General features: G+C 40.2%; 1 protein-coding gene and 1 long non-coding RNA gene across 2 annotated transcripts; one reads left to right on the top strand and one right to left on the bottom strand.

Moving 5' to 3' along the window:
* Window positions 1-27,272: 27,272 nt before the first annotated feature.
* Window positions 27,273-29,984, bottom strand: NR0B1 (nuclear receptor subfamily 0 group B member 1). The gene is made up of 2 exons (XM_054809588.1): window positions 29,125-29,984; window positions 27,273-27,814 (listed from the first exon to the last, which is right to left on the bottom strand). Exons 1-2 carry the CDS (start codon window positions 29,708-29,710, stop codon window positions 27,570-27,572), a joined length of 831 nt encoding a protein of 276 aa, XP_054665563.1. The 5' UTR covers window positions 29,711-29,984; the 3' UTR covers window positions 27,273-27,569.
* LOC129199311 (uncharacterized) lies at window positions 28,811-131,606 on the top strand. The gene is made up of 5 exons (XR_008574643.1): window positions 28,811-28,867; window positions 29,033-29,152; window positions 119,859-119,984; window positions 124,622-126,222; window positions 131,476-131,606. It is a non-coding gene; the product is annotated as an uncharacterized LOC129199311 (long non-coding RNA).
* Window positions 131,607-144,179: the final 12,573 nt, after the last annotated feature.

Raw genomic sequence — 144,179 nt, 5'->3', positions numbered from 1 at the left:
TTTTTTAGAAACAAAGGAATTCCACACTAAATTGGACAGAAAGCAAGGGCTTTAGCCCATTGAACCGGGAAGAGCAATTTTATTAAAACCGTATGAGCAGTCTGATGCAAAAGGCAAGTGAAACATGGCCCGTACCGATCTTTAAAGATTTAACGGGATTTTCATTTCTAATATCACATTGAAGGAGAGCTCATTTTTCTGTTTGTGGCTCCGGATGCACAAAGTAAACATGTCCCTAGGAAAAAAAATAATGTCTTCAGCACAAACTGTGAGTGCCGGCTCACTTGCGAAGAGCACTCGTGAGGGAGCAGTGCCACCTACGGGCTCCGGGCTGGGTCCCCGAGCAGGGCTAGCTGCCGTGCTGCTCTCCTTCGGGCACCGGCACCTATAACTGAAACAGCGTCTCGCAGCACTCTGCGGTACGTATCTGAATACCTGTTGGGGATGCGCAGAATAAATTTTGTATTTTCCGTTATTTCTTCTGTCTACGGGCTCTTTCTAGCGTGCCCAACAATCTGAGGGTTTCTCTGAAGACGGAAGAGTATTTTACTTTGCATTTTTGAAGTGAAATCTCTGAAGGGCTGCGCAGTGCTCTGAGAGCAAGAGTTTTCAATGTTGAAAGGAAAATAATTCTTTCCATAACACACATTTAAAAAAAAAAATGTGGTGAGGAGACATCAAATCAGTATCATGCATCCATGATTTCCTACCAGGAGAAAAGATGTCCCTGGTAGGCACCAAAGCAATGATTATGAAGAATATTTGAATAAACAAAAAGCACAACTGATTTGTGAAACTTACTGCCAGAGGTTACTGAGGAGCCAGGGTTAGAAAGGAGTTAGACCACTGCACAGATGGGAGCAGCTGGTCCTTAAACCCTATTAAAGAGAGTAGTCTGCATGCATTTTTTTCAAGGAAATCCCTAAATTTCTGAGCTCCTTTGTGAGCTCTTGTGCACTGTTGCTTGTATTCGTTCTCTAGATGTCTGTATTTGCTGCTAATAGGGACATGATAACCAAGTGCAGTGGACTTTCTCCTGACTCAGTGCATACATTACACCTGCATTTGTAGAAAAAGCTGAGCACGCTTGCAGGAACCAAACCTAATACAATACTAACATCTCAAATGCAAAAGAATTTAAAAAGGCCAATAAAGGTCTATTAAACCATAATTAGTGTTAAGCAAAATAATGGGCTATACATGGAACTTTCTCCACTGTAACGTGCAGAAAGACACAGTTTATCTTGCTAGATGTTTCCCCCCAAAAACCCAAAAGATATGCATGCAGGCTTGGAGGCTGAGAAGACTGCCACAACAGAAGATACCAGAATATGAGTAAAGAGATTTTGTTACTCTGAATTTATATTGTGATAAAAAGAATTGATAAAAGTGATTGCATCACTAAGTCTCTTACCTTTTTTTTTTTTTTTTTTTTTTTCTTTTTTGGAAACTCCAACAGATGTCTTCCTACATTTACCCCAACTCTTTATGGTTGTGAGGAGTCTGTAACTGACTTTATAAGAGAAAAATGCAGACACCCCATTTCATCAAAAGGTTTTGGGTAGGATTTATGTATTTTCTTCCATTTCATTTTATGCCTAAAAGCAAATTCTCATTGTTACTCATGAAATATAACAGCACAAGTAATCATTAAAGTGACCTTATATTTTTTCTCTTATTCAGTTCAGGATTATTCCATATTCTGAGCAGACGCAGGTGTGCTGCCCACCACCAGTGTTTTCCACTTTCTTTTGCTTCTTACTATCGCATTTTCCTTTGGCCTTTAGAATGGCAGCAGCCCTGAAGTGGTTAGTGAACATCAGATAAGCTGCGTGAGATTCACATGGTACCAGTCTAAAGCTATTCTTTTTTCTGTCTTCAAAGGAATCAGAGACCTCATAGCTTCCATTTAAAATGTGTTCATTTAAAGGCTATTACATTCCCTCTGGAGTTCTCATACTTCCCCTCTTCTCAGATATAATCAGAGGAGGCTTCCAATGTTAATCTCAGTTCTCTTAATCAAAAGAATGCAAATTTTACTGCCCTATCTCAGTTTGACATCAGCAGGACTGATTACTACTTAGGGACAAGGGTTATGTTAAGCTTTTCTTCCAGGGTAGAAATATTTTATAGCTTACACTGTTTGTAAGATGCCACCCTCTTTCCCTTCCTCATTATCATCATCACTGATAATGTTCATGTTTGACTCAACATTATCATTAGATCGCACTGTAGAAGTACTGAATGACCATTTAGATTGCAAAGACTATCTATATCCTTTTCCCTAACTGTTTTGTCCCTGCTAGGGACTTTAGGAACATATTGGAATTTAATGCAAGGTATGTTTTCTGTTGTGAAAAACATATATATATATATATATGGGCTGGAAGTGGTAATCAACAAAGATGATGTGCCACACTGTTTGCTGTGTATGCACTTCTTCAGTTCTTGATGCACATTTCTGGTTACTTAAAAAATAATGCTGCTTTCCAATGAAGGTGTTTTGCCTATATTCTACTTAAACAGTTTCTGCATTTCCTGCTGCTGTCCTTAATATTGTTCACATATTCCCTAGCTGCTATTAATGAGAGCACAGCAACCATTCTGGATGGGAATGCTAACTGAAGACGGCTAAAACATGGAGATATGCAAGAGAATCGACTATTCAGAAATCAGACTATGGGGGCAGAAGTAGATGATTAAGTAAGTAGTAGATTTCACCCTGGAGAAGAGAAAGCTCCAGGGAGACCTTATAGCAGCCTTCCAGTACCTGAAGGGGCCTACAGAAAAGCTGAAGAGGGACTGTTTATGAGGGAGTGCAGTGATAGGACAAGGGGTAATGGGTTTAAGCTGAAGGAGGGTCGACTGAGATTAGATGTTAGAAAGAAATTCTTCACTGTGAGGGTGGTGAGGCACTGGAACAGGTTGCCCAGAGAAGCTGTGGATGCCCCATCCCTGGCAGTGTTCAAGGCCATGTTGGATGAGGCTTTGGGCAACGTGGTCTAGTGGAGGGTGTCCCTGCCCGCAGCAGGGGGGTTGGAACTAGATGGTCTTTGAGGTCCCTTCCAACCCAAACCGTTCTGTGATTCTATGAATAGTCCACTGAATTTGACCAAAGTAAAGCTCAGTGGTTTTCGTCAGTATTACTTAGACCATTCCATGTTCATAGTACCGTTTGTACCACTATAAGTAGTCGGTATTATGCAAAGCTAAATCCTTATTATTAGAGCTGCCAGTAAATAACTTATGTAAACTCAACTTCTTATTGATGAATTCAGGGATGTGTTTCAGTGTACTGCAGGAATAAAAATCTTAGATATAAACAGGAGCTATGAATGGATCTTCTGTTATCTTCAAGTTGACAAATACACCGGCCACTTCCAAATATGATAAAACCTACTTTATGGAAGAGGTCTTTACTTATCTAGTGATATCATCCATGCTGGGACACGCTGACTCTCACCCAAAGTATTCTTTGGAAATAAAAAATCCAGAGACTCAAATTTTAAACTAGTGTTATTAGAAGTAAAGTGCCCTACCATCTAGCCCACCTAAAAATATGCATGTTTTGAAGTCAAATTTCAGAGCAACAGATAACAGAGTTGAACAAACAGCACTTGTTTTGGTTTTTGTTTTTGTTTTTTTTTCTTTTTGGCTTAAACTAGAACAAAAGCCAAACCCTGTCTCAAAGTTCTGATGTGTTTGTACTGGAATTGAAACTAAAACGGTTGCAGTCACAACTGAATCCAAACTGTTATGGGGAAAAGATGCTTGTTTTGTGAGCCCCAGAACTCTGATGCTGAAGAACAAGAATGTAATCCCAAGATGAGGTTATATATTCACTGATGCTCTGGTCATTCTCACCTAATACCTTTCCTTTGACTGGTCCATATTTAATTTTTTTCTGTCAAATTAATGGTAATACCATTTTGTTTTATGTAAAATGTGCACGAGTGAACTATGAGACACTAAAGTATAGCAGAAGAGAAAATGAATCGTAGAAAATTTAGAGACTTTGCATTCCTCCTGCTGCACTTTTCAGACTATCTAACGCTAGCCAAAATTACCCTACTCATAAATATTTCTTTTTATATTCTTTATCAGGCTAGAGACAACCTTATTGAATCTGCCTCAGAAAACATGAAAATTCAGAAGTTGATTCTGCCCCTTTTGAACCTTAGCAGCACAAGATGTCATTCAGGGAAACTTGGACCGAAAGAAAACCTGAGCGTATGGAAGCTGCCTACAGTCAACTGAAAAAGCCTTGCACAGCCTTCTCTTGAACCTCTCTGGGAACAAGTGGAAGAGTGGGGGAAGAGTGAGAAGAATCATACCAAGTGTTGCAGGACAATTTAAGCTGTTCTGAGGCCTGACTTCTGTCCTGAAATACTTGCTTGGTGCTGTAATTTAGTCAGATGCTTTGTCAGAACAAGAAGCAGAACCTGAAATCCATGAATTTTATATACTCTTTCATGCTGGCAGATCCAATATGGCATTTTTCAATAAAATATTTAGAAAAATGCATTTTTACATTGTTGTAAACCTTTATTTTTAGTCTTTCTGTCACTTCTCTTAATCTGGGCATGTTTATCAGCCTCATTCCTCCTGGGCTGCCTCTGTAGGGATATAATGTATTCTGATCACATAGTGTCTATTCATCTATAATGCTGTTGAGTCAGTTGCAGTCATATTTGAACATTTGATAGTTTAACCTTGAAATAAATGGTAGTTGAGTATCTTTTCACCACACCCAAATATGTTCCTGACTAGTCATCAATTTTTACTTCCATTCCTCTGTCATTATTATAATTCTATTTTTACAGCAGAAAATCTCCCTCTTAAAAATATTGTTCATTATCCAGAAATAAATGTCACCACCGTCATGCTTAATATACACTAGTTTTGTGGGGGTGTTTGCAGTGGGTGGGTGGGTGGATGAAGGTTCTTTCTGAAATTTTATCTCAATGTTAAACTGAAAATCTGCGCTCTGGTTCCAGGCAGGAATGCAGCTGTATTCCTAAACGAATTAGGGAGCCTAACGGCTGGCCCTGCTGGAGCAAAAGCAAAACAGCTAATTGGCTTCAACTGCATCAGGTTTTGGCCCTTCTTGCACTGGAAACGTAAAGATATGAAGGACTGAATAAACAACTATTTGTATTTTGCAAGGCATGCCATGCATTCCGGGTTATACAAGTCAATGTTATTCGTCAGTAATTACCTACACCTAGTACGTGCCAGTTTTAGGAACTACACCTACCATGAACCATTAGGAACGACAACTAGTGCGAATGTTTTTAGGAATGCATCCAGACTCACGTGATGACCATCCTTTCTTCTCATATGGATACAGTGGTGCCCGATTTAACCCAACCCTGTACTCATAGAGCTCAGGAAAGGAGGCTGTTCAAAAAGTAGTTTGCAGGCTCCACCGGAGCCATGGATTCTATACATCTCCTGAAAGCTGCAGCTACCTGGGGGTTAGAGGGTGCAGTTTCGTAAGTGGATTGCGGTTCATAGGCTAGAAGCAGGGCCACTCTGAATCAGAAAGTAGTGTGAACCCTTGCCAGCCACGAAGAGATTTTGAATGCACTAAGGAGATGTACATAAGGCATTGACTGAAGATGAAATTCAAAAGGTACAGGGTCATAGAGACAGCACTTCCCCTTATTATTAGATATCCTTATTATTACACATCTTTATTGTTAAATTACATATTCCTACACAGCAATATTTCTGGACAGCTTAGAAGTCTGTAATTTATATCTTTTCCTTTTTTTTTTTTTTTTTTGTAATTTACTGTATGAAAAGACTTACCAGTGAAACTTGTAAGCCTGCATAACAGGTCATCTGGTAAATAAATAGAAGTCTTGTTATGATAATAATATATACAGTGCAGGCTGTTTATGTTTTTCTCCAGAAGATTAGGTATTTGACAGTAATTTGCCAAAGTATAGTGGGCCTATAAAACTGAAAAGCCAGAGGGTCTAGGTGGGAATCCATTACATATATGGAGTAATAGGTAATGTGCGCAATGGTGTATAAAAACAATACAATCATAATTAACCAGTACTGAAACATTCAGGAACAAAAGTTCAAAGTTCAGATGATGGAAGAAATGCTAATTTTCTTTACAATTCTGTTGTTACTGGGGAAAAAAGTTAAGCATACTATGACAAGATTCAGTTTTATTTAGCTCCCTTGTTCATCACAATATTTCTCCAAATATGCTATCAAATTTTTAGACTCATCTGTGTAGATCCCCAGAATCACGGCTGCAATTGATGAAATCAGATTTTTAAGTTATTTAATTATAGCAAATTTTTAATATATATATATAGATTTTAATTATGGAATTTTAACTAGTTAGAATGGAGTAAATTATTTTGCTAGGTTTTTTAAATGGTCTTTTATGATTCTTGCAGAAACAAGAAAACAAATCTGCTTTTATGATGTATTCGAGTAGATACAGTATTTAAGTAGGTATTTTTGTGGTATATTTGAGCATATTGTGGAGTAGATAAGGACTTTGATATGTTCTGTATTTGAATGAAAGTTTCATATAATAAAGCAAGAGACTTACTATGCTACCAGATTTTAAGTACAAAAAAGTTGTTTAAAATAATCTAGATTTTATCACCACACAATCATAATAGCACCTAGAAGCAAAGTGACATAATCATCTCAAATTTTTCAATTTGTCAAACTTAGATTGTCTGTCCCAGTAACGTCTCTTTTATTAGTTTCCCCTGCAGGCATCACTAAATGTTTCAGTATGGTTTTGCTTCTGACAGGGATTTCCCCAGCGTGCTTTTCTCATTGGTGTCTTTTAATTCTAGCAGCCAGCGAGGTGACTGCCCTGTATGGTTGCTGTAGGTTGGGTTGCTTCTCTTTCCTTCTAAATGGTAAGCTATTTTTAAGTTTCTGTTACATTTTGACATTTTCCCTCAGTGCTCTGAACTGCTTGCTTACTGCATCCTGAAAATATTTCTGGTACGTGCAAATTCTGGGGTTTTTAAAATATAAAGATTATAGACTTAGAAAGTAGATACGGAAACGATATTATCTCTGGGGAAGGAGAGCTTACTAGTATGAACAGGATGGCTCTGAAGTAAAGTAATAAAAGTATTCAGCTACCCTAACAAAATGATAAGGAAGACAATAAAATAACTTGTAATAATTCGCAATAACTGTTTCTTAGAACATCTGTAAAAAATTATGAGAATAATTAATCAAATGGAAAAAAATACTGAGTATTTAGGAAGCTAACACAAAACAAAAATTGTCCTGCCTACCCTACAAAATAGATGAAAGCCAGTAATAAGCATAAAATCTGGAGAATTACCTGTGAGGAGTCAAATATTTTATTGATGCTTGACAAATAATAGCATCTGAATACTATTGTATATACTAAATAACATCCTTAAGTCTTAAGATTGGTAAGTCAAAGAGAGGTTTTGTATCCTTGTGAGCATACAGAACTCTTATTTATTGCTGTAGTAAGCCATCTAAGAATGTTGAAGGTGAACAGGAGATGATGGGATGGATAAACAATCCGTTTAATTATACCATTTACTGCTGCTGCTGTTCCCATGTGTCTGCAAAATTCTCATTTCCATATGCTAATGAGTATTTCTTGTCAGTCGCCAGTAAATTTCATGTTTCGGGATACATTTGTTTGTTTGTTTGTCTATCTCAAAATTGTACTTACAGGGCCTTCAAGTACAGTCAAAAGTTGATAGCGCAAATCCTCCCACTTCTTGCCCCGCATTCCAATATCTTAGCAGCGTCCCATTGACTCTTTCACCTGCTCAGTTTTCAAAGCGCTGCCTAAGGTACAAAACCTGCTTTTTACCAGTTTCACATTTCACATCTGCCACACCAAAGCAGAAGAGAAGAAAATCTGTTTAATTGTGCGTCCCAAAAGCAGTGATCTGTTCTCTCCCCTGCCACCTTCTTAATGCGTTTTTATTTTCTCTACTGCAAGTGCAGCAAAGATCATTGTACTTTCTCAGTAGGCTACAGATAGCTTACAAGAAAATTAGTGTCTTAAAAGTGGCTTAGTGGTATATTAGCGTTTGAAATCTGGCAAAAGGGCAAAGCAATGGAATTTAGATCTGGGACTCGAGAGCACAGTGTCTCATAAGCAGGGAGGCTTTGATAATGATAATAAACGGATGCCAAGCAAGAAGGAGTCCTCAGACAATTTGGACATAGATTTCAAAGGCATCCTCCAACCACCTCCTCTAACCCCTTCCCATGCACGCACGCACTGAAGTACCCTGCTCCTCAGCAGTTTGTCTGCAGGGAGGTGCCATTTGACAGATCCTTTCCAGAACTATGTAGCAAAATTCTGTTATAAAGCCCTCTTATTCTACCCTTCAGGTAAACTTAAACAGCAAACACCTGTATACAGTCAGCTCATTTCTACTTTTTTGTGGGACCCAGCTGGCTCTGTAAGGCAGCTCCTCTATTCAGAGCAAGACACGAATCAAAACTTGAGATGTGGGTGTACAAAATGCATGGCTTCTCTTTCCCAAAGCAGGAGATAAGTTTTGTTCCAGTTTTTACTTGCAGAGTAAGGGTTCAGTGACTTTATCCTGCACCACCGTTACACAGAGCTAATTATATGTATGATGCTCCAGTAAGAAATCAAAGCCAAATTTTCACCGTAGCTAAAACAGAGGTCTCAACCCTTAAAGAAAGCAAGTGGACAGGGCCTGGCATATCCTCAGCAATTTAAAGAGGTGCATGGGATGTTCTGCAGCTATGCTCCTGCGAGGGGCCAGACCTTCCCTGCACAGTGCAGCAGCGCGTGATCGGGGCTGCAAAGGCCAACACGAGAAGCTCAGCTATTTTACTGTTCCTGCCAGTTACTATTTATATGATGTGAGAGTCCAAATCGAGTCTGGAATAAAAAGTAACTGCAACATATAAATGTAAATATATGCAAATATGTAACTTTCTATAAATGTATTTTAATACAGTTATATTTACATAAATACATTACATATTTGTATTTATAAAAAGCAAATATAAATATACAAATATAAATGCTCATCTTGAAATAACTGATTGAAATTTCAGAGCTATGTTTTCCACATACTTTAAAAAAAAATACTCCACGGGACACTCATCTAATGAACTGCATTTGAGGTATTTCCCTGTATTAGAAGCAGCCATGACTGCTTCTAATCAATTTACGGTTTGATCAATTTATGATAGGATACAGAATTAAAAATGAAGTGTTCCTAATTCAAGTACGCAGCTTGATTCACTACGTCTCTCATGCCTTTTGTGGCTCCCATTTGCATTAACATTATTGGAACAAAAACATTTCAAGTAGATTTTTCCTCACAACAGAAAATACAGACAACTTATTCCTTCACAAACTAAAAATATGAGTTTTATTTCAATAATGGAAAGTATTATATTTTTAATATTAATATTTTTTAAAATATTCCAAGCTCTTTGGTTTGCTTGTTTTTCTGAAACAGACTGCGATGCACTTTGCCTAATATTTCGAATGGAAAGAAAAAGGCACACTTCCATGAAATTTAGTGTTCCACTGAAGTAAGGGAAACAGCAGTCATGAAATACTGCATGAGAAAACAAAATAAAAAGTTAAACTCCATTGTGACAAATTGCACTGCTTGAGGAGAAGCCATGTTCTTATTGGTTTAAATTCTGACAGGAAAATACCACAAATTTCCTCTGATGGTAGTGATTGTGTTTAACAAAGTGCTCCTCATTTCTTCTATATCTTTTGATGGCAGCAGCATATCTTCTTTCCCTTACAGGAATATGCCTAATATTCTAAGAGAACTGTATGCAGTACAGGGAACTGCTAGCTTTATGCATAACTATCAAAATAAAACAGTTTTCAAAAGGATATTTTATTTATTTATTTTTAAACTTTTCCTATGACCTTTAGCCTCAGTGTACCATACAGAAGTCACTTTCCATTGGTCTGGGAGCCTGTGTGACCTTCAGTGGATCTTCTGGGGAGGGAACCACTGTGACCCAGCCACCCTGGCCAACGTGGGATGACCTGCAGGTGACCACTGACCTGGTCCACATCCGTGCCTGCCCTGCAACCCCCAGAACTGATGGTGCTCAATTACCGAAAGCTGCATTCCCTTCCCTCCTTTCCCCAAGAGGTCTCAGCTTTCCAGGTTTCATACTTTATTTATGTATTTTCTGTAGCCGATAGTTATCTCTTTTAATTTCTTATGGCAATCATGCAAATGTAGATGTCATCTCTTTATGCAGACTTTGTAATTGCATTTCCCTGTGGACGTGTAGGTTTGTCAGTTGGAAGCGTCAGCTTCCATCCATCAGGCTAAGGAGATATAACAAAACGGAGGAGATCATACCTAAACTAAAGGAGCAACTTTGCAAGTGGTTTGACCCAGCCTGTTTATAAAGCCAGGTGGACCATAACATCATGAAGATTATTCAGGGTATCAACTGCAAGGACTGTTCAGTACACACAGTCTGAGAAGGCAATGGGAAAAGAGAGGAGCAAAGAGTGTCTTCCTTTTCTCATAAAATGGGCATAACAAAGGTCAAAGAATCTTTCATTTTCCTTTTCCTTGGTATAGCACCAAAATCAGAGCTGAGAGAGGGAAATTATCTCTACAACCAATGAGTACACGAAACGTTGGCTTTTCCAAAACAGATTTAGTAAAGCATTAATCTAACCAATTATCACCAGGTTTGTTTTTTTCTGTTTTCTCCACCAGCTCTCTAGGATTATTGCTGGGGATGGCTGACAAGAGTGTGTCAGGAGAGAGTGAAGGCTCCAGAACTGCAGCAAAACCTGCTTGTAGTAGAAGCTAAGACACTGCAGGGTCAAAGCCCAAGCCTACACTAGAAGTAGAGCAGCACAGGAGGACCTGTAGAGTGAAACACTGTGCTGTAGGCCTATTATTCACACTATAGGCCTTAAAGATATTTTACTTTGGACTAAGTCTAGCCTAGTCCCATGAACTGGATGCCTGCGAGCAGCTGGAGCTCACCTCCCAGCTTAGTTTCATCTGAAGGAATTTAGCTCCTGTTCTTCAAGACCTGTCCATGGTGTGAGCCAAGGTATGGTAAATGGGAGTGACTGGAAAATTCATTTCAAAAGTAGACTCCCAATCCAAATGATGCCACTAATGTTGACCACTCTTATGCTGTGTGAAGGCACAGCAACGCTTACAAAGTCTTTTTTTTTTTTTTTTTTTAAATAGGACTGCACATCCAGCAGCATATTGAGAGAAATAAGAGATTTTTTAGGTGCAAAGCAAAATTACTTGTTTCTTGCAATATCACTTTGAAAACTGCAGATATTTTAAACTAGTCTGAGGATGGATTGGGGGCGGACTTTGTTTGGGTAGGGTATGTCTATATATATATGAATTCCACATATCTAATTTAATTTTCCTTTAGGTCTAAAAAATCCAGGAGCTCCGAGTGAAATATTTATGTAATCTGTCTATGTGTTGCCTGGCTCAAGTCAATTCTGTTGGCTTCCCACTTTCCCATTACCTCCCATGTTTAAAAAAAATATTCAGAACATAACCTAAGAAGGAGGTCCTGGATTTTTTCCATTGTTGATTTTTAAATTAATTTAAAAAAAAAAAAACTTGGAAGAAAAGAAAACAATATACCTGCATAATCACAAAAGTTACAACACTGTAGTCATTATCTTTTTGTATTTAATTTTGAAGGAAATAAATTTTACACAGGTTACAATGCTGAAGGGGAAAAGAATATGTGCATGTAACAACAGCTTTTATTTCTGTTGTGAAGTAATATACCTTAAAAAGCACTAAACATTCTAATGAAATTCAGCTGAAGCAGTAGAGCATAAAATTAATATGCATCAAATGACAAAAAGGAGATGATCAGTTGATAGGCTGTTCCATAAAGTTTGCATGCATAATTCAAATGATGTTTAGCAATTCATGGATCTCAGTTATAGTCCTTTTTTATTGCCAAGTCACAAAGTATATTTGTTCAAGTAATAATATAACTTTTTTTCATGGCAAAGTTTAAACAATTCATATGTCAAGTATTTGATCCACCCTCGAGTGCTTTACAAATAGAGGGCAGGGCTGTGGGGAAATGAATGTAGCAAAGATTTTACTGAATACAAAGACAACAGAGATATTTTTTTTTTTTTCAGTATAACTTCAGAATAACTTCAGCTCCTGGAGAAAGACTTATACTAAAACAGAGAAATATTCCGGCTTTCAAGTTGATTACTTGAACATTATTGAGACATAAATGTCTGCAATTTAAGCTGTGAAAAACAATACCATACAGATTGCCTATAGAGAAAGAGTTGGAAATGGTTGAGAAATAGAGCAGTTTGTATATGATGTAGAAAAAGTTTGTATTTAGTAATCAAGAAAGAGTCTGACATATTCTGCTGTTTGTATTTGATATCCAGTTAGGAACAAAATATTTTTCTTACTATATAAAATCTTGAGCTTTAGTCCTTTCAGCCTAAGAATTATAATACAGGTACAAAGTGATTCTGGCCCTTGGGTCTTCAAGAACAGTCAGCAATGATAATGGCATGGAAATGTAATACTGATAAAGATAGCAAGAAACTGATATGTTCCTATTATATATCTGGGAATATGGATGGGTTCCTAAAAGAGGAGGATGAATGTAGCAAAGGAAGAAGCAAACAACAGGTTATTACACAGACATGCAGTTCTCTGCTAGTCGGTGTAAGGAGAGCACTGAAATAAGGTATTTAGAGAATGTGGATTTACCTAACAATTTATTTTTTTTCCATAAATCAGCTGGGTAATTACATGGAAAATAGAACAGTCAGATGGACTAGGAAGAGACGGTATAAAGATGGTTATTATTATTTAAGTATTAATGTGCCATTGAAAACCTTATCATCACGGGTTTTAAACTAAATAATTTCTCTAGCTGTGGGAATTTGAGGAGTCTCTTCCAAGATCATAATGCCTGAGAGAGGTCAAGGTAAGGTAATATATTGACTAACTGGAGAACTGAGTGCACCCTCAGCAAGTCTGCCAACAACACCATGCTGTGTGGTGTGGTCGACATGCTGGAGGGAAGGAATGCCAACCAGAGGGACCTTGACAGGCTGGAGAGGTGGGCCTGTGCAAACCGCATGAAGTTCAACAAGGCCAAGTGCAAGGTCCTGCATGTGGGTCGGTGCAATCACAAGAACTACAGGCTGGCCAGAGAATGGATTGAGAGCAGCCCTGAGGAGAAGGACTTGCGGGTGTTAGTGGACAAGAAGCTCAACATGAGCCGGCAGTGTGCGCTTGCAGCCCAGAAAGCCAACGGTGTCCTGGGCTGCATCAAAAGAGGCCTGACCAGCAGGTCGAGGGAGGTGATCCTGCCCCTCTACTCCGCTCTTGTGAGACCCCACCTGGAGTACTCTGGGAGCCCCAGTACAAGAAAGACATGGAGCTGTTGAAGCGAGTCCAGAGGAGGGCCACGAAGCTGATCAGAGGGCTGGAGCACCTCTCCTGTGAGGACAGGCTGAGAGAGTTGGGGTTGTTCAGCCTGGAGAAGAGAAGGCTCTGGGGACACCTTATAGCAGCATTCCAGAATTTGAAGGGACCTACAGGAAAGATGGAGAGGGACTGTTTATCAGGGAGTGTAGTGACAGGACAAGGGGTAATGGGGTTAAGCTGAAGAAGGGTAGAATTAGATTAGATATTGGGAAGAAATTCATTATGAGGGCAATGAGGCACTGGAACAGGTTGCCCAGAGAGGCTGTGGATGCCCCATCCCTGGAAGTGTTCAAGACCAGGTTGGATGGGGCTTTGGGCAACCTGGTCAAGTGGAGGGTGTCCCTGCCCATGGCAGGGGGGTTGGAACTAGATGGTCTTTGAGGTCCCTTCCAATCCAAACCATTCTATTACTCTATGATTCTATGATTCTATGATTCATTAGCCAGGAAAGAATATCCAATGGGAAATACTTTGCAAATATGTCTAAACATTTCACTTACCATTAGGGAAAGAGAAGTTTAATGGTAAGGCTCTACAAAATACAGAAATTCTGTTTCACAGAAAATTTCAAAATTGTCTTTGTTTTGGAAATTGTAACTGGAAACAAATACAGCATTTTTTACACAATCTGCAAAAGAGCTCATTGAGGGAAGAGAGGAAGAATGCTGTCTGTCAATTACACCTATTTTTTGCTACTTCATATTGGTACTCATCAAATATAAAGACAACTAGACAAGCAATTTGAAAACAAAAATGGATCTCTTGTTTCAGTGATATTGAGAAAGATATTTTAGTATTAAAAAAATAATGGATTTCTTTTCAAATAAAATTACTGTCAAACGCACATAGTTTTGAAATTTTAATATTGATAGAACTGCACATTCTCAGAGGATTTAGCTCTTCTGACTGAAAAGCTCCATCTTGGGAAGGGTAGCCACTAAGGCCTATATATTAGGAAAAAACAAAAGTATCAGCTGAGTCACAGGACTGTGCCACCTACAGATGCAGAAGACTTCACGGAGCTGGGTTGTTGAATGAGTCCCATAGAGACATTTTACTCTGTGTAGCCTTGAAAAATATAGTAGAAATTCATCATATTTTTGAATCTATTCTCCCTCTCTAGGGGCAGGGTATGATTTACATAGTGCTCCAAGTTATGAGTAACAAAATATATTAAACTTATTTGGAATTCTTTTTGGACACTTTTTGTCACTTGGGATGAAATCCTAGACATGCTGAATTTGCTGGGAGGCTCGATCATGATTTTTAAGTAGTCATGATTTCTTTCACCCATTAGTGTCTATTTCAGCATTGCAAACTTGCATTTAGCCTTCTTAGTCATTCAGATTCTCTCCTACTGACTAGAAGAGAATGATTTAATATTCTGAGGATAAAAGTGGGATCCCAAAGCGTTATAGATTTTTTCCTTGATTATGTGCTCTCATTTTCTTGCAATTCTATCACTTTATCCTCTCCTATTTGATTTTCTTGCTAAGCATCCATTGTAATAAAGTGCTATGTTCAAGGGAGTTGCAGTGAGCGATTTAAATAATAGCAGGTGTAGATCTGTAGGAATTTTGATTGTAATGCGCTGCTGTGAAGAACTCATGCATTGATAGTGCAGTATATTTCTGAAACCATTATGGCAATAAGCCAATCAGCTTGAATGCGGCAGGGGCAATGCTGCAAATGTATAGAGCTGATGGAATTCATTCCAGTCACTTATTCTTGAGGTAGGATTAGAGGAAATTTTGATCAGTTCATGCATCTCCAATTTGGCCTGCAGCTTTGAGCTCTGGCTACAGCAGAGCTCTCAAGCTGAGCACAGATGGGGCTGGATAGTATCTGGGTGAGAAGCTTCCAAAAAAATCTAAATGCTGCAATGTGTAGGTGTTGGTAACTCACTAGGCAGTATGCTTCCCTCAGGTCTGCTCCTTACGTCCCTGCCTTTCACCATGGTAGCAAGTGACAGCTTGCTAGAGGTATTTCCTCTGAAGATAAGAGATAAGATCAAGTTCCTTATCAGTTGAAAATCCTATTTTATTTTCTGCAGTACCAGCCTTGATATCGTGTCTAGCTTCCAGCTCCAGTAATTTCATTATATTCTGTCTGTTTTTTCCCATTTCTTTTTCAAAAGGAGCAAATTAAAACTGATGTCAATACAAAAGAGCTATGACTGCATTTTGCAGAGAATTAGTTGAGGCCATCTGTATTAGAAGAAAGGGGGTTTTGTTCTGGGTACTAGTCATGACAAACAGCAAAACCTCACTTTAATATATGTCTGTTGAGAAACTCTTAACTTTAGGACTGCTATTTTGTTAGTATAATCTCCATAATCGCTTCAAATTATCCCAGGTCTTGCCGTTCAAGTCAAGCTTTATTTTTCCAACTATGACTTCAGTTATGCTAGAGGACCTCAATTACAAGTTCAAGCTGCACTGCAGCTGAGAATACTTTCAGCATGTTGTGTAGGTAAATATAATGTGAGTTAGAGCTCACTGTTCTATGAAGCATTTGCATACCCACTAGATGGAACGTTGAACAAGAACTAATACGGACTGCTCTGGAGCAGAGTAGAAAAGGCCATTTTTCAGGTGCTTGACAGCATGTCTTACCCATTGGTTTTAACACTACTTTGCAATCCGGGATAGAAGTCTCTCAGAACCACTTCTAACACATTTGCCGCTTACGAAACTCTGTTAAACTCTTCAAACATGAAGGAGGTTTTTACTGAGTTCTCTCACACCACAACTGTGCATGGATGCTGGAAAGTGAGTTTGGTGCTCAGAAGCTATGCTGAAATACCACTGGGGACGGGAGTGGGCGATGTGGCACCATGGCTGTGTGAAATGTCGGTCATGCCGTGGGCCAAGTTCTGCTCAAGTTACTTCTCCTGCCTGTAGAAAAATCAGTGGAGTTGCATGAATGTATACTAAGGGTCTTGTCTTAGCCTGAATTTGCTAACCTACTGGCATTGCTTTGAAAGTACACAGTGGATCATTGATTTTTTTTCTGCTTCACATTGTTTGCAGGTAAAATGAGTTAGGCAAAGAATAATGGAGAAGGTAAGAATGACACTGTGAAGTTACGTGGCGGAACATTACTTTTATGAAGTGCTTAGGAATCAAAAGCTGCCTTTGCACGCATTGACACACCATCATCACATCTCAGTAACTCGCCCCCAAAACTAAAAAAAATGTAGACAGGATGATAACTGATGTAATTTTGGTGATGAAATTATCTATGATCTACCAAAATTTATTCAAGAGATGTTGTCATCCTGCACCCTTTCAAAGAAATATAGGAAAAAATATTTTCTGTTGTAATGGGAGTGCATTTTGAAAGAGAGGAGATAAAGCAGCGTAACATGCCAATTATATCTGTAATAGAATGGCCATAGCTATTGTGTATCACTAAAACAAAAGCATACAGGATATCAAATTTGTTTCAGAATGCAGGTGGTTAGGATGGGCTATCTCTTTTATTCTCTTGCAGCTGAGCTCTTTTTTTCAGTCCTACTGAATTTTTGGTCGCTGTAGTTACGAGACAAACTGAATGTGTTGAGTTATCTGATAAAAGCTCATCCACACACCCACAAAGGGGCTCAGAGAGACAATGGAGGAGGGGAGGCCAAATAATACCCTTCCCAGCCACTGCCAGGCCCATCCCAGGAGCCATCAGCCCATTGAAGCCCAGAGGAGCACAGGGGCACGACAGTAAGCAGGGAGGGACCCAAAATGAAGACTTAAAGGGAAGGGCACCCTCCCAGGGCTGCCCCGGCAGAGCCTCAGCCCCAGTGTCCACGTGTGAAACCCGTCACCATGAGTCATTGGGAGCAGCTCTGTGGATCGCCTATTGGACTGAGGGTCATCACAGTCAGCCTGTCCACCTTCAACTTCTTTCCAGTAAGGGGCTTTTTTCCCTCTCTCTGTGTGTGTCTCTGTCTGTCTGTCTGGGGATCGGCGGTGCCAGCAACTGGAGTGGGGCTGCAGCCTTGGGACACCTCATCTGTCCAGGTGCCATCAGCTGGGGAGACTGAGTGAGCCCAGCTGCTGGATGGATCCACCTTGCGTGTACGTATACATACTCCTGCTAACAGACCTCTGTCCTGCCCAGCCAGAGAGGGCAGCAGGACGAAGCCATTGGTACTGCCAGTGTTTTGTGAGTGCCCTGAGCGCCAGTGGCCGGCACGGCCAGCTCTCTGTCTGTATACCCATACGTGCGGTGCGTGCGGGTCCCAGCTGAGAATACATTTTCAGCCTCACTACCAGCTGGACCTGGGGGGACACAGAGTGGCAGCAGCTTTGCCTCTCTCGGGCTGTCAGATCCAGCATGATGTATTTCATCATGATATATTTAGAATTTCCAATTCTAAATTCCTCTAAAAGAACGAACATTGGTTTTTAACAAGTCTAAGCAGGTCTGCTGCTTGGCTTCCTGAATGCAGTCCTGTCCTTTGACAGGACAGATATATTTCACTTGTCAGAAGTAATGTCTGCCCCAAGAGTCCACTGGTCACCACGATAGCCATGAGAGCCTCAATCAGTGCTGGCAACCTTAATGTGCAGATTTGAAATTCCCCATTAAACCTACTCAAATACAACAATACATCTTAATGCATCCTGCCATTTAAGTGTTAGATTACGAAAGGTCAGACAGAGCTCAGTTACAAATGGAAGAAGGTTCTTCAAGGTACAAAGATTGCCTTGCATGTCTACCTTTCAAAACTCCATGTATTAGCAGTGATTGCTCTTCTAAATTAATAACTAGGCACATTAATGAGGACTTGCTTAGATACACAAAATTTGTATAATTGCATGTGCATATGTATTGGTAAGTGTTGTTGAACAGGAATCATTGTGTTATATCAATATTCATATGCAAAATATTTTGAGGGAGAAAATTATTTAAACTAAGAAAAAATAATATTTCAATAGAGATTAAAAAAATTTATCAGATTTCAAGGAAAACTGAAGGATGTCATAGAACATAATAGCTAAAAGTGCTGACATGAAGCAGCACTGTAAGATGTAGAAGATGATTAATATTCACTGTGCAGATCACTGGAAAAATCCATAGATGTTTAAAAACTTTAATTGGCTATTGCAGTCTCAAGAGAGAGGGAAAATAAGCCTGCTATTGAAAAGTGCATGAGCGAGAAAGAAAGCTTTTGATAATGTCAGCATGGATTCGAATTGCTCTTTCATGGGTATAAGGTGAATATTGATTAGTGTAATTTCCTTGGCTTTTGGGCTGTGCTTTTTTACATTTCTGTAAGGAAGTTCTGAAACAGGCTTCAGTTGTTTTAGGGTTTTTTTCTCATTTCTTAGGATGCATACAAACAGTATCTGCTTTCAGCAATAGCATTGACATGTTACTACTGCCTTAATTTTAACCAGTTTAATGTGCAGGAAAGTATAGTGTTGCACGATGTCAGCAATTCTGCAGAGCAAAATGTTGATGGAAATGGCAGGCTGCTGTTAGAGGCAATGATGGGGCTATGGGAAGCCCAGACTCTCTGTGAAAGGAGTCAGTGAGGGTCTCTGGGAAAATATGGAGCAGGAACATCTGTGTTTCTCTGAGTTCTCACGAGAGAAAGCATTCTGGATGCTTTTTATTACAGGCTTTTGATGAAACTGAGATGGCACCATTGAATGTTTCCAAGATTAGAAATGTTAACGTTTCCTTCACCACATTTGGGAGCTGCTTTTGACAGAGTATGGCATAGCAGACACAGAGAGACCTGCTGTGTTGCAGATTTTGCCAGGCTCTATAGCAGCCGTCATATGCTGCTTTAATCTTTCTGCTTCCTTTTTATTTTATTTCATTTTTCCTCTTCTCTAGCAAAATTTCTGATGTATAAAAGCCTGTGTTATTTGTGAAGGAAAAGGTCTGCAGTAATGATAGTGTTTAACTTTTGATGTAAAGCATTCTTCTTTGGGTATGTTGCAAATGAGATTAGCTGTTTTCCTTTCATATTCTCTGCATACTAATTCCAGCAGAACGGCTACATTACACAAGCACTTGGTTCCTTTTCTCCTTTCCTTTCCCTTCTATTGTTTAAGACAGTTTAAAGGAGTAAATTAAAATCCACTCTTAAGTGGAACCTGTTTCTCTGAGGAAAACATAATAATGGTCATTGAGACAATGGCACATGCTGATATTGTAATGAACTGATGTAACGCACTGCATTTCATAGACTCGAGGCAATTAGGCACTGAAAATTACCCATCCACCGAGTTTACCCACCCACACTGACAGTTTAAGAACAGTCCCTCTAGGGTATTTCTAAGTGTTTTGACCAACCTAGTTTTTAAATTTCACAAGTGTCAAGACCACCTTGAAATAAGAAAATCCAAGAGATATTTCAAATGTATCTCCCTTTAATATCAAATACTGCAACCATGAGGTTAGAAAAGTGTTCTAATTTACCAAAATCCAATGTATATCTATGCAGAATGTTTAGAACTGCAGCTGGAAAATGTTTTAACCCTGGTTATTAACTACCAGAAAGTGCTAGACTGATAAAAAAAATTAATATATTGTCTTTATAGGATTCACTATGCTGTTTTAAAAATTATGACAAAATAGGGTAAATAGATTGCAGAGGAATATAATTCATAGTTTGTGGGGTTTTTTCCATTCCAATAGAAAATCTAGAGGTTGCAGTTTAGGAATGATGTTGGCCAAATGGATGTTCAGAGCAGGTAAGAGGGCTAGGAAACATGGGTGGTTGAAAGAATCCTGGCAAGTAGCTTTCCACAAAATTATGTTTAAGACTAATAGCCTTCAAATATGCAAGGATCTTCTGCCATAAACATTATCTATGTGGCTGGTAAATAAGATAACAGGGGATTATGTTACAATACAGAAGGGTCAGCTTAGATGCCTGGACAACTTTGGAATTTTAACGGCAGTGACACAGAAATAGACTGAATGGGGGTGTCTCAAAGACCTCATCACTAAAACTTTTAAAGACAGGTCAGACAAGCTCTTGTCAGGTATGACTTGGTATATAATTCATCCTGTCAGAACAGGAAGATGGATTAGCTGATCACCTGAAATCCCTTCCAGCCATATGACTATTTAGAAGAACAGAATATACACTCACTATAATTTATAACTTGTTTCAGCTTTACTGCTTCTCTTCATTTTTTTTTCTTGTCACCTTTATGGTTCTGTAATAAAATAACTGATAGAAAAAGGGTTTCTTTGTTGAATTATCCTTCCATTGTTTATATTAAGGAAACACTGGGAGCATACCAAGTCCAAGCATACCAAATTTTTTGGGACCCAGGCAAAACTTTAAGTGCCTACTTCGTGCTATCAGTAACTGCTTTACACGTATAAAGGCTCCAGGTCTGTCCCATAAATAAGGTAGAAAATACTTTCAAATGTTTGTCCCAAATGTGAGGAAGTGACAAAAAGAGAAAAATATTAATAACAGAATCATGTATTGCTCAATACTGGAGAGCAGTCATCTGCCCATTCCACGATGCATCTTGAGTAAGTGGTGCAGGCTGCAGCATGCTCCAAGGGTCTAGTTTCTTGGTTGTCCACCTCAACAACCTATCTGGACGGAGTCACAACTTACTTTGAACCCACACATCTGATGTCCTTCCTACAAATCCCAAAGCACTCTGAGGTAGGGAGGAGGACAGAGAGAAGTGAGAGGAGGCCACTATTGGCACACAGGCTGTGCTGTAGTCAGGGTGTGCAACGGGGCACAGGAGCCCAGAAACATTCCCAACTCTTCCGACGGAGCTGGAGTCCTGACGTCTGAGCTGTTTCTGAGCAGAATTTCTAGATAGAATAACTAGTGCCAGCTGATTTCCATTGTGTCTCACTGTTCAGCTGTATGATCCACTTAGAGAGCTACTACATGTTAACTGGACTGTGATAATTTGTCCGTAGCAAATGCCAGTGAAAGTTTTCTATTCACAACTCAGATATCACAGAAATGATAGAAAGAAGCTGTTGCAAATCAACTTAGAAGTGGCAACTTTTTGAGCTTTGGGACATCTTTATCAGAGCCCACTCAGCCTTCATTCTTACGTCCCTCAATTTCTTCAAAGTTTAGCTTGTCTGGAAATTAGATAGAAATAACTTATATAGTACAGGTCATAAATGCTTCCTCATTCATCTCACCTAGTTTGGGAACATCTGATGTTCCCAGGTCAGATCAGCTCGTATCCCACCTGCAAGAGGATTTTGCTCTCTTTCTTTACCTTATTTGAGAGTCAACTGATTGAGAAGGAGGGTTTCTACCTAATTGTTCCAGACATTAGAAATGCAACACTGCTCTTCAGCTTCCCAGAAGTCCTCCCTGAAGATCACCTCCAGCTCTGGTTCATCAGGACACCAGGGCCCTTGACAAAGGAGTAGTACACTGGATGACTGCTGCCTGCTAAGTTGCAATCTTTTGAACACAGAGTCATAGTTGTTCCTATGGCTTCCTGACCTGGTAAAGATAAGATTGGAAAAGTAAAAAAAAAAAACAAAAAACAAAAAAACCCCTCTCCTCACTCCAGTACTGATCATTTTGGTCATTTGGTCACTCAGTCCTAACTGCTTATTTCAGTTTCGAAAATAAGAAAAAGATCGGTCAGCTGAGACAAAATAAAGTGGATTCTCTCTTTCTTTGAGAAATGGTTTAATTTTCTTTAGCTTATTCTTATTTAAAGCTGGCAGATACTAGTTGTGTACTTAAAACCTGGAACAGTAGGCCTGCTAGCTCCTGGCACGAACATGGTTACATGCATGAAAGTTTCCTGTCTAAATACCTCTCTCTTCTACTTTTGCAGGCTTTAATGACTTTTTTCTTACTTCTCTTATCCCAGCCCCACTAGGAAAAGGAGGCATGAATTGTCCTGCTGTATTTTGCTATGTATGTGTATGTGTGTATGGGCACAATGTATACATGCGAGGCTGGACTACAGTCTCAGCCGAAAGAAGACAGCTAATGCTTTTTCAGAAATGAAGGGGACTCCAAAGGCCCCAAGTTTCACTTTGCCGAACTGCAGTGACTGACAGTTCAGTGCATAACCTGAATCTAGCCATACTCTGCCAAGTACAAACCAGTAACTCCACCCTAAAATAGGTATGCTGGGATCAAACGCCATCTGGAGGTCTTTGTGCCTCTCCACAGATGTCCCGACTAGAATGGATGCTAAATTTTCAGACAGCTCAGTTTAAGCAAGGTGAAATTCATCCTATGTGACAAAATGGTGAGTGGTAATATAAAATGAAAGGGCTGGTTCTCTTTTCTGAACCTGAAACTAGTGTAATTCTCCTTATATAAAATAAGTAAATAACATAAGTATACACAGACGAAAAGGTGTCTGTGTATCATGTGTGCTTGTATGAACACTTATGTGGTTATTTACCTACATCTAGACATGGTGTGAATATCTAAAAGAAGCTGGGCTAATTTGATTGCTGACATAAGCAGTGAAATATCAGCAACTTGAACGATTTGTGGATTTGTGCACGGTGCCATCTAACAAGTTATAGCCCTGTGTCCTCATAGTGCTTGTTGACTCAAGAACATTTTTGTCAAAGTTCCTCTGCCAGACTCGAGCGGTTTCAGCTATTGAATCTTACCTGATTTAAAATACTAGACTTCCATAATTTAAAATAAATGTTAAGAGTGCTAAGGCAATGTGTGCATGCAGATCTCAAGCTGCATCTTAAAACTTCTGCTCAGGACTTTTTTCAATTAAGGAAAAACAGGTCATCAACTGGCTTTCTGATATTTTATTTTATTTTATTTTATTTCATTTCATTTCATTTTATTTCATTTTATTTATTTTATTTTTGCCACCTATTGCAATGCCCAGAAGGTCCACTAGAGGAAAAGTTTTGTCTTTGAAGAGAAATGAAAACAACTAACAGTATAATAAATTCAAGCCAGTATATGAAGGCACTTCAAAACACAAAAAAATAAGTTCCAGAACCACACCTCTGGAAGTAAATTACTGCTTATAAGGCATTAACAGCATTCATAGTGTATCCACAACAACAAACTGCTGCAAAGTTTAAAATTAACTATTAGGAAGAATACCCAAACAAAGGTTATATATTAAACTTGGAAAAGTAAGATTATAAATAAATGCCATGCTTTTTCTTATCTAAAAGAAACACTCATAAACATATTAACTAAAAATGCAAGTTGGTTTCTACAATATCCTTTCTCAGATTTCTTCAGCAGTAACCTCTGTCGAGTGGCACTTTGTGATTAGAAGCCGGTGTCTGGACTGGTGGTGTTGCGGTCCTGACCACAAGCAACCGGCATCTGCGCTGAGGTGGATGCGAATGCCTTTTCATGCAGCTCTGCTTCTGTCTAACTGAGACAGTCACTGTGGGGATTGCAGGATTAAATTGCTCGGGAGGCTGCTCTTAGTTAAAAAGGTCTCTAAGATCCTGGAGGGCTGAAAAAAGAACGTGCTTATGAGAAGATTCATGCCCAGAATGCCAGGGACAGAGAGCAGAGCAAATGCTTAAAAATCCTCAGAAGTCATGTTAATATCTGAACTGGAAAGTAGTTTTTGCTGGTACATTTAAGACCGTGAGGAGAAATGTTATGCTGCTTCTAACAGCGCAGAGCTCACAGCACAGCGCAGCACGGCTCGGCAGAAGACAGGGCTGGAGGCACGCTTGTACCTCTGCAGGAGTCCCCAGTAGCTGACAACAGAGGACTCATCCACTACCCCTTTAGGCACCTGAAGCTGTGGGAGGGTCTTGACTCCCGCTCCTTCTGGTAAAAGCTACATAGTCATGGGAGCATGCTTCTCCTATGCCCTTCTCCTATGCCCATCCTTCTCCCCTGCCTGCCTGAGGCCTCCAGCAGGTTGTCCTACCCCTGCTGCCAGGGATATCCAGAGAGATCACCTCGTGTCACAGCAGCGGCCACGGCCGTCGCCATGTAGGCCATCCGATTCAGAGTTCACCCACCCTGCACAGCACAGAGTCGGGGCACAAGAGGATCTAACCCTGTACTTTTCCTACCTGTGTTGTAGAGCACCCAAGGTCTACGGTCTGGGGCAACAGAGTAGCTTTGCTTGCTTCTGCGAGCACCGTCTGCTCACAAAGAAAGGCTGAGCAGCTTGCTCTTTGTGCCTGCTCAGCTGCCACTCAGCAGAGGCACCAGTGGAGGCGAGAACAGGCTCCGAGTCCCAGCAGGTTGGTGTGGATGCCTGTGTCCTTCTCTCTGTCAGCTTCTGGGGTGGGTTCTTCCCTGCTCTGCAGTATTTTCTGGACTTGACACAGTCTTCCCACAGCCACCTTTTGCTCAAGCTCTGGCTTGTCTTGGGAGTTACAATCTCTTTTCACCTGCTTCCAGTCAGCTCTTGGCACATTGTCCCCGCATTAAAATCAGACCCTTCCCCACCCTATTCCAGAACCATACCAGTCTCTTCTCTCCCATCCCTGCATGGTTCTCCAAGTCTTCAGCTTGGTTCCTCCTACAAGTCTTCTTTTAAATTTCTTGCTTTGTCATTCCTGTTCCTCTGACCTATGAAGAGACACTTTTTATGCCAGTTCTCTGCAGAAAGCCTTGATAAATTGTTTTTCCCATTCATATTTCTACTTACTGTTCCCAGGTACTTCCATTTGAATAGACAACAGCTAAATGACTACCAGCATTGCCGGTCCAAGAGAAATATGATAGAGTACAGCGAGTTCAAGGTGGATTCGTTGTGCACAGAAGCAATATTTTTCATGACTTCAGAAAATTGAGCAGAATACAGAAGTTGTTCAGATATCAAACCTCGAGATATAAGCAGGTCCACCGGAATCATGAACACTTTTGTATTTAGTGGCACAATAGATCCAAACCATCTCAAGGTGACTGTTCAGCTGAAAACCCTTGCCTGTGACCAAGGTTCAGCTATTACAATTCATTGTTAGGAGTGCTGCCAGCAACCCTCTTCTGCCACTCAGCAGAAAAGTCTGCACACTAGTGTATTAACAAATTCTCAGTGGCAATGACGCTGTTTTAATCTGAGGCTGTTGAATCTTCTTTTAGTCCTTACTCAAGACTCATCATCTGCCACTAACCACTATTTAAATGTTTTATCATTGTGCTTTGCGCTTTTGTGGAAAGAGATTTCTTTGTCAGGCATCCTTGAAAGCTAACTATTTTAAGCTCATATGCTGTTTACAGAGAAAGAGGGAAGCATATATGTATATTTATGTTACAGAGATGTTAGATAAGCTCAGAAGCTATTGTAAACTCACAGAACATTTATACATACACAGTAAATATTCTCCATATGTATATGTTTGTATTTGCTGTACCTGCGTACATGCATTGCGTGTACATATAAAAGTATCGACTTAACACAAAGCCTGCTCTATCATGGTCTGAACTGATCTGAAGTCTGGATTGATAGTGAAGAGCACTTTTGTTCTTTGGAATTTTTGGGGACCTCCTCAGGGCACAGAGTTAGGTGAGCATCAGAAGAGTATGCATTTAGGCTACACCACTGCTTTTCAGGATGGCGGTTGTGTTTCTTGCTTTGTTTGCTCAGTGACAGTATCCCAGTCCATGATGAGATTCTTATTACCAGGGCAATACACATCTCAGTGATAATACTTATGGATGAACTTGTACCCCTAGGAATGTTTGGCCACCCCTCCAGCCATTTGCTTTTTCCGTAAGTTTTATCTGGGTAGGTACAAGACAACAAGAGTCCCCCCTGCTCCTTACCTGAGTGTAGGAGCTGTGATTATCCTTTGCGCAAGGTGGCAGCAAAAGGAAGCTGTGCAAACTCATTCCTCTCTCCCATGCACACCTCCCATTAAGGAGAGTAACTGCTTTGACTTTATTAATTGTGTTTGAAAAAACACCTCTTATTGCTAGTGGTTAATATACATGTGAACGATACATAGACTTATTGATGTCTTTTACTTCAGAAACACTGTTACACTTATCTCTCCATTTTTACCGATATTCCCCAGGAGAAAGGCTAGAAAATTGAATGCAGAAAGGAAAACCATGAAACAAATCCCCCCTTAAGTAATTGATTTTCCCTTTCTGATTTTATTTTTTAAACCAGGATTTTTTTTTTTTTCAACAAAAATACATCTGCTTTTGGAGAAAGGATCAAGTCCAAGACAAAAAAAATACATGTGTAAGCTCAATGTTTAATTAAGACATCTTCATGCTAGCTGACAAATTCTGATGGATGGTACATCGTGTTTCAGCATAGTAATTTTGTATATCTATAGAAATAAGTAGTCTGAAGAATCTGGCTATGGAAATCCTAGCTAGCAATTGCCTAGATGAAAAGCAAATAAAAGCGTGGAGTCCACACCAGTAGCTCTCCTGACCCTACTCAGCATGTACTGTTTGGATATTTTTAGAGTTGTTTTCGTTTGCTTGTTGTTTTGAGGAATATTTTATTCTCCTGGAGCCCAACATTTGTTGAATGGAATGTTTTACTGCAAGCCTTAGAGTTGGCCAAGCTACTTTAAGGTTCATTAAGCCTCAAAATATTCCTGATGCATTTTCCCTATATGGAAAAAAATCTTTCGTGAATATTTTCTTTTATTCTTTATAGACTTCAACTCTGTTAAAGTCAATAGAAGTAGTTCACCAACTGCAGTAAACCTTTGATAGAGCTTTGATATGAGCAGAATTGACTACAGTACCCTATTTTAATATTACTGAAATACACAAAGTAAATGGCCTGTTCATTCCTCCTTTCTGTATACCAACTATTTTTAAAATGTAAACCTAGACTGCTGCTTATTTTGAAAAAGCAGGGATTACTCACCTTGGAAGTACAATATAGTAAGTGTGATCTTTATTCAGAGACATGGCAAAAGAATAGCCAGTTGACTTCAGTTATGAACATTCTCCACTACCTTAAAGCTTGTTTTGATGACTGTAATCTTATTCCAAAAACACTGTGTTTAATAAAAATTAATTTCAGAACTTGAAGAATATTTTATTATGGAATACAAAAATACTATCTATGTAAAAACAATAAGTTAGTTTATTTACAGTACTTTACACTATTCTGCTCTAGGGCTTCCTTTGCATTGGATTTATTTTCATTATTTTACATGCCTTTATAATTTTGCACAAAGCATTTCCAAAAGCATGTCATCCATGTTCACTGCTCCAATGATGGGCCTAAAGAATAGTTCGGCAATCACATTAGCATTAATAGATCTTAACAAGGACAGAACAACATTCAGCTTGGCAAATCTGGCTTCATCACCTCTGTGAATGAGTCTGACATGTTCATTCAGAGCTTGTTGGGCTTCCCTCTGCAGTCCTTCAATGTACTGTGTACACTGCAGTCCAGGTAGATCTGAAAAGAAAAATATTTTGTTTACATATGTTTTGTTTATAAAACAACATTCTTCTTACAGAACAACTCCTAACAGCTTACAGATTGTATTTATTACTCAAGGAATGAAGGAAATTAAGTTGCTAGAGGACTTCTCATATGCAGAATCAACATGCTGAATTTTATAGGGCAGTTTAAAATCATGTTGGTGTTTTGCACATTCAATACTCTTCTTTACCACACAAACTTTAAATGCAATGTTTGTCAACATTCACTTAAGTGTTAAATAAATTAGATGATAAAACAAAAACTTTGATTGAAGAATGGTCTCCAAAACACCTTTAGGGTGGCAAATGCAATCTGTAAACAATGGGGAAGACAATAAAAATAACTTGTTAACTTGTTCACTTCTACAAAATGCATTGTTCACATTTATGGCATCTTTCAATAACTGTTTCTGAGTAGCTCCAGATTACAAGTGGCAAGCAGCATTAACTCCAATGTAGGACAGAAAGTTTCCTGGCGAACCATAGTAAGGATACTGAAAGTGCAGAATTTCCCCTTTTCAGTCTAACTAACAGCTTACAGCGGGAGCACGGGAAGAGCCACGTCCCACTTTCACACGGTAGTGCCATACTTAGGAAGTGCCGTATCCAACCTGCCAGCTACTTTTCAGGTAAGTCACCCCCATGATAATCACTTGGTTGAGCTGCATCTATAGATTACTCCACAAAGAGAGACGGCAAAAAAACCCCCTTCATAAATGCTACACACGAAGCCGAAACAGCACCTTGTTCCTGGAACCACCGAGCCTTCTCTTGCTTTCTTTCCGCGGCGTGCAAACCTCCCGGGGAGGGCAGGCTTAGACCCGCCACCGGGTCCCCCCGTTCCAGCCGCCTCCCTCTAAGGAGTCGCCGCCAGGCGCTCCGCTCGGAAGAGAACAGGGAACCGCTGCTGACTCTTAATTTTCCCTAAGCGACTGCTTCGGGTTTGTTTTGTTCGCGGCAAGTCTCTGTGGAAGGTGCCGGCCCTCGGGACCCCCGATCTAGCCGCAGCCGGAAGCCCCTCCAGCCGGTAAGGGCACGCGGGGCGGCCGTTAACGGCTGGCTCCCTGCCTGCCAGCCGGGGCCCTGAGGAGGAAGGAGACAGTGGGGCGAAAGCTTGCCCCGCGTCCTTCTCCTCCACCTTTTTCCGCCTGAGGAAGAGCCCTGGGTTCACTCCGCTTCGCTGGGGATACAGGCGGGCTCTCTCCGTTAGCCTGCTCCCCGCCCGTCCCCGGCTCCCCGTGAAAAGGGACCCTCGCCGCCCTGCCGCCGCGTCCGGTCACTCACCCGGGTTGAAGAGCACCGTTCCCTTGAGGTAAGCGTACTCTTTGGTGCTGATATCCAGGCTCCAGCACTTGGCCAGGAAGCCCTTGATAGCCTGAATCTCGCCGGCCGAGGGCAGGTGCGGGCCGCCGGGGCCGTGGTGCAGGCGGCCCGGCGCCGGTCCCCGCGGCGGGGGCTGCTCGCCTTGCCGCCGGGTGGTGAGGATCCTCTGCAGCATGCTGGGCTCCGCGCTCTCCACCGTTTCGAACTGCACTCGGTCCTGCGCCAGCCCCAGCACCAGGAGGGGCGCCCAGCAGCTGCGGACCAGCAAGAGCTGCTCTTCCAGGGGCAGCTCCTGGAAGCAGGGCACGTTCTGTACGAAGCGCAGCGTCTTGACCAGCACGGCCGAGGCCGCCTTGCACGCCACCTGCGGGCTCCTCAGGGCCACCCGCCGCCGCGACCCGCACGGGCAGCCGCGGGACGCCGGCCCCCGCCTCGGCCCCTGTCCCGCCGGCGACGCCGCCCGCTCCTCGCTCCTGAGGATGTTGTAGAGGATGCTGCTGTGCCGCCTGCTGTCCGCGCAGCAGCGGCAGCGCTCCACGCACGCCATGGCACCCAGGGGCTACGGCACCCAGGGGCCGCGCCGGCTGGGGTGAGCCGCCTGGGAGGCTCGGCGGGGCGGCAGCAGTCTCTACTGCCTCAGCCCGCCGGGAGACGCGCACTGCTCGCCCTCTGCCCGGCTCTTAACTTATTTATAGCCGGCGGCGGTGTGTGCGTGTGTGTGTGTGCGTGTGCAACCGCAGGCGCTGTACCAGCGGTTCAAAGGGGCAGACACTCTTTACTGGCTGGAAAAGAGAGAGAGGGGAGGGGAAAAAATAGAGAAAAAGAAAACCCTCCTCCTTTCCTGAGACAACGAAGTCTAGAGGGAGCCGGCGAGCTGGCCGTCCCTGCGAAAAGCCCCCCTCTTCGCTCAGGGCACGGGACGGCCCTTCTCTCTTCCTCTTTCCAGGCCCCCGGCCCCGTTGGTATTATCGCGGGCCTCTTTGAGCAGGGCAGGGCGGGACGAGGAAGGCAGCGCACGCCGCGCTCTCGTTTTGCTCTCGCAACGCACCACCACCATGGCGACCTGGCGGCCGGCCCTGCTTCCCTTCCAACGTGCAGCCGAGCAGTCTGGGGCAGGAGAGAGAAAAGGTCTATTGGAGGGGAGAGGGAGGAACTGGTCCAAATAATAAAATGCCCTCAGGAGGGGAAGGAGGAGATGCCACTAATGATACCAAGGGATCTTGCATATGACCATCCTAAGGAGCGATGCCCTATGTGCCTGATTAACACCTTACTGCTGCTGTGTCGGGAGGGAGCAGCAGACATGCTCCTGCCCAAACTAGGGTGGCTCTGTGAGGTTGGGGTGCAAACAAGTCTATCAGGGCACCCTGGGGCTGGCATCCCTGCAGCACCCATGTGGATCCCCTATGAAACCATCCTCCATTAATAATTCCCTTCTTCTGCTTTGCAATGCATGGCCCATCTTTCTGATCTTATGTTGTTCCATTCATCAGTTTAAAGCATTTCCATTTTCTTTTCAGGCTCCATTTGTCCTGAAGTGAATCTTTCCTCCTAGACTCTAGATACACACTTTTACGAGACACATCTCTTCTGAGTGGCATATGGACTCCAAAGCAAGGAAAGAATCCTTCAAGGCCTTGATTTTTACCCAGGAGGGGTAGGGGAACAGTGATTGTCCAAACATGATTTTACTCTTGAATTAAAAATAAGCATATTTACTTTCTCAGCTGGGCTAAGCGAAAGTGGGTACAACAGAGAGGAGTACTTAATTGCTACAGAAAGTAAAGATTTACTTCTGTCTGCTGCATATGGGCTAAACCAGAAACATTTTATGTTTTGTGTGATCTCAAAGAACCTTGGCATAGATTTAGAGAAAGCAGCCAGTTGCAAGCAACCTTCTGTACCTGCTCCATCAATATCTGCTACCAAGGGATGTCTGAATCACTCCTGGAAGGCTACATTTTCTTTCAATAAAAGTATGCATGTTTTATTAAGCAAATACCATAGAGTGCTTTGGATTTCTTAGAATCGAAATAACTTTAGGCTGGATCTCAGCAATTTCTTTTCCCTGTAAGGTCAGCACTATCGTATCAGCTTACATAAGTAGTCATACAGTCATTTCTCTCTAAGTATTTCTTCACAGTTGGACTCAGAAGGGATGTTCTTTACAAATGGCACAAAAGGCACTTTTATATAAAGCTATATAAAGCACCAGTGGGTTATCTGCCTCAATTAGGCCTTCTTTTCCAAATGGAGGTTGTCCAGAATCTAGATTATTATACCTTTGGTTTTACTTATGAAATGCATTTTTTTCCACAGACCCAAACATGATAAAGTCCTTTATTGGCTTTGCAGTAGTGAACTGTTACATTGCACCAATGAAGTGATGTCTACAGTTTGCAGACAGGTCAGTTGGGTCCCTGGAGTAGAAAACAATACCATTTCACCAAACATCCTTCAAGAAGAAAAAAATACTTTGAATTCCAAAACAAATTTAATAACATAAAATTTTACCAAATTTTTCATTTGAATGGTATCACTGGTAATGGGAAAACACTCATTTATTTGTCTAGAACATTTCATTGCCATTCTAGATTGTTTCCTGTTATATTCATCAGTGTTTTCTCAACATGTTAGGATTTCAGAGGGGGTTTTTTTGCCTTTTTAGTCTTCTTCCTTCTTCCTAGTATTTTGTTGGATTTTTTTGGAGGGATGTCCACTAACTTCAGAGATAAATCTCACTGAGTTTTAGAAAATGAGCATCCCTAAGCTTTTCATTGGCTTCAGTAGCACTTCTCCCATGAGGTACGTATGACTAGACTGACTGTGGAGTCTAACTGTGTTTTTTATGAGTTTGTAACTTGCAAGGTACATGGGAAAGCATGGTACAGTAAAGTCTCGGATCATTGCCTTTGCAGTTTTGACCTTGGACTCCAATTGTGAGAACGTTCTGCTTCTTATGGGAGGATGCTGCTTACACAGGGCTGTAGACAGAAGCAATATTTAACTTTGACACCATGTCTACAGTGTAAATTTTTCCTGATGTAGCAATATGGGTTGCAGGTGTTTAATTTTGCAAGGCATTTCTCTTTCAACCAAGTCTCAAATGTAGATGCAGTTCTACAGTTCATTTTCCAGACCAGCTTATACAGAAAGTCTTTGTCTTTGATAATTATATCAAAATGAGTATCCCATACTGAAACTGAAATTTTACTATGCAGTGCCAGAAATTACATTACTGTAGTTATAAGTGTATCTCCTTCTCTCATAACTGCATGTAAGTGCTTATTTCTCTTAATGTATCCTAACGTACATGTACATTTTATTCAGGGTAGGTCATCTCTTTCAGAGCTAAAACACTGAGAATGTCCTAGAAACATTAATTAGTTTTTTTCACGTTGATATTTAACAATTTGAACAGTCTTTATTTTCAAGTTTGAGTTCTACCTGTCCATAGCATTCAATCTAAATTAAATGCAACAAAGGTTTCTATTTAAAACCAAAAAGAAAAAAAATGTATCACAGACAGGTAATTATGTTTTCATGGAAAATGCATGAAAACATTTTTACCAAAAAGTGCATGTGTCCGATTTCTGCTGAAAGATCTAGTGTTACATGAGTAATACCAAGCTCCTTGTGGTACAGTCATGAATAGATTTACATGCTTCTAGACAAAGAATTACTTGTTTATGGCTTTTTTTAGGGTTTTGTTTTGGTTTGGGTTTTTTCGTTTTTTTTTTTTTAAAACTCAGACGAAAGCCTTGGATATGAAGGTGATACAGTGCAGTCTTGTTAGTCTTACTCTTCCGTGTTGCTCTTCAGTGTCTCCATATCACTCATCTGGTAGCACATTTGGTTCTTGGCCAGAGGGCAAGACTTCAGTTCCAGGACAAGACCAAACAAGCATTTGTTTTTATGCCGTCAGTGCTTTAGTGCACCATTAGCTTGAGAGAGACCTTTTTTCCAGTGGGTAGGTGGATCCTGATATCCTCTAAATACCTACTATTCTTTCCAGCGTAAATGCTGAAAAATAAAATTTGATCTTAAGATCACATGTAAAACTGAGGGTCAGTTTGGTGATTAGCACAAGAGAAGTTAACTTTTTCTCTGGAAAAAAAAGGGCTGAATGTGAAATATTGTTATAAGGATATGATTAGCAAGTTGTCTTTTGTAAAAGAGAAATATGCTATTAAAACAAGGTTTTGGAATTTAAGTATATTGCTGTTTTTCATTAAGTATAGTACATTTCTCATTGTGACTGTCCACTTGTTAGATTGACCACTGTTCAGAGTTCCCCTATTTTACTGGAGTGTTTTTCTGAAAATAAGTGGGGATTAAGGGAAAAGTATCACCATGAGCAATGTTCCACCTATATGCTGTACCATGTATTCCTGATGGCACTGTTGCCTCCTCCTTTGATGGGCAAAGGATTCCTTAGGAGGAGCATATTCAGAGCTTGACTGATGCTGCCTGAGCCAAAGACAGTTGATCTGCCCCCAGTCAAGACATGCCAACCCCTGAATCTACAGAGCTTTTGCTCTAAAAAGAGTTTATACCAGATTTAGACCTTTCTGCCAGCTGCTTGAAAGTAGGTGATGTCTAATCTGGTATAAACTGTAATGATGCAAAATCAGCCCTTCAACATATCTTAAACAAATCTGAAGCTGCAAAAGGGAATTATTTTTTCTTTCTTTTTTTTTTTTTGTCAGGTCAGTGCTTTGCATCATATCGCCATGGCATTTTGGATACCGAAATAGGAATCCTGAATTTAAATTTACTGTTATTGGACCATGCACTTCACTGCCATATTTCCACTGGCAGAGAGCCAATTTAAGGAGGCCTGTACACATGCCAGATCTTTTTTTCTCATGCCTATATGCTAATTCACCTTAGCTAATGCAACTATGTTTTGGGGGTGGCAAAATTAGAGGAAGAGAAGCAACGCTGTAAACTTTTTCCAGTTAAAGTCGCTCAGCTGCTTTCCATTAAAAAAGATAAATTGATCTTCGGGCTCTGTGAAGAGTTGTGGGTCCCAGCAATTTAAAACTGTATATTTAGGTATGCTGTTGAGGGTTGGCCATTTCAGTGTTTAGAAATAAGTAATAATTTGTGTTTTTGTCCAAAGTGAGTTCATACGGCTCCCAAACCTCTGCCACTGTGGCACGCTTAAGGATGCAGTCCCGTAAGACCAGCTGAGCCAATCTAGTAGGTCACTGGAGCTGAAAGAGGTGACTTCCACAGATGCACTTGCTGTCACTGCTTTCTGTGCACCGGCTCTGGCACTCGCCTGACTCCTCCGTGAGCCAAATCCTTTTGCTAAGCTGGCAGCATTTTTGTAACAGTCATTACAAGAAAGGTAGCAGAGAAATGAGACACCTTGAACTGTAGTCTTGCTTTATTTTGCCCAGTGATGCTTTTGAAGTTTCTGCCCAATGTGACAAGTTGTAACACTCGTGATATGGCAGAATTCTACTTGGCAGTAAACTAACCCATCAAGAAAAAACATGGAGTTTTCTGCCAATTTACTGAGCTGAACTCATTCAGCTAGGGATCAGATGAGTGCCAGAGCAGGTGGAAAGGAGTGGCCTGACCTCCCTTCCAGGAGTGGGAGGAGAAAGGGGAAAGAGCAGGACCCCTGCTGCAAACCGTTATTCCACTCAGCCACTGTGTGGAACTGCTCCCTCAGGGAGGTTAAAACCCTAAAACTTGAGAGCAGAAAAATTAGGGGTAGGAGAGAGAGTGCTTGTAGCAAACTTTGTTTAAATTAATCTTTTAAATACCATCTGAAATTGATCTTGCTAATGACACTTGGATAAAGGAATTGTGTTCTAAAATAATAGTGCAGAAATAACTTTCAGTTACTGAGCTTATTACACTTACTTGCCTTGAGGAATAAATACATTGCTGATACAGAACATGAGATGAATAACAGGAAAAAGCTGGCAAATTAAGCTCTAATACACTGTTCAAGGTTATGACATAAAGACTAAAATGCATTCTAGCACTGCTGTGGCAATAGGACACTAGGTATCCATTACACCAATTCTTAAGTTGAAATTTCTGTATAAATACACGTTATTGCAGGAGGTTGTCTGAGACTGACAAGTTCACAAATACACTTACATTTCTGAGCAATATCCTAGGATATGCTGCTAATAAAAATTTACATTCAAATAGGCTTATAAGTTAGCATGCATTTTATTTGAAAATCAATGTGAGGTCTTTTAAAATCAATATATCTTTCCATAGATTTTTATTCAGATGTTTTTCACTCAAGTTGAATATTTAAAAATACCATCTTTCTGGTGAATCAGTGATATCATTTCTCATTAAATCAGGTTCATGCTATGGTATTAGAAAATGTATTAATTTCCTTTTTACCATTCTTCATACATGAGTTTGACAGATGCATAAATGATTTATAGGTTCACCCTAAATCGAAAATCTATATCTGAAATATTTATGATCTTCAAATCACTGCTGCAGTTCTTTGGCAACATTCTTTGCTTCAATCACAATCCGCCAGGTTTCTAAATCTACACACATTCTGTAGGTAACAGGAAAATCATTTGACATTCTGTTCTGCTGGCAGACAAGATAGACTACATCTTCAGTTTTGTCAAAATAATCAAGTCAGCTTACTCTCTTTAAAGAAAGGATTTTGCCTACCTAGATCATTTCAACAAAACTGGGTTAGGGAGTGACCCGACACTTACGTTGATACATCTAGTGTACTTGCAGTCATTGATAGCCCAAAGTACGATGAGAAGTGCTAACATCTTAATCTATCTCAGCTGCAGCCAGACAACATCCTTGGCTGGTCTGAGATTCAGAGACTTTAAGGCTGGCTGGAACCATCAGCTCCCCTTGTTGGACTTCCTAAACGCACTGTTAAACACTGAACTTTTGTTCACTGAGGTGCAACTTCGGCTCATCTCTATGCCTCTACAGGGAACAAGTCAATCTTGATTTGGAAACAGTCCAAGAGATAAAAGCCCACTACTCCACTGGTTGTTTATCCAGGTTTTTATCACTCTTACTATATAAAATTACACTGCGCTACTGATTTCCAGATTTAGCTTATAACTTCTAGGCTCCTATCATGGTTTTGCCTCAGCAAGTAACTACGCACTACGCAGCCACTCACTCACCCCTCTACCCCGAGATACCCCGAGGGAATTGGGAGAAGAATGGGAAAAAAACCTTCATGGGCTGAGATAAATACAGTTTAAAAGGATAACAAAGGAAGAGAATAATAGTAGTAACAACAACAGCAACAAGTGATGCACAAATGCAATTGCTCACCAAAATGGAAGGAAAAAAAACAAAACCAACCCAATGTCCAGTCTGTTTCTGAGCAGCAAATCTGATTCCAGACTAGCCTCCCCAAATCTATAGGGAGCATGACGCTATATGGTAGGGAATATCCCTTTGGCCACGCTGGGTCAGCTGTCCTGGTTGCGCTCTCCCAGCTTCTTGACTTAGTGTAGACACTACAACTACCTAGCATCAACTGAAAACATCAGTGTGTTATCAACGTTACTCTCATACTAAATCCAAAACACAGCACTATACCAGCTACTAGAAAGAAAATTGTCTCAGCCAAAACTAGGACAGTATCTACCCCTTATTCTGTACCATCTAAATCATGCCCATGTCCTATACTTCCCAATACATTCCAATTAATCACCTCTACTTTTCCTGTATTTTGATATATACACACAGATATCATTCCCTTAGTCTATGGGCCATCCCTCTGAAATGTCCGTTGAGTTCAATTAGTCCATGACTTTGGGGTCCATGTGTCATAACAATCTCTCAGGGCAAGGGAGGTGGTGTGTGCTGCTGGATTGTTGCATGCCGCATCTGGAGCTTGTAGTTCATGTATCTGGCATGGTCCATGTTCACAGTCTGTGGGCTGATGAAGATGACACTCTCAAGGAAGTTACTGGGCACTTGCTGCTGAAGCTAGTTCTGGTTTCATCAGCTCTGCACCTTGCTTGGTGTTGTGGTTTAGCCCCAGCTGGCAGCTAAGCACCACGCAGCCACTTGCTCACTCCTCCCACCCCAGTGGGATGGGGAGGACAATTGGAAGAAAAAGGTAAAAATCGTGGGTTGGGGTGACAGTTTACTCACTCGACGACTGTACACAACTGCACACTCAGATGGTCCTGGAGCCATGCTGCCCCTCCCTGACTAGCCCCCATTTTATGCTGAGCATGATGTCATGTGGTATGGAATACCCCTTTGACTAGTTTGGGTCACCTGTCCTGGCTGTGTCCCCTCCCAGCTTCTTGTGAAAATTAACTCTATCCCAGCTGAAACCAGGACACTCAGTTTTATCAAAGTTTATTCTTCATTAGTCTGGGTGATTCTTACTGTAATATCATTGTTGTGGCATATAGCAATCATAGTAGTGATGACATGCAATATTATGCAGCAATCAACATCATACAGTTTAATTCATTGGCTATTCTCACCCAAAATCAAATCCCCCTGAGCTACACATTGGACTTCCCCATCCTTCCACATCACTCACCAAGTGCACCCTGGTCCTTGAGCAAAAACAATCCCACGGATGGGTTTGCTTTTGCCTGAAGCAGGGATAACCCAGACTGGCTTCCCCAACATACTCTTCATGTGCACTGTGGGGACTTTATCCCCTTCTATAATATGTGGAAGTTTTGATTGGGCAGGGTCAGCTCGATTGGTAGTTGGCTAACCCCTAGTGTTAACTAACCGGGTGGCCTTTGCTAAATGTGTATCCCAACGTTTGAGGGTCCCACCACCCATTGCTCTCAGTGTAGTCATTAGCAGTCTGTTGTATTGTTCGATTTTTCTGGAGGCTGGTGCATGACAGGGGATGTGATACTCCCACTCAATGCCATGCTCCTTAGCCCAGGTTGTTTTGGAAATGAGTCCCGTTGCCTGACTCACTTCCTTCTGGGGTGTCATGTCATAGAATCATAGAATCATAGAATGGTTTGAGTTGGAAGGGACCTCAAAGATCATCTAGTTCCAACACCCCTGCCATGGGCAGGGACACCCTCCACTAGGCCACATTGCCCAAAGCCTCATCCAACCTGGTCTTAAACACTTCCAGGGAGGAGGCCTCCACAACCTCTCTGGGCAACCTGTTCCAGTGCCTCACCACCCTCACAGTAAAAAATTTCTTTCTAACATCTAATCTAAATCGACCCTCCTTCAGCTTAAACCCATTACCCCTTGTCCTGTCACTACAGGACACCATAGGACTTGTTTTTCAAGGCCCAGGGTAGTGTTCCAGGTGGTGCTGTGGGGCACAGGATACATTTCCAGCCATCCAGTGGTTGCTTCCACCTTTGTAAATACATAGCGCTTGTATCGATGTGTTTGTGAGAGTGTCTTCCAGGCCTTCCTGTATTTATATTTTAGCCATTATCCTCCATACCTCAGAGGCTTCAACCACTTGGCTTGCTTGATCACAGCACGTTTCACATTCATGGATAACCTTGTGCTACCACTACATGCCTTTGTAAACAGAAAGAAAGACATGGTGCTGTTGGAGCAAGTCCAGAGGAGGGCCACGAAGATGATCAGAGGGCTGGAGAACCACTCCTATGAGCACAGGCTGAGAGAGTTGGGCTTGTTCAGCCTGGAGAAGAGAAGGCTTCGGGGAGATCTAATTGCGGCCTTCCAGTACCTGAAGGGGCCTACAGGAAAGATGGTGAGGGACTGTTGATCAGGGAGTGTAGTGATAGGACAAGGGGTAATGGCTTTAAGCTGAAGGAGGGTAGATTTAGATTAGATATTGGGAAGAAATTCTTTACTGTGAGGGTGGTGAGGTACTGGAATAAGTTGCTGTGTTGGGTTTGCGTGGCAAGGTTTTGGTAGTGGGGGGGCTACAGGGGTGGCTTCTGTGAGAAGCTGCTAGAAGCTCCCCCTGTGTCTGACAGAGCCAATGCCAGCCGGCTCCAAGACAGGCCCGCCGCTGGCCAAGGCCAAGCCAATTAGCGCCTCTGTGATAACATATTTAAGAAGAAGAAAAACACTTAGAGAGGGAGAGCTTTTGCAGCCAGAGAGAGGAGTGAGAAGATGTAAGAAACTCTGCAGACACCAAGGTCAGTGCAGATGGAGGGGGAGGAGGTGCTCCAGGCGCCCGAGCGGAGATCCCCCTGCAGCCCGTGGTGAAGGCCATGGTGAAGCAGGCTGTCCCCCTGCAGCCCATGGAGGAAGGGTGAAGGGGTGTAGCGATTCCACCTGCAGCCCATGGAGGACCCCACGCCGGAGCAGGTGGAGGCACCTGAAGGAGGCTGTGGCCCGTGGGAAGCCCATGCTGGAGCAAGTTCCTGGCCGGACCGGTGGACCCGTGAAGAGGGGAGCCCACGCCAGGGCAGGTTTGCTGGCAGGACTTGTGACCCTGTGGGGGACCCACGCTGGAGCAGTTTGCTCCTGAGGGTCTGCACCCCGTGGGAGAGACCCACGCTGGAGCAGTCTGCTCCTGAAGGTCTGCACCCCGTGAGAGGGACTCCATGCTGGAGCAGGGGAACGATGAGAGGAGTCCTCCCCCTGAGGATGAAGAAGCGGCAGAAACACCGTGAGATGAACTGACCGTAACCCCCACTCCCCGTCCCCCTGTGCCGCTGAGTGGGGGGAAGGTTGAAGCCGGGAGTGAAGTTGAGCCCGGGAAGATGGGAGGGGTGGGGGGAGGTGTTTTAAGAGTTGATTTTATTTTCTCATTCCTCTACTTTGTTTTGCTTGGTAATAAATTAGATGAATTCCCTCTCTAAGTTTGGTCTGTTTTGCTCGTGACGATAATTAGTGAGTGATCTCTCCCTGTCCTTATCTCGACCTACAAGCGTTTCGTTATACCTTTTCTCCCCTGTTTAGTGAATGAGGGGAGTGAGAGAGCGGCTCTGGTGGGCACCTGGCCTCCAGCCAGGGTCAACCCACCGCAGTTGCCCGGAGAAGTTGTGGATGCCCCATCCCTGGAAGTGTATAAGGCCAGGTTGGATGGGGCTTTGGGCAATGTGGTTTAGTGAAGTGTGTCCCTGCCCATGGCAGGGGGCATGGAAATAAATGATCTTTAAGGTCCCTTCCAACCCAAACATTCTGACTCTGTGAATCTATGATTCTATGATTATATGATGGTATGTGCAGTTGTGTAACCTTAGATCAGAGCTATGTGAGACAGCTGTGAGGAACCTCATTTGGGGCCTCCCCCACTTTGTTCAGGAGTTGTTTTTATGCTCAGATCCTTATTCCTTGTGTGAGTTATGTTGTATATATGCCTGTGCCTGGCCCTGTACCTTGCTGATCCTGACTTTGACCCCTCTGCCTTGACTTCCTTGCTCGACCTTGGACCTGCTACAGGCTGACTATGGCTGATCCTGGTCATCGTCACTGGACCTGCTCCACTCTACTTGTTGAGGTACTGTGGGAATGCACACATTGTCAATGAGGAAACAGCCCCAGTCCACCTTGTGATCCTCAGCCTCTGGCTTACCTTTCCTTGCAGAGAAGGCTGCTTCTGCTGCTTCCTGACACAAGGCTACTTCCCATGGCTACCAGGCGGAGGAATAAGACGGAAGAAGTGCTGCGTGCTTGGGGTTCACCCAAATCAAGAGCTGAACATTGGTGGTCAAAGAGGTCAGAAGTACTCTTGGCTCTGACAATTTAGGCATTCTCAGAATTGGCTAAACAAAGATGCAATTTTTGGTTTGCAGGTAGAGTGTAACTAAGAAACGTAATGACAAGCAGAATTGCAAGCCTATAGTGAAGCACTTGAACTGTAAATCAGCCTTGATTGGTAAAGAATGCAGGCAAAGCTGCAAACCTCTTCCCACTTTGTGCTGGGCATTCAGATGTGGATACTCAAGCCATTTTAGAACCTTAAAGTGGTAATCGTCAAGTGCTAAAAAGGCAGATAAGTATTAAGATACTGTGGATAGTATTGCAAAACTATTAACATTGATTCAACACTTGTCAATTATTTTTAAAAATACCTTTATGGTGTTGCTAGAATACAGTGACTCACTACAGTTGTCAAATGTATGTCTTTTATAGTAACTTCCTTTCATTATCTCAAATCCTTTAATTGTTTGACTCATTTGGTTGTTGTTGGGTTTTTTTAGGCTGTTATCATCACCTTCATAATACGTCTTGGCAATAGTTCTAGATGTGGTTTTTCTCAGATGCTCTCTTTCTTTTCGTCCTATATTTCCCTTTATTCTCCTCTACGGTAACCTGTTTTTAGGGGGTTGGTTAGGTTGCGTTTGGAAACAGCATAGGAGGGTGGATTTAGAGAAGGAAGTCATTCTCTTTTTCTCCTTACAATCTGTGGAAACCATACTTAAGGTAGTGCTCTGTTTCTAGTGAAACTTCACTAGGATGTCACTGGATGGTCGCACTCAAAGAGTTGTGGTCAACGGTTCAATGTCCAAGTGGAGAATGGTGACGAGTGGTGTTCCTCAGGGGTCGGTACTGGGACCGGCACTGTTCAACATCTTTGTCGGCGACATGGACAGTGGGATCGAGTGCACCCTCAGCAAGCTGTGTGGTGTGGTCGACACGCTGGAGGGAAGGGATGCCATCCAGAGGGACCTTGACAGGCTGGAGAGGTGGGCCCGTGTGAACCACATGAAGTTCAACAAGGCCAAGCGCAAGGTCCTGCATGTGGGTCGGTGCAATCACAAGAACAACTACAGGCTGGGCAGAGAATGGATTGAGAGCAGCCCTGAGGAGAAGGACTTGTGGGTATTGATTGATGAGAAGCTCCACATGAGCCGGCAGTGTGCGCTTGCAGCCCAGAAAGCCAACCGTGTCCTGGGCTGCATCAAAAGAGGCCTGACCAGCAGGTCGAGGGAGGTGATCCTGCCCCTCTACTCTGCTCTCGTGAGACCCCACCTGGAGTACTGCGTCCAGCTCTGGGGGCCCCAGTACAGGAGAGACATGGAGCTGTTGGAGCGAGTCCAGAGGAGGGCCACGAAGCTGATCAGAGGGCTGGAGCATCTCTCCTGTGAGGACAGGCTGAGAGAGTTGGAGTTGTTCAGCCTGGAGAAGAGAAGGCTCTGGGGAGATCTAATTGCGACCTACCAGTACCTGAAGGGGCCTACAGGAAAGATGGAGAGGGGCTGTTGATCAGGGAGTGTAGTGACAGGACAAGGGGTAATGGGTTCAAGCTGAAGGAGGGTCGATTTAGATTAGATGTTAGGAAGAAATTCTTTACTGTGAGGGTGGTGAGTTACTGCAACAGGTTGCCCAGAGAGGTGGTAGAGGCCCCATCCCTGGAAGTGTTCAAGACCAGGTTGGATGAGGCTTTGGGCAATGTGGTCTAGTGGAGGGTGTCCCTGCCCTCAGCAGGGGGGTTGGAACTAGATGATCTTTGAGGTCCCTTCCAACCCAAACCATTCTATGATTCTATGATTCTATGATTCTATTTCACTGTTTCACTAGTTTTGCTATCATCTCAAGGTATGTTTTTTCAGGTGTTGGCTTTGAAAATGTTGCCTTAGAAGAGAGATTGGGAATTCCTTCTTTCACACCTTCATAACATAAAGTGTCCATTACATTGGACACTTTTAAGATTTGGCTGGACAGGGTGCTGGGCTGTCTTGTTGAGACGTGCTTTCGTCTAGACAGAGCTGTTGCCAGGAAACGTTGGACCAGATGATCCTTGAGGTCCCTTCCAACGTGGTATTCTATGATTCTATCATAATTTATTTTGCTTACTAGTATGCACCATGCAGAGGATCCATGCCAGAAAGAGAGAGAAAAAAAAACCTAAAATGTCATCCTTGACACTTCATTGTCTCTTTTTGCATCCAGAAACATATTCAGTTTAAATCTTTCACTCTTTTCAAGGACAAGTTTTCTCCTTACACCTGTAACACAGTAAATCACATCATTACCTTGGACTTTTAATCTCAGAACTTCAGGAGCATGGTCTGAGAATGAGAAATGAGAATGTTGCTGATTGTAGGTGTTAATATCTAAAACTTTTAGCAATTACATGGAGGATAGTATGGAGTAAAACAGCCATGTTTATTTTTGGTTTGAAGTATGACTGCTTACTTTTAATTAGCTGTTTTCTGTCCTTACAATAATAATTCCCACATAAAGCATAGGAAACTTAATCTGATATTTTGTAGCTTCTTTTCACTTCTCCTAAAGCAGATTTGTGTGCTTTTTACCGAACTTAACAAGGGTTAGTCCTTTACACATGCAAAGCCCAGAAGTTCCCTGGAGACCTTTCTTTCGTCTCAGCAGTCTTCTTCCCTTCCACCTCCAAATCCTATAGCAGTTCAGCTCTTAGAAAAGTTTCTATATCATATCTAGCCTGAGTCTTTGCCAGTGTTTCCTAATAAGCAAAGAACGGTTCACTTTGAACCAGCTCAGACTATAATTAAAAATGTGGAAAGAGGAGAGAGAAAAATTATCTTACTGTAACTGAAACTGTGTGAGTGGATTTTTTTCCAAGGTCTTGCTTACCAAAGGATCTGAAGAGTCTGTTTCCTGGCCACGGTAGATGCTGAAGTCCACCCTGATTCATGTCATTCTTCTCTGGTCACTGGAATTACACCAATGCTGGGGCCGATGTAAAATTGTGGTGCCTTGGACAGTTCAAAGAAAGTCCTCTATCCCACAAAATTAAACAAGAGTAGTTTTAGTAAGTCCAGAAGGAGTAGCTATGACGTGATGGAAATGACAGTCACAGCCCAGGTCCTCCAGGCTGTCAATTATATCACCTTCATTCCTATGGCTAAATTAAAGCTAGAGTGGTTTCACATCTTAATTTTGATGAGTAGACATAGTCCTAATATCTTTAATTTGATCCAAGTAATAACTACAGCTCCCTGATGTTATGAAGCGACATAAAAAGGAAAACCCATGTGTTCCTGGCATATGGTGTCTATGCTGTACTGTGAGACTGTAATTTGGGAAGGATGGTACACTACTAAAAGAAAATTAACAGTGTTTTTCCAAAACATTGAAAAGCTGAGGTGATGTTGCTGAAACATCATCATTTCATGTCTCTTGCTGACACAGCTCATGTTGAAACAGTTTTATTAAAGTCATTACAGGGTCAATGGAAAATATCCATGCATATCTGAAGTATTTTGAGTGATTTATGTGAGTCCATGGATATTCATTATGATGATATTCTTTCATGTTTCCATTGACAGGCAGAACAATGTCACCAGTAATGTCCAAAATAAATTATATCATCGTAAAGCTGGACCTTAAATGCAACAAAATTAAATTTAAGATAACTCTTAAAGTTTGACAATTAAGGAAAGTTAAAGGACATATTTCAAGTAGCACTTGTCACTCTAAATTGCCCTGCTTTGGGTAAGTGTTGACATGCAGTAGGCTTTGTGACACAGAAACAGACATATCATCTGTAATCTGTGCTATAAGTGCAAGGGAAAGAATGTAGTGGGAGAGTCTGTTCTAAATTCTCTCACCTTGTCTGGTTTATAGGTACTCTGTATCAATACACTGTTTTCAATGCCACCCGTCTCAGAGTACTGCAGGTTTCTGTATTAGGTGTTTGCTGTTGTCTGTAGCTATTAAAAGATTCTCTTCAGTGAGGGTTCATGTGTAAGTACTCATCATTATCCCCAGCAATTCTGCAACTGGCCCCAGTGAAAATACAGAGTGCTCGTGGATTTCCTGATACAGTTTGCTTTTATATTGTCATTTGTGTAGGATGATGATAACTAAAGACTGAGATAAGAGTGCCATTGTGCTTAGGAACTCTGTAGCTAGTAGTAAGAGACTGTCAACAGTTTGCACGGGGACTATCACAATTGACTGAAGAGGATCAAAGCCAGAGAGGACAAGCATCAAAGAGGTGAAATTATTTGCCTGAGGTAATTTAGCAAATCAAAAACAGAATTGGGAAGCAAATGTACTGGTGGAATTATGGCTTTGTTTAAACCAGCAACAAATTTTCCCCTAGATTCAATGAGGCTAAGATTCATCCCACATATTACAACTTCCCTGCTTCATTCCCTGTTCCACACCAGGCCTAGTATACACCTTAATTTTAAAATATCGTAGGCCATACACAATACTGTATGTTCATTTTGCTGAACATACAAAAAAATTGGAAACTTGCTTCTCTAATCAGCTGAAACAGAGGTCAGCCAATTTCCTTATCAATGAAGCATTGAGAAATGTGAGCACTATTCACAAAGGCCTGAATGATGCTAGCTATTAAATGTTCTGGATCAAAGTGCCGCTTTCAGAGAAATAGTGGAAGTTAACATCAATGGAATTGTCAGCATTTCTAGTACCAACATTGGGAACATTGGCCTATTTGTCCTCCACTGATGATGTGCTAGAGCCCTTTCCATGCAGTAAATACTTCAGGGCAGATTAAATTCTGCAAAACTTCCCCTTCCACTTTTCTTAATCTTCTTTGTTTCCTTGCATGGTGGTTTCATGCAGGTTTGTTCTCTAAAGCCTGAGTTTTCCCTGAAAATGCTTGTGTAGCCATTACAGGGCTCCTAACTTCAAGAACCAGTCATATCTAGTAGTTTTCTCCAAATCATGCAAGATACTATTTCACATCTGTGTCACATTTCTTGAAAACAGGCACTGTTCCTGGGAACAGGGGGCTGCGGAGAAGAAAATATTGTTATGAAAGCTGGACAGAAGGGCTAAATCATCTAAAGCCATCAGAGTGGTATTTTAGTTCTTTGTGTTAAATTGTTCAAGTTAAATGAAAACAAACAGGAAGAATATCAAGTGAAAGAAATAGATGTAACTCAAATTTTTAAATGCAGAAACCTAGCATTATGCTGAATTTAAGCATATGTTTAATATCCTCAAGGACACTGCTTGGAAAAAAAAGTCAACATTGTGAAACTCAAATTTAATACACACAATTGGTGTGCTATTATCCTAGATTTGGTTGCTAAAAAAGAGTGAAAAATACAGTGTTTTAATTCAGTGGCAAATGATGAGTTAATGAAGAAAGAGAGACACTATTTTCCCAATTCAAAGCTGTACCTGCATGATAGCCTTGTTGCATATGTCATATCTACTATCAGGGAATTTAGCTCTGCTCAGCCCAGTGATTTTGGTCCGTGATTTTGCTCAGCGAAACAGTACAGCTTAACACTCCCATATTGAACAGATGAAGACAGGTATAAAAATAATGAACCCTGAAATTTCAGATAGAGAAACACATTGCTCTGTGCTTTAGCAACTTTGCATTTGTTTAGGTTCTTCATTGCAGTCCAAGAGTCATGCAGAAAGGAATGGAAACAAGATGGGTAGAATAGACAGGCAGAGCAAAATTTCTACAGCCAAAGCATATCTATAGTTTCCCAGTAAATAAGACTGCTGAATATCAAAAGATTTGTTTGGTATGAAAGACATATGTGATTTTTTAAAAAAAAAATAAAACACCAAATAGTCAGAAAAATGTATGTGATTTTGTATTTCCATTAAATTCACCTTTATGTGAGTGATTCTCACTGAATTGTTTTGTTGACTTTTTTCAGTAAACTGGTACAGTTATGGTCTGCTTTAATAGCTCTGTTACCTCTGTGGTCATACACGCTTAGTCCTTTATTCTAGTGCTGAATAACTCAGCAATTTAGTTCAAGAGAAAATCTAGTTCAAGAAGAAAACCAGCTTTTTTTTTTTTTTTTTTTGCTTGTGCCAAGAGAAAAGAAGCAATTTCCATAAATTTCAGATTTATATGCCAAGGATGATATAAAATTTGCCTCAGAAATATGTATTCATACATATCACCATATGGATGTACTTTATCTATTCAGAAACACTGTAGATGTTTCTAGAGCAGATCATGACTGTATTAATGAATTGAAAAGTTCAAAATCTGATGACTGCTGAAAAGTTGATTGCGTTCTTAAAACACTCTAATCAATTAGAGTGAAGATCACAGGGCAACACGGATTCATTTGATTCACTATTAGATTTACAGATTTTCATAGAACCTTCTCTGCCAGCTTTGATTTTCATTTTTATTTAGATCATACAAGTGTGTTATAAGAATACAAATCCATTTTGCAGTGGTTACAGGAGTAGTATTTTTGAAAATGAATATGTAAATGGTTTGACCCTGTAGGTTAATCTTCAATTTACTAGTCTGGGGATGCCCAAAATCTTTTGGTTAAAAACCAACAACACTGAATCAAATCCACTAATTTGGAAATTAACTGGGGGGGAAGAGGGGAACGACCCCAAACCCAACCCCCCAGAACATATTTTAAGAAGTGATGGAAAAAAAATCAGGATAAGAAGAGTTACTGAAAACGCATTCGTGACCTCTGGTGTGATTCAGACAAATAGTTGTATCACAAAGTTGTTCTGAGAGGTTGTGAACACTTTGATTTGCCCTCTAGCTCATTTTATTTTTACTCGGAGAGCCATCCGCCATCCATCCATCCATCCATCTATCTATCTGTCTATCCATCCATCCATCCATCCATCCATCCACTCCTTTACCTCAATAACTAGTATTTTATTCTATGGCTAATATTTTTGATGTCTTTGAATTAGTTTCTACTTAATCCTCTTGTTATGGTGAGTTTTTTATTCATTTATTCATTTATTCAGAGTCTGTACAAAATGGTCGTAGGTGAGCCAAGTCCTAAAAGGTGCTCAGCCAGTATTCAGGAGGAGCAGAAGCTTGACCAGTGTTCATATAAATTGCATCCTAAATTTATGAGGTTAAGTTAGTCCCTAGTTTTCCTTTTCACATCCTGTTTTTTATCACAGTTATTAAGTGCATTACTTAAGTCCCAAACCTGCGGAAAGTTCTGTCAATACTTAACTTTAGACATATGATTATTTTCCATGAATTCAAGAAATCTGGTCTAAGCATACTGTTTGCAAGCTTAGAATGGTGGAGAACGTGCCTTTGTGACTCTTAATTAAATTAAACCTTTCTTTCTTGGTTCATATCTTTATCACTGCCTTACAATTTAGTCCTGTAATACCTAAATTCAAACCGCATGATTCAAACAGATTTGGATATTTGGCTTGGTTTATTCCTAATTTCTTGGTTGTACTTCTGCTATCAGATACTTTCACCAGTGAAATAAAGAAAATCTGCCTGTGTTATTGGGCTCTCTCTGCCCTGGCATCATTCATTGGGAACAGATGGGAATGGCACAAAGAGGAGCTTGTAGCAAAAGAAGCTCTAGCAAAAGAATGCAGAAGACAGAGTCTGCATAGCTTGCATATTCATTACATTAGACCATTCTGTTATTTAGAATTCAGAACTGTAGAAACACTACAATATGTTGTATATGAAAAAATCCAAGATCACTAATAGATAAGCTAGAGACCTAATCAATTTTGCTTTCTTCCCCCATCCCCACGCCCCATATTTCTGTGGCATTAGGCTATATCTAGTGTATACTAAATAATCCATATTAATCTTTACACTGACCAAAGTGTTAAGTTCATTTTTAAAGAAAGGGTAATTTACTTAAATGAAATACTGTCACTTCTTGTACATTCTCATTTGTTTTAATTAGATGCTCTCCACCCTGGTGCTTGGCAGTATTGATTTTTAACTGATAATAGATGCATTTCTATAGCTGACAGGTTGCAGCACTTGCAGCACTGCTGGCAGAGGCTGGTTTTATGCACATAGTTCTTTTACTACTTACAAAAGTTTATCATCCACATGATGTACAGGCCTGCAGTTACGGAGAGTCTGATACACAAATTTCCTTGGTTCTTCTGCACATTGGACTGATTAGAAATAAGAGTGAGATTACAGCTTCAGCGGCTACACTGAGCAGCAAGTACAAACTCCTCCATCTCCTCAAGTTCTGGTGCCACAAAGCACAGAGCCTAGGCACTGGAGATGAGCGGATGATTTGAGATTGAAACATGTCTTGATACAGCTTCATCTTGTCTTGGATTCAGGGTGCAGCTGGGAGTATGTATCAACACTAAGGACCTTGAAGTCACCCTTGGCATCTCAAAGTTCAGATGGCAAAGCCGACAGATTTTTCCATGTTCTTTGATGTCACAGCTTGTTGTTATTAAAGGTGACCTGACTGTCCTATTCGCATGGTTTGTACGCTTCAGGATTCAGTCTTGCTTCTCCTGCTCCCATTCTGTCTTCACAGCACTTCATTCTTCTCACATGATATTCAACTGGACTTTATTTTCAGTTTTCTGAAATATGTTCATATATTTTGTACATAATTATACATATATCTAAAGATAGGTATACATACATTGTAAATGTGTATAGATGAAATCCACTCCATCTGAGTGTACTTTTTGTCCCACAGAATACTCATATTTAAAAATATTAACTTTTCTTTCTCCTTTTTAAGGCTGAATTTTGCCACATGTGTAACCTATGCTCCATATCTTCCTTCTGAAACCTGTGACATTACTTGTACTGAAAAGGACCTAAGGGAGGCAGAAGGCAGCCCAGATTCTGTTTATGCAGTTTCATACTGTATCATTAGTCTTCAGCTTTTATGTCTACACACACAATTAGTTTCGATCAGCCGATGGTTAAATCATACTAAGACGATTTATGAGGCACATTCCCTATTATTTTTGTCCTCTTGGCTTATAATTATATTTTTTTCTCATTTTAGCCTTTCCTCTGGAGGAAAATATGTACTGAGATGAGCACCACTTTGCCCAGAAGTATGTAAACAGTAAAACCAGATTGCTCCTGCGTTCAGGTTTGGGGAGGATAAAGGCCATATACTTTAGTCAGTGTCCAGGCAAAGAGCAAATGAACTAACTTCTCTTTCTTCTCACTGGATATAAATCTCTGAGCAAGATTGTTGTATGACTCTGGCCAAAGATACAGGCATAATTATGTCATTTTTCAATAACAAAGAGTATTTCTTTTCCTCTGGATTTGACTGTCCCAGATTTCTGCCCTGAGCAGGAACTATTGTGTCTGATGCAGTTGAATGTTTTTCTCATGGATTTAAGCAGAAACCTAGAGGACTTCTTTTCCTTTCAAGCTCTTTTATTCTTAATTTATTAAATCTGTTGCTTATATTTAAGACAGGTTGTCTCTGCATGCTCAAACAAATAAAAAATAAGTCTAACTCCTCTTTCCTATTGTTAATGCAGTTGTTTTGTTGGAAAACCTGTTAGTGGAATTAAGATTCTTCGTTTTTACCATATCTCAACGAGAATGATGTGTGTCACAAATATTGTTTATAATCTTTCCAGAAAGTACTATGAAAAGCCCCACTTTTTCTTGCGTCAGACACATTTGCTTCCTGGATTTTGACTTGAAATACCTAATGATAATCAGAAAACAAAGCAAGATGGTAACCCTATCTTCAGCTTTCTCTTCCCTTATGATTCCTAGCTCAGGGTTCTTTATAGCTTTCACTATTCAAGCTTACTTTTCCCTATGTTGTTCCACCCAGGCCTAACTCAACATAACTCAAAACCATTTGTCTTACCACAATCCAGAGGGCTTTTTTACTCCTTCAAAAAAAAATTCATCAGTAAACAAAAATGCCTGGGCCATTTTTCAGTTAGCAGACAGTAATATGTTCCTGTCATTACTGGGTAAAGAGAAATGCAGACTACATCATGCATCATTGTTGAAGCAGGACTACAGTGTGTTTCACTTACTGTCACGAACAACTTAATGTTGTCACAGGTAGAGAGACTATGAATCTCCACATGTTATTTCAGCAAGGCTTCTTGTGCCCATTTTCCACTGACTTTTTTTTTTTTTTTTAGTAGTAGTAGTATTCTTTTACTAAATAATGAGGAAGAGGAGCCCTTTCTCCAGAAAATGTGTGAGATGAGTCAGTGCAGATGTGGTTTGACTGTGTCATTTTAAAATAAACAGGAGGCAATTTTTCCTGATATACAACAGCTGACTGATATCAGTTCTATTTGCTATCGTTACTATTAGAAGAATGATCTATTAGGACTTTTCTTTCTCCCAGAGAAGCTTAAGTTAAAGCTCCAAGGACATTTTCAAATAGACTGTAATAGTTCAGACATTCTTATCAGCAGCACATTATGAAACTGTGCTGGCTTTCTCTTACTTTTCCTACAAACCTATGAGGCTTTTCTCATAACATCAGCAAAGGAAGGGCAAATTCTAGGCACATAAGTGCAAAAACAACACTACCAAACTGCATGGTGTTAGCGTATAAGCAGCTGTAGATGACTTTGCACCTTTTCTGAGTACCCAGTCTTCTATACCTATTGTCTGTAAGTTACCTGTTGAAATTCCATTTGTAGAGAAGAATACGTCCATACTGCAGTGAAAGCTGAAGCTGACTCATTAGGGGATAATATGCCTCCTAAGATACAAGTCTTAGTGATGAGGCTAGTAATATTTAGGAAAAATATTCAGCATAACCAGTACAGGGTAAATAGCTTAGTATCTGTGTAAAGACAAAATAAAATCTGTCTCTCCTTACTCAAATCGACATATCCTGGAATTTTACCACCTCTGTTTTTCTGCTGGGTTCTGTCTTTGGTTTTGTTTTGTGGTTTGGTGGTTTTGTTTGGTTTTTTTTTTTCCATTGTAAATCAGAGCTTCATTTTGCTAATTGCTTGTAATTCCTTATTTACTTGTTGTAAATTAGGGACAAAGCCTTTCCTTATTATTGTTTATAACAAAGTACAGAACGAGAAATAGGTAGATGTGGTTTATTTACTGTTCCGAGCAAGTCAACAAAAGAATTAAGGATACACCAGAGTTTCACGTTTCTCGGTACATAAACCCTCCAGATACTCACAAATACTGTTTCAGAGTAGATCATTAAAATCTTAAGTCTGCCAAATCCTGCACTGTGAAAACTATAGTCTCTTTTGGCTTTGGAAAATAATAGCAGATAGTTTAAACTGTATCTGCTGTGGAATGGCATTAAAACCAAATTTATCCACTAGCTCAGGAATCAGAATTTAAGCAATAGAATAGGCAAGTAAACTCCTATTACATGTTAGAGCCACTTCTTCAATTTTATGTCCATCCATACTGCATGAACTGTGCATAAAATCACTAGTTTTCTCTGATTAGCTTGCACAGCTCCTTGTTAAATCACATAACTGCCTATTGCACCACATCCATTGTTTTTATGACACAGTTCTTTGAGAGAATTTTTCATTTCTGTTTACTTGAAATTCACCTTTTTGTATACCCGCTTTTGGGACAATCATTGGACAATAGAAATACAGTGCTTGACAACTGCACTACAGAGCGTAGAGACAGGGAAGGTGAAGGGAAACGTGTTATAGCTCTAAATTACCTCAACAAGATAATGTTTCAGCACATTAACAATGATATTTTTAGACTGCAGTTTATGGTACGTAGTCGTCAGTCTAACGGTTTCAAGTATACCACACAGACACATACTGTCATACGCAATTATACTGTGATGTGCTGTGAAGGTAAAAGAGCAAAGGTCCAGAGATTTAAAGTACACAATAGACTGATATGTTTTCTTTATGGAAAAGGAATCACTCAAAACAGAGGCATTTTATATTTAAAATATGATACTGATAATTTGTAATATGTTAAAAATTTATGTGGCAATTCACAGAATTGTAAAAGTGTAGGCTGCTGTCCAGAGGAGTTTATAGCATCTGTTACAGGTGTCCCAGACTACTCTGAGCTCCATCAGCATTAATGGAACTTTGCTTGGATGTTGTGCATAACTGTTCCTACGTTCCCATGGCTTTCATTAGCTACATCTTCGTAACACAGAGCAACAAAAGAGACTAGGACTTTGTTGGTAGTACTGTGATTTGCCTTTTTCCTTGTAACTCATCAATGAAAAAAGGCATCTTGTATCTACTACTTTTATTGTTCAGCTTCCTTGATTTCCTTGGTTTAGTGATTGTATTGAGAAGGTTTTTAGCTTATTTTTCTGGAATTTAAAATGGTTATGGTCAGCTCAAAAACATAAGCAGAACAGCTCTGCTTCTATCTCGGTGTCTATGTATTGACTGGTAAACAAAAAAGAAAAACAAATATTTATGACTTTGTACACCTAAGTAAGGGGATTTTGTCTAAAGAAAAGTTTGTTTATTAAAAGTTCCATCTATGACCTTTAAAAACATGATGTACATCGTTCAGAAAGCAAAGAACAGTGACAAGCCAAGTGTTCTTTTGACTAGAAACACTCTTCTGAAATGATTTCATAATAACGAAATGAAGAGATACCAAAGACAATAGAAATATAATGTTCCTCAGAGAGAAAAAAAAAGGCATTGTATGAAAGAAATGCTGGCAGTGCATTGAAGGAATTCAAGAAATTCACAATTATATAACAGTGAATTAAATTTGCCTGTTGTGGTTTCCTAATGGCACCTTTATTTATTTCTGTTTACCACCTGTTTCATCTTTCTGCTTGCCATTAGATGCTATATTTTTTTCCCCATGTATTAATGGTTCTCTGGATAATCACCATCTTAAAGCATAAAGAGCTTTTCTCTGTTTTTTATTTCTGAAGTTTTTTCTTCATATAAAGAAAATGAAAATTATGGATATACAAACTGAAAGTGTTATAACTGTTACCTTGATTATAAGGGTCCATATAGTTGGCATGAATTTGGCACTATAAATTTCAGATTTTAGATTTAACACATTCTACTGTGCTATGGGAATCATGGACCCCCGTGGTATTATGTGCTTTAACAGCAATGGAAGATGTGACATTAGAGAGGACATGTTAGAATTGCTAAGAATTGAAAGGAAATAAACAGAAATACCATTCTATTTCCATTTTAGCACTTCATTCATAGTCTGGAACACAACAAAACGGTATTATTCTCCTGGTGAATTAAATATTAACTTTGATTAACTTTATGTTGCTGTACCACTTAATCCTTGATATTGGCCTACTTTTTAGTTATTTGAAAAAGTTACTGTGTAGAGACTTAATGTCCTTGTTGTTTGGAGAAAAAATATCATACTGTTGTGGGCTGTAATTCAAATAACTCACTGGAAATTTTAGCTTCTACCGTGTTAACTCCTTACAAGCTTGCAAGGAAGCTTGCAAGCAGCAGCTTATTTTAAGCCAATATTAAGCCAAAATTAAGGTCATGTTCAATATAAACATAATGATAGCATTAGATGGGATGTTGGCAGACTACTGGTGTAGGACAGGGGAGATCTCTTCATTTCCCAGCTTGGACAGCAGATACCATGACTGACCTTGGATAAAACAGTCTGTCTCAGACTTCAGTTTCCCGCCTGTGAAAGGGGACTAATATCTTCCTACCACAGAGGAATGTTTTGAAAATAATGTCTATTCATGAGAGTGAGACAGTTACTCAGTGAGGTTTATATAGGTACTTGATAGTTTCACCAGTTGCAATGATAGGCAGTGACACACGTTATGAATAGCGTATCTAGGAAGGAGGTATTCCATCTACTAGAATAGGTTGCTCCTGTACAGCACCTCAGAGCATGGCTAAATTCCAGCTTTATCATCTTTATATTCATAAATATTTTTTTTTCCATATCCACAGACTGTAGCACTTTCTGCTCCATGTTTTTCAGGTGTATTTGAACTTACTCTTCCTGATGATTTTTTCAAAGTCTACAAATTAAGACTAATTGTGGTTGACCGATAAACCCCTACAACTGGAGAGGGCTCAGAGGAGATGGGCAAGGAGATGTGCCCATGAAGCTCTGGGAATAATGCAGGGTTTGACTGACCACAGCTGTTGCAAAGTAACTGACTAATCTCAACACCAACAGGACCAGAGGGTGGCCTTTGATTTAAGTAAATAGCCATCAACAGTTGAGTGGATCAACTGATGGTGTAAATATTTCTCCCTGAGTTCATTAAGAGAGTGTGAATGTCTCCCTGAGTTAACCGGACCAGCATGATGGGGAGTGAATACCTGGCTCAGCCCAATGTAGAGTATAAAACTTGAACAACTAACAAAAGAATTTTGAAGAGAGCAATGGGCCTGAGCTGGCTGAAACCAACGTATGCTTTCCTGGTGCCTGGGGATACCCAGTGTCATGAGGGTGACCGGTAACAGGAATTGTGATTGAGCTGTGTATTGTAATTGCTATATATGTATTTTGCTAAGTGTAACTTACATTTGTATTGCATTAGGCAATATATTTTGTATCTGCTAAATCAGAAATCTCACAAACTTTAAATAAGTAAATTTGCTATTAAACATTACATCCTCTGTATGTGGAATATCTAAAAGAACCTGGTCAGATAGTATTGGGCTTTGACACTACTTCACACCCAGCTTCTGAAATAAGTAAAAGATGGTGGCTAATACAAGTGGCTAAAAATAAACTTTAGAGTAGGTATTCCACTGCCTTTTAGTAGGCATCAGTCAACAATTTTGATCTCTGAACACAATGGCTTTCTTAACATGCAGGATTTCTCTCTCGTTTTCAGAGCACTTCTCTAAGCATCCCAAAGTTTTTAACTGCTATGCAGAGTCCGTCTTCTGGCAGCTCTGTTTGCTTTTCCTCATGTTTTGGGTGGCCAGCATCCTGTAGAACAAGAGCTGCAAGAGGATGAGAGATACTATTATTGGCAATAACAAAGTTGCAGTGGTGTATAAAATGTAAATGGTCGTACTAATATTGGCCTCAGCTGGTACCACACCATCTTAAACAGGTGTTCCATATAAAGACCAATTATAAAAATCAGTTTAAACCTGAATATTACCACACTGTACAATTAGATGGTAGTTCAAAAGTTTGTGTTCAGAATGTGTTACTAGCTCCTGATCACCAAAATAATCCCAAATAGGATAAGGATTTGCATTATATTTAAAAGAACATAAAAGGGCAACTACTAACAGCTTCTTGTGGTAACAGTTCATGTGTGGACTTCAAAATATAAAGGTATGTCTTTGTAGAGTACACTCCAGGCAAAGTGTTATGCTTTGTGCTTGGTTGAGGAGTGCCTCCAAACAGTGCTGAAGAATCATCTCATACTACTAAAATTAAGTACATGCTGGTCTATCAGTATGAGTCGAAATGACCCCCAGTGGAAAGAAAGAAGGAGGAGAGGAAGGAAATGCATCTTTTTCAAGATATTTTCCACTTTGTTGCCATTAAATATGGACAGTTACAGTCTTTTCTGTCAAATGTTTCAGACTAAGAAATAGAGTTTGCTTGCACCTGAGACTTTGTTTGAAGGCTGAAATTCACAGGTTTCATAGCTGGTTTCTAACCTTTCTTTTTATGCATGACAAGCAAATCTAGGTGGAGTTCATATCTTGTGATGGACATAGCCAAAAGATAATATGCCCAAACGCTTAAGATGGCTCTAAAGGTAGTTGACAATGGATAACTTTACCAGATCCCTTTCCTTATTGCTTTCTTATTATTGTAAATTTTTCTCCTATCTGTAAGCCACAGTTTTCTTTCACCAGTAGTTAGGCAAAAGACGTCATGGGTCACTGTGATATCCATCGTTTGTATTGCTCATGAGCTCCCAGTAGGACATAGGAAGAGGTTGGACTGAAATATTTTAAGTGGTTATATTAAGAATTTCTACTGTTTAATATTTAAATAATGTGATTGGATGGAATTTATGGGTGTTTTCCCTTTAGACTGTGTGCTTATAATGAGAAAACCATTCAGTAGACTTTCTGGAGGAAGCATAGTTCAAGGTGAAAGTCTGCTATAAGGAAAGACTACATTAAAAAGAAGTGCACTCAACAGTTCAATTCTATGTGCATTTAATCACAGCTACAAAGCTGAATACTCACCTTAATCTAGTACTGCCTTTAGCTCCTAATAGTGCTTTCAGAATTGCATACTTGTCAGAGAACATGAGATCTACTACTACTTTAATAGCCCTAGGCATTCCCTAAGTTCTTGCTATCAGTCTCATAATTCACACTTTTTCACACCCATCAAAACATGTTAAAAACCAGCAGTATTTGCACAGCATACTGTTTTGTGGCAGTGTCAAAAACGTTGTTTCATAAAAAAAGGTGTAGACCTAGATAAATTAAAAAAAATGTTAAATTAAAAAAGATCAGGGATCAGGAGGGAGTACTAAGCTTTGAACAAAATACAAAACAATGAAAACAATGAAAATCCAGATGTAATCTGCCTGAATCCACCTTGATTTCAGAATTTACTTTGGAAATTCCCCAGAAGTGAAAAAAATTTGAATCTGGGGTTCCAACTGCTTCCCATAATAGAGTTAAGGCTCTTAACATGAAATAGTCTACATAGTGCAATTTAACACAGGCAGAGTTAATCTGGGCATTGACTTGATTATCTCTGGTAGTACTATACTGAGCAGTGTAATTGTATTGGTATGGCTCAGCCAAGCAGCAGATTGGAAAGCTACACTTTCAAAACTATTACTAATTTAACTGTGTAAGGTAGGGGGTTTGGAGCAATTTGGGGTATATCTGCACATAGTACTTCACTCTGCTGTACTCTAGCATTTCTGCAGTGTTTGGCCACATTTTTCCTCAAAATATACGGACATACAGATTAAAGTCTACACTAGTGAAAATTTCTAAAAACTAGTGAGGGAAATTACTTTTTAGTTGATTAAATTAGTAAATAACCCAAATCTTTTGTAGATAAGGAGTTGTGTTTTCTAAATTTTTTCTTGGTTGTGGTTAGGTTAATTCTCTCCATCTCAAAAGTAATTATGATGAAAGATTAGGAAAATAAAATCTTAGTTTCTTTAAGGAATTTACATAGTAAATTGATATACATAAAAAGAACTTTACCTCATTTGGGCCAAATGCAGTTGTGGGATCTTTTGGTTTTAACCATGAAATTTTATGCAGACAAAAAAAAAATCATTGTGGGAAGGCCTAGATCTTGTAATTACACAGCCAGTTTCCTAGCACTCAATAATTCTTTTCTTCGAGAGTTATTCTGCTGTCGCTATGTTTGCTTCACAAGGATACTACAATAGCATGCCTGACCAACCTGCATTTGGCTGTAGATGAGTGAAAACTCCTAGTTAATTGCTTCTTTCTGTCAAGGACAGGAAAATCTTAATTTGGATCCAACAAGGGAAAACAGTTTTTCAATCAACAAGTTCAACCTATTAGAGTATTCTTAGCCTTACATGACTGAGAGCTTTCAATAGCACACAAGAGCAAGCTGACCTCCTCATCTTTCTTATGAAAACTTGTTGCCAATTTATAGTTTTATTTGTTTGAGAAGTGCATGTGCACTGATGTATTGTGAATCTGATTTTGCCTTTTTACCAATGTCTGTGTTTTGAATCCCTTTACTTCCTTAGCACAGCCTGTAATGGCTATGCTGATCTCAGCCTATATTTTTGCACACAAAAAAATGTAGCACTAAACATGCATGTAAAGCTTTAATGAAGTTTTCAAACTTTCAAATTCTTAATTGTCTTTTACATATTTAAACCATGATACCATGTAATTTTTATATTCTAAACTTCTGCTTGGAAATCATGAATTTTATATGGATTTTAAAAAGGAAAGGTAATGGAGGGCAGAAAAATCTTAAGTATCAAACCTCATGAACTGTGAAGCTCTACTGACTTCATATAAGTTTAGATATCATGCATACATTCGATAATGTATCTCTTCTGATGCACCTTCTACATGATCCAAAGGAGGTTTTGCACTGAATGCCCACAGTTTTTTGGAGGGAAGAGTAAGAGGCAGGGGGCTGCAAATTTGGTATGCAGGACAAGGCAGGTTACTGCAGTACAGCCTCATGATGTGTTATTTCCCCCTAAAATGCAAATGTGTCATCCTTACTGCTTCAGCTCAGCTTGACTAAAACCATGGAAGGAGGGCTTGGATAGGCTCCCTTACTGGGGGCAATAACCTGTGAAAGAAGGAGTGGGCAGCAGCAGGCAGCTGACATGGTTGCAACCAGATGTATGAAAAGGGTTATTTTTCCTCATGGAAAATGCTTCTGCCTTTTTGTTCTCCTTCTGCAGCAGACATTTTATGGGCATTATAAAGCCTATCTCTTTAATGACTAGCTAATAGAGTTGATCAGAGTGCAGGTTGTTTTGGTTTAGTTTTGATTTTTTTTCACAAAGCCATTTTCAAATAAATGGCATTATCAATTAAAAAAAAAAAAAAAAGTAACATTGTAATAAAGCCAGTAACATTTATGAGGGAAAAAAGTCATCAACTTCATTTTTAATTGATAGGTTTGTGCAGAATTTCTTCCAGTGACCTGAGGTGAAAAACAGCCACTTTAGTTGTAGTGTGTCCTGGGATTTTCTTGTGCCATTCTCCCTATTGGGTTCATCAGTGGTTGAATGCAGGTGAAATGAAAAGTAAAAGCAGTAGTTCTGGTAAGAACAGCAATCCCCTGTCAGGGGCCAGCTTTGAGGCTCCTCTTTGAGTCTACAGATCAGACTGTTTTTAAAGGGAATGTGTTTACCTACATGTCTACAGACTGTTATTTTTAAAATCACCTTTGTCTGTATATTAATTGATATACATAGTTTCTGGAACTTCTGAGTGACAAGTTTCAAGTCACACTCACTTTTCTTTTCTTCTTACCGTGTGTGTCACTTAAAATGCAAATTTTGCTTCATTTGCCTTGCCCAGGATGGCAAACAGGTATGAATACATATCTGCTATCTTTAGCTTGCTTTCCTTCTTAAAAAATCTAGCTTAATTTAATAGCTGATGCTATTCCATTCCTTCCTAACTTAATTTTGGTGACAGTTATGGGTCAAGTGTTTTTGTTTCTTTTTAACTCAGACAGCTCTGCCAGTTTACTTGAATTTATCAATCACATTTCTTAAGAAACAGCTAATTCTCTGATAGCAATGAATAAGCCATCCCCAACAGTTTAGAAGTATTCAAAATATTATATAGGCACAATAAATGTCAAATTTAAAGATGGCATTTGAAATATATTTTGCTTTCCTGTATACACATTCTTTCACAATGATTTAGCTGTTTTCTTCTTGTCTTTTGTGATGTGTGCCTTTGTGTGATACTTTTAAAAAAAAAAATGTTCTTCAAGACAGTGCTGTACTATGTGCTTTTGCAAATATTAAGCAGAAATTCAAGAGAAGAAAAGTATATTAGAGCTGAAAATAATATTACCTCAGTGGTTCCTTCCACCATCACAGGTGCTGCTGTTAAAGAGAACATTGTATTGATTGATCTTAGAGAGCTTGCTTCACACCCAGTTCTGAAGGATAAAAAGAAGGGGGGGAAGGAAGAAGAAAAGAAGTTCAAGGAAGGAACTTAATACAGCAGTCCAGTCAGTATTTTAGTTTAGCTCAGGACATTTTCAAAATGCATCTCCTTAATATCCCCACAGACTATGTTTTGGTTTGCATTGCAGAGTGGTTTTGCATTGTGCAAACTAGATTCGTCTGGGTGAAGCTAAACTGAAAGAATTTCCCCAGAAACGTACCTGATGCTCTCCAAATGCTAATGGGATTGGTACTACAGACCGAACTGGAGCTAGCCCAGTGTAAAAACCCTGAAATGCATATAGTATCAATGCTGAATCCTCAGCACTAAGGTGGTTTTTTTTTTCTACATGTTGACTCCCACTGTGCTGCACTGCAGTCCTTGCTAATGTAGATACAGCATGATTCTATTCCTACTTTATAAAATGTTGCCGATCCATCCTTCACACAGCTGTTGCCTGAGACTGTTGTAGCAGATCCCAGTATGAGGTAGATGAGAAACAAAATTCTTCCAGGGGAAGGAAGGTTAAGGCTACATTTCAACAATTAAAATTGCTCAGAGTAGAGGATGCTCTTGGAACTCTATTATATAGAGAACCCAGGGAGAAAATAGAGTAAACTGGATCCCTGTAAGAGACAAATCAGCAGTAGGAGACAACACTTCAGAAAAGAAGCATTTTTATGTGACCAGGCCAGGGTTCAGGAACAAATTGAACAGAAAAAGCATAGATGCAGGCGGAAGCCAGCAATGTCTTTGCTCTCTCCAATAATTTCTATTTTTGTTTTGGAAAGAATAAAGTTGTTAGTGGAGACAGTAATAGAAGGGCACTGCTTCTTCCTCTGCGTGCAATTTTTCTCAGCAGCATCAATCATCATGCACGGTTTCTTATATATTTCTTCAATGTGTGTTAAAAATAGCTTACTTGGTGTTGAGCACGATTTTGAATTGAAGGCTGGGACAATAGTATCACCATCTGCAGACACAGAGTCAGTCTGTGTGGTGACCTGCCAAACCACAGATACCACATATGCTGAAATGCTCGTAGCCCAGTCACAGAGCACTTGTACTACACTCAAGAGCCTCACAGCAGAAACAAACATGGAACAGTTGTCGAGGAGAGCAAAGCCGGCATTGCTGAGATCTTCACAATATCATCAACTGACTGCAGTGTGACTGCAACTTCTCTTTGGATGTTTCTGCAGTAAGTGCAGTAAATTTTGAAGATATGGAATCATCAATATGAAGATTTGTGGTTTTGGTAGCGCGCCTATTCATAGATGAAGTTAATGAAGTTTTGGAAGTATGTGAATGGAGCATTTCTGGTTAAATGGCCTTTGGTCCACCACAGCATTCTTACCTCTAATGTGGAGAGAGATGAATATGATAGATAAGGAATTGGCTGGGTGACTGCATCCAGAAAGTCAACAGCTCAATGTCCAAGCAGAAACCAGTAATGAGTGGTGTCCCTCAGGGATCCAAACTGGGACCAATACTATTTAGCAACTTCTTTAATGACATAGATAGTGGGATTGAGCGCACTATTAGCAAGCTTACAGATGACACTAAGCTGAGTGGTGCAGTTGATATACTAGTGCAAAGAAAGTTGGCTGGCTTCACTGTAAAGAATTAGGTTTCACTTAATACTGTGGTGAAATCCAGAGATATGTATTGTTGAAGGATGTGGAAAAGGTCCCTTCCTAGGATTCTTTGTGGCAGATAACTTGTTCCTCACCCAAACAGCCAGCATGTTCCCCAGAACCAACTTTTTGTCATCCCAGATGTTGCCATTTCCATCTTGTTCAACTCCTGCCTTAAAGTTTGCCTATTTCTTAAGTTAGGAGGTAAATAAGATCTCTCTTAGGGGCCAGGTGAAAGAGGATTGACTTGCTTCTACTTGGGTGATGCACTTGTATCTTACCAGAGGGTAATGAGAGCTCAGTGTTTAATGGCACAAAATCCTGAAAATGTACAAAATCCTGCTCCTTTCCTGAAAGGATGTGATGTGGAGTCTTTTCAGTACCTCTTTCCTGAGAGGGTCTTTTTAAGATAAATTTACACCTATAGACTTTCCTTTATTTAGATCTGATAACTGATTTAATCAGGTCATAAATGCATGTCTCAGTTCCTTTGTCCTGTAATACTGGGGATGTCTGTTACATAAAAATAACTTTAAAATGCTCTTTTCTACTAGGCAGACTCAACTAAATACAGTAGCTAGATAATGGTAAATGCTAATGAAAAAAGTAATGATATTCTAATTTGGACAATCATAAACAAAACATAACTTTTGCAAGTAAAATTCTTTCTGCTCCTGACCTGTGAATTAATCTTTTTTATCTGCCATATATTTATATATTATTTTGTAACCCACAGGCATGGTTTGACCCCAGCCGGCAACTAAGCACCACACAGCCGCTTGCTCACTCACACCCCCAGCAGGATAAGGGGAAGAGAACTGGAAGAGTAAAAGTGAGAAAACTCATGGGTTGAGATAACAACAGTTTAATAATTGAAATAAAAAAAAAAATGCATTGTAATGAAAAGTAAAATAACAGAGAGAGGAAAAAAAATACCAAGAAAGGCAAGTGGTGCAAATGAAAACAATTGTTGCTACCAACCAACAGATGCCCAGCTAGTCCCTGAGCAGCAGCCCGCCAGCCAACCTTCCCCCTAATTTATTGCTGAGCATGACATCATATGGTATGGGATATCCCTGTGGTCAGTTGGGGTCAGCTGTCCCGGTTGTGTCCCCTCCCAACTCCTTGTGCACCCCCAGCCTCTCGCTGGTGGGGTGGGGAGAGAGGCAGCAAAGGCCTTGGCTCTGTGTGAGCACTGCTCAGCAGTAAGGAAAACATCCTTGAATTACCAACACTGTTTGCAGCACGAATCCAAAACATAGCCCCATACTAGTTACTATGAAGAAAATTAACTCTACCACAGCCAAAACCAGCACACCTACCTTTTGAAACCACATTTTACATAAATATAGATAAGAAGAGGAACAGTTACTGCTTGTTCATAAGGAATCTGCACACAACAACAAACACATATATGGGAGATATACTGTTTCTTAAGTAGCTTAATGAATTGGACAGGTATGTGACAACCCTAATGTCTGGACTCAACCAAAGACATTGACGCTGTGAAAACCTTTAGCAAAATTCTAATTTTAGGAAATCCATGAAGAACCAGAACAATCACATGCATAATTTTCTCCCTCAAGATTCATACACAACCTGCATTAGGAATGGTTTCCTTGACATTGGCATTGGCCTAACTCTGCACATTAGCGGATATATATGGGGCCGTGTAACAATGTCCTCTGCAACAGGAGTGGACAGAGCTCGCTGCCTGAGTGATCCCTTCCAGTTGTTATCCCTGGCATTCCTGATGATGAGAACAGAATTATCCCAATTTTGTTAGGCCAGGTGGCTTGAAGAATTCCTACCATAGGGTACAGCTTAAAATTTGTTTTAATTTTTCCTAATTTTCATCTACATCCTTCTTTTCTCATGTTTTTTGGTAGCATGCAATTTTAGGTTCAGCTCTGGAGAGGACAGCAGTTGCGACTCTAGCTGCATTCAAAATTCAAGACAGCCTTAAAAGTCTGAAGCACAGATTTTTATGTCACTTAGTATTTTCTCTAAATGGATTCTTCCCCTAAATTATATTATTCCTCTGATGATTGATCAACAGACACTAACAGTCTTTGTTATAAAGGCTTCTTATGTGAAATAAATCACACAAAGTAAATTGATATTACAGCATGTTGAAGTAATTTCGTTAAACTTGAGAGCTATTAAAAACTTTTCCATGAATCACTTTAGCAGAGTTTAATTTTAAAAGTTAGTAAGTTAACTCTCAAAGTCACCCTTACACTACCCACACCATTACTTCTTTGAAACTTCTGATATCCAACACTGTACATGTGCTCATGCATTCTCAGCTGTCCTATTCATCTTTTGATGTATCTTATTGATGCTGTAGAGATCTCTGATGATGCAACACCAATTTCCAATTTCTATTTAAGTACAATTCTTTCTCTTAGCTGTTATACTTTATTGCAAGACGAACATATGTATGATATTCCAAAAACCCTTCATGGTGTGAAAAATACAGATGTACTTCTTGAATTATCCAAGAAATGTAGTCATTGAACTGGTAGCACAAGGAAATGAAAGAGTAAGAGAATTAGATTTATAGTAAATTCTGTAATTTGATCTAATTATGCTTAGAATCTACGGTTTGTAAGCAATTTGCCTTTGTGATAGCTCTTAATGGCTTACGAGGCTTTTGAAGAATCCCTTACAGCTGACTGAGTTCCTGATTCCTTCACATCATTTTTCCAAATGCTGATTGACTTCTATTGACTTTTTATTAATTTTTATGTGACCAAAACTAATGCCACTCCCTTTCGAAAACCTTTAAGGAGAACAGTGAAGTCTTACCAGAAATTGTGATCTTTGTATTGAAGAAATGTTTTAATTGTGGTCAAGGATTCAAAGAAGAATTCTAGAGTGAAGACAGTTTTGAAATCCATACATGCTTGATCTTTGTATAGGTGCCATACAGTGCAAATGTGTTCCAGGGTCCTGTGATGATGGAGTTCCCAAAGTGCTGCTTCAGTCATCTTATACTTCAGAGGATGAAGTTACAGCATTGCCTTTTAGCTTCTCTAATACTGCGGGTATAGTTCTGAAATTACTCTTCCTGGCAATTGCTAAATTAATGTATTAAAAAAAAAAGAAAATCAGTAGCATAATGAATCTGTCTTGCAAAATGAAATTCGGGATGACTTCCTCAAAGACTGCCTGAAGAGCTCATTGGAGGACATCCAGATACTGCAAAAGCATTTTTAGGATTATCAGAGTGTGAGGCATTTCTGAAATGATCAGAAAGGCAAAAGCCCCAAGAATAAGTGTTTAAATACTTCCTGTTTGCAGCACTAGCATGCATCCCACATAGTGTTCTCAGTGTGAGCTAAAAATAAAACAAGGTCTGCTTTGGGGTCTCAGGAGTAAGTACTCATACAGATTTTTCTGATGTCTAAAGAAAGAAAAACACATAAACCAGCCTTTTTTGAAGCAGGGCCGTTAACAGAGTGCCTTCCCACTGCTCCCAGCTACTTGCTTCACATATTATAGGTATGTAGTGGTTTTGTGACTTCTGTCAACGTTGGTTGAAATTAGACAAACAGTTAAAAGTTACTGAGATGGGGTACTGCCAAGCAGACTGGTGAGCAAATTTAAGGTGATTGCATAATTATTATTTTTTTTCCTTAGGGAAGCAGATTAAAATGGAGTGACACTTGACAATGGGGTATCAAATATTTCACACATCTCTTTCCCTGGATTGTAACCAAAATTATTCCACTTTAAAGCATGTCAGCATGGAGCTGACTTGTAATGTCCAAGCCCTGTGTTGCTTAAAATATTTGTGTGCTGCCAAGCTGTTGTGGATCATCCACGCTAGAAGCTGATCATGACAGCTCTAATGTGGAAAGTGCTAGTTATTTCAGCATGCATTCAGTAAAAATAGCCTTGTCTGCTTTCTTTGCTACATACTAGTGACACCAACAATAGTATTCCTTTTAGTGTTAAGAGTCCTTTGGTCATAGCTTGGAGTACTTCTGAAGGACAGCAGAGATGAATCAGAATCCTTTTCATTCTCATGAATTAACTGAAATAAATGCTTGTTAACCTAGTGGCTGTTTGGCATAGGAGTGTGATAATTTTAATGCTAAACCCAAAATGACTAGTTTGTCTTTTTCAAGGTCTGAATGCTTATTTATTTTAGTGTTGTAATTGTTTATGTTGTTGATAGGCCATGTGTCCATGTGGGTTTTGTCAATAGGATTATGTTGCAGCAATTGATTTTCTTTCAGAGAGTAAATAATTAAGTAATTTTACTTTGCCCAGGCCTTAATCAAAATAGCTCCTATATTTTGCTGTGAGAGGCTGCATATTCTTATCTTTCAATAGGTTATATGTGATATATATGTATGATATAAGTGATAAACTATTTCTGCAAGCAGCAGTGTCCTTCAAAAGTCACCTGTCCCTACTTCCATTACTCACATATATAATGTCAACAAACACTATAGGGTGCATTTTGCAAGGGTCGTACCATTCTCACAGTGCTAGCCTGATTATTTTGTGTTATGTCAGGTACTGCCTGTTGTTAATAACCTTAAAATAGGTCTTTCTCTGCTGTGGTAAGCTATAAAAGCAGATTACCTTCCATTTTGAGGACAGGTAATACTATTTATTTGAAAGAAATAACACCACATTATTTTTTCCAATTTGTATGTAATCTCATTTCATTCTAAATTTCAGTTGAAAACCCTTTCAGGATCAACAGGAAGCTAAAATGGCTTCATTGATTTCAGTGGAAGTACTTCAGTTTACAAACGAATGAGGATCTTTTCTTTATGCTGCCATATCTGAACACTACAGTTCTTATATTCTTAATACAGTATATATTTTATTGTCAGAGACAGACCTAATGATGGTGAGGGGAAGTAAAATGTAAGTAAAAATCTAGTGATTTCTGAAGAGAAAAGATATTAGAAACAAGATGGAAAATCATAAATAGATTGTAAATATCCTGTTTGGTCTTTGAAAATGAATGCTGAACACTGTTTCAGTACTAAGCGTGAAACAAAAATAACGTCTCAGTTTTAGCTAAAAAAGCTTTCCTTAAATTTCTTTGTGTAACTTCCTCTGAGAAGGCAACTGAGCCTCTGCTGTCTTCTCTGAACCAAACTTCTACAAAGGAAGAAAAAAGAGGTGAGAACTTGTACAATCCTATTTAAAATAAAGGGGTTGAGTGTGTGTTCTTCAATATGCTGAGGAGGATGACTGACAAAGATGTGTAGCTATCAAAATGTTCTGAGAGTGATTCTACTTCTAAGGTTGCATTTCAGAATAGGCTTTCTGTGAAACATAAACCTAGTTCTTTTCTTGAAAAACCTTTATTGTGAATTTTCACACAGAATTATGGCATTGGATAGAAAAAGCAGAACAGTATTTTAAGTACTTTACAGACTTTAAATGCAGCTCTTGTTGGTCCATATATCTCCAGACAGCCATTGCTCTTTTTTTCCAAGCTACTCACATCGTCTTTATCCATTCCCATCACTAGGTCCAAAGTCTTTACCAAGCACTAAAAATACCTACAAATTAGTATATGAAAAACTGTATTTTAAAGCTTTCAAAATTGCTGACACAGAACCTACCTGCAAAGAGCAGTAACGACAAAGTCTCATAACAGCACATTTTCCTCACACACCCGTACTAGTCATAATATGACCATTAAATTTCTGTCATTTCCTCTCCCATTCAGTCTTCTCTCAGGTCAACATGCTTCTGCACCAGATTCCTCAGCAATTGATGAGAATAGCTTGCTAAGGATAGTATGATGAGAAGGCTGAGTAAGGAGACATAAGACTGTATGTAGATTATTATTTTCTAACATAAATCATGTGCTGTGGTCAGAAGAAAGGATATGTTTTAGCCAGGTGGTTTAACTTTATTGCTTTGCTTTTGCAAGACTGAATAAATTCTATCAACGTCAAAACTATTTGGATAGACATTCATAGCCATTGGAGAGAAAGAAGAGCAGCTGCCAAAAAAAAAATCCCATTAATCTGCAGGTAGATAATATGCCTTCCTATAAAAACCTCTCCTATGATTTTTAACAATAGCCTTGCCATTAGGAAAGATCGCTGATGTAGTGCTTTTATTAAAGTGAATGCAGAAGTTGAGTTTCAGCAATTCTACATTTTGCAAGAATGCCCTCAAAGCAGAGAAAATCAAAACCAGCATTGTTTGGCTTCTCCTCCCGTTGCTGAGACCCTGTGAGCAACAAGAGAGATTTTATTAGAAATTGTAAAAGTAAGTGAAGCCACAGTTAGAGCAAGCAGTAGGGCAGCTGCAGAAAGGACGGGCATCCTGTGGAGAACCATTATTGAGCAGCCCTCTGTTCTGAAAGGTAGCAAGAGAAAACTGAGGCTAGACCAAAGAATATATGGGTTTGCTAGGGGTGAAGAGATAGAGAAGTTTCAGTGCCTGAGACAGACAAACTATCAGTTGCAAAATTAAGTTTATACCTGTTACCTACACCTCTCCTCTGTTATTTGTTTTCCTATGAATTAAAGATTATATTCTAAATGGAGCTGACAGCTATTGTGAGATATTTTACCTGAGGTACGTAGACTAAGAAAATGAAACATTCATTTGCCCTTAATAATCACATTGTAAATGAATGGAAAGCTCATTAAATCAATCTATTTCCTGTCAAACCTACTGTGGAAAATTCCTGGGCAAGGTGAACTAAATAAATATGTTTGCATAAGCCATATCAGGTTTTCTATGACTTCCATGTGATGCTTATTCAGCAAACAGGCACAGTATCTTTTCTGCATTATCAGTGGCTGAGATGCATCCAGTCTGTCAAGCTCACTTTGTAATCTTTCATCAGTATGCAGTGTTCCAGGTTTCCTGTGACTTTGGACAGATTTTTATGCCTGCTTTTAGCTGTGGCACTCCAACCCTTGCCCTGTTGTAAGCCTAGTTAAATAGGTACAAAAGGTTCCTGAAAAAAAGGAGAAAATTGCATAACAGAATTTATTGACAAAGTGTAAAGGCTGAGAGCAAAGCTGCAGTCATCGATGAACGGGTCGCAGCTGGAACTGTACACTCAAGGAACTGAAGCCAAGGAGGTTTAAACTTTTTACAGTTTTCTGAAAGGAGGGTAATATTGCAGAGGAGAGAAACTTGTGGAACAGAACTAGGCATCAGAATATTTCCTGGGTTTGCGGGCTACACGTAGTCAGATATCCAGCAGTAATGAAGTTAAAACCAGTAGTCACATCATTAAAGTCACAGATGTCTTACACAGGTGAAAACTGCATCATCTGTTTTGAAATATCCACTGAGTGGCTTTTTTTTTTAATTTTTCAGTTCAATATGAGCTCTGAAGCTTTTAGTGGGCTCCAGCTCAGAGGCTTGCAATTCCTTTGTTTGTGTGACAGTATATTTTGATATTGGTGACTGTTGCTGATTTGCTTTTTGGTTTGTCAGTCTTTGTTTTTCTTTATTTAATCAATAAGGTCATTGACAATGGATTCAAGTTTGTGTGAGAACTGAAGATCCTCAGACACATACAGCTGTAATAGAAATCCCTTTGAATTAAAGGAATAGAAACACAGGTTGCTTAATTGGGTGGGAGTGAAAACGAATATGAACAAAATTACAACAATCAGGAAACAGGAACAACTGCTGATCTGGAGGGCTGCCCAGCACTTTCCTTAGGTGTTTCCCTCTTCAGGTGAGGATATCCAAAACAGCTGGAAAGTCTAGGGCATAGTCAGTACCTAAGTGGAAGAAAGAAAATGACTTAAAAGCTTATTTCTTAGTGTCTTATTTGAAATATATTTTTGATATTATTTTTTTTTTGCCATTGAAAATATTCAGGCTCATATTTTGATCTTTGTGATTAAAATCTGGTTAAGAATTATCTCTTCTCTCTTATCAGAAAATTCTAGGGAAAGAATATATTGAGTTCTCCTCTCCAAACATTGGTTTGTTTTGTTTTTTTTTTTCTTCAACCCTGGAATTTGAGATCCAGAAGGCATGAATTTCCAGAAGAAAAAGGGACAAGGAAAACATGGTGTTTCAATACACTTAAAGATGTTTCATTTATCATGATAAAAGCACTTCATAAATGTGAGATTTTCTTGACTCACTCAGACATCTCCAATTAATACATTTTATAGTTGTATTGTATCTCATTCAGACCAGATGCTGGCACAATACCATGCACTTATATCCTGGTTTTTGGCTGGGGTAGAGTTAATTTTCACAAGAGGCTGGGAGAGGACACAGCCAGGACAGGTTACCCAAACTAGCCAAAGGGGTATTTGATACCATAAGACCATGACGTCATGCTCAGTATATAAGGGGGGAGCTGGCCGGGGAGGAGGAGTTGCTGCTTGGGGACGGGCTGTGCATCAGGTTCTGGGTGGTGAGCAAACTGCATTGTGTATCACCCGCTTTGTATGTTCTGCTCTAAGCATTGTTTTTGTTGATTTCCTTTTCATTTGCTGTCCCAGTAAACTGTCCTTATCTCAACCCACGAGTTTTACCTTTTTCTTCCAATTCTCCTCCCCCTCCCACTGAGGTGAAAGAGGAGTGAGCAAGCCACCACGTCATGCTTAGCTGCCAGCTGGGACTAAAGCATGACAACTCAGAATCTAACAAATTGGTCATATAGTTCAAATTCTTCAAACTTTCTCTTATCATGAAATAAGCCTGTAAACTTCCTTTTTCCTCAGTGCCTGATAATACCAGTCAAGTGAATATAATTTTTCTTATATTTATTTTTTTCTCAAAAGCATAATTGGCATAAAGGCAGTTAAAGTGGGTTTTTTTTTTTCTTTCCGAGCAGTACAATCATTACTTATTTAAAAGGAATGTATGTTTAACTTCTAATTGTTTCCAGTCTGATATGTTTTTTCTTAAGGTTGTAAAAACCCATACTTGTGAAGACAAAGTTGAATGTTAACAGCTGTCTTAATACAGTGGCAAATTCATTTTTTTATTACAACATAAGCCTAGCGTTCTGAAACCTAGGCAATCCCCAGAAGAGAAATCCTTCCACACAAACGCCGGGAGACGGAGATTTCTAAAACATGACCTAAAATCATAGGGAGCTGACTGGAATAAGGCCGGCCTGCCCATTTCTCCTTATAAGCAAACAAGGTATAGACTTGGAGTCTTTATTTGGCCAGGTGGTCATGCCTTGCGTTCCTATTGTTTTCAGCAGAAGTAGTAGATCCTCCACACTGTGTACAGATGAGATTGTATCACTTAAGAGGCTGAAATTCTGCGGAGATTTTTATTGCTTAGTGTGATATTCTACAGACCCGTTGCCCAGTCTTCATAGCAGTTCTAGCAACTATGTGAAATGACACCGCTGATAAGTTATATCCTCAAAATAATATTTTCTGATTTTTTTTTTCAATGTTCACTTTAGATATTTGGAATTAATATTACATAGTCATTCCTTATTATTATTGGCAGTTATGTGAAGTATTAGAAATGGATGAATCGAAGGATGCTGAAAATCTGAAGATCCCTATGGCAAGAGCCTTTATGATTTTCTCATCATTTGCTAGCTTATGAATGTCTTTGACTTTCCTGTCGTGGAGAAGTCAACTTGCCAAAAAAAATTATACCTTTACAACACCACCTTTGTCAGTGTTGTGATGATGTTATTTTGACCTTGGTGTGGGGAATTCTTTTTGTTGATGTACGTGAAGTTTGTGAAGACTCTGTGATAAATGTATATTTTAATGATCCATGCTAATAATAACATTAATTAATGTTTAGACAGTATACTCTCCTTTCTATATATAATAACAATCAAACAACTGAGCCCCATTTGGCTTTGATTCATGTTAACTGTTCCTTTTCTCAATATAATTTTAATTGCACTATCAGTCAAAGAAATATGAAAATCAAAACTAGGAACTCACATTATGACAACAATTACGTCTATTTTCTTTTAATGAAATATTAAATGGGTATGTGAAGAGTGCAAGAAAACTTGTAAAGCATCCTATTTACATTACCATATATATTATCCCATTTTCAGAAAAGTATGTAAATGCAATTAGGTGCAATCATTTGACAGATGCAAACAGCATAGAGTTGCAGATGTTTATGGCTGATTATTACATTGTCAGTCAGAAAACAGGTATGACAAAGTTGTTCTACTACTCATAGAAATTGATATAAAGACAGTAGAAATCACTTTTAGTTGCTAATAACACAGGTAATTAAGATTCTAGACAAAGTCCCAGAGTTTTGGCCAGAACTGATTTTTTGTGGTAGAGTGGAATACAACAGTGAACTCCTGAACAGCCTACTCAAGTGAGCTGCTATATATCTCACAAGCAAATGGCATCACTCATAAGTAATTCAAATAAATTGTGTTAGCTTTCTGGCACCTCCTTCTGCACTTCCACATAGGGTTTCTTGTAACTTCAGTGAAACTAAAAGGAGAGCAGTCTGCAAGGAAGCACTAGAAATAGGAAGGTCATAATAGTACTATCTTTATGTTTATGAGAGCTACCAAGAGAAGAAAATACAAAAGATAAAGTCTAAAGGAGTAAAAAAAAAGTTTAAGCCTGTTTCTGTTTTCAATTAACTTGTTAAAAACCATAAGCAAAACTGACAAAAGATGCTGCGGGTATTTGATTAAAAACTATAAAGATGCTGAAATGGAAAATGATAGCACTCCTTTTTTATGTATACAATTAATCTTTGTTACTCAGTCAAGTATATGAAAAAAAATATTCCCCATGATTAAAGCAAACTTTCCAGTGAGATTTTCAGTCTCCTCTGAACCCCACTAAATGATTTAACTATGGGATCCAAGCTGGGTCAAACTCTTCCCATAGTTGTGGAATTTTCTGGAGCTTTCCAAAGATACTGCATACCCCTGCCAAGAAAAGGATAAATGGTGTTGCTATTAGAGATCTTTTTTGTGGTTTTAGATCACTAATATAGTTTTGAAGCTCTTCATTATCTATTTTTCTAGTACACTGTTCTAATGAATTATGACTGCAAATGCTGTCTATGAAGAACTGCTTCCCTAAAAGCAAAGACGACACGGCAGACTAAGGTCCAAGTTCTTCTCACAGGATTGTAAGAAGTCCATTTTGTAAGGATCTGACAGTCAGATTGTAGCTTTCTAATATATTTCTGCTCATCATCTGGGTCAATGTAACTGCATGATACCCTTCGTTTATTCAGGGCAAACCTCTGATACTTAAGTTGAGCAGTACAACAGGATGAGCTCACACCTCATATGAGCATGAGGTGAAATTCATCTCAAATAAAAGGCAGACTTAATCAAAGTAATTTAGGCTCCCTTCCGAAAGTGTCAGTACAGAGAGAGAGAGGCACACTTGCCATCATTCTTCTCATCCTGGACTGCTGTCGTAGTATCAACATGACGAACTCGATCTGGAAAATTTCATGGTGGGCTACTGTAAATCAATCATGTGCCTAAGCCCTGAAACAGTTCTTCAAACTGGTCTTCAGCCTGCAGGATGGATAAATATCACCAGAACAGCTCATCTGTCATACAACTGGCCTGATGCTCTGTTCTCCAAGTGTCCCTTCAACATTGTATTGGAGTGGACAGAGGCAGCTGAATGAGTTATTTCTGGCATCTGAAGTTACTTCCTGATGTCCTCTACCCTGTAATGTGACCAAAATTCTTGTATTTCTGTCATATGGTAGATGCAGCCAGACATTTGAAAGGGGATGTTCATCTGCCCAATACATATGTACTGTCTCATCATGTATTGAATTTCTGTCTCTTGATTCATCTGTTCTCCTTTGTCCAATTACAATAAGGAAAACAATGTTTTGCCTGCCCACCTTATGGCCAAAGAATTTAATCTTTGCCTGTGGCCATTTTTTTTTCCTAATGTATTAGCAGGACCATTCTGGAAAAGTCACAGGACAAGTTATGATATTTATCAACCTCCCTTTTAAAGTGAAAATGAGTAGCTATTCACAGTGAGAAGAGGTGTTAACATATTAGAAAAACTAGAGAGAAAACTCTTCACTCTGTAACACATAACTACAGTGAGAGACTTAAAACTTGATGAAGAACCTGATGCAGCAATCAGCAGATGATATTTCACATTGTGCAGCACGTCAAACTACATGATCATCATGGTCCCTTCAGGTCTCAAAACGTATATGTCTTTTTTCTGCTTATTCTTCTCTATTTGGAAGTGGAATTCTCTAGAAGTGATTAAGCTGCCAGCCTAATTGAGGTTTAGGTTAATCAAGGAGTTTGAGCTGTTACTGGAAATGGAAGTAGCCTATATTAGATCAAAGTGATTGTGGCACCTTGGAGGAATTTACTTTCAGAAAGAAAGAGAAGAAATATGTGAAAAACAGTGAGCCACCAGGAATATGTGAAGGAGAGGAAAAGAAGCCTGATGAGAGAACTGAAAAAGGGAGAGAGCAGATATTTATTTAGCTGTGGTACAGAGCTTTCTGTGTCAGTCAGACACAATCATGGCTGCACAAGCCTAAAGAAAGCTGATATTGTGAGTGCTGGACTATTATTTAGTTTGTAATTGATGTTTATTATTTCTAAAATTATTATTTCTATAAATATTATAGTTCTGGTCTTTATGGAAGGAAAATAGATTTTTTTTCCAAACCTGGAAATGTTAGAGATTTTTAGCGTCATATATTTTCTTTTAGTTTCTGAAGATCCAGAAGGTAAGTGGTAAGAAATGCAATTAATCTATCCTCTGAATTTAGCCCTGGTTCCCTTTGAAGGAGGTTAGAAATATCTGATAATCTTTGCTAAGAGTCTAGTTTCTTTCTGCCACAGTGATCGCAAGAGTTAACTTAGCCTTGAGGAGCAGATTTACACATCTCTGAGTCAGTAATTGGCTAATGATAGTCAAAACACTGATACCTGTGGAGCACAGGGGTGCCAAGAACTGGTCTTGTGTTCTCCATTTGAAAAGGGAACGCATACGCACAGATCTCCAAGGACAGGGCTCTGAAGAATACTTGGCAGCCACAGGGCAATCATCTGATCATGAGGTAGCACCCTACCTTGTGAGGTTCTCAGCAATTTCTAGCCTCGGCTTCAGGGTGAGTGCATCTAGAAAGCATCCTTCCTTATCTTCCACACTCAAGCCTCTTATGCCCTTGCTCATGTGCATCTGCAGTATATTCTCCCTATTTCTCTTTCCTCCATTTATTTCATCCCAATAAACTTGTGGAAAATATGTTTATACGGTGCACTGAACAAACAAAACCAGAAGGCCTATCCAGACTGTTATCACTTTTTCGTAATTGGGATGCCAGAGCAGCACAGGATTTAAGAATACACCTGCAAGATGGAGCTCAGCTTCTACCATCTTTTCTAATCAAAGAACTGAATTATTGATGAACAGAGCCTGAAGCATTTAAGGTTAAAATATGTACTATATATCATACACCACCAGATGACCAGAAAACTGAATATATAGCTGAATTAACTTTGGTTTCATGTGACGTCAGCATGGCCCATTGGATAAGTTACAGCCTCGCATTCACTCTGGGGCTATCTGTTATCTAATATGTCTTACTTGATTTTCAGTTTCAGGCAGGCAAATTGACCACGTATATTTGCTTGTGTCAGTAGCTAATTTTAGGTAGCTAGTCTAATTGAAGATGTTATGCTCCTTTAGCTTGTCAAATAGAAATTCACATTTTCTGATTAATGTGATTCATTTATATTAGATTTGACTTGACAGGATGACAATGTGTAATATAGAATACAAGGATGACAGGGTTCTCCATCTCCTCCATCACATTTCATTATGAATGGCCTAGTCAAGGCTGTGGCCTAGAGTATCTTACCTGCAATATGATAAAATTTCAACAGTATTGCAGCCATATGTGGTCTACACAATATGTTCTCACAGGTGGCAATATGCTTTCACTAGGGTGACAAGTTAAAAGAGCTTTCTTAAATTTGTAACCCCTATATATAACTGGCTTTGTGACATCGTGATGTGACTGAAAAATTACTGAGAAAAGGTGGAAGAGAAAAATCCTTGAAAGAAAGCTAAACAAACTTTAACTGATACAAAATATATATATAAAAAAACATATTTTGAAGGGGGGAAATATACAAGGAAAGTAAATACTGCCTAACACATCAATTGGTGGAGGAGAGAATGGGTTAGGTGGGCAAAATGGAACAGTAGCCAGAAGTTGAAAAATGCATCAAGAAATATAAGCATGACATCAAATAAAAGGGTACCAGCAGCTTCAGCACAAAAATGTTGGGAAAAGCAGTAGATAATAGGAAAATGGTCCACAGCCGGGTCCATGGAGTAGTAACACACATAAGCTCATCGGCAACAAACGTCTCCATGCCAGGGATGCAGTCTGTCAGTTCAGCACATCTCAAACTAGGGCAGCAGAGGGAGACAGGAAGCAAAGGGCAGAATCTCTCCAGGATCACAGATGATATTAAATGTGTGTTTCTGAGTGGAAAATATGTATTCCGTTGCTTTGATAGGTCAAATGCTTTGTATACGTACAGCACATGTCAAATAATTTCCTGTGCCACAACAGTGTCCTTGCTAACTGTGTAAGCGGTCTCACTACCATCTTGATAGTTGTGGTAAGGATAGGATTCCATCTGCTTTAACAGATTAATCTGCACAGTCAGCCCAGCCTGCCGGGCCCATTGGTGCTACAGCACTCCCACTACAGAACTGCATGTGTACAGCTGTCATTGACTCAGAGCAGCATTCATTTTGAGAGGAGCCTTGAGACATCTCTACTCCAATCTCCTGCTCAAATTAGGTTCACACTGAGTTCAGACCAGGTTTTTCGGGGCTTTGTACAGTTGGGTCTCTAATGGACAAATGGTGTCTCCAAGGACAGAGATCTACAACCTCTGAGAAGTCCAGGCTAAAAGCCCCTCTCTCTCCTCGATTCTAAGAATTCACTTCAAGGCCCTTCCCTATCCCCTGCCAAACTGGTTGTGCTTCCTCGTCCCATATTTACTCAGCCCGCCTCATACTAGGAGCTTGTATTCTCATTTCCTGTTCTGCTGGCCTTTCCCTCATTCCAAAACTATTTTTGTTCTCTACATTTTTGTACTGCCTCCTCTGAGAAGGACGTGATGGCCAGGGGAGCAATGCCTGTTGTTTCACAGAGGCAACAGCTGGTATCACTGCTACTGCACTTTCCAGTCTCCCTCATGAAGACTTCTTCTGACTGACAATAACAGGGCATGACCAATTGGTTCATGTGTCTCATCAAGGAGAGGAGACTTTTAAGTTTCCAGTGTGGCAATAGTGTAAATTTATGTATTTATATTGAATAAATGTGCTTATTGTCAAACACAGACTTAAACTGCTTTTAAAAACAGGTAAAAAGACATTTCGTCCATTGGAGGAGATTTACAGAACCTGTTCTGGAAACAGATCAGTTTTTGGCTAAACTGTCTTATGATGGAGCATCTGGAGCAGCACGTCTCTCAGTGTGGCATCCCCAGTAGGCTTTGCACAAACTCAATTTGCTGCTGATGTTAACAGAGGTGTTGCAGAGTGGCAGTTCTAGGGACTTGGTGACTGTCTTATTAAAACTCCAAAGACAGATGAAATTTCTGACCAGTGCAGAAGTTTTGCACCGGCTGAGATCTCAGTGATCATGTTACCTGCAGAGAAGAGAACCTACTGCTCTTCATGGAGTTGTTTCACTTTGACATGAAATGGCAGATAGAATGGAACATGCATCTTTCTTTTCTTCCTTGTTTGTTTCTAAGACTCTCAATAAGGAATCCTAACCTAACCAGAATAATAGGCTTGAGGCTTTTTTTTTTTTTAAAAAATCAAACTTTAAAGAAATTTTAGGAGGTATAATAGGTCTAAAATAAGAAAGTCCTGTGCTTAGTCCCTCCTCTCAAAAGTGCAAGGTGAGAAAGACTGCTGAATGGAGCTTTTAAGCATTTCAAAATGTATAATGGAATGAATGGAGCCTTTAAAAGGAGCTTTTAAACATTTCACAATGTTTAAGTGTTCAAAATCACGCCTGGACATTCACCCTTTTACATTTACCTGCAGAGATTCCGGTGGATAAACAGAAATTATTACAGCAATAATATAGTTGCGTATGCCTATAGCCAGGTTATGCTTGTTTGATAAAAGGACACTGTACCAAACTGTACCAAAATTCAAGCTTCAGCCTTTATACATTCAAGTGCTGTGTGGCTAAAAGAAAAGGAAAAGAAAATGTAGATGCTTTAGCAAGATGAAATAGCAATAACACATTAGAAAGTTACTAGTATAGTAAGAGATATATGTAGAAAACAGGAGGAACAATGAAATGAAGCTCAGTCAAGGTGAAGGCTATATTAAAAAAGTAGTGGCATTGTTACAGCCACAATGGATAAAAGCAAGGCACAGTATTAAGTACTAAAGGAAAATTTTTTACTAAGACCAACTGGGAGGTCTAGAAAAATAAATAAGCTTTTAGGTACACTTTCCTGTCAACCAGTGTAATATAAATATAAAATATGTCCTTCAGAAATAAGACACTTGATTCAGATACTTTGTTCTTTATGAACGTTCTTGTACTTCCATGTTTGCAATTTTGCAGTTGTAATGTTGTTGCAGCTGTAATGATCTAAGGAAATTTTCTGCAATTATGTTACATCTGAGAATCATATTTTTGAAAATCCATACACTTTTTCCAGCTGTTCTAGTAAAAGATATCTCCTCTCCCTGTAAACCTTGCCCTTTCTCTACTACAAGAGTATAAAGAAACAAGTTGTACTTAAAAAGTTAAGACTCATAGCTATCAACTGCAGCAAAACAAAGAATACACACAAAGAAACCTATATCATTTTATGTGGTGCAGTGGAGAGAATGCCGGTGGTTTGTGGCCAGGAAAAGTATAAATGAGAACTGAAAGAAAAAGGATGAAGGACACTTAAAATAGACAAATACATGAAAGTGAGGGACAGCTGCACTACATGCTCCATATAATGTGGAGATTTCAGAAGAAGCAAGAAGAGGCTGGTGGGGATCTTTAAAAAAGAAAAAAAAGAAATGAAAACTTTTTTTGTGTTATCATTTTTTTGAAATAGTAAGATTTACTACCCCCTCTTCCCATGCTTCATTTTTAAAGGCAATTTAGAAGAAAAGAGGAAAAAGAAGCAGGCATGTTAAAAAAAAATCATATTTTGTGTATACTATTTTTCAAAGAATAATTACCCACATTTTAGACAGATATTTCAGTTAGCCTGTGCTGATATTTGTGAATGGTAATATAGACCTACAGTCATCTTAAATACAATTGGCAGTAAACTTTAGATGTGCTTCTGTTTATTTAGAAATACAGCAAAATGTTACCTCTGTCTTTTGTGAGTAATATATGTGACAGTACACATAGACCTATAGATATGAATACATGAAGGTGTGTGAAAAACTCAGAGTTGTGCTTTGACGGGTCAAGTATGAGTGGAATCCACTGTTCAGGAATCCATGGACGAGGATCAAGGTAGGTTTGACATTCAGCATTTTGCTGTTGCCAAACAAAAGGTGTTCCTCTTTTATAAATCCTGCTGTACAGAGTTCTTCATTTTTAAAAGTGCTTTTCCCAAAGAGCTATGATTCAGCCTGATCTTAAGAGCACTTCTGTTACCTGCTCTCAGCTTGTCTAATCAGGGTCCTTGTAGCTTGAGTGGCAAGGCCAGTCCAATTTTATTCCTCCATAAAGCAATAGCACAGGTAGAATTATCCCAATTGCATCCTTGATGTTAACCTTTCACTAATTTCTGGTCCTTGTATGTTTTTTTGACCATTAACTAAAGGCTGGTATCTCACTACATATTGTAGCTTTAGCAGAGATTGTATTTATTTCAGAATTTCTGAGACAACCGTGTGTACAACTATCATATTCCTTCCATAGATATCATTATGGTAGTTGACGCAGATTTGGAAGTGAAGATAATGGATCCAGGAAGAGTTTATGGTAATAATAGATCTCTTTCTCTTTGTTACATGAGGCATTCTAATTCATGTAATGTTCCTTCTCCAGTGGAGGACTGCAGCAGATTGCCCATTCTTAGGCTCAGTATTAATTATGCTTACTAGTGCTTCTGTAGTTGAAGGTCCCATGATAAACTCCTATTTTATTTTAAGGGGTTTATAATTCATCTTTAAAAGCCCACTTTGGACTGAAATATGTCACCACCATCTAACACTGACTTACCTGACCCAGCAGTAATATATGATAGATATGGAAGGAAAAAGCTGCACTTTGAATAATTCAAGGTGATTACCTCATGTGAAAAATCATTCTTTTCATGTGCATGTCATCTGAATGGCCATATAAGTATGCACCTAACATTGACAGGCTATATCTCATCATAGCACTATGTCAATAAACACAGGCCAGTCCTCTTCCCTACTTTTCTTCCTGATACAATTTGCATTACAAGGACATAATTAGGTGTATTTTCAAGTCAACAGAAAATGTGGAAAAAGCTAAATTTATCAGTCTTTTGACATTCCCAGTGCGAGGATACATGGTGGCATGATTTCTGATAGGACACCTTAATTTGTATGTCACCAAAGGGGAAATCACCTTCATCAATACTTGTATTAGTGGCTTTTCATGAATTATGCGGTTATTCAATTGGCGAGGAGAGTCACAGCTTCAGAGGACAGGTGTGTGCATCACAAGACTCCTGACACTAATGAATCTCTAAGCTGAACAAAATCATCAGACTTAGCTCAGTACTCTTTCGCCGAACTATAGACTCAACTCAAAATTGAGTATCAAATTCTTTCTGCCAAAGAATACAAGTAAAATATGCATCAATGGAGCATGTAGCTGTCAAAGTGCAGTCATCAGAACAATGATTAAGCTAGCCTTTGTGTAAAGGAAATTAAATTCCTTTTTAATCAGTCTCCATCCCAAGGAACTACGAAGTAATGCCCTCCTTTGTTTTTTTCCCAAAGTCCAGTAATGAGCAGACCAGGTGCTCACTGAGGGTCGAGACCCATCAACCCAAGATAAGATCTACCATATAACAGACTCACCTCATTTTGTTGGTGTATTCCTCTATGCTTATCTGCTAACCTTCCCAAAAAATCATACTGTACACTATGAAAATGTCAGCCCTCTAAGAATGAAGGAATAAAAATGTGCATGTAGTTCTAACAGTGTAAATAACCATTCTATAGAGAAGTGGACATCTCTTCTCTCTCAGAAACTGTTGCAACATACTTTTGCTGCTCCATTTCCTAGCTTTTATTTCACTGAAAATAAGGTAATTTTTAAGTATAATTTAAGTTCAGAACTAAAGTAGTTGCAATCACTGCTGCAATATCCACCTCTTTCCCATCTTTTCCTATTATAATCTTCACTTCCAATTTTTTTTCTGATATTAATGGACAGGAATACTTCAGTTAAATCTGGCATTTTATGTATTTGCTGACCATTTAATATTGATCCCCCTTTTAGAGCATACAATGTACTTTACTTATTTCTGAGTACAGCTGCTAGCACCTTGCCTTAATCTGTACATATTGCATATCCTTCCTGTGTACTTTCTTTTTCAGCCATTCATTGCTCTGTTTAGCCAGACCATCAATAAATCTGGACTCTTAGAATTTTGATATAGAATTACTGGGTAGCTCCATAAATGAAATCTGACACAGTATATTTCACTTCCTAAGCTTTCTGTAGCATAACTACTGGAACTATAGCACTAGCGTTGTAAATGTAGCCCTGTAGTGTCAGCCTTCAAATAGTTGAGTCATGAGGAGGATCTCCCAAAGAAACAGTGATGGTATAAATTTTGCTTATCCAAAAGAAAAGTAGGTGTGTGTTAATATCTCTCTGATCAATAGTTAGCCACGTATTCCCATTTATCATTCCTATTTTGAGCTGCTGTTGCTCAAAAGTACAACTCCAGTTCCTCAAACCTAACTATGAGGAAACACTAGGGAAGGCAACACATACATGAGCCACCATAGCAAGGCACTATTGCTTAAAATATTTTTAAAATATATAGAGAAAAAATATCTTAAAGAGAGATGCTTCAGGATTCTGCAGTTTGCTGGAGTCATATGTAATGCGTACTATTCCACAGCTTCTACTTGAGGCAATATTACGCTCATAGTCTCTACTTCAGAATTGAAATGGTTCAAGAGTATTGAAGAACATTTAAAGAAAATGGGTTTTAAGCTGTATGGAAATGAGGATGAAAGGTAAGGTCCTTCTTTATAATGAGATAATTATGTATTGTCAGTAAAATGTGTTTGATTTGCCATAAAATCTTTCCTTTAATAAATAATTCCTAATTGGTCTTCAAAATGTAAATTTAAGAACATACGGACTAATATTCCATACTGACATCTTCCTGAAAATATTTCATTACCTGTCTTTACAAAGTTAATTTTTAAATCTTTCCCTGTTTTTTTACTGTTTACAACATTTTTTCACTTCCTGTTCTCATGGAAATGAGGATACAGAAAAATGAGGAAATCAGTTTATTTTGCAAAACCTGTAACTGTAGGGCACCACTGAGATGACCCATATGTATATATTGCTTGTTGTTGTGATATATGCTGCTCTCTTCACAATAGCAGATTCCCAGAATGAAATAACAACACATATCAGATATATACATTCACTTCTGTCTCATATCTAGAGATTCTCAGTACTTCTTCATGGCTTGTGTTTATAAATCTGATTTGTTGTTTGTTTCTTTTTAAGAAGTTCTTTTAGTGAACAGTCTAAAAATGTACTTCTGTCCTTTGGTCTTGTCCTTCAGTCTAATATGCAATTAGGAAAAGATGACTTTATATTAAGTACCAGCTTCACTTCTCCTATCATTTTTAAAGTACAGTTTACAAAACAAATGGTTAGAAATGCCTTGGTTATCCCCTAGTGTTGTCGATGTACAGAATACAGCTTCAAAAGTGGACAAGATGTGTTTAACAGTCTGAATTGGTGCAATTTCCTCAGTAATAAAAATAGTACAAATCATTACCGTCATATTTGAAAATACCAGTGTAAATTATAGTTTAAGCACATTTAAAATATTTAAAATAATTCCAGGATCCTCAATAAACTTAAGAAACACAATTTAATTAACATTTTAAGCCCCCCTCCCCACCCTGAATCTGAAAGATATGCCTCATTTACTTATTCTTGAAAGTGTGAATTCATATTTCTGAAAAAAAAAAAAAAAAATCAGAAACACTGAACGATACTGAAAAAATCTCTTCAAGAGAGTCCATCATCTCTCTTTGAGATAGCACTGCAAACTCATACATCTTTTGAAGCTGATCTGTGCTCTTTTAAAGACAGATTAAATGTACGAAAAGTCACTCTGATTAGTTGTAAAAAGAACAAATGTATTGTGACTTCTATAAGAATTAGTTGGCAGTGTTACTATTGCTACTATATATTCCTTTGATCCTTTCTCTCTCCTCTTCTATCTGTTTGAAGAAAACTATGTAAAAAAAAGCAATAGCAAGGAAACCCACCACTGCTCTCATAAGACAGCTCTTGTTTCCTCAGCTCTTCTCTACACTGAATGAAGAATTACTGTTTCGGTGTAGTGGATATTCTGGCTTAAAGCTGATAAGGGGAAAGTATTCAAAGGGAAAGAAGTTCAATTAATTAAGAAGCTTACATTAAAAGTGCATGTATTCTAGCTGTCTACGTCTCTTAAATATTTTGCTTTTAGAGAAATCACACACGTCTAATGTTGTTCAATGTCATTTTACTGAAGCTGGTATTTGAGAAACTTGTTGAGAAAATTAGAAGTGATGAAGTAGCCCAAGGAGGTAATGTCAGAGCGAACAGGAGATTCTGATGTGAAGACCTAGCTTCCTAATTGTTATTATGCTTACAAGGACACTGTTAAAAGAAAAATGAATGCCTTGCTTCACACCTGCTGTAAAAGGTGCAGCAACTCCGGAGCTTGTTTAAATCATTCTTCCTGAAACAAACTACTGAATGAAACTCAGGCCATTTAATTTCCAAATACCAGTAATTAAAATGAGTCACATCATCAGAGTTTGGCAGGGCTACAGCCTTCTTTTATTTTTTCATTTTCACATAAATTTCAGCGAAGGTCAGATTTGTTGGGGGGAGGAGAAGAACCTGCCTGCTTTTGTGCTCACGGGAGGTTAAAATATGACTTGTTCACAGTGTCCCTCATAGTTCAGGACTTAATGGTCCTTGACGGGGATAACCTAGAAGTTAATTTTACTTTGTGTCCCAAAAGCAGTCATTGTCACTGTAATCCTTCTTGCAGGCTGAAGGGTATCTTCACCACCTGATCAGACTTTCAATAGCGATTGATGAGCAATATCACCAACCAAGAAGCACTTTGCTAGTGCTTTCTGGTAAAAGGCAAAAAGGAAAAAGAAGGAAGGGTGCTAGCTTACTTTTTGCAGAACTTTAAGCCTTTCCAGTGTTCCTTGCTTTAAATGTCAGCTTTTGCTATTTGTAGAAGTCAAAATCAAACACTGCAAAATTAGGAACTGCTGCTTCTTTCTTTTCTTCCATATTGCTCGAGTCCTGCCAGGGAGAAGGATGAGTACGTAATGGAGATATACACCCTCTTTCCAGTTTTGTTACCCAGAGCAGAGGGATGCTTGAAGCCAGAGGCAAGCGCTATCAGGAAGGCCTGTGCTGTAATCTCTGGGCAGCGGAGTGTCCCATGCACTAGATGATCTTTGAGGTCCCTTCCAACCCTAACCATTCTAACCATTCTATGCACAAAGAAGCCTCAAAAAAAAAAAAAAATTTACTTTCCAGATTCTGATAATCTCTAACAAAGTCAATTTGGCTAACACATCTTTGAAACACATACACATGATTTCTTTTTTTGTTTAAACTTATCCAGACTGGGGAATGCAATTCATGGTAGGCAGAGCTTTGATGGCAGAGCTGCCCTCCAGCCCTGTTTGAAGTCACTGTTCTAAGACCCGAGCAACAACTCTTCTCAAGTAAACAGCTGTAAAAGTATTTCAATATAGGCATAAGAGCGTGCTCTTTCCCTTCCCTGACTTTTGTACTGCAACTGAAAAATCTAATGGTTAATTCTTCAGAGGGGGTAACATCCATCATGAAACCATTGATATGTATTGAAAAACAGCTAATGAGAGAAAATATAAGGCTGTCTTACCAAGTACTACAACTGTCAGTAATAGCTTCCAGTGTTCGCAGAAGGTAGAATGAACCACTGTAGTCTCCTCGAGTAAGCTCTTACATAACATGTGCCATAGATTTTTTTTTTCTCTGTGCTCCCTATACTGACCACTCAACTTCCCTTTGGCAACATGTGTGAAACAGAATTTAGGTACACACAAAAAAAGTAGTATCCCTTTGGGTGTAACCACAGCTGAATTTCAATAAATTCTATGTTAAAATAATAATACATGGATTAGAAGTTAAAACTTAAATGTAATTGTGGTCACAAAAGCAGTAAGAGTGGAAAACATTTCCAGGTGAGCTCAGGTTCTCCAGAGAAAACGTGGGGGTTTTAGTTCATGAGGGCATTACTTGAAGAGCAGATTCCAGACATAAGTTTTGTGCTTAGTACTTCATGTAGCACACCCATCCCCCAAAATGGTTCCTGAGGACAGGCAGGAAGGAGATCATATTGGCTGGCACGTAGGACACCAGAGCTGTTTGTCTTACACTAGCTATTCCTGGAGAACAGAGAGTATTTGATATGTTATGACACCCTCCTGCAGGCCTTCGCTAGCAGATTCACGGGTGTGAACATTCTGGCTGTTGGTCGTCTTCATGGTGAAAGATGCTTCTACCCCCTAAGGAAAAGGGGTCTGAACTCCATGCACGCACTATGCAGCCCGCTGTAGGCACTGATACCGAGCCAGTTCAAGTGTCAGAAGCAGCATGGGTAACACTTCAGTAACTGCCCATGCCACACCTGGCACCATGCAAGGTGGGTGGTGGAGGGCTGACTGCTGTCAACATTTCACAGATAGTTGAGGACTGTGACTCATCCCCCAAAAAGTGCTCCAGGATACAGGCTCCAGTCACTGTGCTCACAGGCAGCCCTGAGAGGAAGAAATCTTTGTGTGGTTCTGGAATCACCTGTGTTGCTTTTTATCCTTTTAAAAATACAGTTTTAAATCGAATAAGGAATACCCATTTACACTGAGCAACACACCCTGTATTCAGCCTCTGCATTTACAGCCCCCCGACTGGGTGTGATTGACAACATACATTGTCCCATAATACTTCCAACAGTGTCAAATGCTGAACTTCGCATACCCATTTAAACAAGCACATCCAACACCAACAGTGGTTTTCAGGCGTTGCTAAGCACAACATCTGAGCGTTGGTCCATGGAGCGTCTCAGAATTTGCCCGCTCTCATAAAACAACAAAATTTTCTAATGACCACAGATTCCCAAAGGCAGAGTCTTTCTAGCCATTGGATCAAGACTTCTCATTTCTAGGTATTTCACCTTGTTCTTTCTGCAGCTTGTCTGGTGACTCGGACAAGTTTCCCCCTAGTGATACAAGGGTCTTACAGATGTTATTCTCAGAGCCAGGTTGCTTCTAATAGGCCTAGTCCTTGTTTTGGGGGCAGGAGGCTCACAGTCCCAGTCCATGTGGCAGGACGGCTGCAGCCTTACCAGAGTGTCTGCCAGATGATCCATCCACATGGTTGCTCTGTCGTTGACACTGAACAGTATCACCACTCCGCTGTTCTTCCCTAGATCTTTGACTAATGCAGAAACTTTTAACTTGCCAGAAGCAAAGTTGACCCAATATGACCAGACAAGCATGACCAATGAGTTTCTGGAAAAGGACTGTCTTTTTGGTACAGCAATTTTTAAAACATCTTTATTTTTGAAGCAAAATTTCTGGAATAGAAATAATTAAATCATTATAACATAAAATTATGCTGAATTCATACATTTTAAAAAAAGCACATGGCCACATTTTGAAATATAATCTCTTCCTCGTAGATCTGAATTTGTCTGATTCATTTAGTATTGGCTTCAGACAATTTTCCTGTTCACAGGAAAGCTGCAGGACTGCATGCCTCTTGAACTGCACATAGATAGCTACTACCTGTGTGTGGAAGATGCTCAGAATCTTATGTTATAAAGCATTTCCTCAACAGGAGTCACCTGCAAATGCACTGGCTGTAGGAGAGTTACGACTTTTTAGCAGCATGGCATTTGTCTCTACAAAACTACATTAAATGAAGACAAGTTATGGAAACAAGCCCAAAGAAATGTGCTGCTGTATGATGGTTTTTGTATGCGACTGTCTTCTAAATTCTTTGGAGGTAAGGAAAAATCGCTTACATTGTTTGAGTTGTAGAAAAAAAGCCTACATTCCCATTTCTGCAATTGTGAAAATATTGCTTCAATTGCATATGTGACCCTAATGTTATTTTCCAAGGAAAATGCCTTTGATTTGTGGAGCCCTGTAAAGATGTTGACTTTACAATTATATTTATTCCTATGAATGTTACTTTCTGTTGGGAAGATTTGCACAGTACTCTGATGGGTATAGTCATTCTAATTGTTCTTCAAGGGAATGCTGCTCCAGAAGCATTTCTGTGAGCAAGACAAGACATTTATTGGAGTTGTCAAAATAAAAAAATTATGATGAAAATTGTTTCAACTCTACTGCTAGAGAAGTCAAATCTGTTTTCCCTTTCCTAGCAGGGCCAGTCTTACCTACTTAAGCAGGCTGGTAAGACTGACTTCTTGGGGAATTCAGCAGAGCCCTTGCAGATAGCAGAGCATCTGCATAACGTGGCTGACGGCTCTACCCTACCCACCTCCAGGGCCTGCCAGAGCAGTCCTAAACCGCCCTTGGCATTTGAGGGGGGGACACATCTGGCAAATTTTGGACAATAGGAATTGAAGGCACACCAGAATTATGTGTTTTTGAAAGCCATTTAGTGTCAAAGAAAAATCAATGATAAATATACACAAATGAGTGGAATAGTTTTATATACACCCTATACTACAAGTCCTCAGCTGATCTCACTGGAATAAAAGCTGTATTGTTATGTATAATTAATAGTAAACATTCAAAACATAATTCAGATTGTTTTCTGTTACAACACAGCAGAAGTTTTATGTTAATGTAACATCGTCTCCTAACTACGATAAAACCTTTTGGCCTTGAAAGATAAGTAAATATGTTTCCTGATCCATGTTACCTTAGTAACTGATAATGCTGCCTTATGAATATTAGTGACTGGAAACGTGAAAGCAGTTTGTATGTTTCAAGTGGAAGTAGGCAAATTTTTTTTCGTTTATAGGAAAATGGCATCTTCATTACTATGACCAGCTTGTGTTGGGGGGATTAGGCTCTCTCAATAAGCACCGAATTACTTATCAAACAGCATGTGCGGTTAGAAGAGGTTTTGTATGAAAAAAAGAGTAAGCAAACAAAATAATTTATTTTTATACAAAGCAAAAAATACTTGAATAGTCAGCTGTTAGAAAAATTCTCTTTACTGAGACTGCTCATATGAGTAAGGATTATTCAGTTTCACAGGCTCTGTCCTTGCATCATTTTTTACTAGAGTCATCTCTTGTAGAAGGTTAACGCAAAGAAGCACGTAGCAGTATCAGGAATAATCAAGTATAGTCCCTAAGCTGAAACTTCATAGTAGTAAGAATAACAGACAAAAGGTGAAAAGAATAAAAAAAGAAGTGCAAAACATTCCTTAAGGATGCATACAGGCAACACAGAGACCACTATCCTCCTCTGTGACCTCCCCTAGTATTTCTGGTTTGGCTGTTGTTGAACAATACAGATTTCCCCATTTGGACTCTTTTTACTCTCCTGCACATACAGAATAAAATTAATATTATTTTTCCAGAATTAACAGAGTAGAATACATTGAGTGTAAAAATAAAATTTGTGATCTGATTTCATCTAAAATAAGTATATGCTTATGAGATAGCCCTCATTTCTAGAGCTGGTTTATTTCCCCTCTTTCTCTTCATACTGTAAGAACACCTCCTAACACTTTACACATTAAACATGCATTTATTTCATAGCGCAGTGCTTCCGCTGCACTGGCACTGTCCCCATTGCAGCTGTGAGGTTTTATGTGGCTGCTAGCAGGTTCCGGATTCTGGCACAAAGGGAGCAAATTCAGCAGCGGGCACGACGACGAAGGGTGCCTGCGCGGCTGTGAATTCCTTGCGGCTCTCCTCCTCATGACCGTGCTGGGCTGGAGGGGTATCCAGTGCCCCCGAGAGCTGCTCTGCTCTCACCTTCTGCTAGAGGCAAGGAGGTTGGCATCCGGGGCTGGTACAGCTGCGTCGTCTTGTTAGATTGAAGGAATTCACACGGAACCGGACGATAGGTGGATTTGACCCCTTACTGCACAGCAGAGAGCTAAAAGACAAAACTTCAAAAGCTATGTAAGGTGAAGAAGAGAGAAAATACAAGTAGTCTTCCAGTCCGTGCTGGGACGTCCTCATTCTTTCTCAATTAGGGATCTCATTAACAACAGGTACTTCCATGAGGTCCTGGTAACCGTCTGCAGGGGGGCGTCTGAGCTCCTCTGAATGAGACTTTCCCCAGGAGCACTCTCAAGCCGTCAGGTGTGAATTCTCTGACGTCTGCTAAAGTGAGGTCACATTGCTACCTTTTCTTAACCACTTGTTTAAAAGTTATTTATAGGAAACTAATTGTCTTTGAGACTTCTGTCCCCTGACAAATTTAGATAAAATTGGTCAGTGAATTGAATGCCGTTATAAATTGACATATAAGGGTATATAGACATCCACAGAGAAAGAGAGTGCATGTGCAGGCCTTAGGAAACCAAGCTAAAAAAAAAAAAAAAAAAAGAGACTGTGGGATGGTGAACAGAAATGAAGGGGGCATGTTTTCCCATTTAAAACAAGATAAAAAAAATAATTATTCATTTTGGGAAAAGAAAGCACAAAAAAGATATGAGCCAGTTATACAACAGAATGAAGAGAACAGAGAGGGCCAACTGAGCCTTCCTGTTTTGAAGGACAAGAGGGCACTTTATGAAAACACAAGGTAACAAACAGAAGATGGAAAATACTTGAGGCAAATGACTTATTTTTAAAAGGCTTTAACGTACAAAGAACAGCATCTGCAACTGCCATAGCTGAGACAGCAATTACAGTAACTATTCATCTTAATATTTTGGAGAATAAACTAATTGCCATCATCCAAAAAGTCAGCCTTCTCACTATGATTTATTATAGGCTAATATTAGCCATATTATAGAATAAAGCACTGGACCTTCACCTGAAGCATTTCTGGCGTGAGCTATCATCAGAGCCAGCACACATGGCCACACTTTGCAGTTCCTGTAGTTCAGCTGCCGTCCTAACCAACAGCAGCACTCAATAGTGAATTTTAGGAGACACCATCTCCTTTCTCATTTAGTTTGTTAACAACAGTAGGCACATCCTGCAACAGTATCAACGGCAGAATTGTTTAGTAAAGATTTTGAAGGGTTTGAAATAAACAGCACTTCCCCTTTCTGAGGAAGAACACCTAAGTTTGATTGCTTAAATAATAAATATTGATTATTCTTAGAACTACAACAACTTGGTTTTATTATGGACAATTGCTTGGTTTTATTGTGGATAACACATACTCTTAAATATAGCAGAGAAATATCATTCAAACCTCTCATGAGAGGTGTGTTTTGGAAAAGTCATTATAATATTTTAACTAGCCTCTACACTAGGATTGGTATTATCTTATTTCATACTTTGGTTTGACCTTGTTCACCTAGATACCGTGAAAACAAGCTTATTATTTTTTCCTCCTGACAAATATGCTAAGGCCGTACTTAATCAATTACAAGTACTAACAGAACTCCTTCAAATGAAATTGTCTCTAAACCAAATCATGATTCCTCAGTATATTCTGTCATTTGTTTTATGCTTCTGCATTGAGCTCTCATTTTTATGTAATCTGCTGTTTACTAGTCTCCTCTGATACTCCAAACTTTGCTGTTTAGTACTTGAAAGAACAAATAAACTGACTTTTGGATTCCATTCTGCACATTCATCCAGCCCAGGGTTTACTTTCTAGTATGCATGAGTTTATTTTATCAGGACACAAATCCAAATGTATTTTAAATTACTTGTGCTGTTACAGAAAATCTTACTTGAGAAAACTGAAACTGTATTAGGCTTCTTCTGAATCTTGATAATTATTTTTACATTGCAATGAAGCCGTCTTTCACATTTTATAGGCACATTTTAAGGGAAAGAAAAAAGGTGTATTTTTCCACAGGTTTGAAAACTTAAACCTGTTGTCTTTCTATGGAATTTGTGCTCCCAATTTCTTTACATAAACTTGAAAACATGCAACTGAGGTTTACTGATTTATTAGGTAATCACCTCAGTGATTTTGAAGAGTTAGTTTCCTCCTTACAAAACAAGATATAAATTCACCTGCCAGTTTACCTTCATTACCCATCTAATCCCCATCCATTTGAAGCATCTCAAAATATTTAATGTATTCATTCTCATAACATTCTGTGAGCTACAGAGTGCTATTATCTTCATTTTACAAGAGCCTAAGGTCATACAAGAAGTGTGTTTCAGAGCAAGCAGCTGAATGAGTCTCCAAATCACGGGCTAGCCTAGTGCCCTAAACATTTGTGTCTATGATTTTTCGTCCTCTCTTCAGATGAATAAAAATTGTGAAGGAGAACAAACAAAAAGTCAGATGATTAACACTGTTATGTATTCAGCTTTGCTATTTCTATTCATTCATTTCTGGTTAATCTTGTAAGAAGCAGGAGATAATTAAAATTGAAAAGCTTAGCATAAGCGGTAGAATGAGCTGATAATACATTAACCTTTCACTTTTTACTCACGGTTTAAACCAATGCAAATGTTATTCTGAAGGAATTTTAAGGTCACTGAATTAAAAAAAAAAAAAAAGAAGAGGAGGAAAGACAATCTAACATCAATGTCATTTTGCTTCCAGTACTAAGACACTGTGAAGCTGCTGTTAATCTGCCATAACGTGAGGGGAGCTAAGCAAACTATATAGCTATTGCATGAAGAACACCGATAGCGCATGCTTCTGTTCAGCTTCTTTCAGGATTGAATTCTAAGATGTAGCATTTCTTTGCATCTAACGAAATCACTGTTAGTGTTCAGTTTAATAATATCAAGAAACTAAAGAAGCTTGTGGTCTAAATAGCCACATGCTATCTGTTCTTTAACACTTCTACTCACAGAAAGCACAAGATAAATACAAGTCACCAAATATGAATCTGGATTTCAGCATGGGATCAAGGTCCTCAGATAGCATAAGGCAGCTTTTCTCACCCCACCTCTACCCCTTCCATTATCAGTGGTGTGCACAGTTCCAGCTTGAGGCCTCTTTTTAGTTGAGTTTTTGTAAAAATAGAGTTTGTTTATCATTCTTAGATACAACTTTGATTTTAAACATGAACAAAATTCGGGAGTGTTGGAAGTGGGAAAAGGGGAAAGAGGTTCAAGTCCATCTCTGTCTATACTTCTTTATGAAAAGACCTAAGTAGAATTGCAAAACAGAAAAGAAAAAAAAAAACCACACAAACAATTCATCACCATATTTCTATCACCAGAGAAAGACTGGGTACACTGAAAAATTAGAAAGAACATTTTGTTATTATCTAACTGTACACTTAGCCTCCCACCTGCCTCTGCTGGCCTACATGGTAATCAGAGTGACAAAGGACAAGACAGGATATTACAGCGTATATCGCAAAGAAGAGAACACACGTCTATGAGAGTGTAACAGTGTGGCACGATCCACAGCATGTTATCTCAGAGAAATGCATCCCACTCATGCAGTGACATCACGGGCATTTTCAACACCTTTTAAAATGTACACAGATCCTCCGACCTCTGACTTTGTGTGCTGCAAAGAAGGAGATTTAACTCTGCAGACAGACAAATACACAAACACACCATTTCCTCGTGTATTTAGGTACTTTGTTGTTGTTGTTGTTGTTGTTGTTGTTGTTGGATATACCTTGAAGTCAGGGAAGCATTGCAGAGACTTCTTTTCCAGAAGGCTGCAGGAGACACCTTCAGATCCGGAACTAAAATAGTCTTTGCATTGAAGCACGTTAAACACTTCTCAGGGAGGGCAAAAGGGCTGAAGTAAAACAACCTTAAGTCATGCCTCAGACTCAGTCTCAGTCATGGTCCAGCATGTCCAATTCCAAAGGAAAAAGGCCAAAGTTGGAAGGTAGCCATGGGTACTACATTTTAATTTATCATAATTGCCAAAGATATCTTAATACCTTACACAAAGTTAGAGGACCTATTTAATTTCTTTGGCACTTGAGAGAGTGAAAGACCACATTGCTATTTCCTCACTTGCCATGGAAGGTCCTCCAAATATCGCACTTCCAAGCCCTGGTCCCACAAAACTGAGGTGATGTGAAATCATATTGTCCCATTCCTTTATCTCCCTGACAGGAGAAATAAGTCGATCCCAACACCCAGCAATCAAGTCTCAAGAAATCTTTCCCAGGCAAATGACTCCCAACAAAAACAGAAATAAAGTAATAGTGGGAAGCCAAAAATGCTTCAAATTAGCAGTCGTAAGAAAAATGTTTCTGGGACAGGATGACCCAACTATCACCTTTATTTATAACTGCATATGTTAGGCTAAATTGTGATTATTTATATTGCTTATTGCTGGGCTCTGCAAACACTGGATGCCAAAACAGTTCTCATCCCAAAGAGTTTGCAGGCTAAGAGCAAGTAATTTATAAAAAAACCCCACAAAATGATTGAGTCAAATCTATACATGTCACGTCCCTATAATTAAAACTAATAATAATCACAAAAGGCATGTCTCTCTTAGAGGTAATGACTGAAAAAGTTTAAACGTATTCATTAAAGCACTTTGATTTCTTAGAAATAATCCTCAATAATTTTTTTTTTTTTTTTTTTTGTAATAGCACTAAGCAAAACAATGTGGCCTGCCTAGAAATATTTTGGCTTTCCTAAAGACTTGAATTGTAATAAGATAGGAGAATAAATGGGTGATACAAGAACTTTTTTTTTCCTGAGGTTTATATTAAGATTTCTGTTTTGTTCATTTTACAAAGGCCAATTTATGTTCAGCAGAGAAAACACATTATTCAAGAGTCAGCCACACACAAGATAGAGCTATGAATCTACCACCCTAACAGAACATTAATCCTTCCTGTATAAGTGATTTGTCTTTTCTCCCACGTAATAGTATGGAAAAAAAAAATATTATTGGGGTTTTTTAAGATTATTTTCATGCCCAGAGGACCAAGCTCAAGATGCTAAAGATTGTCCAAAAATGTATTTTGAGACAGTCCTTTTCTTGAAAAGCTTACAATTTAAGTAGGCAAGACAGAAATTGGAATGAGAGGTTTGCCAATAAAGACTTATTTGCCCAGAGTTTTGCAGAATTTTTTATAGTTTTTAATTATGTTTATTGATATCTAATCCCAACAGCAGCTCTGATCTAAACCCAGGAACACTAATAACTAAATCTTATATTTCACATTTCACTGAACACTGAAAATAACTAAAATCTCTGGGGTGGGTGTGTGTGTGTGTGTGTGTGTGTGTGTGTGTATGAAGGTCTGAAATCTAAAAAATTTTGCTGAGAGTCTTACAGCATAGCACACATGTGGGACCTTTTTTTTTTTTCTGTCTCATTCTGGGAAGAAATCTTATAGGAATGCCATTTCTTACAGAATTTCTGCTCTTTCATTTCTTGGCCCAGGAAGCCCACCCGGCATGAGACCAATCAGAAATAATAGCTTGGAACAATAAAATATGTGGGCCAGAGACAGAAACACAACATCTCTGAGGCCATTAAATTTCTATCACTGTTGTCGAAATTGTCCAACATTTAAAAAATGTTTAAGGGGGACTATGCTGAGGAATTTAAAAAATGTACCAAACTCTAGTGTCATGAACGGTGGTTATTTTTCCTTTGGTTTGATTTTTACCATGTGACAGGAGCTCAGATATCACCTGAGTTATTAGCTTATTCCTAATCAGTTTATAAACTCTGCATGGGACGGCTCCTAAAGGTTTGTTTATCCCAGTTGAGATTATGTTGGGCTCTATAGTGCGTATATGAAGAAGTTACCTTCACTGATCAGGTCGTGGCATGTCATCTATGTCCAGCTGCAAATGACTCAGTCTGGTAGTCAACCTTCAAACACTTTAAAAAAGACTATTTTAAAAATCTTTTTGCATTTAGAGCCATTTGCCAGGCACAGCCTTATGGCTGATAGGCATGAACTTCAAATAAAGCACCAGCTCATCTTAATAATATTGCATGCTGTGGAATTGTCTACCGAAATTTTAGCAGTACAAGTGAAATGCCTAAAGGCTATGATATACATAATTTCAATAAGCTGGTAGTATTGTACAGCTTGAATTGGAAAGTGATTCACTCCTGGATACCCTTACCGTGCAACACACTGCTGATAAATCAGACATGAAAGAATTTGTGATTCAAATTAAAACTTGTTTCAAGTAAAAGATACACTTTATTGTTGCTGAACCCTGAAGATTGGTAGTTTAGCTATGACAAGCAAGCCAGATTGTGTTGTGAAACATATGCAGTAATATTAAATAAATTATGGACTCATGCTGTGTATTCCTGATTCTGTAATAGAAATGAGGGAGGGAGGGAAGGGAGGCAGGGTAGCAGATACACATTTAGCAGGCATATATCGCCTCCTGCAAAACAGGATGCACACCAGCATGCTCCTAGGGTAGAAAAGGCTAAGAAATTCAAGCACGCCTAATCAAGCATCCAAGGAAAACATCTAATATCAACGAGATCTTTTCTCTCTCCTCGTACCTCTCAGGCGAACAGCTAGGCAGCAGATAGGAGGGTGAAGTGTCATTATTAAGATCGATGCTGGTAGATTCTCTGCTCACTTGTACCACATGATAGAAGCATCAATACTGGGAAAGTATCTTAATCCCCAATTGCCTGACCATTTAGTTTTCATTTAAATACTAGTCTCAAAAAGAAGGATTACATGGATATTGCTGTCCTTTACTCACCCTAATCTACAAACAAAACCCTGTGTTAAGTAAACTGTTTAAGGAAACTCCAGTCCAGGGTTTTTCATAGAACGACAGGACCCTGTGGGCTGGAAGGGACCACTGGAGGCCATCTGGCCCAACCTGACACTCAAAGCAGGACTGGTTATGGCAGGTAGCGCAGGGCCGTGTCCTGTCGTGTTTTGAATCTCCCTGAGGATGGCGATTTCACAACCTGCCTGGGCTCCCGTTCCGCTGTCTGACTGCCCTTATGATGAAAGTGTTCTTATGTCACATCAGAATTTCCCTTTTCACCATTTCATGCTCCCACTGTGCACTTCTGAGGAGAGTCTGGCTCCATCTTTTCTGATCAAGTAATTTTAGGTAGCAGTGGGATCACCCCTGAGCCATGTCTTCTCCAGACTGAACAAACACACATCCCTCAGCCACTCCTCACACACTGTGCTTCAGCCCCCTGTCTGCCATGGTAGCTCTGAGCTGGACTGACACCAGTGTCCCTCTTGTACTGGGGCCTTCTTGTACTTGTACTTCACAAAACTGTCCATAGGACTTCAGTTGTGATCTCAGCAGTGCCCAGAAAGAGGAGAAGGATCATCTCCCTAGAGCTGCTTGCTGCACCCCAAGATGCTGTTGGTCTTCTTTACTTCAGAGGCCTGCTGCTGGTTGATGTTCAACTTCTTGTCTGCCAGGTCCTTTACTGCCAAGCTTTTTTTCAGTCAGTCAGCCCACAGCCTCCACTGCTGCATAGGATTATTTCATGAGACCCATTCCCTATCCACACTGTCAGTCATCTCCTCAGAGAAAGCAATCAGGTTCATCAGGCACAATCTGCCATTAGTAAATCCATACTGGCTGCTTCCAGTCACCTTCTTGTCCTTCATATGGCTGGAAATGACTTCCAGGAAGATTGGTTCCCCAAGCTTTCCAAAGACTGAGGTCAACCTATCGTCCCCTGGATCTTCTTTCTTGCCCACCATCTTTCCAAGACAGTCTTTGCCCTAAAGGATGCAGGGAGACCAAAAACTGCTAAGTATCCACATCCAAAGTTCAGATCTCCAAAATTCCTGCTTGCTTTCAACTTACCTCTGAGGACATCTGAAACCACCAGCTTTCATTAATACTTATTTGCAGGAACACAGAAGCCACTTTAGGATGTGCTGGAAAAAACCTTAGGTTGGTCAGTGCCAAGTAGAAAACTGAAAACTCACTTCAATAAACAAATAATGTCCCAACTGTCCCCCTTTCCAGACCCATCTGAGCATGTGAAGCAGACTTCAGAGAACATGGCTCATTCCCTTTCACCTGGAAGTTCGGTGCTTAAACCTCATGCACAATAGGAATTACGCAGACTAGTTTTCCTCTTCTGCATGAGGAAAATGAAGCTGTATATGTCACTCCGACCAGAAGTGTGTCTATCCTGTTCTCATAAACCTACAGGGAGAGAATTTCCTTGACTTCCCAAGGCAATTTGCTTTACTGCTGCACAGTTCTCCATCTTGTCTTTTCACCTTTTTTATGACAATTTAAGCTTGTGACTTGTCATTTCCAGAATGGAGAATAATGCACCCACTTGCTGTGTTTTTCATTACAAGCAATCTAAGAACCACATCGATCATCCTGTTAACTCTTCTGCACACACTCTCTGTACTTATAGCACAGTGTCCAGAGCTGCATACAGCCAAGTCCCTCCGCACTATGCTGAGCAAAGAGGAAAGAATATTTGACATGCCTTAAAAACAATAGCCTTGTTTATGCATCCTAATTTGTAGTATGTCTTTTTTCACAACAAACAGGACATTGCTGACTCATGTTCAATGTGTCACCCACTGTAATCCCCAGATCCTTTTTGAAGGACTGCTACTAGCCAGGTGTTCCCCATGTGAAATATGGTCTTTTCCCTCTTTCTCCCTCTCTCTCTCTTGCTTTTTTTTTTTTGGGGGGGAGGGTGGAGGTGTCTCATGGGTGGTCATTGGGGTTGCCACAGTGATTTGAAAGGTTAGAGCTGCAGCTCTTCAACAGGGATTTCAGGCTGTGGAATCCAAATGACTAAGACACCTCTGTACTCATCAGTCATAAATTACACACCCAGGTCTATGTAATTGTAATGCTTCTCTCACGCTACGATTTTCCTCTGTTTTGAAAATAAAATCTTCAAAGGTTTGGAGGCTCAAAGGCTCTGCTGAAGCATTTGATGCCCTTTGTGTAGGTCACTGTTTCCTGAATCACAAAGACTGGACTCGGTTATCTGCTCCTATAGGGATAAGACGTTTTGGTGAAGTCCCCATGGGAGTTGTTTTCAACTCTATCCACTGAAACTTTACTGGCACAAAGAGAATTGCCAAAGGTGAAGGTCAGGTGAAAACCAGCATTTAAAAGAAAAATACATACACAAAACCTTCCAGATCCTTTGACATTTCCCTTTGGAAAAGTCACATTTGACTCACTATGAATGCTAGTAACACATGCCTAGTTGTAATGAATAGTAAGTGCCCTGTTTGTATTTGACCTGAAAGTAAAATAGATTTTGAAGTGTTAGGAAGCAAGCACCATCAAACAGCCTGAGAATTAAATACCTTACTGCAATGGCCTGAAAGGAATGTGACCCAGCAAGGCTTTGTCAGGAGCCAGAGGATTTTTTTGAAATTATGAAGCTATTCTTGTGCAGAGTATGCACACAGTGTGAGAAGCATGCTACCCAGAAAAGCAGTCTGGAAGCATCCTCGTTAGCACTTTACAGCAGGCTTTCTTTGAATACCAGCTGGAGAAGCTCTGATCCTAACAAGGGACATGCCTGGGTGCGGACAGGGACCGTTTCAGCACGGCTGACTCTTTCCCAGGCGTGGGGAGGGAAGGGGACAGGCAGGAGACCGGTGCTGTCTGGGGGAGGTGGGAGGACAGGTGGCTGTCGCCCCAGGAGGGCTGTCTGCGGGGGGAAGGACAGCAGGAACCACCAACCTTTCCTTTGGCTTCTCTCCGCCTTCGGTCTCCAATGTTACCACGCAACAGAGAAGCGGAAAGGGTGCGGAGTACGCTGGTCTGCCCCTGGTTTTAAAGGTACTCGGGTGATTTATTTTGGTAAATCTCTGGTGGTTTTGAGTTCAGGTGCTCTGACGGCAGCTCTGAGGTGGGTTGGCATACAGAGAGGCCTACGGGCAGCACACAGCGGGGCTCTTCCATGCTCCCTGCCTCTCCCACGCTACGCTCCCCATGAAGGCACCCAACCAAAATAAAACAGAATTTTTTTGTTTGTTGGTGGGTTGGTTTGGTTTTTTTTAAATGAAACCAAGAGCTATGGTGATGTGAGAGACTGAGACTTTCTGTGAGAGGGTCTGAGCCATGATTTAATTAACATAAAGACTTCAGCAGTCACAAGCTCAAACTGAGGCAGCATCCCCTGGAAAAAGGGGATGCTATTTACAAAGGATAGAGATCATTTAGAAAATGACATTTCCTATCTGTATTTGGTACCTGCAAAGAGACCCACTGGAGTCTTCAACTAATTGCTAATTATTGGTGAGAATATGAACAGTAACATTAGCTACTTTCTGGGATCAGGAAGGAGAAAGGAAAAGAGGATCAAGGGTTTCCATGACATCTCATGTACTTCCATGGGACCAGCAGGTCGAGAGAGGTGATCCTGCCCCTCTACTCCGCTCTCGTGAGACCCCACCTGAAGTACTGCGTCCAGCTCTGGGGGGCCCAGTACAGGAGAGACATGGAGCTGTTGGAGTGAGTCCAGAGGAAGGCCACGAAGCTGATCAGAGGGCTGGAGCACCTCTCCTGTGAGGACAGGCTGAGAGAGTTGGGGTTGTTCAGCCTGGAGAAAAGGCGGCTCCGGGGAGATCTAATTGTGGCTTACCAGTTTCTGAAGGGAGCCTACAGGAAAGATGGAGACGGACCGTTTATGAGGGAGTGTAGTGACAGGACAAGGGGGAATGGGTTTAAGCTGAAGGAGGGTCGATTTAGATTAGATACTAGGAAGAAATTCTTCACCGTGAGAGTGGTGAGGCACTGGAACAGGTTGCCCAGAGAGGTTGTGGATGCCCCCTCCCTGGAAGTGTTCAAGACCAGGTTGGATGAGGCTTTGGGCAACGTGGTCTAGCGGAGGGTGTCCGTGCCCATGGCAGGGGTGTTGGAACTAGATGATCTTTAAGGTCCCTTCCAACCCAAACCATTCTATGATTCTATGTACACCATTCAAGAAAAAAATTAAATACTGAATGGTGTAAATTCTGCCGTAGTCCCATGATGTACTCCTGTTACTTCCATACTGCCAAACGATACTGTAGGAGGAGTTAATATTTTGTCTTTTTCTCAAAGTATCATGACAGGCCAGAAAGTGACCAGAATTAGTAGCCAAGTGCATGATGCTAATGCAAGTGTCCAACTGTGCAGCTGCTGCCCTGGTATCCTCTGTTATTTAGGTAGCAATAGTTGCATATATTAATTATGCCAGCAAGGACACTGCAAGTTTATGACAGTACTTAGAGGAAATATGAATGGACATGGCATTTACACATAAGAGCAGAAAAGGTAGTGTGCAATGATGTTTCATTTTTACTCATAATTTAAACAGTTACTCTTGTAACTTGGACACTCTGGAATATGAAGAGTTGAGTGGAAATATATTTCATAGAATCATAGAATCTTTAAGGTTGCAAAACACCTCTAAGATCATCAAGTCCAACCGTCAACCCAACACCACCATGTCTACTAAACCATGTCCTGAAGTGCCACGTCTACATGTTTTTTGAACACCTCCAGGGATGGTGACTCCACCACCTCTCCGGGCAGCCTGTTCCAATGTCTGACCACTCTTTCAGTGAAGAAATTTTTCCTAATATCCAATCTAAACCTCCCCTGGCACAACTTGAGGCCATTTCCTCTTGTCCTATCACTTGTTACTTGGGAGAAGAGACCACCAGCCACCTGGCTACAACCTCCTTTGAGGTAGATGGAGAGAGAGATAAGTTCTCCCCTCAGCCTCCTCTTCTCCAGGCTAAACAACCCCAGTTCCCTCAGCTGCTCCTCATAAGACTTGTGCTCTAGACCCTTCACCAGCTTCGTTGCCCTTCTTTGGACATGCTCCAGCACCTCAATGTCTTTCTTGTAGTGAGGGGCCCAAAACTGAATGCAGTATTCAAGCTGCAGCCTCACCAGTGCCAAGTACAGGGGGACAATCACTTCCCTAGTCTTGCTGCCCACACTATGTCTGATACAAGCCAGGATGCTGTTGGCCTTCTTGGCCACCTGGGCACACTGCTGGCTCATACTCAGCTGGGTGTTGACCAACACCCCCAGGTCCTTTTCCACCAGGCAGCTTTCCATCCACTCTTCCCCAAGCCTGCAGCGTTGCATGGGGTTGTTGTGACCCAAGTGCAGGACCTGGCACTTGGTCTTGTTGAACCTCATACAGTTGGCCTTGGCCCATCAATCCAGCCTGTCCAGATCCCTCTGTAGAGCCTGCCTACCATCAAGCAGATCAACACTCCTGCCCAACTTGGTGTTGTCTGTAAATTAACTAACTGAGGGTGCACTTGATCCCCTCATGCAGATCATTGATAAAGATACTAAAGAGAACCAGCCCCAGTACTGAGCCCTGGGGAACACCACTTGTGACCAGCCATCAACTGGATTTAACTCCATTCACCAGAACTCTTTGGGCCCGGTCATGCAGCCAGTTTTTACCCAGCAAAGAGTATGCCTGTGAAAACCATGAGCAGCCAGTTTCTCCAGGAGAATGCTGTGGGAAATGGTGCCAAAGGCTTTGCTAAAGTCCAAGTAGACAACATCCACAGCCTTTCCCTCATCCACTAAGCAGGTCACCTTGTCATAGAAGGAGATTGGGTTAGTCAAGCAGGACCTGCCTTTCATAAACCCATGGGCTGACTGGGCCTGATCACCTGGCTGTCCTCACGTGTGTTGTGTGATGGCACTCAAGATGATCTGCTCCATCACCTTCCCTGGCACCAAGGTCAGACTGACAGGTCTGTAGTTCCCCAGATCATCCTTCTGACCCTTCTTGTAGGTGGGCGTCACATTGGCTAACCTCCAGTCAGCTGGGACCTCCCCGGTTAGCCAGGACTGCTGATAAATGATGGAAAGAGGCTTGGTGAGCACTTCCACCAGCTCCCTCAGTACCCTTGGGTGGACCCCATCCAGCCCCATAGACTTGTGTGTGTCTCAGTGGTGTAGCAGGTCGCTAGTCATTTCCCCTTGGATTATGGGGGCCTCATCCTGCTCCCCGTCTCTGTCTTCCAGCTCAGGGGGCTGGGTACTTGGAGAACAACTGGTCTTACTATTAAAGACTGAGGCAAAGCAGGCATTAAGTGCCTCAGCCTTTTTCCTCATCCTTTGTCACTGTTTCCCCTGCATCCAATAAAGGATGCGATGTCCTGCTTGCTTGCATCTGTTATCCTGCGAGGATGTTTTGCAGATTCCCAGACCTGGCTCCTCGGCTGTCACAGGTTGGCAGAGCACATGTAGCAAGGGACTGATTAATATTGACCGCAGGTAGCGCTCCCCACCGCACCACCGCTGTGGAGACCTTGACAGCTCTGTGACCCTCGTCCCCGCACCGTTCCCTCCCACCGGCTCCCTCCAGTTCTGCTACTTGAACAAAGCATCACATCAGCATTGTTTACCGCAGGAACTCAGCCAAGGAAGTCATAACAAGACAATAGACATATAATCTGATAACCTTGTTAGCTTGGTTGAATCAGAGCTTCTAACAAGTAGAAGAGTTTAGTAAAGTAGAATAAAAATATTACAATATTTGTTGTCAATGGCTTTTCAGCTCTGTCTTTGAAAACGTAGCATTTCTTGTGCTTTTATTTAAGATTAAAGCTAAGCTCAAGGACACTAAACAAAACAACATGAACAAGGTCAGACATGACTTAAAAAAACCCCCACAACAACTGCTAACTAGAGCAGGCAGGCAGACTTCTTCATTGTGTTCAAATAGCAGCAAGTAAAACTATATAAAAAGATATGAATGTACCATTCCAAAAATCTCCGTGCAGTAACAATCTACAATTCATTGTTTCATATTTTATTAGGACTAGGCTGTGACAGTGCCAGAAATCCTAAATGAAGGATTAGCTCTGTCACGTTAGCAACTGAAGAGCAAATTGGTGACCTCAACCATGTCAAAGCAGCCATGGCATCACCCACAGCTCCTCTGGAAAAACAATGTGAACTTCTCAGATACCTCCCTTCCTACTTTTCCCTCATCCAACCCTGAAGCAGGAAAGAAGCCAGAAGGCAGCACTTCCCACACCACCCCCACTCCTGGGCCATGCTTCCCGAGAGACAGAGTGTGTGCATGCACGCGTGTGTGCTGGTTAGTTACCAACCAACAAATCATAAATCACATTTTTCTTCATCTGTGACTATTAATTTTCTCTCCATTTCCTAAACATAATGATTGTATCTCTCATTTTAAATCATTCTGGGTTAGAGTTCATTGAAGACATTTATAAATACTTGAACAAAAAGTTGTATGCAATACTAAATAATGTCTATAATAGCTGGAAAGGGAGAATGTATTGTCTGTGGTCTTGACTTTCTTTCCCTGGAGGAATCATATATCACATGGGATAGGAATGTCATTTTGATTCTACCATTTCCCAGATGCCAGGGAAGAGTCATAATGTGAGAAGCTGGGGGTTTAATCATGGGGGGTTTTTTTAATTAAAGGAACGAGAATTATTGAAATTGGTAGCATTTGTTCTATTTTTAGGCAAGATGAGCAGAAAAAAAAAATTACCATATATAAATAGTTGGAGGAAACCCTGCAACCCAGATTTGTCTGTCTTGCAATATTGCTGAAAGTGGCAGTAGTGACTAAAAAGTAAAGTGTTTCCTGGGGAATCTGCCGAGAGCTGAGCACTTCTGAAAATCAGGTCACTTGTCTATGTGCCAGAAAATAGATTTAGGGATCTAACTTCAGGCAACCAGTCTTGAAAGTACAGTGAAGAATCGATCTTGAGGAAACTTACTGCTCCATCTGTACAGTTACATCAGTGTAATTTTCTGTGTAGGCACTCTTTTCCTAGAATAAATTGTCTTGTTTATCTTAGGAGCTGCTTTCCCAGGCAGAAAACAGTTGCAGTTATACTGGTAGGCCTGTGGATTGCTTCTATTAGAAAAACCAGCAGAGTAAAGCCATGAATTTTGAGTAAAAGGAGCTGTATTTTTAAACTGCAGTTTTGGCAGTACCAGCATAACTCACTAGGAAGTCCTGCTGGCATGGCTGCATTGGACATCACTTTCTTCACCACTTCAAACTGCGCTGCCTGTGCTAGCAAGAAAACATCTGCGTGTGAGCGGCAAGACAGGGTCCTCTGCTGTATCGGACAGAAAGAAAATGAGGAGCTCCGATCTCCCTGTTTCACATGGCCGTCAGAGGCAGGGAAATATCCTGTACAGACCTGTAAGGGATGGAATGCATATTCCCTTAAGGAAAAGGGGATATACATTTCCAGAGAGACTCCTTCAGAGACAGCCTGGGGCTATGGTTACGAGAGGCGGAGTGGTCGCCCCCCTCTCTGGTGCTGCTGGTAGGCAGGCACCCAGGGACATGGTGAAATGGGTACTCACGACTGGACTGGACGAGGTTTGAGCAACCTGATCTAACCCAAAATTAGGCTGCTTTAAGCAGGAGTTTCAACCAGGTGGCCTCCAGAGGTCCCTTGCAGCTTAGTTTATTTTAGGACTGTAGTGAGCCAGTTCTAGAGAAAGAAAGGAGGGAATAAGCTAGTTCCCTCTTCTTCCCCTCTCCCCCATCATAAGCAGGCTACACCAATGTGCGAGCAATTATTTAAGGCTCAGGAGATTGTTCTAACCTATAAAAAAGCAGCTATATAGTAAGCATTTTCCTTCACATATTTCTTCCTCAGCCTCATAAACAAGGTCTGAATGCTCTTCATATCTTTACAAATCTGACTTTTTAACAGGAACCTTTTAGTCTTTTTATTTATATCCAGTGGAATACTCAGAATTTTCTATACTGAGTACATTACTGGAGCCATATTTCAAATCACAGCACTTGGGGCTACTAAGCAAAAGGTTCTTGGGGGGAGTTTCTTGATTTTTTTTTTCAGCTGCTTTAAATTGGGTATTACTTCACTGGCATCCACCACATCTTATAACTGCAGGTAGTTTGTTGCTATTCACAACATCAAAAGGTTTTCCTTTTTAATTTACATTACTTTTCTTCTGTGTAACGGTATGGCTGTGGCCTTGAGAGGCATCCAATTGTTCTGCAGTGGGTGAGATATTAAGGGTAGCACAATGTAAATAGACATTGGCACTAATTCCTATTTGCTGTGGTTTTCCACAGAAATATGAAAGCATGACTTACTGTGTAAGTGATACACCATAGCTTAATAGGATTGTAGGGAGTCATACTGCTCTCACAGTGTTTCCCTGTAGTCATCTTGGAACAACACCTTTCCTGAAGGCTGAACTCCTCACAGTCTCTTGCACTCTAGTCAACAATTTTATAAAACAGCTAAATAAACAGTTTACTTCTTTACATTTGAAATACATAGCATCATGCTCTTGTTTCAAGCTATCTTTGTAGCCACAGCGCTGTGCTGACAGTGCCGTGCCGACTCTGTAAAGCTTTATGTGCGCTGTGCTCCTTACCGATGGCAGAAATGCACAGTAACAACAGAAATAATATTATTTACAAAAAAAGGTGGATTTCTACAAATAAAACCCCACATTGTGCTGAAAACAGACCTTCTATCTTTAAAATAGTGAGCTGTATCTTATACTTTATCAAACTATCATTTAAACATTCATGTCTGTTGATTTTAGGAACTGTATAATTTTATTTTTTTTTTTAAATTTAGGAAGTTTATCATCTTTCCAGCTGAGGTAATTTTAGAAATAACTCTTCATTAAGGAGGGATAATGTTCTCCTGCTAAGTAGTGTGAAAAGTGGGCGCTTTTTTATCATTTGTGGGATTTTGTTGAACTTTTAAGCTCAGTGAAGAAAGTTTGCACATTGTGTACATTGCTGCTTGCTTTTCCTCAGACCACAGTAACCTGGGCTTGCAACCATGGCACAGCTTTCCTCCGTCTCATTAACAAACCACAATTAGCTGTGCTGGGGACAGCGTGCAGTCCTCCATTGATTCTCTCACCACCATGTTTCCTCTGAAATCTCTTCCGACTGGGACGGGCTTTCATAGCACCAGTCTTCCCGTCTGAATCTCCGTGTGCCTCTGAGCAATAATGCTCTGCTGAAGAATCCCTGATCCAGCAATGTACATACGGGTGTAAAGTGATTGTTATCTGCTTACCTGATTTGCTGGTGTCTGAAACAGAAAGAATGAAATTTCTATTCTAGTAAGCAAGCTTTTGAATAACAGAGCTGAGATCTGTCTGAAACCATGGAACCGCTTACTTAATTTCTGCTGCTGGAAGGTGTGCTTTGGGTATTCTACAGCTGTGCTCCAAAACCTTGTAGAATATGAGTTTTTAGTTCTGCTAATGATGCATGATATGAAAGATTAATGTTTGGACAGCTTTTAATCCCCTGAAACATCTATTGAGAAAGAATAATTTATCACTGGTGTGTATTAAATAGTATCAAAACAGTTTAACCTTTTATAAAAATCCCATAGAATTAAAAGAAAATAAGCTTTTTTCCCCGAATAATTCTTTAATAGAGCTACAATGTTCTATGACATTGAAGGAGATATTTTTAAGATTACAGAGAGCATGATTTATTATCCAGTTCAATAATATTTGTCATCAGTCTTTGTTTAATACTAGCAGAGAAAAAAGGACTCTTCATTTCTACCCTCTTTTTTCCAGTTAGGGAAGACGTGGTGAAACAGTATACCTGCATGATTTTCATGAGTTCTCTCTTATTGTATTCTCCAGTACTTGCAAGTCCTGTGTGATTGGAGGAGATTGTTCGGTTTTGCCAGGCTGAAACTTTGAATAAAATAATCTTTGCTGTGTCCTTATTTAATGAGCTATGTTTGATTTGTTAATTAGCATCTTAATGAATTTCAGATGAAAGAACAAAAGTTATTTTCAGCCTTCAATAGAATTATTAAGGCTGTAAAAGTAGATTTTCAAAAGCATTTTAGACTTACTTTACAAATTTATATTTAATCACCAGAAGTCCACTGCAGGTTGTGTCATCTCCTCTGGACTTCAGAAAGGTGCTGAGCACTCACGTGTCTTGTGGATCTAAAGAGGCGCTGGACGTACTTTGCACTACGTCTACTTTGACGGCTCAAGACCTGCAGGCTGACCTTGTTGCCACCTTCTCTGGAAGCACAGCAGTAGCCATTTGCTCCCTTAACCACATTCAGAGGAAGCTGGTATTTTGCAGTTTCTCCTCTGAATTTCTTTCCATTATTTTGGCCCAAGATAAAAAACACACAGCCCAGAATTCGCTCAGATTTCACACAGGGGTGTCCCAAGATTGATAAGCAGATAGATGCTACTCTTGTCATTACCAGTCAGAGAAACAAGCGTCCGCTTTTGACACTATTCCTTCTAGTCTGAGCAACGTTACAGGTACTCCTGCTTAAGACAATTGCAGCAACCCTGATCATCTCTTGGTCTGTCAACGTCTGTCAGTGCCTCCCTGAATGCTTCTCAAGGCCCTGTAGCTCCTGCGTGCCTCAGGCTGACGATGTTCTGTTTTACTATCTAGATGCCTTACTCTCATAAGCCGTTGAGCTTCCACTTTCAATTGCATCCTCAGTTCCTCCACACTTGATAAGGTTCTGAGCTCTAGATCTGCACTCTGACTTTGTTTGCCAGCAAGTGATCCTATCTGCTGCTGCAGATTTCACATAACAATGGGATCTTTCTGTTGGTGCCTATATGCAGTCTTTGGACACACCTAGAAAATAGCATATGTCTGTCTGTCTCACTGATAATAATGCTGTTAGCTTCCAAACATGAAAAGCAAAGTAGATTTGCTCTCCCCATGCCGGAATCTTGACTTTCCTCTTTGTTTCAGAATTTTCTTGTCTAACAGAAGACCGTCTTTAATAGAAGCAGCTCCAGCCTGAGGTGCCTCTGTGTATTCACGCTGTATATATACACCTAAGCAGCATGACAGCTCTATTGCAGCATAAATAAGAACTGTTTATTCCGTCTGAGCTTTGAATGGTTCAAAATTGTTATGCCTGCTTACAGCCACATAGCAAGCCAAATAGGGCAACAGGAACCGATCCATAGAGTGAAAGGAGACTTGGCGTTCCGCCTCTGAGTGCAGAGCGTGCTTTCTTCAGACAAACTGTAGTCTAGCCCAGTAATGCCCATTCATGGCTGGAGCACAGCAGGCGTCCTTCTGGATCATTCCTTTGGGTTTGATTTCAGCTGAAAAGAATCCAGCCCACACACTCGGAGACTGTCCCATGGTGCACACCAAAACAACACAAGCAAGAAAGGTTGAGAGAGTTGCTTCAAAAGTTTACTCCAGACCCAAATTAAAATGCTAATTTAGACACATCTAGTAGGCCAGATGAAAGGTGACATCGTTTTACTTTTTCCCAGAAATAAGAGTTCCTAAATTAAAATTTAGACTGCAGCACTACAGGACATGCATTTTCTGCACTGTGAACTTGTTATTTTCCCACTTCTGAAAGTGTTTGTCTTGTTACTTGCTTATCCTGTCTGAGCAATCCATCAAAGCAGCAGGGAAGGGATAAAAGCAAGCAGATTAAAGCTAAGAAAGCTATTTGCAAATCTTCTGATTAATTGAAGGTTATAGTAACTCAGTTTAGGCATATGTAATCATAGAATCATAGAATCATAGAATGGTTTGGGTTGGAAGGGACCTCAAAGATCATCTAGTTCCAACCCCCCTGCCATGGGCAGGGACACCCTCCACTAGACCCCATTGCCCAAAGCCTCATCCAACCTGGCCTTGAACACTGCCAGGGGTGGGGCCTCCACCACCTCTCTGGGCAACCTGTTCCAGTGCCTCACCATGCTGTAGCCCAATCTAAAAGGGAAGGAGCCATCTTTGCCAGCCACTTGGTTTTCACGTTAATGGCTGGGGACTGTGGTTCAAGCCAAGACACAACTCATCTGAGTTAGCAGGAAGCCAGTTCTTTGTCTCCATCACCATTTTCCTCGGGATCCCCTCATTTGGGCTTGCAGGAGACACCACTGAAACAAAATGCAGCTGAGGGAGCAGCGTCTGCCTGGTAACCCAAGGAACAGCAATGTGATCCATGCCTCCCACACCGCAGCCCACTTCTACAGAGGTTTGGTCCAGCTCCCATTCCTAGTTATTGTGGTGAGAAAATAAGGCCGTAACAAGTGCTACCTACTAATGAAGCAAAGGCTAGAGAATTTAATGATGCTTTTCCTTGGCTGCAGTTGCAGAGATATGTCTGTGCTCGCTAGTGCCCACTCAGTGTCTCATTGTCTCTCACTGGGATATGAGTGAAGCTTATCACCTCAGTGAGGTCTTCACTGCTATAAACTCTCAAGGAGAAGGTTTTCCAATTAATATCCCTGAATCCTTATGAGGAGGCTCTGAAATCTGAGTGGAATTACACTTGAGCTGAACACTGCACAGAGCATTATGATCTCTGAAAGAATATAGGGAAGTGTAGAGAATTTGGCTGTACCATTATCTTCCAAAAGGCTGAAAGTTGGACCGCACTGGCCACCTGCTAGGACAGTTTCTCACTGAATGTTCCTCCCAAATTACCAGTCCTGCCACAGCCTCTCCAGCATACACAGATAAAACAAATACAACAGATATTTTTATTCTCCATTAGGAATGCCTAAAACTAAGGTTTTTTAAAAGGGGCAAGGCAGACTCTATTAACTTTTAACTTGTTACTGAATCTGTATTTCTGCTTTATCAGTGATCTGAAGATCTGAATGGGTCTTTGGCCAATACTATCTGCTGCTGCTTTTTTGAATATGAAATACAGTTTCCTCGTATAGTGAAAGGAGGTTAAGGAAGGTTGAAAGACAGTTTCTAATCTCTTTATCTTTGCATTAGTGAATCACTATGCATAGAGATTATCAGTATGAAATATAAGAAACTCTTATCCAGAAACAAAAGCAGTGTCCCTGGAATTAACCACTTGGATTGTGTTGCTGCTTTTCCCCTATCCAGCGCTATTTGGTATTTATTTAACCATAAATTTTACTGTAGAGTTGCATTCTGTCACATTTCAGTAAAAACTGTGCTACATCTAATGTTCATTTGAGGAAAATGCATGGCTTACATTTTCTAAGTAGAAAATTATGTTTTAAATGTCTATGATTGATCTGAGGTATATATGCCATAATTAAAAATGCAAACCAAGATAGAGAAAAATTTTCTCCTTGTAAGCACGTAAGTGAACCCATTGTCAAAAGTTAAGAGTAGCAAGAATCTGTAATCAGCTTCCCAAAAATGGATTGAGGGCTTTAACAAGAGAGGCTTTTAGGAAAAAATCTTGGCCTATATTTAAAGCAATCCATTCTTCTGTGGTAGAAAAGTAAATGTTACCATATTTGGAATATCAAATCTTTCACTTATGTGGATAAAATAACTAATATTGTTGTTGTTATACTATATTATTATTACAATAATTACAATTCTACAGTTATTATGGTCAATACAATTGCAGCTATAATAGCAATAAGAGCAATACACATTATTTAATCTAATGAGATGAAAGCCAGTAAACCAGCATAGTTTTATAATATGGCAAAAAATACCCTGCTTTACCCTTGTGTAGACAGACATTATTGTTATTATTATCTAGCAAGTATATCAAGGGCATGCATGCAACATTCATATTAAAGAGGAAAATTCATATTACACATTCATATTAAAGGGGAACTCTTATTAAAACCCAAGCAAGTGGACTTGCTTTTCGTACAGAAGTCACTGAGGTTTATCTGGTGGTGCAATGCTGTTGTGCTCAACGGCATGTATTAAGCAATAAGATGTGACAAAGAGTACAGTGCTGAAGGTTAAAATATGACTAAAGGTGCATTATGAGTCACAAGGCTGAGGGAATAGAGATTTCAGTCTGGGAAGCAAGGCAGTCATCTCCTGAAAATGGACTGCCCGAAATGACTTACGATTATTGTATAAATATAGAACCAATGTAATGCTGCAGTTAACTGTGGATTGTCAGATCTCAGGTCCCGTTATTACCTGGTTGGAGGTAAGCACCGACAGGGGAGGCAGCCGCCTGAGGTCTCTGAAGCTCTGCAATGCCGGCTCTGTCTCAGGCTGTTGTTATACACAACAGCTTTAGGAAAAGTAGTGTTTCATGGCTAGGGATGTACAGAACCCTGTCTTACACCTTAATAAAGCTTACAGGAGAGGCAACCAATAAAGGTCTCGAGCAGTGCAAGGGCTCCACAGTAGGACTCACATGCTGGAGTCCCAGGAGCTGCCTGGCAAGGGCCAGCAGAGAAGTCACCGCAAGCCAGGCAGAGGGAAGGAGGGAAGAGGACCCCATTCTCTGAGCAAGTCCACTCGGTAGATTCCGGCCAGCCTCCATGCAGTTTCTAACTAGCTCAGCTGCCGTTACAGTTTCAGCACAGTTGCACTATCAGTAAAGATGTATGGTAAAGTCCATATATACATATTGACTGGGAAGTATGGATTGAAGTTGTTAATTTCTTAAAAATTTCGACCTCTTGAAGTCTGACTAACTGAGCAGCTTAACTCAGCTCATAAGCAGGAGCCTCATGCTCTGCTCCATATTTTCAGGTATTACATAAATCATATTATTTTGGAAGCAAAGTTAATATTAATTAATGTTTAAACAGTAGTTAGAATATATTAATTTCAAGATAAATCGTAAGTATTATAAAAAATTCAAATTCTAGCTTAAGATCTGGAACAAATCCAAAGCTAGTTTTATTTTATTTCACTGTAATGTAGGACTTACTATAGACCCTCATTTAAAAAAAGAAAAAACAACCTGTTACCAAATTATAATCTAGAAGATGTCAGTAAAATGAAACTGTCAGCTATTACTTAGAAAATCAGAGATACTGTTTTTTTCCTTTTGAATCGAGCCTTTTAGAATGTTCTAATCTCTAAATTGATACAGGAATCTAATTAAGACAGTGTCTCCTATGTATTTCCCTATTCTGAAATCCATTCCTTATTTCCCAGTGATCAGTATATATTTTGGAGTGTATGAGTAGTTGGTCTCTCTTATTTATAGAGTTGTCTTTATTTATAGAGTTGTCAATGCTTTGTGCTTGCCTACAAGAGCTGTAGGTTAATTCCAAGCTGAAACAGACTCCCTGAGATACACCACTTCAAAAGATAAGAAGTTGACACCTGCCCCATTCATGAATAGTTCTTGAGAAACAACATAAGCAGCTTCTGAGGGGAAATTTCTACTTATGATTAAGCAGCTTAAAGAACCACTCTAAAACTAAAATATAAAACAAAGGTTTTGCCAAGTGCATGAGCCTGTGAAGACCAGTTCATGTAAAAAAAAAAATATAAAAAAAATCATCTCTTCCTGATTTCATTGTTTTAAAGGGTGAAATACATCACATGCTAGCTAATTTATGGTGCTTCAGTACAGGCAGAAGTAATGACATATCCTAACCAGCATGACAATAACCACTGGTGAGGAGACTGGTCTCCAGGCTTTGTTCCAGCAACCTAATGGTGGAAAACTGGTCAGAGGATCTTTTAAACAGCAGTGAATTTCCCAAGAGATATTTGTTCTTACATAACAAAATCTCTTGCTTTAACCTTTTCCCAAAACTGTGAACTGAATCCCACACAATAATTTAGAAATCTAATTTATAAAAAATGTTGATCTTTTGTTCTTCTCTTCCTGTGATCAGTTGACTTTCGTTTTAACTGCACTATCTTAGCTGAAGTCCGCAATGCACCATTTCTTAGGCTGCTTTGATGAAAAAACCTTGGGCTCCTTTTACTCATCTCTCAGGTTAGGAGCTTATTTTGCCTTCAAAAACATGCTATAGGGCATTTACAGTTTTATAGACAACATGGTCTTAACTAAAATTAAATTTAAAGTGGTTAACAATAAAAAGAAATAGAAGAGAGAAAGAGTAAGCATAACAATTCATAGAAATATTTCCTGCCTCTGCCTGCGTTCACCCTTGTAGTTAGGTGCAATGGATAAAATTACATTAAAAACAGTTTATGGTTCAGATTCATTAATATGCTCCCAGGCCTGTGTGCAGATTTCCAGGATTTTTTCTGCCTTTCTTCCAGTGTCTTTATTCTCTTGTCTGTCTTGGTTCTCTTCTGATTGTTCTTGTCCTTATCAGACATTTTGTGTTTAAAGCTCTCATTATTATCTGCACTTTTTTCCCCCAGAAAAGTTCAATTTATAAGAAGAAAACAGAAAGAAAAAAAAAAGGCTGTGTATAGTAACATAGCAGACAAGCCTCCTATTCAACTATACATAACCATATTCCTAGAATAAATTAAGCACTTTCTTTCCTAAATTTTACTTAGCTTTACAATCAAACTTTTTTGAGCTTCAGAAATATTCAGGTATGGGTGTGAATGTATCTTGTGTATGTGTGTACACAGGAATGGAAGCAAAGATGAAAAACAGCTTACTAAAATAGGTGTGACAAAGACTCTCTGGCTATACCTGAAGACAGGTATTTCCTAAGGAAATGGAGAATTAAAGTCTCTGTTTTCCTATTAAAAGGCAAAGAGAGAAGTTTGTTCTGTGCTGAACTGGGAGACCAGCCATGACGTGGTGATGCCTGAGAACACCAGAAGGAAGCATGAAACATCAGGCAATTTTTGCATTTGCAAGTATTGGGCCCAATTATAGGGCTAACATTGAACTGGGTAAATAGAAAAATTGAGAAAGGATTTGGAAAGAGACTACATCAGTGATTTGAGGTCTGTAAAGGTCTCCATTACAGAAAAGAGAATGTTCTGATATTTAATGTGTGATAAAGAAACCTCTGGAAGCCTGTGTGCCGCTTGTATGTAATTCACAGAAGGGAACAAGTTCAGAAATTCTTTAACCATCTGCATACATGAAATTTCTAAAAGGTGCATGTGCACCGAAATATTGTTACAAGTCCACAAATTGAGAAAGGTCGAGTCATGGATTACTGGATTCTACAACGCTTATCCATGTAAAAGGAAGGAATAGTTCTTTATGTTGCAGAAATTTCTTCTGGCATGGCAGAAAGAAAGGTTCAATTGTCATAGCAATCCATTCCATCCTTCCTTTTTTTTTAATTTGTTAGTCATCTTTTACTTTGTTAGAGTTAAGAACAATAATTATTCTTGTATTAAGTCTTCAACCATTTATGGAATGTAGTTAATTTTCATGTCCCTCCAAAAATCAGACGCTCGCATTACGATTCTTTAAATCACCCAAATCTTTAGAAAGGTCTTCAGGACCTTCCTGTCTTTACAAACCATCTCCACATACTCTTACGAGAATAGACTTTGGATATGTACACTGTCTTCCAATATCATTCCTACAGATGCTATTATAGGTATCTTTTTCTACTCTTATAGTATGTCCCTCTTTTTTCATCCAAATATAATGCTAGTACTTTTTACCATTATTCTAAGTTTATTCCTGTAAGCGTTGCTGCTTTCCAGGAGAACCTCATAAACATTGTCTATTCTTCGTTCCAATGCTCTACCGGTATTAAGACATTCCTTCTTTGGTCACGAGCAGCTTAAGCAGTCCAAGCAGCTTTGTACGAGTGATCTGCCTCTTTTTATTATTCAAGCGCCACTTTCATCTTTGTGACACTGACAACCACTATCAGCAAAGGTTTATATTTTCTTCCCGATAAGAGCACTGAATAACGCAGGGGCAAGCAGTCATCCTGGTGGGAAGACTTGAGACACGCTTCCATTCAGTGATCACTTCCCATGGACAAGTGCAGCCGGAGAGCCAGGCATGGTTGTGTCCTTTTTGTACCGACCTGCACCGGTGTTATGTGACATGATCTCAAATTCTGTTCTCCAATTTGTAAAGATACTGTTTTCATTCCCTTTCAGAAAACAAGAAGCCTGTTAAGCCCTACCTAAGATTAACTGGCTTGAGCCAGAACATAAAATTGAAAAGCAATCTAAGACAAAAGCAGTATCTTTAAGGTCACATCACTGTGTATCGTCTGTCTGTATTGCAGCCTCGTAACCTCCCTGTCCGAATATTATGAAATAAAATGCTTCTTATTGTACTTTTATGAAGTCGGGAATCTTTCATTAAGAAGGCTCATCTTAAGGCCATAGCCCTTTGTTATGTTATTTCCACAGGTACGTGTGTGTTCTCCTGCTACCGTGTCTGAAGGGAGGAATAACGTAGACATTGCTATAGTTATTGTAGCTACGATGTTATCCAATCCAAATGTATTTGAGTATTAAAATGTATGCTACTTGTGTGAAGGACGGTCTGTACCTGAGGATTTTTTTAAGAACTGGTTATAATCAGGCTGTTTTAAAAAAAAGATTAAAATTAAATGTGTATTTTTCTCTATTGTGCTGCATCTGTTTTCTGTCAGAATGAATCCTGCTGATCTCGGTTTCAAGGTTTCCATTCTGTGTGCTTTTAAACCAAGGTCAAGCAGTAGGCAGCAGAGGGACCTTGAAGGTGTCATTGGCTAGAAATACATAAGCTTTATAGCTACACCACTAATTATTTATCATTCATAGAAAGAAATATAGATGGGCAAAATGATATAGATACAGGTACTTCTGTAGCTGTATGCACACCAGAATGGCAGAAGACAGATGCTTAAGATTATTTGGCAGTGCATGTGAGTATACATGTATGTTTATGAATCAATACAAATGTCTATATGGTGATATGTGTTCCTACCTCTTTTTTCTGTGTCCAGAATGAAATTGTTTTCTGTATATGCTATATGGCTCACACATACAGTCTAAGAAGCCTGAGAAATCTATGAAGGGAAAAATCATTTAACAAAGCTGTCTGTCTAGTATGATTATATACTACTATGTGTTTTTCAAGGCTAACCTTGAGGTGGTTTCTTTTCATTAAAAATAAAGCCCTTGGAAAGAGGCCTTACACCGGAGAAGGCAGACATTTTTTTTGAGTGAAAAAAATAAAAGATTATTTTAGTAAATTGAGGCCTTCCCTGTATTCCCTGTAGTGTTTTTCCTTAATGTTGCAATTGCCTTGAAGAAGGTACAACATTCTTGTACACATTACCAGTAACTTATGGCTTCTCATACATTATCTGTGTAATTGGAATTTAAAGCAGAGTTTATAGGAATGTCTAATTTATGTTCAGAACAGATATCCTATTCATCTAAGGCAGCTGTGACTTCTGAAAAGCAGCAGGCACAGAGCTTTACATTTGTCAGACAGAAACCATGCAGCATGACACGTGGGGCTCTCAGGAGAAATGTTTTCACATAAAGACAAACCTTCTGGACTCAAATAACTCATCCTCTGTGTCTCCAACTCAGCACAGGAGCAGTTATTTCTCATCAGCTCTGGCTACGCTTCTGGGCAGGTGGTCTCTATTAGTATGGCATACCCAACCATCTTGACTCCTGAGTTTTCCAACCCAGGTAGCTGTTGAGGTGCACCATACTTCAGCCCCTGGCCGTGGCTCCAGCTCTCCCCGCGACGTTGCACACCGAGGTCTCGCTGTGGCACCAAAGAGGACCAGAGTGGACATTGCAGTCATAACTGCACTGAAGCAGTTGATGCTGAGCACCTGTCAAACCTACGGTAAGCATTTCAGAGGGGGTTATGCCAGACTAGCTCTGCTCTGGCTTTATGGATTAATTGTCATAAGCAGCTAAAGTGCCTTACCTGGACACCAGGACAGTATCTGCCAGTTCACTTGCATCAAGGAATCTGGTTTGTGTCCTCCAAGACAATTCTCTGATGTGAGGCACAGTAAGTGGAGACAAAAACGCAATCCTGGTTCAAACTAAAATACTCAAGTCCTTTCATAAGTCTGGCATGCTGATATACCGGATCTGTATGGCTTTCTGCATTTTCTGTAGTCAAAGTATGGAAAAGTATTCAGGCTTCACAGATACTTTTCATAAGAAAAACACTCAGTGTTTTTCAGTCAGATTCATACAATATATGGCATTTTTGTTCAAACTGCCACAAAACATTGAATTTATGTTGACTAAGTAAAAAAGTTGGAAGAAAAAATCCTTTAATAAACTTCCTTGCCTTCTTTAATATATGACTGAAAAGCTTTCAGTCCATCAATCAAAATCATCACTGATCTTGGCAAACTCATATTTCATGGATTTGCCAGGGAACCATGACATTCCTTGATTAGGAAATAAAAATTCAGAAATGCCTTTACTTAAAGAGAAAAAAGGATACCCAATTTAGGCCATTACAGCACACTGCTTTTCGTTCCTTTATTGCCATGTCCTCTCTAAACAACTTTGTGAGACAACAGTCACCTCCTGAAGTTTCTCCTTGTACAGGAGGTACATTTGCCCACCATTAGTGCCGTGTCGTGCTTTAGTGCCTGTCTCAGTTTCTCCAGGTTCTCAGATAAGGATGACATTTCCTCCCCCCACTCTTTGTTTCCATGATTATTTCCCATTTTTTCTGCTTTACCTGTTTGCTGCTTGCTCTCCTCTCCCTTTTCCAGAAAGGTGAGACGCTAGAGTAATGCTCTCATTGTTGATAAGAACAAAAATCCTTCATTATTTTTAAGACTGATGCATGATTGATATATGATGCCTGCATGAAGGTGACAAAGGACACAGTTTTTGCAGATCGGCACGATGTTACTTTGCCCATTTTTTGTCATGAGCCAAACGCCGTATCATCTATCACCCTTATGCATCCATCAGCGTGGCAGTGACCCTTCCAGCGGGGAGGCTTCTGGGTTCGAGGACACTGGTGGACCTACCGTAGTCACACAGTTCCCAGACTACAGGGAGCATTTTCAAAGCACCCTTACGTCTACCTGTAGAAGGCCACGATGTGTTATCTGCAAAAAATACAGGAATCAAAAAGCCTCATTATTTCTATAACTAATCTTCGAAAGGGTTTTAAACAGCCCATCACCAATACTATTTGTTCTTTTTCTTTCTCTTTTTCATATCAGAGTTAAAAGCAGAGTTTTCTGTTTTCCTTCAGCCTCTTTCTACTTCTCTGGTCAGAGAGCAGTTTTGAAATGCGTCACCCTCTACGCCAGACGCCAGGAGGCAGATCTGGCAGAGCAGCGATAGTCAGTCCCAGTCCTGCCCAAATCTGAAGACTGCACATGAAGCAATGCTGCGCTCCCCACATCTTCTGGACCATGGGATTCGAAAAAAGGAGCAGTTTTGGTCTGGTGTCATGGGAGAAAATGGGCATTTCTTTACAGACATGACACAAAATAAAGGACAAGTTTTACCACTCATGCTGTTCTGCACTAACCATGGCAAAGTGGATGGGACTCCAATTCCTAGCTGAAACTCTGAAAATAAAATACTTCAACTCATGGTAAAGAAAGAAAGAAAGAAAGAATGGGAAAAAAATAGATTTGGGTGACCCTAAAGACATATTTTTTTCAATGTTATTCCTAAAGTAAGAAAGATTGCATTGGAGATTAAACATTTTCTTTAATTTTCAAGGTATTTACCTGTGGTGCATGGTGAGGAGCAGTGGGAGAGAGGGACAGATCCATTTAATCTCAAAACATCATTTGACACATAAAAGTCCGGAAGTTTTATTTAGATTCTAGTCCCGTGAGGACTGGAACTAATGAAATTTGGTTTCTAAAGGATTCATTTCTTATAGTTGAGGCTCTGATGACTAAGGTGATGAGGCATTAACTCCCCCTGAAATGTTTCCCTCCTTTGGGACATGCATCCTGTTTTCTCTGTGTATGGAGCATCAGATACTTTACACGAACTGAATATTTACTTCAGCCTTTTTTTCAAAGGGGGCCTGTACAGGATTTTCCTAACCTACCCAGCTCCCTAATATGTTAAAAAAATAACAATTGACATTTCCACAGCATGGTCAATCTGCAATATGCAAACAGATCCAGGTTTACGGTGGGAGAAGAACCAGGTAAAAATAGGTTTTACCAAATTGCAATTTTTGGCACACTGGTTGGGGAGGAGAAGAGGTGTGGAAGTCTAAACTACTTATGAAATTCAGCACACATTGACAAATTATTTTGATTTCTCTATGGATACATTTCAAGAGAGTAATTTATTAATCAGAAAAATTCCACACAGCTCTATTTGTAATTGCGCAGTTTCCTGAGCAGACCCCGCGCTCGGGCTGTACCTTCTCTTAGCACACCAAGCGCTGGGTTTCGCAGACCGTGGGGATTGCGACCAAGCCGCAGCAAGGTTTTGCGTAAGAATCTTTACAAAGGACAAATAAATCAAATAGCATGTTTTATCAGAAATGAGTTTTGAGCACTCCACAGGGAGCACGTCTAATCTGGAGGTTTCTCCACAGGCACTCTCCTTTTATGCACCAACAGCATCTGTAATGGAAATGAGACTCCTAAACTGCTACTTTTAGGTGGAGAAAATGGGAGGGGAAAATGAACCCGCAAGGCAGTTTCATGAGTCAAAAGGCAAATGGACGTAGATAGGCTTTATAAAGTGTTTTTTAAACTGATCATCGAGCTTGTTAATGTCTTGTACTGCTAACTGGGAGCAGACATACGACATCTGTGTTGCTTTAAATGTTTTCAGAGTTTCTGAGTATCGGTCCTGCCATTGTTAACACTGCTGGCAAATTGTTGCTGACGTGAGGTCATCATAATCCTGGATATAAACGTCAATACTTCAGATTAATTGGATTTTTTTGGAATAGCACCACCTGGACAACGCTTAAGGTGGCCCTGTGCCCTGGAAAGCTTTAGTTCACAAAATTTCCTTGCTGCTCCTTTGTTATTTTTTTTTTCCCCTGACAATTAGAGTGAATGCATTCCTTTCTTTTATTGTCTTTCATATCATCCCACAGACTAGCAGCATGTCAAGGTTGCTGTGTCCTGCAAAGAGAGTGAGAATTTCATCTATTTCTTGTCAGGAGAAGTGTGGTAGCTGTGAAGGATCCCAGCTTTTATCCCCTTCGTGGGCAGCGGCGCTGGTACGTTCTTCCGGAGCCGGACCTCCCTCCTCCTTCTTCCCTCCTGCAGGCTCCTCTCCTCCCGGGGTCGCTTCCTCCCCCTGCAACAAGTTCGCTCTGTTTCTCTCCCACTAAATTAAATTATGCTTGTCGATTAAGTGTGAAGTTAAATACAATCTGTAGCAAATAATTCCTCTATCGTTAGCCCACTTCTGGTTGGTTGGGGTTTTTTTCTCGCAGTCATAGTGAAATAAAGAGCAGTCTGGCCACTGAAATTGGTGAGGGGTCCTTACATCTAGCTTTGTGTTAGTATTTCTACAGCAGAAACTGTAATTTCTGTAGAATTTCACTCTCTCAAACAGATTGCTGGATTTTTCCAATACAGGGGAACCAATGAATGACTGAACTATGAACCAGAGACCCAGCTAGGCTGGTATCTGACTGCTGCAGATGTGTGCTGGAAAATTATTGCAGCTGACTTGAGCCAGGCAAAGATTCATATATTTTAATCCATGCTGATTAAATAAATATTTTTCCGGTGACATTTTACATTGCACAGGCAATCTGGTCTCTTCGAAGTTCCAAGAAACACTAATCATAAAGGAGTTGTAAGAGTCTTTATTAACAATTTCATTTCTCTAGGGTATTTAATTCAGAGCCTTTTAATACTGTGTTTGACCTTTTCTTTCCTTTCCTGAAAAGTCATTTAATACTGCTCCTAAAACTGATTTTTGGGACACTGCACTTTTAACCTTTTTTTGTGACTGTGAAAGGCAGCTTTTTCTCTTTCTTTGTTTCCAGAAGCCATCTTGGATTTCACAGACAAGAACCTTAAATCTTCAGAAGCAATTCTCTCCAGTTTCCTAATGTACATACTTAAGCTCCAGTCGGCCTAGAGAAATATAGTCAGTGTGAAATAAAACACACAAATGAAATTACCTACCATTTGACATTCCCTACGCCTGGTGTTTAAATGCAGTCGTGCGAAATTTAAGCTGTAGTAAAATGTCTGTCTATATATCAAATAGACAAAAAATTCCATTTCCCCCAGATTTGTTTCCAATAAATTTCATTTTTTTACAACATCTTGCAAAAATTGCAGTTAAACAACAAAAACACATGCATTTTATACCACCCTGCATTGGTTTTAGTACAAAGAATTTTGCTTAGCAAATGGGCCTCTGTTTCTGCTTATATTATAATATACTGTGGGGAGAAAAAAAAAAAAAGAAAAAGTTAAAATGCAAAAAGACAGTGAAATGTTTAAAAAGTTTTCCTAGATTAAGTTGTGCTGTGACTATTTTATCCTGCCTGTATTTTAACATGAGTTCTGCCCCCTGGCTCACTCCCCAGGCAAGTAACAAGCTGGACACCCCCAAATCCAGGAGCAGGTCCCAAGCCAGGACCCACGTCAGGAGCTAAATCCATCAGCACATCAGGGCATCGAGGCACTCCCCCCCCCCGCCCAAAGGCAAGCGTGATCCCCTGGTTTTCTTCTGAAGCGAGGTACCCCAGGGAGCCCCAGGCTGTTCCCCAGGGCAGGCCCCAGCTTCCAGTTAGATTTTCTTTCTGCTGCACTGCTGTACCACGCTCCGCAGGGCCTGGGTCCTTGAGGTCCAATTGCTATTTCTTAACCCTTCAAGCAGCAAATCTCTGGAATCATCATCATTTCCAAATGCAGACAAGCATCTCTCTACTTATCTCCTTCCTTTCACACAGTGAAATGTATCCGTTTTATTACAAATAAATGCAAATATTTATTAGCAATGTGTGCAGCCATTATTGCTCTCCTGATTAATGCTGTCTCTGAAGCAATGGCATGTGAAATATCGCTTATGGCATCCCCCAGTAGAAGCAAAACTGCTCTTAAAATGTTCTTTGCAGAGTTTAATACAAAGAACGAAAATAAATAATGTCAGGCCCTTGCCAGGATCTGCCCATTTTAAACTTTTCAATGGCACAAATCATCATTAATGAAGCACTTAACATTACACTCCCGACAGCACAGTGTAAAAATTACTGCAGTCATCCAAAGGATAAGAAGAAACATGGCAGATAACTTCTGGAGGGGAAAGATTTACACTCTTTTAACGAAACTTTATGGGTTCAAGTTTACATTAGAATAAAGGAGGGGGGAAATGTTTATCTCTTAAAAGCTTTTGGGGGAGACATTTGGAAGGAAATTGTATATTTTTTTTTCCAAATGAATGGAAGAAAGATCGGAGAGCAAGGTCTCAACAATAGTGAAATCTGGTTTGCCTCATCAGCGATTTTGATATAAAATACTGTGGCTGGAGTCATAGGACATAGAGATTTACATTATATGCAGAATAAAGTAAATTCTATTGTACAAGTCCCCTTGTTACACAGTTTTAGTCATAGCTTGTTCCAAAAATAGCTGACGGTAAGTTCAATAGCCAGTACCTATTGCCTAATTCCTTTCCTCTTTATTTGTAAAAGCAGAATACTACGCTCTTTGTATTAAATTGTGCATAGAAAATAACCTCAAGTTCATACGCCTGTAAGATATGGATCATAAAAGGATCCCCATTTGTGATACAGGATATGAGGAAAGTCCGGATGAGAGTCAGTGAGAAGCAAGAGGTTTCACCCACCTCCCCCCAGACCGACGAGACTCTGTCTATGGAGCTGGGAAGGTGCCTGAGCAGGTCCCCGTGATGGAGGGGGACGTGCCTTGTGGCACCAGTTACTCAGTGCCATTGGGGAGGGGAAGGTGCCTGAGCAGGTCCCCGTGATGTAGGGGGACGTGCCTTGTGGCACCAGTTACTCAGTGCCATTAGGGAGGATCGCTCAGTCTGGACTGGTGAGGAAACAGTTTTTAAGCCAAGACCTAGCCAAAGGGGAAGAGGAAGAACTCTGTGGACAGTAATTAGCATTTGCCATCAGAGGACAGAAAAGCGTAGAAAGGATGGAGGAAGCATTTAGCAAAACCAAAATAAACAAATATAAAGTTTCAATACCACATTTCTCCTGCAATGATTTTGAACAGAAGCAGCAAAAGAAGAAAGTCATCTTTGGCTTTGTTCCGTAATGCATGTAACTGGAAATAAAAGACTTGAGTATTATGATGCCTTCCAGCCTAAAAAAAAAAAAAAGAGAAACAAAACAAAACCAAACCAAACCATTCTTCAATAATGCTTCACACTATTCAGTCCAGCGAATGCAGAAGCAGCTAACGTATCAGAAATGAGAAACTCTGCAGAGGGCATTTGGTTGTGTTCTCCCACGGGAAGTGTTTTGAGGAAAATCAAAGCAATATACTATATGGAGAGAAGAGTTTTGCTCTCTTGAGCTTAGAAAGATAGCACCTATGTTCTGAAATTCAATTTGTTAGCTTATCAAGAGAAACATTTACTCTCCTCATTGAATTCAATAGATTGCAATCAATTCCTACTCAAAATAAGGTGGCAATGTTAAACCTGTGTATTTTCTCAAACTTGATCTACTTGATTGAAAATTTGGGATTTTCTTTCGATTTATTAATCAAAGTATTTCTAAATTTAGTACCACTTTATTTTCTGTCCAAGTGCCTGATCTATTTAAACCCTGCTTGTTTTGTTTCCCACTTTCTCAAAAATTAGCATCATTTGCTAACATATTAACTTACCCTTTGCGAACAACAGATTGTCTTTGGGGAAGAACCATAAGCATCTTTAAAAATCTTCTCTGCTCTCTGTATTCTATACAGTAGATCTCTAGAGCATCAGAGATTGTCCCAAATGCTTCTGTGATGAAATAACAAATAGCAGCAAGAAAAGCAATAGAAAGCTGTAAGGTATTCACATGTTACTAACCAAGGATAGTGTTAAAGAAAACTGGCCTAAAATTATATTCCTTTTGTTCCTAGATCAATATTTTGCTGTTATCTGCACCGTAGATACTGTCAAATTTATAATCTTTTTGACAATGGCCCAGTCAGAAAAAACAGAATTAGTTTTTTGCTTAAGTTTCTAGAAAATGCATTGCTAAAAGGCCATGCAGAAGTGAGAGCACATGCTACTTTCCTTTGACCCATTAATTATGCTTTCTACCCAAAATGGGTCAAGTGTTCCTATGGCATGCATTTTTTTTAATTAGAATAATTTAGAGGAATTGGTATGTAAAATACATCCCATCTAAATGACTGTGCAGCAATCTTCCAGAAATAAGACTGTGATACCTCTGCCTACTGTTTTGCCATATAATGTTTTCATTTGACCCATTTTCTTCCAGGATTCCCGATGGTTGCTCTGGGAAACAAAGACGATCCTGGGCTTTTCCTAAGTTGAAATGTGTCTCTGCGGTTATTAATTTTTTGAAATATAGGGCTAACATTTGTCAGCACAGAAGCTGGAGAAGATAGGGATTACTGGGTATGTGATAAATGCTGAGCATGAAGGACTGCTGGCAATGTATTAGCTATCATGGGGGGGGATTTTCAAAGGCAAAAATAGGAGTCAAGTGCCTTTGAACATTAGTGGGAAGTTGGTAGATGAGCATCTGTATCTCTTTTGATTAACATAATGACAGTGGGAAAGAATGCAAAATAATACACTCATTAGACACCTGTTTTTCAAGTGGTCTTCAGTAACAGCCTATTTATACTGAGATGAGTTATTCTAAAGAGTCACCTCATTTTCTCTTTTTCTTTTCCACAGATTAAACTCATCCCCTTGACTCACCTGTCCGGTTAATCAATACAGTCTGGCTGGAACTGAAAAAGCAGGTTAAACCTAGAGAGTGCAAAACTTGACTCTTAGGGAAGGCCCTGTAATCTTACTGACTTTCTCTTCCCCATTTTGAAGTTAACTTGTGTCCCACCTGTTTCTGCACTCAGAGTCCACACAGCTCTTATGTTTTGCATGGCGTGGTGAAGGGAGTACCCAAACTGGGCAGACTGACTGCCCCAATATTTCTGTCACTGCGTCACCGTGGCTGATGCCAGCCCTCGCCGTGGTCAGTGGTAATGGTACACGGATACATATTTCAAGAGCAAGATCTGACCGAGCATTGAGTGCTGTTGCCGTGTGCTACTGGGGCCAGCCTGTTTAGCCTGGAAGGACTCTGGAAAGACAAATAGTACTTTGATTTTTGTCTCTTTCTTTGATGTGCGATAGCTTGACTGTACTCAGTGAATCTACTGAATACCCACTGTGTAAAAGGCAGGCTATACAACCGGAGTGCACGATAACACACTGCCTGGAAGGTGTTCAGGGACCAAGCTGCGCCTGCATATGCGGCTCCTGACCAGCTACTGTAAATCTGGCAAATGTAAAAAGCCTTGACGAAATGAGGCTTGTCAAGCCCTAAAAGGAGTATGAGCCTTTCTTCGCCTTGCTGCTCTGAACGCCAGAGAAATGTTTCCAGTGAGGCTGAAGCAACGCTCGGGCGCTTGGGCTATTCTCCCCAGGGCTGCAGACAATGAGAGGGCTGCGCTGCGACCTTCGGCCAGCAGCGGACGGTGTCACCAGGAAGGGTGCGACTCTGCGGCTTCCGAGGTCCCCACCATACCGTCACAGCCACAGCTGCGTGTGGTGGCCAGAGCCACCACCGGCACATCTGCACACGAGGAGGCAAAAGAGAAGGGTGAAGTTTCACCTCTTCCTAGGCTGAACAAACAAAGTGCACGGTAAAAGCTCCTGGTTTGGTGTTTTCTTTATAACGGATGAGACATCATCTTTGTAACTATTACATGACATTTTGAACCCTTCTGTAGAAGGCAGTTTGCATCAGCAATGTTATTACTATTTGCTGTTTTCCATTTGTTTTGAGGTGCAGTTTATACACAATGCAAGCTACCTCATGGGAAACAGACGGCCGCGGCTTACAGTTCGAGCTGAAAAGAGATCATTAACACAGTGACATTTGGGGAAAGGTGAGAGCAGCTTTGACAGCCGGGGGAAAAGATTTTACACAGCTCAGAAAGATCCTACATTTCCTCCCATCCCAGAGACATGAGTCATGCTATGTCTGCCAGTATGAGATTTAACTCTTGCTACTGTAAACACTGGTTTTGTGAGGACTGATTTTCAGTTTATATACCTAAAAGTATACATATGTTGGCTAGTGAAACCTAATGAAAGCAGAAATAAAAGCAGGGTGAAGTAGCTAAACATACGGAAACCTGCCTGAGGAGATGTGCACCCGTGTGAGCTGAAAGCAGGACCAGGTGAGACAGCAGCACGCGGTGCAATGGGCGCCACGCTGCTCGCCGCCGCTGCCAGCAAACGCTCTGTGATGACACCTGCAGAAGCTCCTGGTAAGAGACATTGTGTAAAGAAGTGTGGTTGGTGGTGTGTATGAAATCAAAATTAAAAAAAAATGTGTTTGGTACATTCACTGGTAAGAAAAGCAAAAGTGGAGTCCCAGAGAGAAGAATCTGTGTGCTTTTTTACTACTGACTTTTTTAATGCCAATACGGAATTACAGAAAGGATTCTGAGTAAGAACTTAGCTCTCTGGCTGCTCAAAAACCATATCTCTGACTAACCAGCACTAAAATTCACAAGAAAAGTTGAGGCAACAGAGCCATATTTTCCTCTCCCTACGGCAATCTGACTGATATCGAGTACATAGCCTAGTGTCTTTCTATAATCCAACAAACTCCTGTGGATAAATTCCCTCTTTTCTATACTTGAATGCTCTTCAGAGAGTGTCACTATTTATGCACAGAAAAGGTAATGATTTAGACAGCAATTTCCAGCAAGCTTTTCACATGCCATTCTATCAGTACACTTCATCCCAGCACAAAGAAACATTTCCAGTGGTTTTGAAGTTTTGGAAGGTCGACTGAGATTTCCAAGACAGATTACAAAATGAAGGATCTAGTCACTGCCTTTAACATCCATTTTCAGCTGGCAGTGATATGATTTAATGTCTAGGATATCTGGTTTATTATTTATTTTATTTTATTTTATTTTATTACAGAAATAGGTTGCTAGCTGTATAATCTATGGATACACATAGCATGGCTGTATCTGGCTTTTTTAATTCACAGCTCACCATCTTTGGTCTCAACAGCGAATGCCTGCGTAATATACCAACAGGTTCCTATTAACACATCAAAGTTTCCTATTCAACCATCTCATATTAGAAAACTCAGATGTCCTCTCCAAGGTCATACGTACCTGGGCAGAAAATCCCAAGCAATACCTCCTCATCTGCTGCACAACATTCCCTTACAACTCCCTTGCTACATCCCTTTTCCCAGCGCTTCCTCCAGCCTCGCAAGCAAATGCCAGGTCTCTCCTGCTGCATCCGTGAGCCAACTCATCTTGCTCCCTCCTTTTCCCTCTCCCGTTCATCCCCTAGCTTTTCTGAAGGTTTTTGCATAATGAACTCAATTTGAAATAGTGTTTCTGGCTGCCCTGGGCGCAGAGCAAACGGCGCAATGGCTGAGCAGCTCCCTTTGTGGTTCCCATGCAGAACAGCGGGGAAATCCCGGCTGGGCAGCCAGCTCCCGGCACTGTACCAGGCAAGCCCTGTAGAAGTGACGGATACCTCCCTCCCCGGCCGTCTCTGAGAAATTTAGCCATCTTTTGCCAACTAGGTATCTATCTGGAAATTCTCCTGAATGGATAAATATTCTTGGGGGTTTATTTGGCTGATGCAGTTGCAAAAAAATATTATAGCACTGTGCTCAAGCCCATTTGTTTCCTGTATGTGCTTAGTACTAGGATTTCTTTTTTACAGCGTCCTCCCCCGATGTCTGTGCAACAGGCTCAGTGTCATACAAAGCGCTGCGTTAATAATCCCGGTACAACCACGCAGGTGCTGGCACCAAGCAGGCAGCGGGGCAGCACTCCCGGGGGGGATGCAGCGGCTGTGAACCTGACCTTCCACTGAGGGGGACGGAAACCCGGGTTTGTCGAAACGCCACGTGCCATCCTCCGAGCCATCGAAATAGAATTAGAATAAAATTCCTTGCCACGTATCGAGATAAGGGGAGCAAATGGCCACACGGCATGCCTTTACACAAGGAAAGAAAAAGCAAATCAGGCTGAAGACCTTGAAAGCTTGCTGGTACATTAATAGGTGTCAAGGAGATGTTTCTGATTTAGTCTTTGACAGGTTGCCATTTTCTACATTCCTCAAGCAGCTAAAAACTAGATAATTATCTGTATATGTTCCCAAGTTCTTAAAACGCCAGGTGAAGGAATTTTTTCATATTTTCCTATAATGTGGCTTTTCAAAGCTGATATTGGTAAAACAATGACACCTTGTGGCACAGAAGAGCAATCAAACCCATACAGCCACATCGTTTTAGATAAAGCATCGATAAATAGATTACGTTCCCCAGAGCTATTTTGAATTATTGATGAGCTTAATTTTCAGCTACCTGTGGTTTCTTACATCTTTAACCTAAAATTGTTCTTGATTGTTCTTACAAAGTTTGTAAGCATCTTTCCCATCATGGGAATAATTTAGACAACCGTTATTCAGGAATGTAGCAAATCTCCAAGTTAGTTCTGTAACTATTCTTGCAATGAAAAATAAACATTTTCATGCATCTAATAGAGTTGTATTATTAAAAAAGCACACAGACTAATTTTTCGTCTTTTCAATCTTCCCAGGTGCTCTAAATGGCACTGGCAGGAGAAATGTTATGCAGCGTTGCTAACAAGAAAGATGTGATGCCTGTTAGTTTGATGCAGGTTAAAGGGAAGACTCCAGCTGTCCAGACTTTTCTCAGCAAGGATGAATTTCCATTATAATTAATTTAAATGGGCATAACTGGATGGAACAGATGTGGTGCAATGTCATTTTAGAACTCTGATTGGATTTTGGAAAGTTTCAAAACAGTGACTTTATATCAACTGTATTAACTCAAAAAGACTGGAGAGCTAATGATTGGAAGACAGCTCTTCTTTAATGTGTGGATCTGTTCAAATCAGAAAGCATTAATGAGTGTAAGTGGATGAGAATTCATAGGATCCAAAAAAGACCCCAAGATTGAAGCAGCCTCTCATGTAAAATATTTCAAGTTTTATACAATTCGTAATTACTGTCCCATCTACTGAGTGCCAGCTTTCAGTATCAGCACTAATTGCTGACCTTACCAGTGTCTTCTCTGACATCCATTTAGACAAGGTATACTGCAAATTACTGGGATTTTGAGTGAATGATGATCTGATTAACATGACTGGTGAGCTATTCCTGGTATTACATTATGCAACTAAAACATTATGCCTGCATTCATATATTTTATAACTGTCTAAAAATTAAAATCTTTTTGTCAGCATAATGACATCATTGAGACAGCACTCCTCGGTTCCAAGGGTATTCTGGGGACAAGAATGAAACCCACAATGTTATATAAAAAGCACATCATAGTCAAAAAAGTGATATACAAAAACGAGGTATATTTGGTGCCTCTGTCATTTATCACTAGGAAGTTTCAAATCTTGACACCCTTTTTGCATCAAGAGGTATTTTTTTTTCCAACCTGATGGCAACAAACTATATGTTTTACATTGGCATAGTGAAAATTACAAAATAAATCTTAAATACTATTCACCTCAGACATTATAAAACAAACAAGTCAAATATACCAGCAATGGCATATGACTAATAGCACACTTATATAAAATGTGATGCCAGGAAAATCACTTCTCTGCTTGTAAAGGACCCCATACTATCCAATTATTGCAAAATCTAATGATGCAGTAAGCGATTGCTGCTATGGGCGGTGCACATCCAAAATATCACAGAGCTTATCTAACACACATTAAACCAAAACCACCACCCTTGCGCAGCACTCAGGACCGCAGTAGAGGCCTCGGCGTGTGCTCAGCCACATGTCCCGCCGTTCAAACTTCATAGCCTGCCATGGGGCGTTCTATACCTAATCATCATATTCTATACCTAAGCATTATCATGGGGCCAGCAGGTAGAGCGTTGCTGGGAGGTTTCTTGTCTGACAGGAGCGGTACCGCTGGTCAGTGAGGCAAAGATGTGACAATTCACACCTCCCATTTCCAGTCCCCGTGAACTTGTTCCCCAGAGAGCGACTAAACCAATGCTCAGTTGCATGCCTGCTTTGCCAGCTCTCCTGGAGGTGCAGAAGAGCCAAGGGCGAGTTCATCACAGCCAAGCCTCCTCTCTCCTCCCGCTTATCTATGCCCACTCTCACCCCCCCGGCCCCGCACCCCCGCTCACCTGGGTGCAGGAAGATTTCTTGCATCCAGCAGTGCTACGAAGCTGACAGGCAGGAGAGTTTTTCCATGATCGTCATACACGCGCTTTATGGCCGTTTTGTAGCACCCTGTATCTTGGGTCTTTAAGCTGTGTATGCTCTGTATTCATCTCGGTTTACGCCAGTTCACCGGCTTCAGTGGAGATTTCTGGGTTTGCTCTTGCAGTAGAAACAATGGAGCTCAACTGCCTGCACGCCTGTGTTTAACAGAACACAAAAACACTGGAAAATGACAGAAAATAACAGTTGTTATGCTTATGCACCATAAAACAGCCAGGGAACCCCAAAAAAGAGATGTGCAAAGCCTCTTTCTTACAGTGGCATGGAGATAGAATATTTAAGTCCTGATCTGCAGAGCAAATGAGATGCTTTTACTTTCTTGCTGTCTCAGTGAGTCATTAGAGAAAGTGAGTTGATGAACATTAATTTCTACATTAGAAAAAAGCCAAATAAGTCTGTCTGTCTTCCTTTGTTCTCACCTTTCGTCCTGGGAATGAATAAAAACTGGCACTTTCACAGCTCACAAATGAGAGTTAACTGTCCTTGTCGTGAGTTTGGAGATTAATTTAACCTCCCTTTGGACCTGCTGTGAACTACATCTGTGGCATTTTTAATGTTTTACTACCTTAAAAACAAGAATAGATAAAGAAATCTAAAAGCCCTTGAGTGTATTTTTTCCCATTTCTGAGACGTACCCAAATACCTGTTTCTTCTAACCTTTTACTTCCTTGGGTCCCTACATTTTGATTTGCAGACACTTCAATCCTAAGGGTAGTGCTCCACCACATAAACCAGGGGTTCAGGGAAGTCTGGTTTTGGAAATATCTGGGAGCTGCAAGCTTCAGGCATCAGTGAGGCTGTATGTCATCCACTCAAAAAGCCTCCAAAATCTGTCTGCCTGGTAAAACACCTTTGAGAATTATTGGCATTTTAACATGAGCAACGTGTGAACTGCATGTCAGGATGATGATGCGCCCTTTTACCAGCCTTTTACAATTCATTTGCTACAGCTCCTGCCAAATGTGGAATCCTAAAGAAAAATAATGAGATCTTTCCTCTCCGTGGGCTGCCTGGCACTAATATTTGAACTAGAATTAAGAGCTGCTAGAGCTCAGAAATCCTCACATGAAAATACAGCCACAGGAAAAGCTCCGGCAAATTATCCTGGGTGAAATTAGCATCTGGCGGGTAACAAGGTGGCACGGGTTCAGATTTCCCATCTTGAAGTGGGACAGAGAAATTGTTCAAAACGTAACGAGCACGTTTTTTCCCTCCTCCATTTCCATGCCCATACGTTCAACCTGTCACCCCGGTTTAGGCACTCACCTTGCCTGCCACGCCACGACGACCATGGAGCACGTGCAACCAGAGGAAGGGCGAATGCCCTTTTGCTGGCGGTGAAGTAAGCAACGTCGCCAGCCGCTCGGCCCTTGCCGAGGTGAAGCCAGTAAGAAACGAAGGTGGGCACGCTGCCGAAGAGATTGGAAATGTGGACTAGGGCAGCTGGCGGAGGAACTGCCTGAACCCCGCGTCACGTCTGCAGCACTGAGCCTGGGCTGGCTTCCCTGGGCTTGGAACAGCACCGGAGGAGATTTCGTTTTGCTGGCCTCTTTCTTCCTCTCTTTTTCTGTCCTACACATCACAAACAGGTTTTGAAAATGGCTTACACTTGGCAAGTGTCACCCTGGCTTCTTTGCTCAGAGCCATTGCTTCAGACTCTCTGCAGACTCAGAGAGATAAGAAAATACTGGTTATGATCACATCAAGTTTCGAACTTTCCTTCACAACCATTTTGTACAAAAAATTACTTTTTCAATTAGCTAGCTGTAATTCTTGCACGATCACATCAGAGGCTAGGATGTGCTCCTGTGTCTCTAGCTCTACATTCACTTCAACCATTCGCTGCTCATTTTCAAACATTTATCTTAGCCTCAGTCAAACTTGCACATTAATCAATAAATAAATCATAGCGGCATGCCCATTTCTGTACTTTACAAACTTGTGCATAATGAAAAGATATGTCAAATTCACGCAGCTCTTTGGGAGGATGAGAGGTTTGTTTTAAAACTGTGATCCATTTCCCGATGGAAATTGCTTTGAATCAGATCTTACAATCAGGACACGTCTAAGGCAAGAAATATTCCATCTTTAAAACCATGTTATGCAATGTGTTGCAATTACAGGAGCTGTGGACTAACATTACCACTGCACAGGTCAATTTAGCTAACATGTTCCTAAATGCATTATGGCTTAAACCTTACAAAAAGAATTTAAAACCAAATTGGTTGAACCATGAAAACTAATATATTTCTAGCTATACATTTAGATATATTTTCACTCCCTAAATATAACCACAATATTAAATCAGACTGTTAATGTGAAGACAACTACATACATATTTCATCAAAATTAGTCATTTGGCTCTCAAATTCATTTGTGGCTGTTGCATACATTAATGCTAAAATCCCTTAAATGTATTCTTCCATTTCTGAGAAGTAACCAAATATCTCTGTTTCTAATTAATATTAATGTCCTTTGTTCAATGCGTTCACTAGACACAAAAGTTAAAAGATCAAGTAAAGAAATCCCCCAAAGCTGAATAAAACCAAACTGGTTTAAATACTCTGATGAAAAAGTTGTTCATTTTGCTTTGCTCGACCTTGGATCTTTCACAGACTAAATGCTCACTAGTTCTCCAGTCACTGTTGAGTCTTTCAAGAAGGGTAAGTCTCGTAAAATGGAGAAGATAAATAACTTTGGCTTGTTTGCTTTTGTATTTCTTTTAATGATTGTTACCTAGATTTTTACACAGAACTCAGTCACTTGATGTCCTGTGTGCAATGATATCTCTACCATCGCAGCGGTGTGTATATTGAATTAAAACTTGATCCAAAACTAGCTTTTTTCATGCAAATTTGGGCTTTTTTTTAGTTGCGGGTGAAGAAGGTGCATAGCAGGTGAAAACTGGCTCTGCAGCTTATAGACAACAGATGCAATGAAAAGGAAGCAGAAGAGGTTGAACGTATGAGATGTGTCCATTGGAATTACCAGTCTTTCAAAGTTCACTCATACTGTTTAGTTTCTGCGCCATGACTTCATATTTAGCACCATATTTTGCATTCATAGATTTATTAGCATATAGTTGTTCACTAGTAATGAAAATAAAGCTTTTATGGAGAATTTGTTTATTTCAGGGCTAATACATAGCTACTAGAAGAGGAAAAACTAACACTGAAAGCTCCTGTTTGCTCAGCTTTAAAACTATCTTACAAGGACCGTGCTTGTCCCTTTTTATTTTAGTTTTCTGCAAACGTCAATGTTTTTTCACACAAATATTTGTGGAAAGCAACCTGTACGTTCCTACGTTCAACCGTTCCCATAAGAAAGAACACAATTGGTATGACACGGGACACTCCTTAGGGCAGTTTCAGCTCCCCCAAAGTCCCGGACAGTTAACCATGCTCCATTTAGGCCACTCTCCCGTGCCTGCATCATTGAAGACTTTGAGTAGGTTCACTGAGTTTAAGGTGTTGCTGAAGCTGGAGTGCCCAGAGGGGAAGCAGATGCTCCAGAGCAGCCCAGCCACCACTACAGGAATTATTTTGGGTGGAAGGGGCAGAGGAAAATTAAACCTAAACTCTGCATCCAACCAATAAATCTTGACACTAATTTGTTTCTTTCTAAGAAAGATGCTTCACACAAGGCTTATGCAGCCAAGAGAGGTTTAAAATTTTCTAAACCTGCCTAATCCAATCTAGCTGCTACCTCTTTCTGAGTGATTTGATGTCCTGGTAGCTTATGGAAAGCCTCCAATCAGGGCAAGAAATCAATGCCATCTGACTCCATTTACGTGGCCAATCAGTATGCACAGCTTCAATTTCATCTGAGTACTCGCAGGGAGCTGTTCAGAGTCAATTCACAAAGGAATAAAAGGCCAATAGGTATTCATTAAGATAGATTTTCAAAGGAATAAATGCAAGAAAATAACATTATCCTCCCTGGATTTTCTGCAAGCATAAACAGAAATGGGAATTGTCAAGCTAATTATTTATGGTGTTACGGAATACATTTTTATAGTTTCAGCTGCTGAATACTGTAAAAAAATGTGTCTGTACTTCTTTAAAAACTCTTTAAGGTCTAATCCTCACAGACAGGTTATTTTACTCCTTGCTTGTACACTTGCAGTAGATAGATACAAAATTCAGCTTCTGTGTCTCTCATTTAATTTGCAATATTTGCTGCAAATTTCACCTGGGTCTGAATCAAAAGCTATGCAAAGTACATACACAGTTTGTTGTATGGTACGGACTCATCTGCGAATAAATACTCATCAACAAATAAAATAGTTTTTATGCTTTCAGGTATCCTTTGCACATAAGCATAACAATTAGTCCAGCTGTTTGCAAGTAACTGCAGAATCCATATTTCCCCTATTAAGAATGGGAGATAAATTCAACATTTAAGATTAAAAAGTTCAGGAAGAAAGAGAATTTTTTGCTTAATTTGGATGTGGAAGGGTTCTGATGGCAAGTTGGTAGGGGTTTTTTTCCAACTATGTTTCCTGTGCATGACTTAAATATCACTCACTTTTAGTTCCATTTGAGGATTTGAGCCTGTTTTCATTTCTGTGATTAGGCACAAAAAAATGCTTTGTGGTTATTGCCCACCCACAATCTTTAACTTATAATAATTTTCTTTAGATTGTTATCCCTCATTATTCCTTGTAAAACAAAACTGCATTCATGATTGAATTTAATGAAATATAATACACTTTTGAAGAACTGCTTAACAGAATGGAAGACTGTCAAGGCGTTCTTCCATTCCCATACAATCTTGTATTTCACCTGTGTGAAGAAATTAACTGATGCTTCTAAAATAATTATTTTTTAACGAGGAGTTATCTATTTTTTTCTCACAGGGAGATCAGGAACAGGAATATACAGTTAAGAGACTGTATATGCTCAGTGATCCGAAGTCTTTTTATTCCCCAGTGTGCTATGGATCAGTTCGAGTTCCTACTTGTTTCTAGAGATGCTTTAATAGGTCTTCTGTTTCTAGAAGTATTTTTGAACAGTTCACTCCCCTTTGAAGAAATGAGAAGCTTTCCAGCTGACATTTTACATTCATCAAAACATACTATGCTAGATGCAGTAGGCCTTTCTTCTGTTAATTTACAGACAAACAGAACGAGGAGATAAAAAGTGATTCAAATCAGATCTAAGGATGTGCATTAGGAAGACTTCAGAACTAAGCCTTAGGTCAAGACATGGAGAAGGAACAGCACCAAATATGGCTTCAAAATATTGTTCATATTACACAGCTTCTCTGGAGCTTATGTAAAAATACATCCAGCTGCAAATTCAGATCCAAAAAAAAAATAAAGGCGAGATTCGATGACTTCTACGTGCTTTCTGCCTACAGTGCTGCGTATCTATTCTTTTCCCTTACAGCTCACAGCTCAAAGGCAATGAACTATCATGTTTTCTTTCTTCAGTATCTATACGAGATATTTGTCAAGGTACGGAGCAACCATGGCTTCTAGTTCTATTAAAATTCAGAAGTACTCGGCTGAATATCTGTTCCCATTAGAAGGCTTGCCATACAAAATTATGACCTTTCTTTCTATCAAAGATACTGATCTTTATTTATCAAGTGCTGTGAAATCTCAAAATTAGGTTAACTCATCACTCAGTCTGAACAATCAAAGAGTATAGTGTCAAAGAGTCTTCAGTCCTCTCTACAAGCAAATTCAATTCTTCCTTTTGCAAAAGGATCTGGACATAGTGCCTTTCATTTTGTTGCCTCCAGACTGCATTGCCACAGCTGTCTGTAATGTGGAAATGAAGACAAATACGAAATCTGTGCTTTAGATAAATCTGTTCCTTCAAAGGCTGCAAAACAGCATGCAGTCGCGGTCGGCTGTAAGGACCATGTCTGTGCTGGATTAGGTTCCATGAAACTGGATGCCAAGGCCTCTGTGGTAGCGTGCCTTTAATCAGGACAAGCTGCCCTGAAGCATTTTTGTTTGTTTGTTCGTTTGTTTGTCTGTTTCTCCGTGTCCCACTCCCACAGCCAGCTGAAATCTAGAGGCCTGATTTTCGCAAGCATTCGTATTTCTGGCTCCCGCTGCAGCAGATGCAAGCAATGCTACAGCTGTGTTCATGTGGGACAAGTCAGGTCACCCAGGCCAGGGTGAGATAATTGAGAAGCAGAGAAGTCAGACATGGTTTGTAGTACACTTAAAAGAAATTTAACTAATTCCAAGTTGTTAAAAATAGTCTCCAGGGCATTCTGCCTAGGAAAAGCTTTCCCATCAGCGTGACTGTTCTAAGTGCGAGTAAGGAATGAGAAATGACTGGCTATTTCTGTTCTCTTCTCCACCTTCATTTTTAATAGGAAGAGGAGGAGACACCCAAGAAAAGGAGGCTGGCAGGAAAGTGGCCGGCTCTCCCTGTCCACTCGGGAGAGTCAGCTGTCGGGGCTAGGCACACTTCTATTGTCAAACCATTGCTTAGATCCAAAAATTCATTTAAAATTTGCAGAAAATCCCCATCCCAGAATATCAAGCTTTTTCCACATCGTATTGGTATACTTCCCAGCTACATTCCTTTCTCTTTATTATTGTTTCACTCTGTAAAACAAAATTGGAATACTAATATAAAATCAAAAGTATGACTTAATGTCCTAGGGAACTCAGGAGAGTCTTGGCACAATATCATGACCTCTTTACTTTAGCTGCTTTAAGTCTCTCTGATATTTGGACCCCACAGTAGGAAAATTTCTAGAGAAATCTTTAGAGGAAATACTGAAATACGGTAATCTGCATTTTAGCCAAAAAGTGGAAGCTGTATATGAGGAATGACAAGTTACATCAGAACTATTACACCATTTCTATTTCCTCCCATTCTCTTACCATCTGTGGAATGACCACTCCATTTATAAAAGTTAGTATGCGTCTGGAGCCTCTAGACATTTCCTTCAGCTCTTAGCTGTCTCAAGAAATTATGTCTTTAAAATCGGTACTACTCATGTAGCTGCCATTCCTTGCAGATTTACATTGTGCATTCTGGATCAAAGCTTCTTGGCCTTCTTGGGCTTCTCTCTCTCTTTTATTTAACACTTCCAGGCTCTCTCTTTGCAATCTTTCTCCTCATCTGAACGCAACTTTTTAGCTCTTCTCTCATACCTCCCGATTCCTGTGATCTGAACCCATCATTCTTTTTCATTCTACTTTCACTTTGTTTCTCTCCCGTCTCACCCCTGCCTACAGCTCCCATGGCAATTATTCACACCACACGTTCGCAGCCCCGGTCACCTCTCCAGGGCTGTCTTCACCAAACACTGGCCCTCTGGTCTGTCGCTGTTTGTGTGTTTCCAGTCTAGGCACTGCCTGGGCTTCTTTCCCACTTGTCCCTAGCCAACAACACCATGACCTTTTCTGTGGCCACCCAGTTCTTCCAGTTCAATGACATTCTTTTGTCTCAAATATCTCCTTCCTACCCTCTCTTTCCTTTCTGCTATAAGCATAATTGTTGATTTTCCCTGTGCTTCAGTCATGACTCTTCAGCCTTCCTAGCTAAATGACTCTACTTTTGCAACTGAGCTGACCACAGCTCCAGATCCTTTCACATCTTTTACCTGCCATCACACTTTTTCCTATTTACCTCCCCATTTTTTTTCTTCATAAAAGAACTGTTCAGCACCCCAAATTAAAATTACATTTCAGCCTCTCAATTCCAGGACACAATACATTTTCTTCCTCTCATTGTTCTCCTAAAAATTTTCCTCCTTTTTTAATTTGATCTCCTCTGTTTTTCTCCATGGCTTCATGTCCCCGGTATCATTTCTTTTGCATTGCTCCTGAACTCCTCTGCGTCTTTACCCTTTACCTTCGCAGTACAAAGATGTTTTATTCTCTTCTGTCTAAACAACAGTAAGAAAACTCTTCAATTCTATTTTTTTTCCCATCAGCTACATCTTTCACTTCTCCTTTTACCTTTTTATTCTGCACACCATTTACAATTGCTGTCCACCAACAGATAGAGATGGCTCTTGTCCAAATTCTCAGCTTCTGCATTCTCAAGAACTACAACATCCTTGACAAATTCAGTTCTGCTTTCCCCACCCTTCTCTGAAGGTTGTTTTACTAATTCCTTCTTCTGACGACATCATTCTTCTCTCTTCATTCCTCCATTGCTATCCCGTCTCCATGTCATCAAACATGAATAAAAATATATAGGGTTACATCTCCTCACAGTATAACCCTATCCCATCTATGAAAAGAAAAAAAAAAAAAGAATAATACTAACAACAACAACAATAGACATGCATGGAAACACGCTACCTCCAAAATTATCAGATTTGGATGTCTCATGTTGAGAACTTCAATCTAAGTAGGATCACCTGAACCCGTAGCTTCTCTCCAAGTTACAATCATGTCACTAAAGTTATTGTTCATATATTTTGGAGACATTTTCTTTCTTTGTTTATTAAAGGCTTGCATCTGATGCCCTTACTTAAACTGAATAATGCTTTGTTTCATGACTCAGTCCATTGAGCTAAGGCCTTGCACAGAAAAGTGCTATTTACTTGCAGTAAAGATGATACAACTTGCCTATAACAAAACTTGTCTTTTATTTTTAATTTGTGTTTGAAAGCTCACACATTCTTTTTCCTCTTCTTTTGTTTTACTGCAGTTTAAGATACGCTGGTCACATCTAATAGATGATCCAATAGGATCAGATGCTGTGTGGCTTCATTAGATAAAAGAATATGTATCACAGATTTTTGCAATATGCTGCTGATCATGTTGTGAGCAGAATAAAGAAACAGGTCACTAATGAACTTCTTTTCACAGTATATGAGAATTGGCATGGAAAGTGAGTGTAATCTCAAACTGATTTATCATCTTACAACTGCCTTTGATCTTTAACTGCAATTGAATATTTTGTATACAGAAATGGTTCAATAACTCTTACAGTGTATGTGATGACAATTGACATCAGATTAATTGACTTTTACACAAGTACCTTAGATACACGATGAAATCATTAGGAAATAATCATGTTCCTGCCTGAAAGGTAATGTATTATTTTACAAAAGGATGAATCCATTATTTTAATCATTTCAAGTTGATTTAATGAATGTGATTCTAGCAGGTACCATTCTCTTTTGCTCCACTCTTCAGAAGTATATTTATAATCAGACTTTCTGTTGTCCGTAGGGGTTCTCTGGACTATGTGTCCAGTCTGGAAGTATTTTTTGCAAAAGACCATAGGCTAACAGAAATAAAGAAACTTTACCCTATGTAAAAAGAACTGCATGTTCTTCTAATTGATTCATTTTAATTGGTTTTCCAGTGACTACAGTGACTACTACCAGTTTCTTTTCCAGTTTAGCTGGTCAAGGCCTGAATTAAAAGAAGGAAGAACGAAAAAAAAAACTATCTTAGGGCTGCTCAGTATATCATCATTGATTCAATTGTCTTCTAACGTATTTGTGATATCCTTATTTCAAAGAAGAGCGCATTAAAAGTTGCCAAGGTCAAAGGGGTATATCTAAAGAGCAAAGTAAAAGAAGAAGGAAATGGCAAGACCAGAGGAAATAAAATTCAATTAAGTGGTCACAGATCAAGGCTGCTAAGAGAAGTTGATGAAGCAAAATGTTTACTAAGAGCTGGTAGCCTCATTGGATTTAAAACTATAAACTTGTCGCTATGGGGGTTAGAACATAGTTTGAAGCAAAACAAAGTAGTTGTGCGAATTAAAAGATACCCTCCCCCAGTTCTGTTTTCTGCTAATAAATACCTCTCTACCATTCCACCCAGTCTTAATATCATAGCTGTCTGTTATGAACTGTGCAGCTTCATATGAAATTGAAAGTCTTTATAGCAATCTGAGATGCATACTTCCAAATAATTTGCATATGGCCTTGAGGGGACAGTTTTTGTGACCTGGGCTGGAATAGGTCTGGATAAAATTTGGCTACTGTGAAACTCAAGCTGGAGAGGTCCAAATTCTCTGCAGAAGGAAGATGAAGCACTTCTGATACATGCATGGAGTAGCAAGGATAAGGGGATGTAGCAGTGATATGTGCAGTGTCTGGTAAATGTGAGCTATGAATATTGGAGAGAAGTTGTCCTGAGCCACGGATATGTCAAGTATGGAAACTTCTCCATGAGTTCAGAAGATGCTAAGATGTCTAAAAGATGGATAAGTGTCATTTGGGAAGAGGCACTGGAATTTCAGTAGGATCGTGTACCTAGTTATAAAGAAGAGGATTTGGAGAAAACGGATGTCTATGCAAAAAGCAGGACAGTCAGAGAGTCAGAATATGCTGGAGAGAACGCAGAAGTAATGCTGTTTGTCTCACCAGCTGTTTGCATCCGCCAGCTCAGCCTGCCTCTCGGCGGCTGCTGCTGCCTGTTCCTTCTCTGTTTATCATTAGACCCACTTCTCGGTTTGGGAGCCAGAAACAACGAGCGTGATGCCGCTTCTTAGGAATTTACTGTGAAACGTGTGGCAATTGATGGGGTTTTTTTTAGAAAGATTCAGGATTGCTGGGTCTAAGAACCACAGCCGAAAGTGTTTCCCGCTGCCTGGGACTGCTAAGGAGGCAAAGCACTTTGCGGGAAGGGGCAGGGTAGCCAGGACGAAGGACGGTGCGTGAGGGGAGCATGCACGGAGCAGGGGGGTCTCCGCAAGGACTTCCAGCGATGCACACAGACAAGGGAGGGCGCAGCACCCCGGGAGGCATCTCTGCTGCACGAGCGTGAGCGAGCCAGTAGCACAGGGGCTCCGTACCAAAAACTGGCTGTGGTCTGTGAGCACCGAAGGGATGTTAGCTGCCACACGCTGACAAAGTAAGGAATCTTTGGTTCATTTCTTAAAGCAGTGAGAAGTTAGGGATGGATGCTTCCAGATGTACAGTTTAGATGTTTCTCATCCATGAAGTGGCAAAAATTACTCTTTGAGGCACAGCAAGAGCTGTTACCCTCCTCCACAAGCTCCTGATCCATTTTTCTCTCACAAAGATGGATGCAAAAGCAGGGGTCACTTTTGAAACTACACTATGTACTTTCTGATGCTCAACCCCTAATTCACACTGATTTGTGATTGCCTAGACCCTCTCAGGATCAGTTGTTGGTCCGTTCTGGGCTGATTTTTGGAAAATGTCTTTTGATAAACTAACCTTTCCCTACCTGTTAGATTATGCTTTGTTAAAAACAATAAATTCTAGATGCATCTAATGAAATAATCAAATTTCTGCTTGAATTCTCCAGCCTTTAAAGAGCATGGCTGTGCATTTTTAATATGAGCTTATAAATGGAAAGAATGACTGCTCAATAGATTTACTCTTTTTTAACTTCTCAGCTGTACCTCTTTAGTCAAGCATTGTGCTTCTGAAGTGACACTTCAGCCAGCTAAATAGGTCAATAACACCTTGAAATTAATTGGTTTAAACCGACGCAACTGACAACCTCTAACCTCTCTTTCTTAAAACTGGTTATCTTAGTGTTGCTAAGCCTGTCTCTAACATGTTTAATAAGTTTCTTTCTTTTGATAAATAGTTTTCATTTAGAAAAGTATTGGAATTTGTCACCTATGTTAGAATGGTGCTGTTCAAATGATTACTGTTTCTTTTCCTGTTCTGTCCCTACCCTCCAAGCAGGATCCATCTTTAGGCAAGGGGGTTTGCGTGCAGAGATGAAAACTGGATAATTGCATCAATGAAAATACCAAAGTCAGCTCTGCCATCTATGATTTTATTCTCATAGTTCTAGCTCTGGTTACACAAAAATTAACCTGGAAGAAAGCCACTGCAGGGCCTGGCTCTGTGCCTCACGCCTTTCCCATTCCCATTGTTTGCTCTTAGGAGAGCTCTCCTATTCTGCTTCGTGTTTAGCAAGCAAAGTCCAGCAAAGGAGCAAAATCCTGGGCGGTCAGCGCTGGGCAGCCGGTGCGGGGGGGTCCGGAGGAGGCTTGCGGAGCGACTGGGTGGCTGCTGCTCCGGCTGCAGCGGCGGCAGCTCCCCTGGCCCCTGGTCCCTGCTGTCGCCCCCGGGGAGCGGGAGCCCGTGCTGGCACATGGCTGTCAGGCACAGCTGGTAGGACACCGGTCTGGCCGTAGGTCCCTCAGCCATGGCTGCAGAGGGAGTGAATGAAACCCCGGTTGTGGCACCTGCAACTCTGTAAGCTTGAAAAATGCCACAGGTGGAGCTAGCAAGATTGTTGTCTTTTAAATACGGAGGTGCTCCTTCCAGCCAGGGAGTGCCCGGAAACGCTGCCGCCCCTCAGACTTACCTTCACCAGGAAAATTGAGAAACCTCTTTCCTCAGCTCCTCCCGCCTCCCAGCACATTTCACAACCCCCTGTCCTCTGCACGGACTTGCTCCACCTCCGCAGGGGTCCATTGCCTCTGCCACAGGGAACTTTTGGCCACCCCCAGCCCTCCTGATCATCCTCACCCATTGCCAGTGCTTCCCTCCAGATGCTCGGTATCCAGTGGTGCCATCCTATCGGTCCTTCTCCTGGTCATCAGGGGAGCCAGGATCATCTTCTGCGAGGGGGGTTAGAGGGGCGAGGGGAGGTTAGGGAGCACAGGAGCAGGCCATGTGCGGCATGTAAAACCACCAAACGGGGGTAGCATGGCAGGAGGAGGGAGGGGAACCTCAGGGGACTCCCGGAGGTTTTGACGTGGCAGAAGTGCAGGAGCACGCAATGACCAGCCTTGTGGAAGGATAAAGCAGGAGGGTAACGCTGGGGGGAACAGCAGCACGGAGTTCAGTAATAATCAGATGTTAATTCAAAATGAGGCACTGCTAATGTTCCTTGAGGGGATTTCCACTTCTGGCAAGGTAGGTCGTCCAACATTTGCTTTGACAGAGATGTAAGAAGGTCTGAGAATGAGCCTCAGGAACATTGTTCCCTTCAGCTCTTAGAAAGCCTGCTTAATATTCCGAAAAGTCACCCTAATCCTGTCGGCATTAATGCTGGGGAGATGGCAAGCCAGCTCTTCCCAGTACCGCAGAAGCAGAAGTAACGCTGCAATGCACAGAATGATTCTGTTTTGACCTGAAACTCTGTTCCTTTACATGTTAGTCATTTTTTGCTATACATTTCTAAACTGTGAATGGTCTTCTAAGACAGTGATGGTTTTACCCAGCACAACACAGCTCAGGAGCCGCGTCTCGGTCAGCGTTAGCTGCATGGCTCCGCTGACCAGAGGCCAGCCCTGCCGATTTGCACCGGCGGATGTCAATACACCAATTTAAACAGCCTGTTGTGTCCACGCTGGCTGTAATTAATGCAGCTGGAGAAATTCCTGCCCCTTCTGAGCACCGTCCATAGCTGTCCTATCAGTCTGTCAGAGGCGGTTTGCCTCTGTGAACACAGAGGTGCCAAGTGGACGCCCAGCAGCTGTCGCAGGCACGCAGCTGCCTTTCTGAGCCCAGCAGGCTGCCTGTAACGAGCTCTGTGGCAAAATACTGACTTCAGCAATTAGCAAAAGTGCAGCAGGCCTTTCGTATCTCGATAGTGGTTTCAAATCTGCAGTAAGCCATCACTGCAATGTGGTGATCTCCCTAAACTGGTGATCGTCCCTCCTGAATCTGTGAGAACAAGGCATGCCTCCCCTGTCTACACTAGTAATGAAGATATTTTACAGCAATTCTGATTGATAAACACGGGAATAAAACCTGTAGTCTCTTTACCCTCCTCCTGCCCAAGCCATTGATACCGGCAGCTGGTTACATCCTCAGCAGGTCCTATCCCCAAGAGAAAGCCATGGTAGAAAGCAGCTTGGGGAAGGCATAGTCCTAAATCACTCCCCATTGCTTCAGCCCTTGAAAGGACAGTAGAAGGGGAATGAGCGGAACCTCGGGGTGCTCCATCGAACCCACTGGTGCCGGGACATCCCAGCCTGCTCCTGCCCTGCAGCAGCTTCACCAAGGTGAAACCCCAGTTATATGCGCGGCTCAAGTCAGCGCTGCAGAACTTCATTTATTTCAGTTTTAGGTGCTTAG

Source organism: Grus americana, chromosome 1, assembly GCF_028858705.1.
Source record: "Grus americana isolate bGruAme1 chromosome 1, bGruAme1.mat, whole genome shotgun sequence".
NCBI classification, from domain to species: Eukaryota; Metazoa; Chordata; class Aves; order Gruiformes; family Gruidae; genus Grus; species Grus americana.
This window is presented reverse-complemented; position numbering and strand designations above follow the sequence as displayed.

Bases quoted from the DNA above. Each gene is read 5' to 3' on its own strand.
- NR0B1 (XM_054809588.1), bottom strand. From the start codon at position 29,710: ATGGCGTGCGTGGAGCGCTGCCGCTGCTGCGCGGACAGCAGGCGGCAC. The intron at 27,815-29,124 runs GTGAGTGACCGG...TTTTCTTTTCAG, and splicing joins AACGGTGCTCTTCAACCCGG to ATCTACCTGGACTGCAGTGT.